The sequence below is a fragment of the Aotus nancymaae genome, unplaced genomic scaffold (assembly GCF_030222135.1).
Source record: "Aotus nancymaae isolate 86718 unplaced genomic scaffold, 86718_ANA_hifiasm-v0.15.2.pri h1tg000064l_1, whole genome shotgun sequence".
Taxonomy (NCBI): domain Eukaryota; kingdom Metazoa; phylum Chordata; class Mammalia; order Primates; family Aotidae; genus Aotus; species Aotus nancymaae.
Window position 1 is genome coordinate 41784 of NW_026988479.1, and position 144179 is coordinate 185962.

General features: G+C 40.8%; 1 protein-coding gene and 1 pseudogene across 4 annotated transcripts; one reads left to right on the plus strand and one right to left on the minus strand.

Moving 5' to 3' along the window:
- Positions 1-2612: 2612 nt before the first annotated feature.
- Positions 2613-116601, minus strand: ZNF608 (zinc finger protein 608). 4 transcript variants are annotated; one of them, XM_012448215.3, is made up of 11 exons: positions 113975-115362; positions 111855-112939; positions 66663-66918; positions 15304-15391; positions 12375-14829; positions 9948-10365; positions 9207-9379; positions 6641-6794; positions 4525-4606; positions 4172-4213; positions 2613-3604 (listed from the first exon to the last, which is right to left on the minus strand). In XM_012448215.3, the coding sequence occupies exons 2-10, from the start codon at positions 112755-112757 to the stop codon at positions 4210-4212; spliced, it is 4533 nt and encodes a 1510-aa protein (XP_012303638.2). In that variant the 5' UTR covers positions 112758-112939; positions 113975-115362; the 3' UTR covers positions 2613-3604; positions 4172-4209. The 4 variants fall into 4 exon arrangements, with proteins under 4 accessions (XP_012303638.2, XP_012303635.2, XP_012303630.2 ...); XM_012448212.2 differs by lacking the exons at positions 4172-4213; positions 113975-115362 and adding an exon at positions 116310-116601; XM_012448207.3 differs by lacking the exon at positions 4172-4213 and having other exon boundaries at positions 113975-115361.
- A 14974-nt stretch (positions 116602-131575) lies between these two features.
- On the plus strand, positions 131576-131717 carry LOC135270672 (small nucleolar RNA SNORA48; annotated as a pseudogene).
- The last annotated feature ends 12462 nt before the right edge of the window (positions 131718-144179 follow it).

Here is a 144179-nt window from a genome sequence, read left to right on the forward strand (position 1 = left end):
ATAAGACCAGCCTTTTTACTCTGCAAGTGTTAATGACCTGGGCTGAACAGCAATGGCAAGTTTCCATGCAAAAGCCATCTGAGATCTTAATCTAGGAATAAATGGTTCTATATGGAGCCTATTACCTGGTGTTTAATATTCTGTATTCAATGGGACCACAGTTGTAAACAACTCTTCACTCCCATTTCTCCATGAAGTTAATTTGCACTGTGTCAGCACTGCAGGCTTTTTGCATATATTCAGGACAAGCTGATATGAGCAGGCCTGGAATGAATAATGTTTAGTAAAATCAATAAACCCTATTATTAGTCACTAAGGGGACTGATTTTATGTCTATAAGAGTAAAACAATTAGAACGTATTAATGGCAGATTCATCATAGTAATATAATGGAGCCAAGTACGCTTGTCTTTTGGGAATCTTTAATTTACCATTCGGTACTGACTATATACTCAGCCAGAGAAATGGCACATATAATATAAATAAGCTCTGGCCTTTGGCAATTCATGTTGTCATCAGCAAAGACAACACTGTTACAGTAAGAGGAAGAAACAAAACTTCATTTAGTGATTAATCTAAACTATCATGAATAATGTTCCAGTAAAAGCCTAAAGGAAGAACCTATTCAAATCATAATGTGCTTTTGGTCATATATCTCTTTGTATTTATCAGCATTCCTGTTTATTACAGTAGCAGAGTTAAATATGGTCCAATGCACCTATTTACAACCCCATTTATTTAATAATCTAATTAGAAGTGATTTTTAAAAGCCTGGTATGTAATAAACATACATCTAGTCATTTTGCAGCTGAAAGGTAAGATTGGCTTCCATATATATTACTAAGAGCAAACACTCATCAGGAACCCACGGTATCACCCAGCTACCAACAGGAACATAATAATTCAGCTAGTGAAGACGTAAATTGACCTTAATTCTGCTTCTGTGCTTTGACAGTTAAGGGGTTGGTCAAGAACTAGATCAGCATGTAGGCAACCAACAGATATCTTGCTAACTATATTCTGAACAGAGAAAACATACTTGCTTAACTAGTATAAGATAAATTAGCTCAAGTCTTCAAGGATAATCCAGATGTCGTATAAAAACCAAAAAGCTTTGATAGCTGAAAAATGATGAAAAATACGTGAAATACTCTTATGTGTAGGAATAAATACCATAAACAATGTTTTTATAAATGACAACTTGGAAGGTATTCACAAGAAAAACTGAAAACTAACAGAAAAATACCTTCTTACTGAAATCTATTAAGAACATGGACTAGATGTATAAGGCAAGCAGCAAAGGCAACACTTTAAGGTGGTCTTTCAAAAGCAAGGGAAACATTTCTTTTTGATTGCAAAATTCTATTCATTTGCAAAGCAAAGGCCTCTAGGTAGATCTAACCAAATTATACCAAGACAAATTCTGTCAGCTTAAAGAACGTTTTAGTACACCGAGTGGTAAAACTGTCATTAGCAATTACAGTAAAATAATAAAAACTTACAGCTGGAATGAAGCATTGAAATCAACCAGTCCAAACATACAAAGCACACTCCCACTTTGGGGCTTATGGTACTGGCTTTTCCACCTCACCATAGTGCTGTTCCCACAAGACATCTGCATGGATCCCTTCCTCATTTCTTTTTCTTTTTTTTTTTTTTTTTTTTTGAGATGGAGTCTCGCTCTATCGCCAGGCTGGAGTGCAGTGGTGCAATCATGACTCACAACAACCTGTGCGTCCCAGGTTCAAGCAATTCTCCTGTCTCAGCCTCCCGAGTAGCTGGGACTACAGGTGCGCACCACCATGCCCAGCTAATTTTCGTATTTTTAGTAGAGATGGGGTTTCACCATGTTGGCCAGGATGGTCTCGATCTCTTGACCTTGCGATCTGCCCACCTTGGCCTCCCAAAGTGCTGGGATTACAGGTGTCAGTCACCTTGCCCGGCCCCTCCCTCATCTCTTTAGTGACCACTCTGTTTACAATTACAAACTCCAGCACACATTCACTGTGCCCAATTCCCATGCTTCATTCCTCTTAATTGCATTTATCAGCCATTTAACATGCATTGTGTATTATTTAGATATTTTATGATATGTTTATCCCACCCACTAAAAAATGAAAGCTCTGTGAAGACAAGAATTTGTTACTGCAATATGCCAGCACCCTGTACTGTGCTTGGGATAAAGCAGGCACTCAGTGTTTGTTCAAAGCAAAGAAGTGGGGGAAGAGGCGGTTAAAACGTGGCTTAAAATATTTTAGTAAATCAATGTAATGACAGCTAACTGACTGAATGACTTTTTACATATTTTCCCTACTGTCCACATGTCATAAGATTTGCATCTTTGGAGTATTATTCAATACCACAGAAACCTGTATCTACCAATTTCTAGTGATACCGTGCTCCGTGTTTAGAGCAAATATCATGTGAATGGGAATACTTTCACCAAATTAAATACGCTATTTGGTTGTTATGCCTATGTATCCTATCCGAAAAGTTAGTATCTATGTACTGTGTTTTATGTTGGATATTAATAATATTTAGAAACTCTTCTTTGAAAATTAGAATGACTATCAGCCAGGTAGAAAATAACATGAGACAGACAAGAAGCCATTATTTAAAAAAAAAAAAAACCTTTTTAATTCTGATTGCCAAATTATTTAAGGCAGGTATAAAAAAGGAAAGCATTCAATATACATTTTACATAAAATAAACTAGATTACAGCATAAAACAAGTAACCAGGCAATGGCATTAAAGTCTCTCTCTCTAAAACTGGGTAATTGTAAACATTAAAAAAAAAAAAGACTGTAGGACTATTCAAGTAATAGAACAATCACAGATGTCTCTGGTACGCAGGCTATTGGGTTATTTGCCATTCAAGATTATCAAAAAATGACACCTCATTATTCACAGATGCTCATTATTTCCCCATTTTAATCTTTACATTATATACAACACAGTTTTTGTGGTACTGGCAACCCCATGCCTTCCAAAAGTATTTTTTCCACAATACACAAGTACAAAGAGTGACTACAGGAACATTTTACACTGATGCATCTTTAACAGGAGCCACCAAATAGACATCTAAATTGTACCAAAGTGTCATCATCACAGTTAGCCTTTCTGAGGGGCTTATGAGAAATATGTGAAGGATATGCAAGGTTCAGGCACACTGATACATAACATTATTTATTTACAATTTTAAAGGAAAAGGAAAAGAAAGAAAGTAGCCTTTTCTGGCTAACACTTTTCAACATGACAAATACATTTTTAATCTCCTTTACTGAGTGGTTTGCGACGTGGCAGCAGACCCTGTGTGTGCGAGCCTGGTTACTGATACAAAAAGTAAAGAATATATATATATATAATATATATATATATGTATATATACAGATATGTATACGTATATATATATATAAAACAGAAGTTTAATTACAGCAACATTTGTTACTCTGTGATAAAATCTGTAATTTACAAAAATGAAATGACTGGTTTTTGCCTGCCATTAAGGCATTTCAAATTAACACCATGGAACTGATGTCTGTATAAAGCGCTTCCCCATGTGATCCAGTCACATGACAATGTACATTTCCAATCTTGTTATTCTCTGCAAAAGAAAAGCAAACTTTAGCACAGGGTTCTATATCAACTTTTTTTTTTTTCTTGAAACACATTCTCACTCTGTCACCCAGGCTGGAGTGCAGTGGTACAATCTTGACTCACTGCAACCTCTGTCTCCCAGGTTCAAGAAATTCTCGTGCCTCAGCCTCCCTAGTAGCAGGAATTATAGGCGCATGCCACCACACCCAGTTAATTTTTGTATTTTTAGTAGACACAGGGTTTCACCATGTTGGTCAGGCTGGTCTGGAACTCCTGACCTCAGCTGATTCACCTGCCTTAGCCTCCTAAAGAGCTGGGACTACAGGCATAAGCCACCGTGCCCGGCCTCTATCAACATTTGACACTGCAAACCTGAAAAACTATAAGACTGATAGGCTTATTTTTAATTCCATTCAAATGTGGAATTCAATTCCAGAGAAAGTGAATAAACACAAAGTAATGATATACATTGTGAAAAATATTAATTTTATAATATTAATAATTTAGTTCCTTTAAATCATTTTCCTTCTTAAAGCTTAAAGAATAATTTAAAATATCAAAGAGCAAACATTACCTTTAGCATTATGAAAATAAATGTCTCCATTTGCGACTTTATCTTTAAATATAATAAAACAAAGGGAGTCATGGTGAATTATTTTAGCAATGCTGTAAAGATAAGCCAAGAAAATTTCAACTGTCTGAAAAACTAATCAGTTAATTACTCATCTACATAACCCTCATAGAATGAGGTTCATGGAATTTTAAGTTGCATGTGAAGCAACTCATATTGGCATAATAAACACACTCATTATAATGATACAAAACCCAAGGAGATAGGTTTTTGGTCTAAAAATCCCGTATTTGCTTCCTCCCAACCATTAAGATGTTTTCTATTTAGAACTAATTTAAAATGTAGAGGATATTTACCTTCTTTGTCCAGGAAACATTCCAGATGCAGATGCCTGGGCAGCCACCTGCTGAGAGGCAACAAGGGCAGCAGAGGTCAAGCCTAATGGGGACAAAAATATAGAGTGTCTGTGACCTTTAGAAGGACAAGAGTAGATACAGGCCCAGTGGAGAAGGGCCGCAGACCCAGCGGCAGCACGGTGTCCTCTCCTGAACACACACGTGAACTGTTTCATGCAGCAAGGACACAGTACAAACCATTTGGTCTATTTGCTATCTATCCTTTCTTGAACACTCTGCAGTTTTCTTCACAGCTATTAAAAGGAGATACAGCATTCCATCTCTCCGACTCTGCGTGGTGCTAAATGATTTGCATGCATTCCTGAATAGGAAGCTCAGGAGAAATAATAGATGCCAGGTAACAACAGGAATCAAAAGTCACAGTGAATTACAGAAGCCGAATGCTATTTGCCTGGAATACAATACTTTCATAATAATTGTTATCACTTTAACATTTTCCCCAGCAACTGAACACAATGCATCTCATAAGGTACACAGAATCAGTAAATCGAACTTAGAAACGCTCTTAACTTTCACCCCACAAGACCAAGGTAGCAGTCAGAGCCTGTAATAGCTCCAAATGGCATGATGGTGCCTAATAGAGAATTCTTTTAAATTCTATAGAAGACAGTCCTGGGGAAAAAGAGAGTAAAAAAAATGCAAACCTAGGGAAGATTACCGTCTCCTTCTATGTCTTTTATTTGGATACATTTTCATTTCCCAGAGGTAATGTCAGACAGTAAAATAACAATAATAATATTATCTTAAAAGAGACAATTATTTTCTGCTCATATATACTTTATATATAATGTTAGACTAGAAATAAAACCTCTCTCGCTTCCAAGTTCTTACCATACCCAATACAAATTGTTTAAGAAATTGAAAAGCTCTCTTTTAACATTACTAGTTGACACTAAGTAAAAAGACTTGAATACATAAAAATGACCCTTCACATTTGTATATCACTTCCCAGTTTTGGAAACACCTTCAAACATATTCTCTTACTTTCTATTTACACAGCAGTGAGAGAGACAACTTGGCAAGTGCAATAGGCTAAATTATGTCTGCTTAAAATATGTTGAAGCCTTAAATCCACAATGTGATTAGATTTGGAGATGGGGCCTATAGGAAGGTAATTAAGGTTAAATGAGGTCATATGGGTGGGACCCTAATAGGACAGGATTAGTGTCCTTACAGGAAAGCACACGAGGGCTCCCCCTGCCCCTTCCCCACCAACCAGCTCATGGACAAAGAAGAGGTCATATGAGTGCACAGCAAGACAGCGGCTACACACAAGCCAGGAAGTGAGGCCTCAGCAGAGGCTGGCTGTGCTGGCACCCAGATCTTGAACTTCCAGCCTCCAGAACTGTGAGAAAATAAATTCCTGTTGTTTAAAGCCATGCAATCTGTGGTATTCTAGCCAGTTGTAAAGATGGTAACACCACCCACCTGCTATGAAATGACAAAGATGGGACAAATAATACATGTTCAACTAGTAAACCACAAGGTGAAGCTTCCCTCGTATCAATCCGATGGCTTTTTAAAAATGTTTCTCTTTCTAATTCTCCCATTTAGTGAAGTCACAGCAGTGAAGAGCTGTGAAAAACCCTTGAATGAGGTTATAAAAGTGTTAAACCTGATCACATTACTCCCATGATTTCCATGGGAAAAGAGCAACTTAAAAAGCATGCAGAAATCAGAGCAAGTAATTTCACCAAAGCCTCCCACCATCTCCCCCTTTTCCTACAATTTCCCTGAAGTAGATATCTGATCTTCTGATTGTTATATTCAGTGCCCCAGACACTGGCCACCACCCTCAGTCTGTGAGATAACAGTAAGCCGCAGATAACATCAACTGGTGACAATTATTAAGTGGTAGCCATTTCATGTCTCAATGGAATACAAAGATGTGAGAATAGCCTTAGCTGTGTCACTAGGAAATAAGTGTTAAAAACCCTCCTGAGAGCTAATGTGAACTCAAAGCTCAATATTTTTATTTTAAGATGTGAAATGCAATTTTAACAACTGTTTTCCAAAGCAGAATCACCAAAGACACAGTAATGACAGAGCTGCTGACCTTGAAAAGGGTCGTATTGACCCGGGATTAGCGGGTAACCCATGCCAACGTGGGTGTGGTGGTGCGTGTGCAGGTGCCGCTGGCCGAAGGGGGAGTGGCGATCCCTTTCCCTTTCTGCCTCCCGTTCCCGCTCAGCTGTAGCCTTTTCCACTGGCTGCAACAGAAAAGAGAAATTTCCCCCCTTAATGCCCTGAAAATCAACTTAGAAGAGTACTAAACCACCTTTGTCCCTCCGACGATATTGTGTTAATGATTAAAAGTAAATATAAGGATACAATTCTTTAGAAACTAAAGAGAATTTCAAAAGACATGCGTTAGTTTCATTTGGAATTAAGCCAACACTAAAGAACTGCTCCACCCAAAGTAACCAAAGTGACACCAATGTTTTCCTGAAATGATGAAAATAAGGACTTCTCCCTATATTCGTTCATAAGTGCAGGTTAAGAATTCACCCAATTGCTTCCCAGAAAAAACTGTTACAAAATAAATCGTTTTGGAGTTATTTTTAAAGTCAAGTTTTCTAATTACACTTGTATTTTGTGGGGAGAACCTATCTCACAATTTTAAATGTGTGTACACATTCTGTTCTACTGAAAAAACATGCCCTAAAATTATATGCCAATATAAAGCACAAGAAATCACTGTCCTACACTCACATTTTGAATCTCTCAATTTCTAAACTCCCACAGAGAAGCTCCCTTCCTCCCAAACCATAGTTTGGGGTAAGGATGGTTTATTTCCTATGCCTTTCTACCTTTAGAACCTAACCACCCTTTAATTAAAGTTATCCTTCTCACTTAAAAGAAATCCTTGTACTGGCCGGGCGCGGTGGCTCAAGCCTGTAATCCCAGCACTTTGGGAGGCCGAGGCGGGTGGATCACGAGGTCAAGAGATCGAGACCATCCTGGTCAACATGATGAAACCCCGTCTCTACTAAAAATACAAAAAATTAGCTGGGCATAGTGGCGCGTGCCTGTAATCCCAGCTACTCAGGAAGCTGAGGCAGGAGAATTGCCTGAACCCAGGAGGCGGAGGTTGTGGTGAGCCGAGATCATGCCATTGCACTCCAGCCTGGGTAACAAGAGCGAAACTCCATCTCAAAAAAAAAAAAAAAAAAAAAAGAAATCCTTGTACTAAGAAGGAAGACTCAGAAAAAGAAGATTCAGAAATCACCTTTTCTAGTTTCTCTATAGAGTCGCTGGTGGATCTATTCACATTGCGGGTGTTATTATTTTAATCTACTTTAAACTCTTTCATAGCCAAGCACCATCCTATTTTTGTTTAGTCTCTCTTCACAACCGTCTCTAGGACTAGAGCACTCACCCTTTTTGGGGAAGAGCCATCTTTCACAGACACATATTTGTACTACTTCAGCACAGTTAAAGGGACATGACAAAGAATCAAGGCAAGAAAGCAGACACAGTTCTCACCCCTAAGCCACATGAATTCCTCTTGCCTATGAGCCTCAGTGTGCAAGGCTCAAACTTGTGCCTTATTACATGTCATGAGCACTCGGCTTTGCTAGTGATGAACCCCCAACCGTGGACATTGATGATGTGAATATGAAGGGTCAATACAAGTAGTAGAAACCTCAAATCTTTCCAGAAGTCAAGCTAACAACAAAGGTAAGTAATGTAGGTTGGAGAGCTTCTATTTATATCCATGCACATTGGTGGGAAGCAGGACTTATTGCCTGGATGGGGCTACTTGCTCCCATCAGCTACTGCCAGAGGATTTTGAACCTGATGTTCTATTGTCTTTTTTTTTTGAAACGAAGTCTTGCTCTGTCGCCCCGGCTTGTGTGCAGTGGCACAATCTCTGCTCATTTGCACCTCTGCCTCCCAGGCTCAAGTGATTCTCCTGCCTCAGCCTCCCAAGGAGCTGGAATTACAGGTGCCTACCACCACGCCAGGCTAATTATTGTACTTTTAGTAGAGACAGAGTTTCACCATGTTGGCCAGGATGGTCTTGAACTCCTGACCTCGGGTGATCCGCCCACCTTGGCCTCCCAAAGTGCTGGGATTACAGGTGTGAGCCACCACACTTGGCCCAGATTTTCTATTGTATTAAAAGAGGTCATCTGAATTTGCGTGTAAAATATCTGATTTTTAAAAGCTATCCCACAAGAAAATATGTTTTTGAAAAGCTTGATTTGCCCAAAAGGCCAACAGTTTGTAGCTTCTGAACTACTTACTCACAAAAAGTATGTAAAATAGACTCCTCTGTTACCTAATTCCTCAATGTCTTATCAAACATATTTTGCACCAAAAGTTGGTTCCTATGAATTTAAATTTCTACCTAACAACCATCCTCCTGGGTAAGCAACGTATACTAGATTTTCGCAACAGAAAAGCTTGCTACTGCCATACAAGCTTTAACAATTTTCTCGCACGTGTGAAAGCATCTTACTTTTGGACACGCCATTCTTTATGTATTAGGATAAAACAGCATCCTGAAATCACAGCTGGGTTCCGAAACCCATTTATATTTCAAGACTGTTCTCTAGTTTGTTCCCCTTTCTCCCCCAAAACACAGTACTTTTAAGTAACAACAAAAGGAGGCTTACAGCAGGAGACTTGCTGCGGTATTGGTTAGCATGCTGCTGGAGCAAATCCAGGGCTTTAGATTCAGTGGTTGTTTTCGTGTTGATGCTAGGGCTGGTATTGACTTTCTCTGTCTCTTCTCTCCCTGACATCTTCCCATAAACAGGATAATGAAATCCTGGAGAGAGATAGGCCCCTGCAGATAAACAACAAATGCCACATCAAGTTAAGGGCTGTATCTTAAAAAAAAAAAAAAATCATTTGGGTTACATGAATTTGGGATAAGAGTCAAAGAGATCTTAAAATAGGGAGTTCCATTAAGAATGGGCTACATCATCATTAAACTGTATCTAGCTTCTCCAATTTTCTTCTCCCAGTTAATTCATCCTGATGAAGGGAGGTTATAAACAGAATTGAGCTTACAGCCATTTCATACATTTACATGTCCGCTTAAGTGAAAGGAATAGTAGCTATAATGATTATGACAGTAAGTGCTTGGAATATTTTCATAGGCTATAAAGTATCTGTCAGTCTAACAGCTATAGCAGACCATCAGAGACTATGGAAACTATAGCTGAAGATTCTTGACATTTCATTAAAAGAAATCTTATATTAAATCAGTTTCATCTTCGGGACTTAAAACAGCGTAACAACAAGCAAAACAAATACCACTCTTGAAGCTTCTAATTTATCTTGAGTTTTTAACAGCTAATATTTGAACATTGCCTCTTCCCTCCAATATAGTCAGAACCGACAACACATACCAGGGTAACTGTGCATTAGGACGGGAGAAACAGCTCGGTATGCAGGATGGCTTGGGTCGTACATCTGTGGGTAAGGATAAGCATGCAAGTACTGTATGTATGACTGATGCTGACTCATGGGTGAGGAGACAGCCACTCTTGTTCCCCGAGAGTCCTTCCAGTTCACAGGAGTCTTTCGATCATCATTTTTCAGCTTGCTCTCCTCCATTGATTGAGAATCAGGACGCTTAGCCTCTTTGGGCTCCTCTTTAATGCTCGTTAATGATACAGGAAGGCTGGGCACACCACTCTCTTTATTAGGGGTTTTCCTGGGACTATCCTCTTTTAATTTCTTCTCTCTGTCAAGTTCTTCTGACTTTTGCTGATCCAGATATTTGGGCTGGTATACGTAATGATGCCATGTTCTTGAATCTGGATCCTGATTTTTTTTAAAGAAAAAAACATTAGATTTGTTTTAAAATTTCAATTTTAAAGAAAACTTGTTAATGATCATGACAGCACTAGTACTCTCCATTTTAATGCTAAGTTGATGTTTATTTATGTGCTAGACACTGCGCTAATTGCTTTACCTCCTTCTCTTACAAGGTAATAATGTCCCAGGTAAGCAGTGTTACTATTGGTCCCTTGTACAGAAGACAAAACCGAAGCGTTTGAAGTTCAAGCAACATCAAGGTCATGCCGCTGCCCAGTCGCAGAGCTGGGCTTCAAACTCAGGTCTGCTGAAATTCAGAGCTGGGCCCTTATTGTAATTTCTCAACACTAAATAGCATCCTCAGACATATTCAATTCCACCTTCATTTGCCTTTTAATATCTGGCACAGGTCAAAAGAGTGTTGAAAACTCTAACTCAAGCTAATAATAGTAAATTTAAGTAATTGCTATAGCTATTAACATCACTTACGAGGAAAAAACTCTTGGTTTCCTAATACATTTTCCTCATCTACTGTAGCTGAGGCTTAATATATCGGCTCACTTCTCATTATGTGCTATCATCTTAATCAAAACAAAATTTCAAATTAATAGCACACATTATGGCTTCTCTATTGGAAAACAAAGCCATCTATAAACCCCCCAAATTGTATCATTCTTATGCAGACCTGTGAAGTGACAGCCTGATTTATGCCTCTGGAAGTGGGGTAACTGAGAATCCTAAACGGCCTTTGTGATGCCCATCCCATTCATGATATAAACCCACTGGGGATTCAGGTTCTCAGAAAATATGCAAAGTTAGGTCTAAGTGAATATGTGTATGCGGGTGGTGGTGGTGGTGGGGTAGTGGTTCTTGCTCTAACGCACCAGGGATTATCTAAGCATCGGGGTTAGGGCTGGAGTGGGGGTGTGCAGTGCTGGGAAATACCAAGATTAATGCTCATGGGGTTGCAGTGGGTCAGGATGTCTGAACCATGACAGAAGGTGCTAGCACATTTGTGGTTTCATGGTGACCAATTTTCAGGTGTTCTTAAGCTGACTGACCCCGGGGGCTCTGGGAGAGCTGCTGAGGACCGCCACCCAAACCTCCTCACCCTCCTCACAAACGTTCAGCACTAAGCTCTGGGTTTTGGGGTACTTAACACAGAGTGTAAAGCTGAAACTTAGGCATCTCTGACACCCTGTGAAAGAAATTTGGGCCCCAAATTCTATTAAAAACACGAATGAGGCCAGGCACAGTTGGCTAACACCTGTAATCCCATCACTTTGGGAAGCTGAGGAGGGCTGATCATGAAGTCAGGAGTTCAAGACCAGCCTGACCAACATGGTGAAACCCCATCTCTACTAAAACTACAAAAATGAGCCGGGCGTGGTGGCGTGCGCCTGTAATCCCAGCTACTCAGGAGGCTGAGGCAGGAGAATCGGTTGAACCCAAGAGGCGGAGGTTGCAGTGAGCTGAGATCACCCAACTGCATTCCAGCCTGGGCAACAAGAGCGAGATCCGGTCTTAAAAACAAAAACAAAAACTAAATGGGATATGTGAATGTAGGGACCCAGTTTTTACCAGTTTTTATTATCTTCCAAGAAGATGCGAATAGAAATTTGAAAATGGAAAATAAATGTTTTAGAGATGAGACTCAGAATCTCAGAGTGGGAATTCAGCAGCCCCATCGTGGAATGCCCTCGCCTTGGACTAAGTCAGAAATTAAGGAACCTCATCAGAGTCACAGAGCGAGTTAGTGGCATAGAACACAATCTGCAAAGCACATGTCCACAGTTCCTTCTACTATATAACATGACAAGAAAATAGTGATAATGTACATTTGAGAGCTACATAGCAACTCCTGAGAATCTTAAGATATTTTCAAGAGAAGAGGAAAAAACTTTTAATGTGGGTTTCCTTCCTGTGTCAGAGGTCTAACCAGATCAAGCCCAGACATGTATAATACAAGTCTCAGACTGCTCTCTCCCTGTTGGGGCCACGCTCCACAATCTTACTTGTTTAAATCTCGAGGTTGGGTCTACACCTGTCTGCTTCATAGAGTCCATGACAGACTTCATTTCTACAGCCTCCTTAATAAGCTGGTGGTTTTCCATCTGCTTAGCTTTGAAGCTGTCGGCCTGAAGCTGCTGCTGGTGATTGGAGAGAAGCTGCGATTTACCTGTCTCCTCAGTTTTATTAGGCACTGATGGCCCTAGTTTAGAATGGTTTTTGTTAGGCTCCGGAGTAGAGGGAGCTTTTGAGATTGTGGCCGATGGCATGTTTTTCTGTTTAGTTTCCTCCTTGCCCAGCTCTTTCAAGGGGAGCTCACTTTTCCTTTCACAGTCTCCTCTCCCAGTCTGGGCCATTTTCTGCTCTGCCAACCTCTGGTCCTCATAGTACTTCTCATATTGCTGTCTATAGGCAGGGCTGGTAGCCATCAGAGACTTCTGGTCCATATAGAGCCCATAGGCATACTGGCCATAATAAAGTGACTGAGCCAGGGCAGGATGTCTTTGTGTGATCACCGACTGGTGCTGAGGCTGTAAGGATGCAGAACTGTGGTCCACTTTCTTAGACTCTAACTGCTCTGCCTTGTCTTTCTTTTCGGCATCTTCCTCGGACTCCTTCTTGATCTTCATTCCCTGTGTGCTCCCACTATTTCCAGCCACAGGGGCGCCGACCTGCCCAGGGTGCATGTAACTTGGAGAATAATAAGGATCATAGCCATGGTAATAGGGAGAATGGGACTCTTTCAGTTGAGATGATTGTGCTGTAGTTGAAGAATGCCCTTTCACCACACCGTCCTTACTAGAAATAATATCTGATGGGGAACCGGCCTTTGATCTCATGCCCTCTGACCTGCTGTCGGAACCACCGTCGTCAGCAGCATCGGATATGTCCGAATAGGCCGGGCTGCTTGTCTTGGCGGCTGAACTCTCAGCCCCATTCTGGGTCAACACATGCAGAGGGGCCATCGGTGCCTGCCCGTTCACCAAAGTGCTGCATTCCATCCTCGAGGCGCTCCCGATAGAAGGGCTGGGAGCGTTGTCTGTGAAAGTGTAAACCTTATCGGCTTCGGCTTTGATACTGGCCATGCGGCTCTCCTGAGACTCTGACAGTCCATTTGCCAGCCCTTCATTCTTGTTGAGATGATCCTTTAAAAAATGGCCAGGTAGATCTTTGCTGGCCCCCTTGGAGTCCTCTAGTTTCCCCAGCTTGGCATCCATTTTTGGGCTTCCGGTCTCTTTCCCTTCTTTGTCCTTCAGCTTTCGCTTCTCCTTTTTCTTTTTGTCTTTGAGTGACACCAGAGCTGGGTTCACGGTGATGGGCTCTCCCATAATCGTGGGCTTTGGTTGAATGGGTTTTAACGGAGGACTCTTTGGTGTAGCCTGAACAACAGTCGTCGTGAGGGAGGGCAGTCCGGGTATTGTCCCCGTGGTGGTGGTTGTAAAGGTTGCAGTGGGTATAGCGATTAGCTGCGGGGGAGTGGGGGCTGGGGCAGGGGCAATGGGCCGGGCACTTTTCAGTTTAGAGAGGTTTTTGTCCATTTTGCAGTTGTTAGCTTTCTTGCCCTTTTCTTTATCTCCTAAATTTTTCTTTTCAATTAATCCCTCTGCTTCCAGTTTAGGCATCTCAGCAGCCAAATTGCCATCTGCGGCTGAGCAACTGTCTAACGCGGCCGTCATGTTGGAGATGACTGGAAGGTTGTTCAGCTCGTTGTTAAGGCCCTTCTTTTTGCCAGAGTTCTTCCCAGCTTTAGCACCAATAATGGAACCTGGGCCATTACTCATCAGCTCTCTCTTTCCCTTTGGGGTCCCAGGCGGGTTTCCGGTCCCAGGGGATGCCGGTGCCTTCACCTGGTCATAAGCAGATACACTTGTGCTTGGCTCGCTGCATTCCAGTGCCACGTTACTCAACGCTTCCTCGCAGTCGGAGATCTTGTCCTCGCTGTCAGGCTCGAACTCCAGCTTGTTTTCTGGGTCTAAGTGTGCATGAGCCTGGTGGTACCTCAGGCCGTTAATGTGCTTGTACTTTTTGTTGCAGTTTGGGTGGGGACAGTCGATTAACACCGGAGAAGAGCAGCCTTGGTCCATAAAAGTAGTCTCTGGTTTCCCTTGAGGGGTAGTGGGAGTGCTTCTGGAATTTGTGCGGACGCGCTTCCCAGGCTTATTGTCCTCAGAGCTGGAGTTCAGGTCCAGCTCCATCGGAGGCTTGTTTTTCCTTTTGTTGGTGGAGGAAGGGCTGGCTTTGATGTCCTCGGCGGCACAATTTGGGGGTGTCCTTCGTCCGCTGGCATTGAGGCTGCCCCGCCTCCCTTTCCCATTGGCTCCCCCTCTGTTCTTGTTCTGCAGCCCTCTGGACTCCGTGAAGCTGGCCTCGGAGCCCGGGGCGGCAGCAGCAGACCTCGCTCTCTTCCCTCTGCCCCGGCCCCCTCTCATCTCCAGGTCACTTGTCGGTGACTCACAAAACCTATGGAAGCAAGTAACAGATGTGAAAATGAGCATCCCCGAAAGAGCCAGGTGAAATCACAAAGGACAATGCAGCAGAGGAGTCAACACTCCAGTAGCTTAAGGGCTGGGCCCAGTCAAGGAAAAGACTGACAATTTCCAACACCTGCAAGAGGGCAGGCTACCAAGGGCTTATATTCTTCCTCACAAAAACCAAAGAAAAACAGCTCAGGTAGCTAGCTTCCAATCCAGTTCAAATTCCCATTTTGAGAAAAAAATGAAAACAAAGGCAGGAGAGAAGGGGTAGGGAGTACAGATCTTCTTATAGAAAAGAAATCTAGCATCTGCATTTTACTGCATTCAATCCTAAATTGCTCCTTTCTCCTTTGCCTGGTTTCAATTACAGGCACACTTTTATGTGTTATGAATCCCTCTCTATAGTTTCTCTGCAAAGACAGCATGGAGGAAGGAGAGAAATAAAAGGCCCTGTTCCTACCTGGGAGGGGCCCAGTCATGCTTGGTGCAGTCCAGTAGGGTTCCCACGTATGTTTTGTTCCTCCAGGTGACATTGACCACTAGGACACCTGCAGAAGGCAGAGGATGAAAAAGGATCATAGTTACCACTGATTACTCTTATTTCCAGTTCACTTACTCTTTCCTTCTTTCTTCCTTTCTCTGTCTTTCTTTTCTTCTTTCTTTTTCTTTTCTCTTTTCTTTTTTTTTTTTTTTCCAGCAAAGTTCTATTCTCATTTGCTTTCAAAAGCTGCGGTTTGCATTCTTCCTCTTTCTGGTTTCAGTGACCTCAAGTTAAAACCCACAGGAAATAATGTGTGTTGTGCATTCGTGCGCGTGCGCATGTGGTACAAAAGGGTGAAACTGTGTGTGAGAGTGTAATCAAGATACTGCTGACAGAAGGAAATGGTTTTTGCCATGTCCTGCTGTAAAACAGCAACATTCACCTCTTAATTTTTCTATTATTACACATAATTGCTTTCGTTTGGCAAGCAGCCAACATAAACTAGCGCCAGTTACCAGAGCTTAAACCAGAGGGTGACTGAAAGGAATCGGTTTTGTTTCCAATTCAACAATATAAAATGATGGTGATTTTTATTAAGAAAAAACATTATGCAGGTGCATAAAAATAGGCATAGAGGGGAGAGTGGGGACTTCCCAGATAACAGACAATCAGCTATGATTTCTCTTTCCTAATCCTCCCCTCTTTGGTTTTGTGAGACAATAATCAGCCTCAGTACCGTATCTGTTTCAGTGTTCGGTCTTGTTTCATATTAAGGACTCCTAAAATAGCCCTCTTAAGAAAATAAATGTGCACAATAGATTTGCTCTTGGGGTAATCTTTGGAATCAACTTTGGTAAGCATTTGCCTCAGAGGATTAGAAAAGACATCTCAAAACTAACACACTTGTTTCCTGCAAGCCATTCTGCTTTTTCCAACTGCTTTGCAGACAGACAATTTAATTTAGCACTGCATCTGTGAATTACTAAACTTAAGTGCGCTTGGTATACCAAATGTCACAGAGAAACAAAATATAACATCCTCTTTATTTCTGAGAGGACAAATGCCAAATTTAAAAAAAAATTCTTTAAAGCATATTTTAATAGAATCTTGATTTTGAGACATACATAAAATATTAGGGGAAGGAAATAAAATATTTTACTAAACCTTTGTTTTCTGCACCTACCCCTACTCTTTCTATAAGCACCAGAAGACATTAGTCAAAGTCTATTTCTAGCTGGTTTGCTCACTTGCATTACCACTGCCATTCTGAATTTTACAGAAAACCTGTAATGGGCTCCTTGATGGTAAGGGAAACCTCACAAGGTAAGACTCATTTCCTTGGGAACCTTTTAACAGCAGGTAAAATATTTGAGTGGTTGGGACTCAAGTAATGGAGAAGGATTCCTTCCAAACTCTCAAAAGGAGATTTTAAAATTGTTTCCCATATGGTCTATGTTGCTATTACTTAGGCAACAGCTGAATTATTTACTCAGTGTTAATTCAGTCTATTGTAGCAATAAGCTAGCAGGGGAAAGGCTAGGATGGAGCAAAGCAAGTATTTCCTCAAATCACAGCTGATTCCAATGTTATTCCCTCAGGACATTTTTAAAAAACCACTGAGTATAAAATTTCATATTGCGATGCGAATCAATGGTAATTAGGCCTTTGGTCAAAATTTGCAAAAGACAGAACAATTGGAGGAAAGGATTCTTTATGAGCACATCCCTTCAGGAAAGGGGAGCGGGTGGGAGAGGAGGCGAAGGGGAAGACTGAGCTGGTTTTCTCATCATCTGCTCTCTGGGGCACTGTGTGTGGTGTCAAAGACCTTTGCAGCTGCTTAAAATTCTTTAGCATGTCAGCTATATTTACAGTGCAGGAATATATCTGTATTGCCAGAAGGTTACTGCATTTTAGCTTTAGATGCAATAGGCTGAATCACTGCGTTCCAGAGTCCCTGATGTAGCACAAATGTATAATTAAAATTGCTTGAAAGGAAACATGAAAGAAACAACAAACCCTCCATTCTTGCAGTAATAAAATTAAAAACAGGAAAAGTCTGCACAGACACTTAACATTTGTCTGCAGTGAAAGGCTTTTGTTATTGCTTTTCCCCTAAGGGTTTCGCGTTTCCAGCGAACGCTGGCCGCGGATTGGCCGGCGCCCGCTGCGAGCACTCGCGTCTGATTGGCTGGGCCGAGGCGGCCACCCGGAGCACAGAGGCAGCGTCCGGGGAGAGGCGAGCGTGGTGGAGGCAAAGGGATGCGGCCCCAAGGCGCCCTGGCCGTCCGGGGCGAGAGGGCCGCCCACGCCGCTGGGCTCCGCGGTGGACGCGGGACACGTGCTCATTCACACTAACGAGCCTGGCGGTGCAGTGAAAGCTACGGTCTGCGTGACCGTGCTGCGCTCCCCCCAACCAGGCGGCTCCACAAAGCACGCAGAACACTCAGAACGCAATTCACGGTCTCAAACAGGGTCAAGGGAAACCTGGAGCCGGAAAAAAGGAAGGGACCCAGGGCAGGCAATTAATCACTGGTTATCTGGGGCCACAGGTTGAAGCTGTCACAAAGGCAAATCTGCAGTCGCAACTTCCTCACTGTAAAATTATTCACAGCTCCTGCTGCTCTTTCTAGAAGCCACACAAGCAGACCTCTTACCGAAGTACAAGTGATGCCGTTGTTACTTGCACTCGGAAGGAATAAAGTCCTGGAAAGAAAAGTCCATTTTTAACTTCAAAGGGCCTAAATAAGTCACCCTTATTTTTCCAGAAGGACTCCGTATTTAAAATGCTCAAAACAAATGCTTTACTCACAAGGAGATTTTGAACACTCTCCATCAAGCAGTGCTAATTAAATATGTGTGCTTGTGTCTATCTTTCTTTATATGTATGAGCTGCTTCACAATGCCACAGAGTATTCAAATCTGCCTACAATTCATATGCGAATATATACAGGCACATGTTTACACAGCCAAATCTGCCACTCTATATTGGAACGAAGGCTTAAGGAATGTTTCTCATATAAACTACACAGTGTATTGTTGCTTTGTAAGAAGCTCTGTGTTTAGACAACACCCCATTGTGAAGGGCCAAGTACAAAGGTGGTGTTTTAGTTCTAAGACATGTAAATGATTTATCATTTTGCTGAAATCTCAAAATCTTGAACATTTTGTAACCCACAGTCATATAAAGCAGACTATACTTACTGAAGGCATAAACGCCCATGATGAAAATTAGTTCTTTAAAAGTGCAAATCTGAATTTTATAAATCCGGGCATAAAGTTCTATTTCTCACATATACATTAGAAATAAGTGTACATTTATTCCGGAAAGATTAAATAGTTTCTTTTCATGCACATTTATTCAAACATCTAGCCTGTGAGCTAGGTGTTGGGGTCACTCAATACAGGTACTTTTCATCTTTATATTCAAGCATTCTACCAGGCTTATTATTCTTCCCTTTCCACCCATAGACTAGGCCTGGTCATTCTCAGGAGCTAATGCACTGTAACAAACATTTTATACTTGAAAAATATCTGAGGCTTATTACTAATAAAGTAAGAATACAGCTGAAGAGTACAATGGATGGTTTGAATGTGCTGACCACACGCAGGTTTCTTCTTTGTATTGTTAACACTTTGTCTAAGATGCTGCCCGCAAAGGCCTACTACCTACAGAACATTTAATAAGAACAAGGTCTTTATTATATAGCCTGAGCCTCTTACTTCCTCAAGCCAAAAAAACCTGAGACCTCTTAATGATTTCAGTCGGTGGTGTTATGTCCTTAGTAAAGGGTTTCCTGGAAGATGTCAAGCCCAACAAACACTTACTGTGTGTGTCTATGGGGTACACATTAGGTACCTAATTGGTGCTATAGAATCAACCATGTTTTACTTGGGACTCCATCTAAACTCTGCAGTTCAAGTGTCTGTAAGCTTAGAACAGAACAGATACAAGCATACAGTGTAATGCAGAAGTGGAAGTATAGTTTTGTCTATTACCTGCATTTTTAGAGTAGGCCCTTTATGCTGTCACATCAGGTTAGACCCTGGATTTCATGTTCATGGTGCCCCCACCTAGACCAGTGATCCTAACCCTGCCCGCATCTGACTGGACGAGTGATGGGCACCGGGAGCAAAGGCAGCCAGCCCAACAGGAACTTAACGTTGGGAATTTGAATGAGGAGCATACAAGTCCTGGAAAGTTGGCAATACAAGTAGACGCCTAATACTAAGAGGTGTAGAGAACCGTGATGGGCCAAAGTTCCCAGGGTGCAATAGCTATGAGACCAGGAAGCCTACTGCACTGCTAGTGCAACACTCTCAGGACGTGTGTGTGTGTGTGTGTGTGTGTGTGTCCCTTTACCCTCCAGCTTCATCACTGATAAAATATTTCACCAGGCTGGGCGCGGTGGCTCACGCCTGTAATCCCAGCACTTTGGGAAGCCAAGGCGAGCAGATCACTTGAGGCCAGGAGTTCAAGACCAGCCTGGCCAACGTGGTGAAATCCCATCTCTACTAAACATAAAAATTAGCCAGGCGTGGTGGCACATGCCTGTAATCCCAGCTATTCAGAAGGCTGAGGCAGAAGAATTGCTTGTGCCTGGGAGGCAGAGGTTGTGGTGAGCCAAGATGGAGCCACTGCACTATAGCCTGGGCAACAAGATCGAAACTCCATCTCAAAAAAAAAAAAAGATTTCATAGCACTCACCCAGGATTGCCTAGTTATTTTCCAGACATCTTGTTAAAAAGTTTTCCCTTGTGTTAAACTAAATTTGTCTTTGAATACCTTGGTCCTGGCTGTACCTCCTGATACCCTGCAGATGCAGTCCACCCATCATCCAGCCAACAGCCTTTCATCCAGGCAAGGACAATGACCATGCTGGCATTCTCCTCACGCCCTGCTCACTCTCTCTATTTCTTTTAATGAGGTGGGCTCTCAGTATCTTGCCCAGGCTGGTCTTGAACTCCTGGTTTCAAGCAATCCTCCCACCTCAGCCTCCCAAAGTGCTGGGATTACAGGTGTGACCACACCCAGCCTCTCTGTCTCCTTTACTCTCCAGCCTAGACAAGTTTCTTCGACCATTTTTCATGTCACACTTTTAATTCCCCTAAAAGAAACCCTGAAGATGCCTTAGTCCAAATCCCTAGGGAAAGTTCCTAATGAATTAGAAGCACATGGAGACAAATGCAAAGGTTCTCACTTCTGTGAATCCTTGCCCTAGACACCCACATACCATGCACACCACCAAAAGACAGCCATTGTCTCCTGGGTCCCCACAGCACTGCATTCACCGTTCTTGGCTTGATGGAAGCTGACAAGCCATGTTTCCCTTCCCTTTCTGAACTCACAGCTAGACTCCTTCTCAGCCTCCCTATCACTCTGATGCGGCCATGTGACTGAGTCCTATGGAAAGAAAATGAGTGAACTGGTCAAGGTGGGCCACTTCCAGGCCTGGCCCATAATATGCACTCGTCCCTTTCTGTCTGGCTGCAATGGAAATGGCTCTTGTGATCTCGAAGGCCTCAGGATGAAGGTGGCAGAGTCTCCTTCATCTGGGACCCTGAATGACAAGGAGAACCTCCCAGGTCTGAACACTGTTGAAGCTATTTGTCCTACCATAATACATGGCCCACATTGCTCGTATACACAGTATACCTATCTCTTCCAACTAGATTACACTTCTTAAAAATAGGAGCATGCCTGCACCCACAACCCCTGGCAGCACCAGTGCCTATTTAACGGTAAGAATTCATTAAACACCTAGGAACTAACTACACGGACACTGACGAGAGTCTAGACCGACTTCTCTAGACTTCAGTGACTTCCTTGTATTACTACCATACTTTTTCAATAAGCATAATCTCCCACTAACTTTATAGATGATAGACATTCTCTGTGGAGAGGCTTTGCTCCCAAGACGTTGTAAATGTGGTTTATGAATTATTATTTCTGGTATTTGTGAAGCTGTTTCCTCAAGAACGGGGCAAATGCCTGATTTCCCAGTGGATCGACATAACTCTGTTTGTATTAGAGTTTAAAGACTTGTTTCAGAGTCTTTAAAGTGCCTCATCCCCAGGACAGAAGTTTTTGCCAAGCATCGCAAATGCTGAATTTGGAATCAGACAAGTTTTTTTGAACTCTCTCCGACTACCACATCTGGATGGACTTGATGTGCACCCAGGCAGAAAACAGAAACCTCATTCGAATAATGCCAAATGGTAACCCATTCATGCCATAATCCTTAATAAAAAAGTTTACACATTTCTTTCCTTTTATATATATTTTTTCTAGTGAAACATTAGTGATAAAATGTTACAATATGCTGATTTTATGAGGACAGAATAAAATTCATATATTTCAGATATCATACCACCCTATATTTTTACACAATGCGGCTATTGTACATAGTATGATTTATCACCATTTCTTTGTTCAGGACTCCCTCCCCCCATTAGTTTGTTGTCATCACTCTGTGATATTCGATACTGGTACTTTTTAAAAGCTGAATCTTGTATAGTACAAGCTTCGCTGTTCCAGCCTTGGAGCTTATAACCTTCAGACAGATCTTTCTTCAAATACAATTATTTGGGAAAATTTAAAATGTACAACTAAGGTTGCTCATAAAATACCTGCCAGCCAAAATTCAGAGGGACTTTCCCATTACCTGTGCCAAGTATATATGGAGCACCAGGACAGGAAAAGTAAGTGTTGTCACATGACCGTAAAATGCAGTATGTTTTTTTAAAGAGCCCTACTGCTGGGCTGAATGTTTGAAGAGTCACTTTAACCACATCCTGTAATCAAACCATCTGGAACACAGTGCTGCGATTAGTCACCCTGAACATAGGGCTTTATCTGAACAAATAGTGTACGGCAATGGGGCTTGGGAGATAGGCAGTACTAACAAAAGAAAGTGAATGAAACACTTTATGCCCTAGTGTGCCGCCACCCCAGTCATAAACCCCAGAGACACACTGCTCTGGTGTTAATGTACTACTCTATGAAAGCACAGTGAGCTTAAAGATTAAAGGACTGAAGGGCTAAAAATTGCTGGTTTAGATAGATCTTCTCTGTCAGCGGCGGGACTATGCTGGCATCACTCTATCTGTGTTAATTATAACCTCTCAGATGACAGTTGAGCATTCCTATTAGGGTTTGGTGTTATTTTCAGGGCATTAGGAACAGGGTTTGTTTATGGGAGGGTAGCCATGATTCTTGATTTGCCAGAGGTTAATCTGAACACTGAGACCTTTTTTTTGATTCATCTAAACCTGATCCATAAATAACAACAACAACAAAATGAAACCTTAAACAATACCAAAAGGCAATGGAAAAATGCTGTTCTAGTCTGCATTTTAAAACATGATAGTCTTTCTTACTTGACTGTACTTATCTCTTTCAAAAGTATGTTTGATCATGGTATACCATCTATGGAGATAATTTAAAACACACACATACACACACATCTGAAAGGATTTCCCCTCTAAATACACAGAAGAAGCCCTAAACACACACACACACACACACACACACACACACACACACACACACACACACACACACCCTACACAGCTAAAGAAACCTTGTTTCCCCATGGGCCTTATGGTTTAATACACAAAAGAACACAGAGCCACTTCCATCACTGTCACCTCCCCTGCAGCCTTTGTTCTGAGGCCTGATGAGCTGTATTGATTTGGGAAAATCATTGAGCTTCTTGGAAAACTAGACTCTCGCTTATTCACTGCCATCTATTTCTTTCCCATGAAGACAGGTGGTCAATATCCAGTTGACTGGTCAGCTAAAAGAAGCTCTAGCTGCTTTTCTTTTTCTGGCTTCCCTAGTAACATTATCCTTTCCCACTCCTAGAAAATACAATGGCCTGTTAAAGAGTCTTGTGAGTAAGAAGAGGGAGCAGAAAGAAGACTTTTATAAGGCACCAGCGGTAACACTAACACGCTGTCCCATACATTCACATGGGAGGCTGCACTGCACATATAGATGGTGACAATATTTTCACAGACCAAGTTTAAGCACCAATGAAAACTTACAGGGCCCAAGATATAACATGAAAAAAAATGCTAAATCAAAACAGATCATTCAAGATCAATTAACGTTTACTGTGGAAAGACATGCTTTTTCTTTTAAGTAATCAAAACATGTTCTACCAAGCAAGAGTCCTAGTTATAAAATGTCACAGGTGTACTTATAGACATTTTAGGTAACAAAGAGCATCATAAAAAAAAATCACATGGAGATCTTTAGAAAGTAATTTTTCATCAGGAATTCTGATCAGTAACAAAAATATTTGCTTTTAAGTTAGGCAAACATATATATCCTAAAGCAACGTTGCCCTTGATGACTTGAGGTCAGCTTTAAAATAAAATTAAATCAAAAAATATAAAGTAAAATAAAATAAATGTACTGCACCATTCACACCACAATATGTACCGTTTATTCCTCTAGCAGTTTCTGCTAAGGTGCCTGGAGTCCCTACTTTGGGGGCAGGCAGGCAGAACAGGTGTGAGGTGATAGTGTTGGGGGAGGAGGGAAGAGGACAAGCCCCCTGAGCTTGCTTCAGCAAGGACAGCACATCAGGCATTTAACTGGGCTGCATCAAAAGCCACCCCCTGCACCCCAAAAGGGATGGTCTTCAGGCTGTGGTCCATCAAGGCTCAGTCAACACACAGCAGGACGCAAGGGATAAATAAGGACAGGAGGATGGAGTCAAATACAAAAATATAGTCTTCTGAACAGAGATTTGGAGCAATTTAAACGTATAAACTGAATATGTACAAGTACAGAGTGTGTGTCTGTATACATTTGTACCAAGGGGTTTTATTTCTCGTTCTTGATTAAACTTCCTAGTAAGTAGCTGCCTCCTTTGAGGCCTAGTGCCACCACACTAAGCAACAGCACCACTCTGATCTCCAACGCCAAGTTCTAAACTTCATTTTCTCCTGCTCCTTGTCAGGCACCACTGGTTAGTCTAAAATCTGATAAACTGAGATGATGATTTCTAGTGTGGGGCAGATTTCTCACACCTTTTTTTAAAAGCCAAATCTCCTCATTAGAGTAGCAGATGATTCCTCATTGTCTTCCTCCTCCCTCTCTTTGTGGGAAGACAGGTGCAATGCCCACTGTAACAGAATTGACTCCCCTCCCCCAATCCAGTCTCAGGAACTTGTATCATTAGCTTGTTAGGACATATTTTTCTTCCTTTAAATAATGTTAAAAAGTTTGGGGAAGGTATTCTGTAATTATTGAACTAGGCCTACTATGAGCCATAATAATGACAAAGTTTTTATGGTATTACCTCCTAATGCTCATTCCTTTCCTAGGAGGGTTATTTTAGGAGACAGCTATTACAGGTGGCCCTGGGCACAGAGCACAGGGCCAGGGTCTCCCAAAATGAGAGGGAAACAGCTTTCACTTACTCCCACTGGCAGACTCGGCATGTCACTGAAGATAAGCAACTGAAAGAATGCAGCCTTTCAAATCATTGGTCTCAGCACTTAAGATTAATTACAGGATCTTTTTTTTTTTTTTTTTTTAGTTAACAACTCATATACCCAAGCTCTCCATGATGCCATTACTTTGACTAGAAAAAAACAGGTAAAGGAAACAGCAAAACCAGACAAAAAAAAATAAGTCATCCTTCACACCAAACCCCCTCCATACACTCACCAAAAAACAGAATACTCTAGGACTAAAAGGGGGAAAATGGGTGAGAAGTCTTTAATAGCTATCTGCCACTTCCCTATTTTCTGTATCTGGCAGTATATTCTGGTTCTTGCCCAATTCTTCCCCAGTAGCAGGAGGAAAGGAAGGAGGAACAGGCAGGAAGGCAAAGTCATTACCAAGATGAATGAAACTGAAAGATGCAAAGGAAATCAAATGTAAGAATGAAAAATCTCATGCCTTGTGGGGAGTAGTAGGCAAGCAAACGGGAATAGGAGCTATCGTCTTCCCAACACCTCTCATCACCTAGTTTTCCTCCCAAACCCACCACCTCTTGTAGACCAGTGGGTCATGGGTGATTTGCAGAGTTCCAGGTTTAAATGCTATCGAATCACTTGTCAAAATAGGTGTAATACAATTATAGATTATAGGACTATGTCTTAAAGTAATTTCTTACCATCCCCAGTCCTTGAGCTATAAGGAGACAGTGGGAACCAATTGACAATTATGCTCCACATCAAAAAGCCGCCACTGATCCACGTGTCTCACTGGGACTGAAGAGCCAGGCTTCCTATAAATTATGATGCTTTATTTAAAGTCGGAGCGCTTATTTGCTTTTGTGCCAGCTCTGGGCCCTTTTCATCTCTAGCTATACCGGGCCCAGGAGAGCATACATTCCTACCGCTCTGCTGGCCACCAGCTGTGTCCTCTGTAAATCATAAAACCTCTGAACAAGCTATTCTTTACAAAGGCCAACAACATTTACTGGAGATGATCACTCTGCTATTATTCCACTCACTGAAATTTAAAATAGCAATTTACAACGGCAGCCGAAAACAGAAGAACTGCCTCTCTTACCTGTCTCCGTGTGTGTGTGTGTGTGTGTGTGTGTGTGTGTGTGTGTGTGAGAGAGAGAGAGAGAGAGAGAGAGAGAGAGAGAGAGAGAGAGAGAGAGAGAATGGGAGGGATCTGCATGTGTATGGCACACAAAGGGGTATATTTTGTGTGTCACCAAAAAGCCACCATCTTTGCAAATCTAGAAAGGAAACAAAGAATATGAATGTCAGAGAAACTAGACTCAGTTTCACCTTTGGCAATAGGGTGAATGAGGCTTAAGCTGTTGGTGAACCTCCCTGTTCTTCCTAGAGGTGGCCATGCCCTGCAGGCGGTGCGGGAAGTAGTTCACACACTCTGATAGAGAAGCCACAGAATGTGGCTCAGGTTCCGAATGCAATAGGGAACGCTGACAGGATGAACTCTAATCAAGTTTAGTCTGCAGTTATTTTTGAGGACTATGAAGGAAGAAAGAATAAACAGTGGTCATCAAATGGAGCACCCTAAGCACTCGAAAATCCTCTGGAGACAGAGGCAGACCTACCTGTTTACAGCCAGCTCTGTGGCTGCTTCATCTTGAGCAAATCAACCTACCTGAGCCTCAGTTTCCTCATCTATAAAATGGGGATAATATGAATAGTAAATAAGATGTGATTTATGTAAAGCATTTAACATGAGAACTGGCATAAAGAAGTCACTCAGGATAGGTCCTATGGCTTCTTCTGCTTTTAAACTCTCCTGTAACTCACCCAGGTCAAAGGATGGAGAATGGAGGGAGATGCCAAAATGCTATGAATTCCGCATTCAGAAATGCAGCCGGCAGCAAGCCCTCCCACATTCCTTCCAGGTGAAGCAAACTCAGTTATTCGCATCTACACTAATTATCCCCCACTGCTGGTGACCAGGCTTACTCTAAATGGGACCTATCTTTTAGAATCTTAAGGGCTGCAAATTCCAACCTCAGGGACTTCTTTTATTATTTCTATACCCAACACCAATTTCAACCGATATATAAGTTATCTTTCCTAACCCATCCATTGTTTAAAGCAAACATTTCCTCTGACTACTCAATAGTAAAGTCAACTGAGAAATGCAGTTCTAAACCACTGAAGCCTCATCTCTGGACTATTTCAGGGTAAGGAAACCTCTTTTCATGTTTTCAACAACAGCTAACTGAATGCCTGACATTTGTCTAAATTGCAAAGGCAAAATTAAAGCTCCCCAGTACCGTGACAACAGAAATGAGACTCTGCAGCAAGGCTCTGGGGATGCAGACGGACGGAGCAGGTTAAACGTGAACTCATCTTCCCAATTCCCATCAGGACCCACCAGTTTTCTTGACAGCGTTCAGAGGCTGCCTTCCCACCCTCCCCCATTCCACATTCCAAAGTTCTTATCTTTCAGGGAAGAAAAAAAAAAAAAGCCCAACAGAGTTACAAGTATTTCAATAACGTGCTTAGAGACCAGCTCTTTTCTGTAAACAAGCCTAATGAAGTGTGACTAATAGTGCTCTCCTCCAGCACAGGGAAGGTAAAAGGGCCTTTGTTAGCACTTACTGGAGCAAAGTCGTCATTTTGCTGGAGCAGAACAAAACTTAGCTGGTTATTGATGGACCAGCCGGCTCGGTGTCACTGCTTTACTGTCTATTTCTATATACTCTGTGTGTAAATACGTGTGTTTACACAGACAAGATGGTCTATACACACACAGTCACACACAGCCAGCTAACCTTTCTCTGCAAACAGGATGAAGTGTTCCAGGCATCGAACTGAAATCTAATTCCTCGCCGATATTTGTATCTCTTCTAGTCCTTGATATCACCTAACATTTCTCTCCATGTTGTCAGTACCATGAACCTCAATTTCAGGGCCTGTAAACCGACACTCCCTATGGACACTTAATAGTTTCCGAAGTCACTCTGATTTAACCTGACCTGGTTATTGCATTCTAGAGGTGATTTTGTTTTTTCATAAATTCAGAATTGCTGCTGTTTCCTTTCCCCATTTCACCGATCGATTCCGAAACTCCTGAAATTTGGTTCCAAATGTTAACTGCTAAATAAATATTTCATGATGACTTCAATTATCTTCTTCAATTAACATCTGTCTTAAGTGTTATTAATATACGCAGCAGAGATGTTAGCAGGAAGATCTTAAGTTGGCTCTGACTTCTTTCTTGGACGACTGAGGAATTCAAGTCAAAACCTGCTTTCCTTGCGAATCTGAGCACAAATTTCCGTATAAAAATTACTGACTGCACTTTGGCCTCGTCTGAAACATTAGCCCCACAGGCTGATAAGTTCTGACCCCAGGTGGCACATCGGCCCTCTCAGAAGAGGCAGGAACATTAGTGCTTCGCACTGGGGACTAAGGCGTGTGAGCCAATCAATCACGCTCTCTGACAGCTTTTACTGCCTCTGTGCATTAGGCCCAAGTCAACCTCCAAGACTCCTATTGTTGGCATTATTCTCTTATTCTCTGGTCTGATGAAGTTAGGGTTAAGTTCAAGGCTTTAGCGAGAGAAAGGCTATTGTTAGTAACTCAGTCTTTATTGACTCTGACCTGCAGGGCAGCCGACTTCAAGTCTTTTCCAGAAAGTAATGCACTGTTAATTGCTGCTCATCGTCAGGGTGTGTTTTATACACCGCTCTTCACTGAAAGAAAACCTGACCAAATATTTCAGCATCTTCCCAGGTAGCCTTGTAATTCTCTCAAGAGTTACAGACACACACACACACACACACACACACACACACACTCTCTCTCTCTCTCTCTCTCTCTCTCTCTCTCTCTCTCTCTCTCTCTCTCTCTCTCTCTCTCTCTCTCTCTCTCCTGGACAAAAATCTGGTTTGTACTCGCCACAGTCCCTGAACTGATAAATCTAATACCAACGCAAACAGAATGTCTGGCTGGACGATGCTAACACTTGAGGGCTGGCATCTGGAACAATAAATAAATTTTTTCATGACAAATATCTGCGGGGATTAGTATATTTGGGCAGGAAAATGCCTGATGGAAGAATGAGATAGAAACCTATAATTTCCTTCTGATGTCCTTTGCTTAAAATAACTAACGATCTTTTTCAGTGGAAACTGGTAGCTCTATTTGTGAGCAGCCGGCAACAGACTGGATAGCCTCAGGGTGAAGAGTGCAACATTCCACTCAGCCTTCCTTTGAAGAATTCAGCACTCTAAAGGGGTGGCAGAATTATTGGTCCAAAGGCTTTCCGGTTTTCTTTGAAAGAGAAAACAGGCAGCCCATTATCTCTTCTTACCCAAACAGGCCTCTCAGGGGAGACAGGAGGGAAAGGCGAGTGGTGCGGCTGAGTGGGGTGGCTGTAGAAGGTACACACCAGAGCGTCCACGTCTGTCGCTCACTGCACCAGGGACACAGACCCGATCAACCACACAGCATGCACCAAGCTCACCCCACCCCCCAAACCTTGCTGTTCAAAGTGGCGAACAACAGGCTAGAATGTGAATGCTGCAAGGAGAAAAACACATGTTGACATTTTGGAAATCAAATTTCTTGGGCTCAGGGAAAAAGCACAAAAAACAAATGGCGTGGTTTGATACACAGCTTTTGATTGAGAAATTTTCAGCCATAAAAGACTTTGCCATTTAGCCAAAGTATTATGCTATTAATACTTTTTTTTAGTACATCTCAGCATTTGAATTAGTGCACACTTTCCCAAACCAGTGAGCAGAAAACCATTTTAAATTCTGCTCCACTTGTGTGCTGGATAATATATTGACTCCATGATATGTGAAAGTAATACCAAATTTGATAAGCTTTCCAAAGAGGCGCTGGTTAGGACAACAATGCTTTCTGTCTTGAAAAAGTCTCCTGGTGCGGCCGATCACATTTTCAGTGGTGCCATTCAGTCCAATTTAATTTTAATATTAGAGAGAATTAGATCATGAAAAACTAAAATTTGCAATTAACCTTTTCCCTTTAAATTGTAGTCCTGTATCTGTAGCTTAAATTTTTAACAAATCCTTAATGTTTAACCACCAAGAATGCAACATCATAGCACATTAAGCTCATAAATACAACAGGCTACCGGGGCCAAAAAATATTTTGTAAAGTATTCAAAACAAAATGGAGTAATAGTTTGTTCTTATATAAATAACCTTTCTTGAGTAGACCTATTTCTTATAGCCTAGAAATAAGTTAGGAAACAGTTCTGAGATAAACAACTGAAATATTCAAGTAGCTGCTGTATAAAGACAGACTACAAATTTTAAGTCTTGAGTTAATAAAGATGGAAACTGCAGGAGGTCAAAATTGAAATCACTAAAAATTGTAATCCTATGGACAAACTGAACTCAAGATTTGCTCACTGAATCTTGGTAGAGTTGAATTTGGGGCTTCCTCTGAAGCTTCAAAGAAGGCAATTCAAAACTAATAAAGTAAGCATTATTTTACACACTAGGCAGTTAACATTTCTGTTACTGTCCCCAGGGGATAAAGACAGAAAATAAATATTAGGAACACTGATTGAGTGTTTTGCTATGTGTAGGTCACAAGAATAGGTGTTTTTATACAGCTTATCTCATTCATTCCTCAGAGCCTGTGTGTCTGGTCCTTTTATTATTACTATTTTACTGATGAGCAAATTAACTCTTGGAAAGCTTAACTGGCTGACTTGCCCTGGATCAGAAAGTCAGAGATTTGGAGCACAGGCAGTCTGACTTTTGATACCATACTCCTAAATGCACTGTATACATTTACATAAACTTATTTATAAATAACACAGTTTCATGAAGGAACTGTGCATGGTGGATGGGGACCCACAAGGCTAACGTCATCTCAATGATGATGACAGCGGTATGCTGCAGGCATGTGCTGCAGGTGGCAAGCATTTCTTCTCAATACCATGTTCAGTGACATCACACTAGACACTTGAAACTGACCACGGTGGTGATATAATCACCACAGAAAACAGCAAATGTTACAAATCAGGGCTCTCTCCTGCAACTCCCACCCCAGAGCCAGTTGTTAAATACTTCCTGGGGCACACCAATGGTTCTAAATTTAATTTGCTGAACTGCCATTCTTCAATCACATGAAATATTAAAATGAATAAAAGTACAACAGAGCCAAAAGAGCTCCTGTATTATAATTATGTTCCCCAGTCAAATATAAAAGTAAAAACTGGAAAGCTGAAAATTGTTCATCAGCAGCTTCTGATCTCTCCTCAGTGAAGGAACCCATCTCAGTTGTTTCTTCCATTTTTAAAATAATCTGATAATGGTATAGCAGTAAACAATTTGGTTTTATGCCCCTTCTTTCTTTTTTTTTTTTTGAGACGGAGTCTCGCTCTTGTTGCCCAGGCCGGAGTGCAACGGCACAATCTCGGCTCACCGCAACTTCCGCCTCCCAAGTTCAAATGATTCTCCTGCCTCAGCCTCCCGAGTAGCTGGGATTACAGGTGCCCACCACCACACCCGGCTAATTTTTTGTATTTTTAGTAGAGACAGAGTCTCACTATGTTGGTCAGGCTAGTCTCGAACCCCTGACCTTAGGCGATCTACCCACCTCGGCCTCCCAAAGTGCTGGGATTACAGGCATGAACCACCGCACCTGGCCTTTTTTCATTAGGAATTTTTGTGGAATAAGTAATCTCACAAGTTAAAGATATCAGGAACCTTCCTCTGTGATTTCAGCAGCCATCTTCTTTGCTGAACTATTACAAAAGCAATTGATGAGGTACATTTGTTGCTCACCTGATGTAGAAGCTCTAAACACAGCCCATAACCCACCCAGCCACGGCAGATCCAGACTGTTGGCCTCTCCCACTAGTCTTTGCAGTTTAACGAACAGTCATATCCAACAAATCTCCTCCCAATAGCCTGCCAGTGGTTATTCTCCCAGATTCTGGGCCCCAAAGAGAGATTTGTCATTGCTTAAATAAATTTTACAGATGTAATAGATAAAGGCAATAAAGAAAACAGAGCTTTTATAAAACAAAGTTGACAGAGCAGAAAGCTATCTCTCCATAATGGGCACGTGCGTTTGTGCGTACTAGGTTGCTTGTGTGTACCAAAGGGAAATAGACAATGAAGGTTAGGAGGCATGAAATGACAGCCGTCTTTGCCTTTCAGGGAACGTAAATTTTATTCACTGAACGTAAATCTTAAAGCCATAGTTTTCAATCTGCATGTGTGATCACCAGAAATTGATTTCAAAGAGATATAAAATTATTTAATGTGTTGCTTGGCAATGCAAATCCCAGGCTACATATTCAAGATTGTCAATAGTGGAAAATTCAGATGATGTTTCCTGCTGTGGTCCTTGTTGGTACAGATTATTTTCATCTGCCTTTTGGTGAGAGCACCACTACTGGAAGCAGACACACGCCATCTGTGTCCTCAAGTGGCCAATAGGCACTTCCCTTGTCCTAGCTGACATACAAAAGATAATTTTCTTTCCCAATGTGCTTCTGGGTAGCTCATGCTCTCCAAATAATACAAATAGAATAGTTTCTTTTCAAATGTCAGTTATTTAGGCTACTGGAGATCATGTACCTGGCTCCTAATACAAGGGAAACAAACGGAAAGAAAAAAACTTTAATTTTCTTGCCTTCATAATCCAGCAAAGGCACATTCCCCCGCAGCCCCAGAAGATTGGTAACTCAATTTGACTAGTTTTATCACAACTCAAATGACCAAAATACAAACTCTGTGTGTGTGTGTGTGTGTGTGTGTGTGTGTGTGTGTAATCTGTTTGACTATGTGTGGCCTTTAATGTTTAATCCTAGTTAATTAAATTAGCCTAATTTTATGTAGAGACATATTTTAAAATAGAAACTCGGTAAATATGTAGAAATCCCAGTATCCAAGCATATATTCTATAAAATAGAGCACAAAATAATTAAAAAAATTTTTTTTTATTGTCATTCTAAACACATATGGCCACAATATCAACAGTGCAGGTACTTGGAAATCAGCCTATGAGTAAATATGGTCAGTACAGATGCAGAAAGTATCCTCTGGAACAGCCGATTACAGAGATGTAAATTTTCATCTATTTAATATAAATTAGCAATTCAATTCAAAGCAAAAATGAATTGCCTGATCCCTGAGTACATGAAGTATTTAAGATCAACTCTTCAAGATAACATCTACTTAGACTATATTCACAATGCCAGTTATTACATCAAAGAAATGAAAGAAACTTATTGGTATGTGTTTGGAAGTTAGGATGGCAGGAGGAATGGAGAGGGGGCAATAAATATCTTTTACAAAGCATATATCCATAAAGCACTGATCCCAACTACATGTGTTCCTGTAGTTTAATTCCATCTGACCCTAGAGGAAAGCTGCTTTTGACAATCAGTGAAACTGGGCTCCTGGGGACAGAGAGTTCATTCTGTGCAGGTCCTGCACTGCCTTCATCCCTCAACACAGCTTCCTCCCACCCCCATCGTCACTGCTGTTGGAAGAAAATGAGTGTCAACATCAACACCATTGCTGAGAAACTGTAAGAAGATCTTCTATGTTGAAATTCCAAATTATAGACAGCATGCTGGCACGCTAATGACAGACACCCCTGTCTCTGCCTAGAACAAATATTACAACACTGGGAATTGTACTTTTGTTTGTTTAAGTTAACAAACGCATATAGTGCTGACTATGTTAGGCACTATTCAAAATGTCTCACAAATACTAACTCTTTTAATCCTCCTAACCACCCAAGAGGAGGTGCTGTATTACAGTATCTCCATTGTACAACCGAGGTACAAAGAAAGTAATAAGTCACTGCCCAACATCACTTAGGCAGTGATCTGTGGAACTGGGAAATGGAACCCAGGGCGTACGGCTCCAGATTGTGACAATTACCCAATATTCCCATGTAGAAGACATTGCTGCAAAGAGAGTGAACAGAAGACTCCTGGCCCTCAACTCAAGGGATCTGCCCCTTGCTCTAGTTGGTCAGGGTGCTAAATATACATGACAAGGTACTTGAATCACACAATAAGCTTCACCGTATCACATCTAGAACTCATATAAAATAAACACCAACAAACAAGCAACAGAGCCCAGGCATGGTGGCTCATGCCTGTAATAACAGCACTTTGGGAGGCCGAGGCAGGACGATTCACTTGAGCTCAGGGGTTCGAGACCAGCCTGAGCAACCTAAGAAGATCCACAGCCGGACGTAGTGGCAAGCACCTGTAGTCCCAGCTACTCATAAGACTGAGACCAGAGGATTGCTTGAGCCCAAGAGATTGATAATGAGACCTTGTCTCAAACAAACACCACAAAAAAAAAAAAAAAAAAAAAAATCACACAATTTTCAAGCACAAAAGAATCCTGGAGATCACTTATTCCATACTTGTTCTCCTTATCAAGAAGAAAACTGGGGCCCAGAGATGTTAAATGGTTACTACCAGGCCCTAAAACTAATTGCAACAGAGCGAAAACCAGAGCCCAGACCACACTTTGATCTTGAACTTTCTTCTCTTCCAGTGATCCTTTGCCTCCACACAGCAGCTTCCAGGGTAGGTGGCCATCAGGACATCAGTCGCCCGGCTCTTAGCACTGCTCCAATGAGCATGATGTTCCTTTAATGCCCATCACACAGCTGGGAGGCCTGACCCACAACCAGGAGCCTTTCGGGAATTTTGCCCCAGTGAGACTAACACAAATCTAAGTGGTTAGAAATTGCTTTGGAGAATAGGGGGTTCAAGATAAGACTTCCTCGAGATCTGGGTAAAGAAGGGGCCAATGCACTGAATAGTAACCAAAGTCCTGCAGTCGGTGACACAGGAAGCAATTCATTTAATCAATCATTCAACCAATTCATTTAATCCTAAACTTCTCGGCCTAATTAGCAAGAGAGCCGAGCCCAAATACCTCAAACTTATGGCATACAAAGTAATTGAAGAGAATGAACCAGAAGACTACCTATTGCAAAGGGCATACTGCTAAAATATAACCCATTTACCATCACATTTAGTGCACTGAGAAGAAGAAGAAAAATTAGACGAAGCAGTACTGACTTTACTGCCTCTGGTAAATATGACCATAGGCTTCCCGGGATAGCACTTTGATAAGACAGGGGCAAGTGGTAGACAAGAAGGAGCCTGGTGACTCAGCACCCGCCCCTCAAAATCACATTACAAAATAGAGTTCATCTAAACTTAAATTGCAAGCCTCTTGCTCTACTTGCTTCATTTTATCACAAGTCTTAAGCAGCCACTCTGGCTGAAAGGTGGGGGGGGGTGGGGGCGGGGCTGCATCCTCAGGTGCACACTGTCTGTGCTTTCCACAATGGAAGAAGAGGTGTTCTCAGGATGGCGTCAGCCACCACACGGCCTGCTCTCCTGGAGATGGTACAGTACCCAGGGACCTGACAGGAACGGTGAGCAGCACCCAATACCTAAACCAAATGGGCTGTCCCTGCAAGGGAATGCTATAGGCTGCAAAGCACTATGTTAAGAATCAGGGTTCCATTTGTGAAGGAACTATAGCACAGATTTCAGAACCTGGGTCCCTGGTTCACACACACACTCCTGGAGGATGGTACAGATGAGTTTCATACCCAGGCTTATCAGACTCCTGGGTTTTCCCAAACTCACCACATGATAAAAGTCATCCTGAGTGCTTATTATAGATACTAATCCCTAGCTCTACCCTGAGGATCCAAGGTGATTCTTACCAGAGCCGCCAGGCTAACAGACTTTAAAGAAAAATGTACATCATACAAACTAAGATATACATAAACTGTGTTGAGCTTTTCCAGGAGAGAAATGGGGAATGATGATTTTGATTAATTTCTTTCCAGTATTTTGGGCACTGGGTTGCAGGTGGGAGCAGGATGTATTTGACTATTCCTTTGGAAGTCACTAAGGAGCCTGGAACAAGGCTGAGAGCTTTATATCTGCCTGAGCCCTATGACAGGAGTATTAATACAACAGCTTTACTTGGTTTAAAGAAAGAATTATTCCACCACCCACACTAATCTCCTCTGGCGAGAGGCAGAATTCTGCTGTGGCTACTCACAAAAGATGATGGAGCCCAGCAATCCTTTCTTTGTAGAGATAGAGGGGAATTTGAGACTTTTCAAAATATTAATATAATCTCACTTATTAAGATAAAACGATGTGCTAAATAAAGCACTGGAAATGTTCACAAGTGAGCTATCTATTCTTTTCCTTTTTTTTTTTTTAATGGAAAGGCTCTATAAATAAGGGTGCCCATTTTCACAGCCTAGCCTAAAATATGAACATCTTGATATGCTATGTCATTTTGTGCTATTTTACCAGAAGTCAAATAACTGGACTGGTCACCATGCGAGATAAAAAATATGGTAGCTTAGAGAAAAACCGAATAGCAAGGCTAGTTTCTTCAGTGTCGTAGGCATGGATCGTCTGCCAAGGATGCCTGTGTATGAAGGTGAGTGTGCCTGAGGGTGACTCCTAACTCCACCTAATCACCCTATGGTAGAATGAGTTAACCAGTACACTTTTCATTATGTTTATCAAAGGCCTTTTCTTTTCTTTTAGAACTGTAAGAGACAGAGACGAGAGAGAAAGGAAGGAAGAGAAGCAAACAAGCTTGCCTTTTCTATACCGTTCCCTCACACAAAACCCTTCTTGTGAGGTCTTCAAAAATAACAATTCAGCAAAAAGTGACAGCAGAGCAACCACTGGGTCAGCTCTTATAAGTCCTTTTCAAAAAGCTGCTTTCAGTGAATCAATTTTCAATGTTGTTTCAGTTATTCTTAGGTAGAAAACTTTCTACCCCCTCCCCTTCTCCTTTGGAAATTTGGTAACCATAGTTTCTGTATCCTGCTGAGACTTGATATGTAGAGCTGTATTCTACCTGCTATTAAGCTGCTGATAGCAGTGTTTCTGTTGCAATTTATGAGCAATGTCAGCTGAAGGCAGAGAGTATTGTACACACTATATTTTCCCAGCTGGAGATCTCCGTGAATGGAAAGCAAAAACATGAATACACATGCACTGTGGGCTTGAGGGAATAAAAAGGCAGAAAAGAGTCAGCAGGCTAAAAATCAGGTGGGTGGTCCTGATTATAAACCAAGTAGATAATAAAATATTCAAAGGAAGCTCTAACTAAATGGTCAGAAATAGAGACACACAATATAAAGAGAAGCCCAGAAAGGTCTTTTTCTACCTATAAATCTCCTGCCCAATTCCTAGATCAGTAATGTGCCAAGACTCACCTTGCCACCTGGGGTTTTAAATAACTCACCATATCCAAAGGTCATTTGAAACCACAAACCCAAATCCCATTCCACATTAAGTTTCTAACAACTGCTACATACAGCACATGGTGAGAACACCAGATTTAATTTCTCAACCTTCTCTTCTAAATGTGTCTACCCACACAATACCTCGAGTCAAATTTACTTCCTTTCCCTTAAACAAAAATACTTTATATGAAGAAACTGAGCTTATATTTGGGGCTAAGAAACAGGCACATCATACTGTCCTGGGGCTTCTCTTTTTTTACTTTTTGAGACAGGGTCTTGCCTCAGAGTGCAGTGGCAGGATCATATCACATCTCACTGCAGCCTCAACCTCCTGGGCTCAAGCCATCCTTCCAGCTCAGCCTCCTGAGTAGCTGGGACTACAGGCACAAGCCACCATGCCTGGTTAATTTTTTAAATTTTTTGCAGAGACGGGGAGGTCTCCCCATGTTGCCCAGGCTGGTCTCGAACTCCTGGGTTCAAGTGATCTGCCTGCCTCAGCCTCCTGAGTAGCTGGGACTACAGGCACAAGCCACCATGCCTGGTTAATTTTTTAAATTTTTTTTTTTTTTTTTTGAGACGGAGTTTCGCTCTTGTTACCCAGGCTGGAGTGCAATGGCGCGATCTCGGCTCACCGCAACCTCCGCCTCCTGGGTTCAGGCAATTCTCCTGCCTCAGCCCCCCGAGTAGCTGGGATTACAGGCATGTGCCACCATGCCCAGCTAATTTTTTGTATTAGTAGAGACAGGGTTTCACCATGTTGACCAGGATGGTCTCGATCTCTTGACCTCGTGATCCACCCGCCTCGGCCTCCCAAAGTGCTGGGATTACAGGCTTGAGCCACCGCGCCCGGCAATTTTTTAAATTTTTTGCAGAGATGGGGGGGTCTCCCCATGTTGCCCAGGCTGGTCTCGAACTCCTGGGTTCAAGTGATCTGCCTGCCTCAGCCTCCCAAAGTGCTGAGATTACAGGCAGGAGCTACTGTGCCCAGCCCCCTTTGGCTTCTTTATCATGAAATACACAGAAAAAGTTAACAGGTTTCAGAGAAGCCCAATACTACAGAGAAAAAAAAGAATCAAATAATGAAGTTATCCAGCAAAAGCATTTTTAAAAAGTCATTCTTTCCCTAAGAATTCTACTGAGAAATACAACATAAAATGTTAATAGGTACCAGTTAAATAAACTTGATTTAACTCTTTCTCAGCCAAATACAATATAAAACTGGTTTGTCTATGTCAGTCATTTTCAATCCTAGTGCTCATTAATTATAAGGAAGGTTTTGTTTTGTTTTTAAATAACCACAGCAGGTCCAGCACGGTGGCTCATGCCTGTAATTCCAGCAGTTTGGGAGGCTGAGGTTGGCGGATCACCTGAGGTCAGGAGTTTGAGACCAGCCTGGACAACATGGTGAAACCCTGTCTCTACTAAAAATACAAAAAATTAGCCGGGTGTGGTGGTGGTGGGTGCCTGTAATCCCGCTACTCAGGAGACTGAGGCAGGAGAATCGCTCGAATTCAGAAGGCAAAAGTTGCAGTGAGCCGAGATGACACCACTGTACTCCAGCCTGGGTGACTTTGTGAGACTCCGGCTAAAAAAAAAAACAGCATGGCTGACTCCTAACTCCTAAGTATTGTGATTCAGTTGATCTGGATCCCAACGGCCACTTATTAAAAAAAGGAATTCTTTTTTTTTTTTTTTTTTTTTTGTGGCTAAACATTCCGTAATGCATGGGACAAGCCTCTGCAAAAAAAAGGAATTCTTATATTTAACAAGAGTTGGAAACCACTGGCCTATGCTCTTCCACCATGGAAATAATGAATCTCTAAAGCACTAACAAACCATGCCCTCGATTACCTCGGTAAGGCTAAGCTGACTGGGAAACAGGAAAGCTGTCATGCAAGTAAAATGAATAATTACGAAAAGCAAAAGGACCTTCACTTATTTTCACTGAAACATAGTTTTAGATGTTTCTCAAGTACCACTGGAACGGATCTTCAATCTAGGTGTTCAACTGTCTTCCTAATCAGAGTTTAGTGTTTTTGATTCAGACACTCATCTCATAGTACCAATATAAAATAAAAATACTGAGCCTATTAAATTTACCAAGCCCAGAGCTAAACCAGGGGAAAAGTGATTACCAATTAAATAGCAACATGAAGCTCTTTGAAGGAACAGCCTTTTGATGTTAGCGTCTCAAATGTTAAAAGGCAAAAATCTCAGATCTTAACATTGTTCAAAGTCCAGAGAAAACAAATGTCTCCTAAATATTCTTTCATCGGAAAAAAGTATGAGCCCAAGTCATGTATCGCAGGCTTGTAGTGAGTATGTGGTGACAACAGTAAGGTCCTACTAAATTAAGGTGACTCTCAAAGAAAGGAAAAATGGGAACTGCAGTGGACTGGCTAGTCTCAAATTGCAGAAAAACATAACCCAAAAGACTGGCCACATGCAATTAATACATTTGTAGAGCCTCCAACAGCCAACGAAGGGGACCTGACTTAACTATCAGGTCCTAATACCCACCCCGTATCCTCACTATCAATATCAGTATACTTTGTGCATCCTTTCAAATGGATTCAGCACAAAGCTGCAAACTCAGTGTACTTAATTCACACCAGGAGAACTTTCTCCTACAAAAGACTGGAAGTCTCTTACAAGCGACTAGAAACACCAGACAATATGACGTTTATACACAGAAATACAGATACATAGATATATCTCCCACTCTCAATTATTATGCAATTAATTAACCAGTTGGTGGATTAAGCAGTTTGTACATTTTTTTGGATACAGTAAAACATTTATATTTATCTTCCAACCACAAGAAATGGTCTTAAACTTTTAATTTCTTTCCTAGTAAAAAGAATGTATGAACAGTCTTACAATGCTAGGCACATAACAGAATTCGATAGATTCTATTGAATGATCTCAGCTTTTCATCTTTGGTTTTCTATTCATTTCTCTTTTTTAATATAATACTATATCTGAGTATGTCCTTAAAACACAAATCATGAAAACAAAATAGAGCTAAACACAAATCAGACAACAGCTCAAAATTCAAAAAAGCCTAAATAGAAAATGGAGTAGGGGAGAAGAAACCTCAGGTAAAATAACACTTCTTATCAGTTTTGATGCATATTCTTATTATCAAATGTTTATCTCTAGGATATTTACTTCAAGGATATACACAGCATGTAGTTTATGATCATTTAACTGCAGAAAGAAAGCAATTATGATTGTTTCCTGACATGGCATAATTTGACGCCTTTTGCTGCTTATATACATTTTCCCTAAATATGAAAGTTTGTTTTTTAATTATTCAAAAGATAGGATGTGCTTGCAAAGCAAGTTTCTCTGCTTAGAGGCAAACCAGGTAAATTATGAGAAAACTTACTCATAACCATAATAATTCTAGAAGTGGAAATAATTATTGGGCCATGTTCTCCAAACTTGCATTATCATAAACATCATCATGGAGCTTGGCATTCCCCTAACCATTCTTCCATAGATTCTGGTGTGACAGCCAGGAATCTGCTTTTTGGCAAGCACTGCATATTACAAGAAAACTGAATAATCAGGTAAGGTCAGACAAGGGCTTACCTATCTATGTCTGGTACTATGTTCAAACAGCCCACAATTGATTCCAATGGTCCAAAAACTGCTGCACATTAGAATCAACTGGGTAGTCTTTTAAGTTTTGCCCATCCCCACTTAAATCAAATCCTGTGGAAGTGGGGTCCAAACATCGGTACATTTTAACCTCCTGAGGTGATTGCAGTGGACAGCCACGTTGGTGAACTAATGTTCCATCCTAGTTTAGTGGTTCCCAGGCCACACTGCTCATCAGAATAACGTGTAGGAAGTTACAAACTAATAAAAAAAAACAACGCATAGACTGCATATTAAACCAGTTGAATCAGAATGTTTGACCATTAGGACTGAGTGAATGCATTTTTTTTTCTATGTTTCTAAAATGATTTTGTGTGTTTGTTTTGCTTTGAGACAGAGTCTCCCTCTATCACCCAGTGTGGAGTGCAATGGTATAATCATAGCTGACGGCAGCCTCAAACTCCTGGGCTTAACCAATCCTCCTACCTCAGCCTCCTAAACAGTTGGGACTATATGTGTACGCCACCACACCTGGCTAAATTTTCTACTCTATTATTGTAGAAACAGGATCTTACTTTGTTGCCCAGGTTGGTCTTGAACTCCTGGACTTAAGTGATCATCTGCCTCATCTCCCAAAATGCTAGGATTACAGGTGTGAGCCACCGCACCCAGCCCTAACATGACTTTAATATGCAGTCTAGATTGAGAAGAATGGGCCTAACTGATTCTAAGGTTAATCAAAAGTATTTAAACAACTTAATAAGCTTTTATACAAACACCCTTTCTCTGCAAAGCACATGACTATGTTTGCCAAATACATCAAATTAAAAACAAATAAATTAAAAACAAAACAGTCTCTCCTTTGAAGAAGACTGCAACTCAGCTGGTCAGATAAATAATACACCCTGACGAAAAAATAAGGGGATATTAAAGAGTATCAGCAAGGGTGAAATTTACAGAAGGCTGAATACCTAAGTGCTGAGAAGAAAACTAAAAATGTTATTAATAAGTTTCCAGTACATGTTAGCTAAGTGATGAATCATTCAAAAGTGTGCAAATTCTTGACAAAAATTACTCAAGCTGATTTGAAGGTCATGGATTTGAAATATAAAGTCTTCTGGAGCCTTCCAACCTAACTGATCCTTTTCTATTTGAAGATTGTTTTCTTCCTGCAGGAAAATTTGTAAAAAAACACTTTCAATCCACGTTCCCTTCACCAACATTTAAGGCTAATAAAGTCAGTGGCAGTTTAGGTATCAGCAACACATTCTCATAGTAACTTTTCTATTTTTTAAAGCAATTTTGTATCCGTTAACACTTTATGTTTACCAAATCCTTAATCCCATTTTGCAGATGAGAAAAATAAGGCCTAAGGAGTTTAATGACTTGTTTAAAAGACTCTTGTTCCTAGCAGGATTCATTCCATGAGACTACAGCCATCATTTCTTTAGAAATACCCTTCATCTACCTGTTATTTAAGGGAAATTCATTTTCTTCATTCATTTTTATGCTCTGCCCCCATCGTAGACTTCTAAGTGCCTTAGAATACCGTAGTGGACAAGACAGACTCCATGCCCGCATGGGACAAGACAGATAATTACCAAGCAAGCAGCTATCATTTTAGGTACTAAATCCTTGATGAAAATAAGGCAAAGGTTTAGAGGGTAATAGGAGAGAGACTATTTTGGAAAAGGGAGTCAAGAAATGCCTTTCTCAACGAGTAGTATCTGTGCCAAGGGCTGAAAGGCATGAGGCAACTGGCCATGCAAAGGCCCGCTGGCGGCACGGAGATGGGCTGCAGAGGCGGAGATGTGGCATTCTACCTGCTCAACAAAGCCGTCTCAGAAGGCATACTTGAAAAATGGTACATAGTTACTGAGAAGTTAATGTGTTCTCAACATTAAATGAAGTCAGAGATGTCATCAAAGGCCTTTGGTGAATGTTACTGGAGAGACGTAACCAGAGAATCCTAGAGCCATCGGAGGGGCGAGTACAAACAATAAATGCTCTGTGAACCCAAGAAGGGGAGGTGAACACAGCATATGGACATGAAGTAGGCACTCCTTGGAGGTTTTCTTTTCCTTCTGTTTATCTTTCTGATCTTAAAATTCCATTTGACTCTTCAAGCTGTAGTTTTAACAAATATTAATGAAATGCATTTTGCAGAAGCAATGACTTATCCAGACTGCTATTAAGAGTAGACAAACAAAGCTCCTGTTCTTTTATACTGTTGGGTAAACACGGAACTTTCTTTGAAGTGTGTAATAAATGGTCATTTTATAATCTATAATATCTAAAATATTTTGTGGTGTACCCTACTAGCAAAACAAATCTTAAAAAAAAAAAAAATAGCAGCACACTATTTAAAGTAGATTGGATTGTTTAACAACTGGCTTAGATACCAGGAGAAAGTGTGTGAAATAGTAAATAACTGGCCATAATCCAAAAGTCCATAGGCACAAGAATGGATAAATAATAACGGTATATTCAAACAACATGATGCAGCTTTGACAATGAACTCAGGCTTCACATTGAGTGAAGAAAGCAAGTGGAGAAAATATACTGTATACGATTCCATTTATGCAAAGTACAAAGCCATGCAAAACTAAGCAATGTATTCTTTAAGAATTTAGGAGTATATGATAAAACATGGGATAAAAACCACAAAATTCAGGATAGCAGTTATGTAGGGAGGGCAAAAGGCAGAATAGGATTAAGGAAGGATCACTGAGGGGTTGAAAAGTCCTGAAAGTGAAATTTTCTATTTGTTAACCTAGTGATAAGAAATATACATTTGCTTTTATGCTTTTTTATGTCTTATGCATATGTTTTAAAATATTATTTTGCATATATATTCAATGTTTAATAAGACATGTTTTTAACTGATTTAGGAAGAACTCAGATCTTCACCTAGATACATGTGTGCTTGTTTCGCATTTGCCTGTAAATTCCTTTTTTTAAGCTTAAATTTAACATCCTTTCTTGGATTTATTCAATATTTTGGTGAACACAGCCTGAAGAAAACGAAAAGTAATCCCCCCACTCTTTGAATGGGAAAACATCTTAAAACACAAAGTAAATTGTGAATGAAAACAGTTTTCCCCTGAGGAGCCATGGGAAACTGGGAGTGAGAACTCTTGTCTTCGACTGAACATAGAGCCTATGGTGTCTTGATCTGTTTGACACAGGACACAGCACAGGGTCCGTAAGGAGCACTGCAGCAACATTCGCGCACAAGGGTGTACTTTACAGGAAACCAAGGATTAATTTTCCCAAGACTCACAGGCAAGCACTTCCAAAAAAGGGAAAAATACAACTATTACATATCCGTGCAAATCAAAATTCATAGAACAGTGGCAGGCAGCCAACCCAACTATTTCAGGTCTGCTCTCCCATCTGCTTGGCCTGTTAACTGTCGGAAAATACAAGCAAATCACTTCTTCTGCAACTAATTCTCAATAGGGCTCCTAAAAACCAGACTCCATGATGCAACTTTAATAAGACAGAACAGCTTATTATGATCAATAGAGCAAAGCCTTCCAGCAGTTGCAGAGCCAAAAGCTAGCTCAAATGCCTCTTCGGTGGACACGGAGCACGAACAGCACCCTTGCCCAGCCCTGCAGAAGGCCCCGAGCCAGAAACACTCAGACGCCAGGAAGGAGCTCTCAGTCCCTATTCCTCTCTGCAGATGAACCCAAAGGCGTTCTCATCCTGCTAGATTTTATTAGCCCCAATATATGGTAATTAATTTACTGCAGGCTCTTAATTCATAAATGGATCAAATAAAGGCTTACATGGCTTTTGGCAGCCAACCCTTACTAAATTATGGTGACTAGAAGTTTGTTCAAATGCTGCCCGTTAAGTCAGCCCCTTCAGCTTATAAAGCACAATTAGAGAGTTCTTAGCTTATTGTGTGCCTTAAAGCTTCAAAGAAGGCATTATTCATGCCTTTTCCACTGCCAAAAAAGGAAAGCTGGCAATGAAGCCATTCCTAGAATGTTGATCCAGGCATTACCAAGAAATCTTAAAACCTCAACTCTCAGTACCCAAAGGCCTCCACTTTGGGACAAAAATCCCAGCAAATTGTCAGAGACTAAAATTAATCTAATTAACTACGGAAATCTACATAATAATGAAGAGGCTGACGGAGAGTACATAAATAGAACCACCTGGCAGAGTTTCTTTTTCTATATTCCCCTTATAAGTGCCACTGATAAGTTCCTGTAAATATAGTCTAAACAGACAGGGGACTTAACCGGAGGCCAGAAAAGGACAACTTGGAACTGCCATTCCCACCACAATGGGCTGCCATCTCCGTTCCCATACTCACATCTAGACTGGCAGGCAAAGCCAGGGGTGTGACTTGCCAAAGGTTTGAGTCTGGCTAGCATTTTCTGAGGGTGCACATTAGTTGATGTGTGTTTCCTTTGTATGCTGTCTACTTCTGCCAGGGCTGATGACAGCTCTGCCCAGGGCCCGTGAGCCAAAAGCTATCCCTCTGATTCTTCCTTTCCCAGCAGGTAAGTGACTGGACTCTAGTGCTCCTTCCTGTGGGCTGTTCTGTGGTTGCCCTCAGATATGAAAAAAGATTGGTGTAATTTTCCCAAGAGTACACCATTAAGTCAGAAAAGTCCTGGGCAACAAACCTCTGGGTCTGTCTGCAAAAAGAAGATTTTGGTCCTGCCAGTTCAGTAAACACCCCAGCCTTTCGTATTGCTGTGCAGCAGACTTACATGAAGGAGCAAGAAAACAATTCCACTGTGAGCTACCGCCGGGGAGGCCAAGGCTCTAAATCTCCTTGAAGCTGAAAACAAATTAGCAGCTTTGACTGCATCAAGCCCGCCATCCGAAAGGAGGCTTCTTTTCCCTCCCACATTACAAACTGTGCTCCTCAGAGATAGCACTTTTAAGGATATAAAAACGTTGCTTTCAGTTTACTGCCTGTCACCCATTGACTCAACTGGCAGAACAGCATGGACTCCAGGCAACAAGCTCTCTCTGAGTGCCTGTGTAGGACTTGAGCAACATGGGAGGGATGGGGGACAGAAGTGGGAAGATTGTTTTTAGTCAGGCTGAAGTCAGGTCATGACTTCACTTGACTTCCTTTTCATTCATTCATTCATTCATTCATTCATTCATTCATTCAGACAACACATATTTATTGGTAGCTGCCAATGTGCTGCGTACTGTGGCTACATTCATGGACAAGAGAGAGAAAAATCCCTGCCTCAGAATAAGATATCAATGTGGTGTTTAAAATCACCTTTTATAACCTCTGCTCAAGGAAGGTAGGCAAGTACCCTTTATTATTCTAAAGCAGATGGCCTGAAGAAAAAGGCACCTTTCTAGGCTGAGAAGGAGAACTTGAAAATACAGGTGACTGAATGTGCTTTGGCTAAGTGAGCAGAGTGCTTTGGGGTCTGGGGAATATACCCTGCCCCCTTGGTTTTACCACAGAGCACAACAGTGTACCTTGGTTTTAATGAGGTGCTTTCCATGCATCTGTCCCTTGTAGAAGGAAAGTGCTTATGAGATCTGTCTTTTCCTGGGACTTTGATTCTCAGAAGTGCAGGTATTAAAGGGCTGGTCAACATTGAAAGCGTTTGTGAAAATCAGCTTGGTGAACAGCTCATGTTGATAAGTAAAGATAAAAACAGAACTCCGGCCTAAGATAATGATCTGGCAAGGACCCATAAGGGAGGGAGGTAGGGCTGGGTTGTGGGGAGTCTGGCACATTCACATGCTGCTGTTTGAAGTCTCAAACTTACAGTCTTCTGAAAACCAAGCATCACTGAAGCCACATTTGAAAAAAAAAATTAGCCAAGCAAACCACAATAATGATATATTAAATGACTAGATCTATGTGGAAGGATAATTATGATGGCACATTCCATATTGACTGAAATTATCTCAATTTTAGGTCATGGAATGATAGCTATGAAGAAATTGCAACAAAGGAGCTTAAAGCTCTAAAAATTTTCTCATTTGTAAAATGGGGATGATATTATAGCCCCTTAAAAAAAAGGAAGATTTAAGTCAAAGTTTATATAATAAAGAGTGAATGCTGTTCACTCTTTTTTTTTTCAAAACTGGCACCAAGAAAGTTGGTTGCCAGCAAATCAGCCAAGCCTTTTCTGGGAATACTGATCAAAGGAAGAGAAAAGGAATATGGGAATTGCAACTCTATAGAAATAATCTATCCAGGTCTGCCTATACCATCAACCAGTTCTACTGAAGCATGTAGAATTTCAAACTTCTCAGCACACCACTCATAGAAGCAGATAGCCAATGGTTATAAGCATTTGAGGAAAGTCTCCAACATAAAATACAGATGACAAATCACACACACAAACAAAACAGAACCTTAGAGGAATTAAAAGCAGTGCTGAAAAAAAAAAAAAAGAAAGAAGAAGAAGAAAGGCAAATTAAATATCTTCAGAGAAATAAGGAGATGCTTCATTCTTGAAACCAGAATAGAAGGCTTTTAAAGAGAACAATGCCAATAACTAAAAAAGAAAATAAAAAGCTTTTAGAAATAAAAACTGTATGAGGGAAATGAAAAAAACAAAGATAAATTTGAAAAACTCTCCCCAAATCAGAAAATACAAAATGCACATAAATCAGAGTTTTGAAACAGAAGGGAAAAGATCAGAAAAGAAGACTGGTACAGGAGGTTCAGTTTCTACATAAAAAGAGTTCCAGAAACAAAGAGTGAGAGCATGGAAATGAAAATTACATCCTTTCCAAAGAAATATATCTATAAAATTTCCAAAACTACAGGCCTTGAATTTTCAATGAGAGAACCAAGCTCAGCACAACAGATTAAAAAAAAGAATCCCGCACCGGGCATGGTGGCTCATGCCTGTAATCCCAGCACTTTGGGAGGCTGAGGCGGGCAGATCACTTGAGCTCAGGAGTTCAAGACCAGCCTGGCCAACGTGGCGAAACCCCATCTCTACTAAAAATAAAAAGTATATATATTAGCCGGGTGTGGTGGTGGGCACCTGTAATCCCAGCTACTCAGGAGGCAGGAGAGTCGCTTGATCAGTGAGGTGAAGGTTGCAGTGAGCAGAGATAGTGCCACTGCACTATAGCCTGGGCAACAGAGCAAGATTCCGTCTCTAAAAAAAAAAAAAGAAGAAAAAAGAATCCCAGCAACTCCAGAGGCTGAGCTGGGAGCATCACTTGAGGCCAGGAGTTCAAGACTACCCTTAAACTCCTAGGAAGAGCACATCTCTACAAAAAAAAAAAAAAAAAAAAAAAAAAAAATTAGCCTAGCACATTGGTGCAGGCCGTAAGTCCCAGCTACTTGGAAGTCTGAGGCAGGACGATCCCTTGAGCCCAGGAATTTGTGGCTATAGTGTACTAGGACCATGCTACTCACTCTAGCCTGGGTGAAAGAACAAGTCCCTGTCTTAAAAAAGGACTCATGCTAAAGGATGGCACTGACATACGACTGAATACTGGAAACAAAGAAAAGATGAGTTTCTGGTGTGGAGCAATAGGTATCAAATACAAGATCTGAAATCAGAAATGACATTGGACTCCTCAGAGACAACACTGGGGAGCTCAAAGCAAAGGAGCATAATCTTCAAAAGTCTGAAGAAAAATGATTTTCAACCAGTTCTTCATGTTACCATATTATCAATCAAGCATGAGAGTAGACAGAAGACATTTTTATGCATGACATTTTTTAAACAATTTGAGTTTTCAAAATTTTACCTTCCCACAAACCCATCTTTAGGAAGCTACTGGAAAATGTGCACCCGCCAAAATGAAGGGATAGACCAAGAGAGGCGAGTACATAGTCAGGAAATAGGGTATTCAATATAAGAGGCAATGGCATCTTCAGAATGCTATACAAAAGAGGTTCAGATTTTTATATCTATGAATAATGCCTAAGCAATCAGTCCAGACTGGAAAAGGTCAGCAAACTCTGGGAGAAACTATTTCAAAAGATAAAATGTATAGAACGAATACTTGATGTATTTCAACATACTGAGAAGCAACTTATATATAATTCTGGCATGACAGTTAATGGTGAGTCATTGTGGATGCACAGAACACTAGGTAAACAAAAAAATAAGTTAATTATTAACTCTTGGAAAATAGTTGGATTAGAAAAGGTAATCATAGCACATGGCTGTGCTGAAATAATAGCTATATAGTCATAAAGTAAACAGTGAATATGGACCTAACCATAATTACTTGTGGTGGGCAGCATCTAAGATGGCCCCTAACGACCACTGCCTCTTGGTATTCACACCTTTGTGTGATGTCTCCCTTGGGTGTGGGCTGAACTTACTCATAATGAACAGAAGTAATGAGCTATCATTTCTAACATTAAGTTATTTAAATACTATGAATTACATTTTGGGTTGGGTGTGCTCTCTCACTCCTCTCTCTCTCTCTCTCTCTCTCTCTCTCTCTCTCTGTGTGTGTGTGTGTGTGTGTGTGTGTGTGTGTGTGTGTGTGATCTTGCTGGGAAGCAAGCTGCCATGTTGTGGGCAGTCCTACGGAGAGGCCCATGTGGCATAGCAAGTCCAATAGCCCGTGAGGAATTAAAGCCTGCCAAAAACCATGTAAGGAAGCTTAGAAGTGGGCTCCTTCATCTCCACTGGATGGGGTCTTCAGCTGACAGTAGCACCTGCCTACAGCTTGACTGAAACCTTCTGAGACAACCTGAGCCAGAGGCACCAGCTAAGTTGCTTCCAGACTCCTGACCCATGGAAACTGTGAGATATGTTTGTTGTTTAAGGTACTATCCTCTAGAATAATTTGTTACATAGCAATGAAGAGCTCGTAACTCATAACTGTATCGAAAGTATGGGTGGTGGTAAGATGCATTTGTTCGAGGAAGGGGTGAATAAGGGAGCTAAATTATTACCTTCCATAATAAGAAGTTACTATAAAATACCTAAAACTGAAAAATAAATCAGGAAATATCCACATAAACATGTGTTTTCAAAACAAAGAGAAAAATGCCAGTTAAAACAGTTTAGTGAGTTGCCTCTGGAAAGCAGAAACTAGGTGAAGGGAAAGGTGAAATATGAAACTACTGTTCTTTGTAATGGGCCTTATATAGCTATGTGGCTCTTTAAACTACATATACATATAACCTGCATAAAAGTTAAAAAGAAAATTCAACTGCATTTATGTGTTAACTCTCATGCATCCCATACATTCTATATTTCACAATGGTCTTTTGAGCATTTTAAGGAGTCTTAATACAAGGTATATATAAGTAGCACTAGAAGTAATTGTATCTTCTAAAGGCACATTTGACCAGGGATTCCAAAATCTGCTAACGAAACTGGTAAGACTCTACTTCTTAGGAATCTTACCAGATAATGTCTTTAATGGGTTCATTCTTCTTTGGAGTGTGTCAGAGCATAAAATAAGTGTCAAGCTAATCAAACCAGACCCCGCTTTACCTGCAGAAGTGCTACTAATTTAATAAATGATTTGAGTATAGAAAGAATCCTAGAAATAGATCTATTTTTGGAGACTCAAGTCATGCCTACTCGTTCAACAGGACTTCGCACTATGGGCAATGCCATCAGGGCTATTTGCTAAGAATTTTGTTTAGAATGCTTTAAGTCTGAAATGATGCTGCCATGAAGAACAGCTTAAGACCTTTACACTCCTTGGCTACCTGACTGTGCCATGAAGAACACTCTAATATCTTAACATTCCTTTGCTACCTGAATTTTCAGGTATCTTCAAGAGATTATGTACTCCAACCTCCACCCCTTCACTATACACATGAGGAAAGGGAGGCCAAGCCTGGAAACACAGCTAAATGGTAAGAAAAGGGAGATGACACTGTTGAAATTCCATACTTGGAAATGTGCTACTTGCATGAAACTGCAGGCTAAGGAGGACTGGTATGGCTCCTGACACCTGATCCGTGCTTTTTTCCCGTGTTCTTCTTTTCCCTCGTACCTTATCAAGCTTATTCGCAAGTCCTAAGGCATTTCTGAACTACATCATACTTAGGTTATATAAAATGGATTAGTTTTCACAGTGAATGGGGGATAATGTCAGCAAAAGGAGAAGATGGAACAGGAATACTCCGAAACAACTTCATTAAGTCATTATATGTCCATTTATTTTTATAACAAATGGGCATAGTGGGAAGTGAGAGTTCCCCACAGAAGTTTACTAGTTACTTAGTTTTCCTTTTCCTTTTAAATGGTCTCCTTTTCCCTTCTTTTAAAATCAGTATACTATAGTAATCTCGAAGTTACAGCCATTATGCCATTTTGTTTCAATTCGGTTTTTCTCACGGTCTAGCTACAGGTCATTTCTCAAAAACGGTTTGTCCAATAGACATCATGACTGAAATACCAAGAACTCTTGAGGATTCTGCAACAATACATTTTAAAAATCTGCAAAGTGGCTAGACGTTAGACTACTGCAGCCAAAAAATTCTTAAAGAAGAAATTTTAAGCAAAATATTACAGATGCTTCTTGATTTGTACAATCACGCCCTTTCAGAGGGTCTTAATAAACACAATGTTTTGTATGAAGTATAAATGCACTTTTTGGTTAGCTGTCATGAGGGGTTATAAAGGCAAATAACTTCTCACATGCTTTTGTAGTCATGTACTGTCAACTCCAGATACTTTTCACTATTCATGGATCCAAAAAAGAAGTTACATGTAATAGAAGTAAGGCTTTGGCTGCCTTCAAGTGATCTTAATGTTTTCATTTTGGGCTCTAATCAATCGTACTAAGCCTACCAACTGGCCTGGCACTCCTGCTACACTTTTGTTGATTTTCATTAATGATCAGAATGAAATGAACGGGGGAATGACACAAAACACTGAACCACAGCAAGCTGTACTGCCAGAATTCACAGAGTGAAAGAACAACACAAAATTAGGCTCCTTGACAATCCCCTAATATTCCTCTGTAAACACCAGACTACTCTTTCTACTTTCCAAAATACACAAACAATTTACCCTGAGTAATGCCGGTAAGTCACAGATGCATATCCGTTGGTAGAGTATCTGCATCTCCCTTGGGTAAAGTGTAGTGTAAAGCCTGACTCTCCTGATCAGAAGTAGTCAGGGTAGAGTCAAATCTAGAGGAAAAACAACAGCAACAGCAACTTACCAACAGACCCCAGGGGATCTGACTTAGCTACCAGCCTCATTCTCCAGAGGAGGAACTCAGTACATGCCAGCCCACCCGATCCTGAAACCTTGAGGTGGATATTTGTGGGCAGAACAACTAGATCCCTCCCGAGCCATCACTAGAGCCACAGAACTCTGTACTTTCAATTCTCCTTTGGACTCTGCCTCGATGTCTATGCAAGTCATAGATTCCCCCATACTTCATTTTCCTCACTGTGAGAAAATAAAGATGGTGATGCTAAATTACAGCCTCAAATACTTAACAGTCACACTCAACATATGATGTGCTTTACTGAAATTCCATACTTGGAAATGTGCTACTTGCAAGAAACTGCAAGCTAAGGAGGACTGGTATGGCTGATGATATTTATTTTAAGAAGACTTTTAATTCAAAAGCCAAATATAAAGTGAGATTTCCTAGAGGGTGTATACTTTAGGGATTCTCTAGTAACTGACTGGGAAATTTAAGGTAATGCTCTACTTCTGAATCACTGAAGATTAATGTGCAACCAATATAATTTTAAGTAGCTCACTCGATTCTGCTTCTTTGGAAACTGACCCTCCATTTCCTTAATCCCATTAGATTACTATCCCTGTGAATGTGACAATGCTCTTCAGTCACCCTATCAGGCAGGAGTCTATGGAAGAGACAAGTTCAACGTGGCACTACAAGATTGTCCTGGTTCCTGGTCTATGGCCTCCTAATACGTCTGCCCTTGAGTATTCAGAGACTTTTTGAAGTGAAAATGACTCTTACACGCTTGCTTACTGCAGCCAGCTTCAAGAGGGTGCCAAGCCAATGCCCCGGTCCCGGTTATATGGTTCTTCTGTGCTCCTGGTACCCACCCACACATGTTTGTCTGGACAATAAATAATTTTATATGTGTACTCTGTGCACTGTCTGGAACTGGATGGCTTTTCATATTCTGCAAAGTGACTAGGTCTTCTCATGAAGCTGAGGAAAGCAGCTTTTGCAGGTTCTCGTTAAACAAGTTGGCCTCTGCGGCTGCTCAAGTGAAATAAGACACATTAAATGTTTTCAGTCAGCTCTGTCAACTTGAGTTACTTCAAAAGTTGCCTGTCAACGTGGATATCAGGAAGACATCTACAAGACAATATACAAACTGTACAAATGTACATGTGAGTCCTCAAAGAGCTGGCAGGATCAAAACTGCCCACTGGGCCAGGAGAATACAAGGCATTGACTCTCTGAGGCACAGGAAGTAGTGGGTCATTTTTTTTCCTTGGTAGGAAATGTATGGTTGGAAATTACATTTGGGGTGTTGTTATAAAAATATTCGGTGAATATTAAATTTTAAAAACATTTCACTCAATAAGCCGAATTAAGTTTCCACATTTCAGTCAAAACCTCAAATGGACAAGCAAATGTTTATTTATTTACCTTATAGAATATTTCTTAAATAGCTAGTTATATTCATGCACACATAAACAGACTCAAAACTAGGAAAGACTAATAATTTTAGATAAAACTAGAAATCCAGAAAGAACACACTTCCCACAGTTGTTTTATTTCGATAGTCTGTACCTCACTTTTTCCATAAGAATAATGGGCCTAATTATGGGAATCCTCTCCATAAATGAGAAAATGCTGACTAGATGGTGCTGACAGAGCAACAGAAGGTTCTCCAGGCAAAAGTGTTTAATTGTCCAGACACACCAAATGTGTCATGTGTCACATAAAGGAAACAGCCACATCGCTAATGTCCAAGGACTGAAATACTGTGAAAGGGTCTCAATTACATGTATTGAGTCTGAAGACTTAAATATGAAATGAATATATATGGGCATAATGTGTATATATATATATATAATAATTGCTTAATTTCCTATTCTTTTACAAGAAATTATCAAGTGAGCAGTAAGCACCTTGCCTGCCTCATAGCACTTTTCTACCTTCTTGAGTCTCCTGACTGGGTTAAGTCAGCCTTTGCTAGATACCCTACAATTGTGCCCACGAGCCTAATTCCGCCTACTTTCTTTGCTGAGAACAGCTTTTGAAAATCCATGATATGCCTTCTCTCATATTATACCTTATTTTCCTTTTGCCAGGAAAATATCAGCCAAACCTATTTGAGAACAGAAAGGCCCCAGAAGGGCATATAGGAATGCTTTCGTAGATATTACTTTAAAAAACTACCTTGATGGTTCTTCCTCCTGCTGTAGTTTGATACAGAGAAGAAGCCAAGGAAAAAGAAACTAAGAGAGGAAATAGAAGTGGCAGGGGGCAGGACAGCACTTGGATGTGCCAGGGAAAACTGCACACTGCATGCATCAAGTGACAAATTATATACTGTAAACAAATCATGAGACACAAAAGGTTTTCTAGAAAATCCTGTCCTTCATCCTTCTTTACTCTGAAAAAGCAGAATCCAAAAGGAAATGTTTACAGAGACAGAAACACAAGTAAATCAGATTCCTTCCAGCTCAGCATGGATGCTTGACAGACTAATTTTCTCCCTTGAGTGTTTGAATTCTTCATATTTAAAAGTCTCTTTTAAGTTTGTTCACCTGGGAGAGAAAGAGCCGTAAAAGTCATTCTAGACACAAGCGGAAGTTAAATCCAAACCTTTCTGTCATCCCAGCAAAGCCCTCCACTGAGGCAGAGCCCAGCCGTGTGGTCTCCCGGGAGTATCATCTGCACTCTTGCTTTCTCTTGCTGAACAACTTTGATTTTTACTATGAAGAGAAAGTCTCATTCCCTTTCTACCTCGGGTAGGATTCTGGATATGCACATTGACAGCTATACATCTGGCTTACAGCTTCACCCCCTTTGTCATCAAAATGTCAGCAAGTCCAAAGTTGGAAAGGATAACTCAGATGGGCCCTCTCATCCAGGAAGTATAAACTGGTACAACTCGTGGGGAAAGCAGTTAGGCAATAAGTGTTTCCACTACATTAGAAATGTTTGTATACTTTGACTCAGCAATTCAGTTTCCTGAAAATTGATCCCAGAATAAAAATTCCAAATTCATAAAGCAAAACAAAAAACCTTCATACACAGAAATATGTTATGTAATGCTATTTATATTTGTCTAAGAATTTGAAAGCAATTGTAAATATCCATTGTTAATGGAATTTAAATTAAGCTTTGGTGTGTCCACTCCATGGAATATTTGATATTTTTTAAAATGTTTCCTAGAGGGTGTTTTAATAACATCAGAAATGCTTGTGTTTTAATGTTAACATTAAAAGAAGGCAACACTTTAAAGTGTATCTACCTAGAATGACTAAGAAATTATAGCAAGGTTGCAGGATATAAAGTTAATATACAAAAGTCAATCAACTTCCTATATACCAGTAATGAGTAAGTAGAATTTGAAATTAAAAACATAATAATATTTATATTAGCAACTCAAAAGTTGAAATACTTAGGTAATATAAAAGTAAAAGAAACATGTTTAAGATTTGTATTAGAAAAACTAAAGACCAGGCATACTAGGTCATGCCTCTAACCCAGCACTTTGAGAGGCCAAGGTGATGGAGCGCGTCTCAGCCTTTTGGCTAAGATCAAGTGAGAAGCCAAGGTGGGAGGATCATCTGAGCCCAAGAGTTCAAGGTTACAGTGAGCTATGATTGTAGTACTGCACTCCAGCTTGGGCAACTGAGCAAGATCATGTCTCTGAAAAAAAAAATTTTTTTTTTAATTAGCCAGGTGTGGTGGTGCACACCTGTAGTCCCAGTTACTTAGGAGGCTGAGGAGGGAGTATGGCTTCAGTCAAAAAGTTCAAGGTTGTAATGTGCTATGATCACACCACTGTAATCCAGTGTGGGTGACAGAGTAAGACCATGTCTCCAAAATATCCCAAGACCTTTTAAAATTCAATAATAAGAAAACAACTCTGTAAAAAAAAAAAAAAAAGCCAAAAACCTTAACAGATAGCTCATCAAAAAAGATATACATATGTCTGGTAAGTACTTGCAAAGAGGCTCCGCATACATATTGTCAAGAAAATTCACACTAAAGCAATGAGATACCACTACACACTCATTAGAATGGTCAAAATCCACAACACTGACAACACCAAATTTCTGGTGGGAATGCCAAACAGTATTGCTACTTTTCCAGAAGACAGTCTGGGAGGTTCTTATAAAACGAAACATACTCTTATCAGATGATCTAGCAATTGCACTCCCTGCTATTTACCCAAAGCGGTTAAAAACTTTATGTCCACACAAAAACCTCCACATGGATGTTTATGGCAGCTTTATTAACAACTGCCAACCTTGGAAGTTACCAAGATGTCCTTCAGGAGTGAATGGACAAATAAATTGTGATATATCCAGACTCAATGAAATAATATTCAGCACTCACAAGCAATGAGTTATCCAGCCACAAAAAGACATGGAAGAAACTTCAATGCATATTGCAAGTAAAAGAAGTCTATCTGGTCAGGAGCAGTGGCTCACGCCTGCAATCTCAGCATTTTGGGAGGCTGAGGTGGATGGATCATAAGGTCAGGAGTTCAAGACCAACCTAGTCAACATGATGAAACCACGTCTCCACTAAAAATACAAAAATTAGCTGGGTGTGGTGGCAGGCACCTGTAATCCCAGCTACTTGGGAGGCTGAGGCAGGAGAATTGATTGAACTTGCAGAGGTTACAGTGAGCCGAGATCGCACAACTGCACTCCAGCCAGGGTGACAGAACAAGACTTTGTCTGAGAAAAAAAAAAAAAAGCACCAATCTGAAATGTCTACAGAATGATTCCAACAATATGATATTTTAGAAAGAGCAAAACAATGGAGCCAGTAAAATCATCAGTAGTTGCTAGGGATGGCGGAAGGAGAGATGAATAAGTGGAGCACAGAACATTTTTAGGGCAGTGCACATACTCTATAGAACTACATAGTGAATACAGGTTATTATACATTTGTCTAAACTCACTGATTGTGTCACACCACAGGCAAACCCTAAAATAAACTATGAGCTTTGGGTGATGGTGTGTCAATTAGATTCATCAACTGTAACACGTATACCACTCTGGTGGGGAATGCTGATAATGGAGTGTCTATGCATGTGTAGGAAGGGCAAAGAATATGTGGGAAATCTTTGTACCATCCTCTCAATTTTTCTGTGAACCTAAAACTGCTCTTACAAAGCAGCCTTTTTAAAAAGTGTAACCAGGTCAGGCACAGTGGTTCATGCCTGTAATTCTAGCACTTTGGGAGGCCAAAGCAGGAAGATCACTTGAATCCAGAAGTTCAAGCCCAGCCTGGGCAACATGGTGAGACCCCACCTCTACAAAAACACAAACAAAAAAAACCTTATCCACTGAATGATCTCAATAAAGACACTAAGACAAAGGGAACAAAATCAAAAATAGCCAAGTGGGACTATATGAAACTAAAAAGATTCCACATAGTAAAGGAGACAATTAACAGAGTGAAAAAAAAGGAATGGAAAAACATTTATAAACTCTGTTTCTGACAAAGGTTAATATCCAAAACAGGAACTCCTTCAAAACAATAGCAAAAAATATTTAAAAACTAACTCAATGAAAATGTGTGCAAAATGGGGCCAGGTGCAGGCTCACCCACCTGGCCCCATTTTACACAATTTTTCATTGGGTTATTTGTTATTTGCTATAATCCCAGGAACTCAAGAGGCCAAGATGGTAGGATCATTCGAGGCCAGAAGTGCAACACAAACCTGGGCAACACAGTGAGACCCCTTCTCACAAGAAAGTTAGCCAGGTATGGTGGCACACGTCTGTAGGCCCATCCCAGCTACTTGGGAGACTGAGGCAGAAGGATCACTTGAGCCCAAAAGTTTGAGGCTGCACTCCAGGCTGGGTGACAGAGCAAGACCCTGCCTCTTTTATTTATTTATTTTTTTTAAAGTGGGGTTTGGTTGAACACTTGAATAGACTTTTCTCCAAAGACACACAAATGACCGACAAGTATGTGTGATGACGCTCAGTTCTCAGCATCACTAACCACAAAGGAAATGCAACCAACACCATGAGACACCATCTCATACCTGTTAGGATAGCGATTATTAAAAAATGAAAAGATAACAATTCTACTTCTCGGTTATTTATCCAAATTGAAATCAGGATCTTGAAATGATGTCTGTATCCCCATGTTCATCACAGCATTATTCACAATAGCCCATGTATGGAAGCAAACTTAGTGTCCATCAATGGGTGAGTGGATCAAGAAAATGAGGAATAGGCCAGGCACAATGGCTCATGCCTGTAATCCCAGCACTTTGGGAGGCCAAGGCAGGTAGATCACAAGGTCAGGTGTTCGAGACAAGCCTGGCCAACATGGTGAAATCCCGTCTCCACTAAAAATACAAAAAATTAGCCAGGCATGCTGGCGTGTGCCTGTAATCCCATCTACTCAGGAGGTTGAGGCAGGAGATCGCTGGAACCCAGGAGGCAGAGGTTACACGAGCCAAGATTGTGCCATTGCACTCCAGCCTGGGAGACAGAGTGAGACTCCATCTCAAAAAATAAAAATTAAAAAAAAAAAAGAAAATGAGGAACAGACACACACTGGAATATTATTGAGGAACCGAGACACACTGGCATATTATTCAGCATGTCAAAAGGACATCCTGTCATATGTGACACCATGCAAGAGCCTTAAAGATACTATGTCAAGTGAAGTAAGCCAGTTACATAATTATTACACATATATGAAGTATCTAAAGTAGTTGGCCAGGCAGAAGCAGAGTGGAATGGTGGTTACCAGCAACTGTGGGTGGGAAAAAGGGGAAATTGCTGCTTAACAGGTATAAAGTTTTAGTTTTTCAAAATGATTAGAGACCTGCTGTACAACACTGTATCTAGAGTTAAGAAAAAGAAAGAAAGAAAGAAAGGAAGGAAGGAAGGAAGAAAGAAAGAGAAAGAAAGAAAGAAAGAAAGAAAGAAAGAAAGAAAGAAAGAAAGAAAGAAAGAAAGAAAGAAAGAAAGAAGAAAGAAAGAAAGAAAGTGAATTAACATATTAAGTGGTCACCAAAATTTTGAGATTATAGATTTTCTTCCCTTCTACATTTTTACTTTTTGTCCCGAATCTCCTAAAATGCCATGTATTCCTTTTATAATCAGAAAATAAAAACCATATTGAGGATATGAATGATTTAAGGGAAAAAGTATGTCAAATATTTTGTTCATCTTTTTTTTGGCAGATTAATCTAACAATAACAAGGTTGAAAGCCGAAATATAATAAAATGTAATGAGATTTTATAATGGATTTTTTATATCAATGGCAAAGTAGATTTCTCTATTTTCAATTATCTAGACCAAACTTAATTTAAAAGTAACATATTCCTGACTAGAAAGCTACACTACTCAAACAGGTATCAAGACCATATCACTTTGTTCCACGAATTTACTCAACATTCAACAAATATGTATGGCGCACTTACTCTGCGCCAGGCGCCGGGGAGCCAACAGTGAACAAAACAGATGGAATTTGTGCACTTAAGAAGCTCGCAGCATAGTGGGGCTGAAAGTGATGGTTTATATACATCAACCCAGCTGAAGCTGATTCAAATACTACTGCCAAAATCAGATGCTAGAAGTATAAAGAAATTCCTATCATTCTGTGTTTAAAAATAAACTCCAGTTATTACATCACATTTGACTCCCTTTGCGAAGAGCACTTTGTAAAATATACAGGAACTTTTGTGAAGGGGTAGACAGAAATCCAGAACACCCAGGAACTGTGTGAAGAGCAAGGGCTCTGAAAGTCCAACCACAGTGTGTTCAAAGTCAGACTCTCCCCCACTTGCCAGGTGTGCTACCTGGCATAGGTGAATCCCTTTCTAAGTCTCCTTTATTAAAATACAGATCACGACAGTGGGCTTACTTTGGATTTGGTTCTGAGGATTAAAGGAAATCATGACCTGACAAGCATGCCTAGCACAACGCCTGGCATAAAGTAAGTACTCAACAAACCAGTCCCTTCTATGATCCACAAAACACACGTTTACACATGAAAACAACAAAGAATCAAGGACAATGATGTAAAAATCAACAAAATGGGACTGCAGACAGTGGGAGTGACTGTTGATGGATACGGGGTTTCCTTTAGGATGATAAAAATTTTCTGAAATGAATTGTGGTGATGGTTGAACAACTCTGAATATACCAGAAAACACTGAATTATACTCTTTAAGTGGGTAGATTATAAGTTATGTGAATTATATCTCAATAAAGCTGCTATGAGAACTTATTTTTAAAATGTCAGTGAAATATTTGAATCAAATGCCTACCTAGGACAACAAACTATTCTTTGCAACCAGTGAGACTATTTCCATTTTGTAATTAGAAAATACATCTTCAGTTCAAAGTCACTATACTATTAAGACACTCAAGATTTTCTTACTAATTCCTTCTTTACAGGAAGAAGATTAAAAAGCAGAACAATACCACATACACACAAATATTACAAGATAGTGCTTACATCTTTTACTATGCCTAAGTCCTAAGAAAAAACTAAACTTTTCCATTATATATTCACCTATAAGAATAAACCTGGCTACAATCTCAACCAATACAAGAAAAGAGGTAACAATGTCTTTACACAGTGAATTTTAAACTTATTGCTTCATTACTTAGCACCTAAGTCACTACCAAAATATATACACAAATGACACCAAAAAACAAATATTTGATCTAAAAACATTAAACTGAATCCTACTCAACAGCAGCTTATTTTTCACATTGACAAGAGTTAAAGTGACAGTCTATGTTGTTGCTTTCCAACAAAATACACAATCACTCATCACATCCAAATTTGGCTGCATTACCTCATCAGGAAAGCATAAACAACTAGGTCCAAGAGTAAAGCAAATCCAGGAAAATGGCACAAAACCCAGAACAATTCCTTCCTTCCTTTCTCCCCATTCAGTACACTTTATTGACTGTCTATTGTATGCCTGTGTGAAGTCCTGTCTTCCATTTTTTTTTTACCTTCTGTATTTTTCTGTGAAGCTGGTAACGTTTGTTTCATCAATCTCAAAATGAAAATACCTTGATGAGTTTTGTTGCTTGCTATATAACCTTAATTCAATTTTATTTTTACTAAAACGATTTTTTTTCATCATTGTACTCAGAATCATCAGAGGTAACTAAGGTGGTCTATGGTCCAGTCAATTTGATTTGCTATTTGGGTTGCCTTTTCCATGTGAAAGTGGGAAGCACTTGTGTACTCTGGAAGTTCACTGCTACCCTGAGCTGCTCTGCTGCAGATGATGATGAACCTCGAGGAACCAACCACACTTTCACCGACAGCTTCCACGGCAAGATGGCCCAAGGAGGCGAGAGGAAAGTTCATAGCCAATATAGAGTGGCACTAACTAGTAGTTCTTCCAGCCCCTTAAAACTTCTGCAGAGTTCATGGCTGAAGCTCACCCCTTGACCCTTTTTCTCATTAGCATGGTGATTAAACAACCATGCTCACCTGCCCAATTCGCATACTGGATGCTGATTTATCTCCATGTAGCATAGGAGTGGTAGGAAGCATGCCTATTAGCCATCTCAAGTTCCCCGTTACTGCACTGTTATCATCGCCACTGTCCGGACACGGTAATGAAATACAGACATCTTACTCCTCTTGAAAGTCAAAGTCGAACTGATAAAGTCACTATGATATACCTCAATAAATAATATTTCACTCTGTAAAGTACTGTACCAACTCCATGCTGTTACTGAAAATACAAAGTAAGCCTGGATTAATGTTTAATCTCGCCTCAAGTTAATCAGAATTTCAAAAGAAAAGTTCTATTTTCAGTAGTAAGACTGGTAAGGAAATACTGCAGAACAGGAATAACAATACCACCGATCCATCTTCCACTACATAGGATCATTTGCCTTTTGACTAATTAGCTTGAGGCTGAGTAAGATGGTGCACTATAATCCCAGCACTTTGGGAGGCCAAGGTGGGTTGATGGATTGAGCCCAGGAGTTTGAGACTAGCATGGGCAACATGGCAAAACCTCATCTCTACAAAAAATACAAAAAAAAAAAACGAGCTGGGTGTGGTGGTGTGCACCTGCGGTCTCAGCTATTTGGGAGGCTGAGGTGGGAGGACCACCTGAGCCCAGGATATCGAGGCTGCAGTGAGCCATGATCACAACAACTGCACTACAGCATGAGCAACGAAGTGAGACCCTGTCTCAAAAAAAAAAAAGAATCATTTCTTTCTCCAATTAATTACCTTGAAAACATTGATTCCCAAAATCAGTTTCCTTCCTTGAAAAACGCATCAGATGAAGAAAGTCCTCATACAAACAAGCATTCTTCCTCTCACACCTGGTACTGAGTCTTCTCATTAAAATGATAGTCACTATTTTAAGTTGCCAACAACTTTCCTTAATACTATGGGCTTCTAAAACATCTCAAAAATAATTCAGTGGAGGGCACACGGAAAGAAAAGTATTGCATCTGGCTCACTTGAGAAATCACCAGGAAGGCCCACTCTCCCCACGTCAGTGAATTAGGAGGAGTGGTACTACCAGTTGTTTGTTAAGCCTCTTAAATCCTCTGTGGAGTTCATGTTGAGGAGCAAAGCCAGATCCTCTTTCTCGTCAGCACAGTGATTAAACAACCCTGCTCCCTCATCATAGGATCTCGATAGACATTATCTGCACTGTGAGGTAAGCAGGAGTCCCTACATTCATTTTACACCTGGGAAAGTGAAGTAATAATGCATGTGTCTTCCTTCAATGGAAAAGGTCAAGGAACTTGCAAAGGGCTAGGGCATCCGCTCTTTGCCGTGAGACCGTGGTTCTCAGCCTTGTTGGCACGTTAGAATCCCCTAGGGAGCTTTGACAAAACACCAATACCAAACCAGACCAAAATGCCAACCAGGACTAAACAAACGCCTGAAAAGCTCCCAAGGTGATTCAAAGGCACAGTACGGAGAACCGTCTTTGGCAAATACCAGTTTTCTTTCTCTCACTTTCTTTTCTTCAATGGCCGTACATAACCAGTAAGGAAGTGAAAGGATTGTGAATGACAGAGTGGCAGAGCAGTAGTAAGTAGCAGTCATAACAATGGCGACGGATTGTTCTCAGCCTAACCAAGTACATTCTCAGGTAAGGCAAAAAAAAAAAAAAAAAAAAAAAGCCAATAAGAAACACAATTCAATAAAAATCAGAAACAAACACATTCATAAAGGCTACTAAGTTCAGCACATATCTATTTACACACATTGCTATACACACCATGTTTTTTCTGGTTTATTTATTTATTAAAGAGCAAATTTTCAAACAAATGCCCATACAGAGGCATGTGTGTCCCAAATGGCAGGAATACATGCTAGGGAAATTCTTTCCAACATCTGTGAGTAATTCTGTACCATACATCATTGCTCCTATGCATTCACCTTAAAGAAAAAAGATCAGAGTAGGATAACCAAACATCCAAATGCAGTAATAGTTTTTCTGTCCTATTAGGCATGATCTGAAACCCATTAATTTTTTCCAGAGGGAACTTCACTAGTAACACTTTATTGAGCACAACTTGGTTCTTAGACAACCAGTACTTCATGTACCGGCAGTAACACTAGGGGAAAGACTATGACTCAAAGAATCCTCCTCTAACGAGAAATTCCAAACACGAGAAACAATTAAGTATTGAATGGGGATTTTCCTAGTCCAGTCTTGCTATTCTCCACCATCCAAAGAAATCACAGTACTATTCAATATTCCCCAAAGAGTGCAGACACGAACTCTTACAATTCTAGGATCTTAAAACGCATGCACATATATGACCTTCACACACATATGAACGGATGTAACAAATTAGGTTTGTGGAAAACACTACCAGGTTACACAATACTCTCAAAGTGAAAATACCAGGGACGGGGGGTTTTATTCAACTCCATCTACAGGACATTAGTCAAAGGCACCTGACAGTTTTATAAACGCTCGACTTGAAGCTCTTTGTTAGTGAAACCTCATACCACAAAACTATTGTAGCTTACTCTCCCCTCCCCTTCTCCCGGAATCCCTCTCTTTCAGCTCTGCCAAATAACTGGCTCCCAGTGTGTTTGTTCTGTGTGTCTCTTTGTTTTTCCCAAAAGGGAAAAATTAATGGTCAAGTGGGTTTAATTTTTAAATTGGTACAAGAGCTTTAAACACGCTGCAGTGAGAAAAAATGCAAATGGAACGCTCTTGCAAATGGTTGCACATTAAACATACATCTTATGACCCAGGCCTTTACGAAGACGAGTTCTTAAATTCTTTGGAGGTCAGAAGTTTAGTTTATTCAGCAAGAATAACTCTATTAACAGCTCCAGCTCCTTCTTGTCACCACAGTAAACATCCACACATTCCAAATCCTGGAAAATGTGAGGCAGTAAAAAGAAGGCTGGAGCTGCCAACAGCCTGAAAACCTTCTAAAGCTATCAGTCTGTTGTATGAACGTGCAAAGATATCCACAGAGATGGATGGATCAGAGAACATACAAAAGCAGCTACGTTGGACCCAGGAGACCAATTTTTCAGAGGACAGAGTGGAACTGGTGAGGCTTTATGTATATCACTATCAAATAATAATAGTAGTAATAATATCTTACAGCTCTTTAAGCATATGCCCAGAATTCCACATCAACTTAGGTACTGCTATAGTTTTTAAACACCGATTTTTCCCTAAATAATCCTATCTTTTAGAAGAGGCTAAGGTTAAAAGTCAAAACTAAGCAGACTTCTAAGCAAAGTGAAAAATAACCCAAGCTTTATAGCTGTTCCAGAAAGTCTGTGGCTAATTTTACAGCATCTACCACCCAGTGAGGTCACACTGCAGGAACTCAGTCCTATTCCACACTTGAATAAATAAAATCATGACAAGCAATAAACTGATGGGCGTGCTAAGTCACAGCTAAGAAATGGGAAGACAGCGCTTCACCCTAATGAGTAAATTATCCAAGTACAAAAAATTCTGATGTTCAAGTTTAGGGAAATTAACCCTTACTCTTTCTGTTCCTGAAAATTTGCACCTGAACAAATTCACTGTGGCCTTATTAATGTCTTGATTCCTTTTTTAGACTTTTCACACTGAAGTGTCAGTCTGAAAGCCTTATCCACCATTTCCCTTAGAGAAAATCTAAGAGAAGGCAAATTGTACACAGCCCAAGAGAATAACGTGATAGAAGCTTGCTGCCCATACGGGACCCCTTGTACAAGGAGGGTGACTGAACAGGCAAGCAAGATGAGACAAATTCTAGCTAATTCTACATCAATTCCTCCCCATGTGGTTCCACAGTATTGTTTTAAATGACTTCCCAGAATATCTGAAAAACCCAAATTAAAAGTCTAAGGAAAGAAGAGACCCAAAACTCAAAAATTTCTAAAGCCAAAAAAAAAAGCAAATTTTAATCACTTCCCTCTGAGCAAACAAGAGCTGACCATAGCTACTTTCAGTTTCTTTCTCTGATTCTTTCTTGTATATTCTTTATTTATACTTACCAGTGCTAGGTACAAATATTTTTATTTAATTATGAAACATATCCTACAAGACTATGTCTAATGTAATATGTAGAATTCAGAGTTCTCTAAGAATCTTTGTTTTCTATCTTGAAACAGCTTGAGCCATTTTTTACCTTTTTTAAGAATTATGCTTAACACCTGTCATCTGATTTTCATTGATTTTTATTCTCTTCTTTCATCCCCCAGTTTGTCACCATCTTTAACTATTTTTTTATCAACTACTTCTTGCCCAGCAATTACCCTCAATATATCCCCATTCCCCATCCACTCAGCCACTTTTGAATACATGTCACCTTCTCCCTTTGAGTCGCAGCCCTCAATTTTTTCCCCTTGATTCAGACGAATCGAATGAATAATTGTGAGTCTCAGACCCTTCTCATTACCCTCATCCTGCCCTTACTCCTCTGGCCAATAACCATGATCTCAATGACTGTCATCTCCTTTATCTCTGACCGATCTAACTTACAGGGGAAAAAAGTTCCCCCACGCCTTCATTTTCCTTTGTTCCCTGGTGCACTCTGAAGCATCCTGGGGCACTCTTCTTCCCTTAGCTCTTCTACTCTTCTCATTCCCCAATGGAGCACTGCAGCTCTTCTTGGCAGTTTTCAATCATTGGTTGGCTTGTTAATGACACTGGCTATGTGAAACACTTTGTACCTGGTGATCCTGTGCTATGAGACACGGCCAACCATGATCTGGACTGACTATCAGCATGGCATATGCTCTCATTTACATTTCAACAGTAATGATAGATTAATCCTGATCCATTTCCTTTGAACCTTGTTTCTCTCATGACTAATGCATTGCCTTTGCCAAATGGCTTGCCGAGTTAAGGAGCAGAAAATGTTCTACGTCTCTGGCCATAGAAGAGAAGTGACCAGTTTAACTGGGGCTTAAGTCTTTGGCCCTGGCCTCATTATTCCTGAGCACCAACTGGTCACACCACATCATGACAATAGTCCTCACTACGTACAAGAACCATGGCTCAATTCAGAAAGGAAATATAAGCCTGTACAACACAGAAACCACCATGGCAAGACAAACACATTGGTTGGCACCCTAAGAATTAAATTAACTTGAGCTCTATCCCCCTTCCTAATTTCCACAATACCCTTTTAGGGGAAGAGTAAACCCTGACCCTGCTTCTCACAGTCCTTCCATGCTAGCACTTAAAGAAGAGAATCACTTTTAGAAATACCCGACTCATTCACAATGTAAAAGCAGTCATGCATAAGACAAACACAGCTCTTGTTTCAACACAAATCCAGAGAGCGTAAAAAACCACTTTTCTTTCTTCTCTGAATACCGCAAAACAAATTCTCCTCATAGGTGGACGTAAATACATCGTGGGGAAGAGGGCATGGGGAAATATATAAAAATAAATTGTATTTACCTTCTTCTGTTTCATGCCACACGATCCCTTCCAAATTCACACTGGTCCCGGGTTCACAGGGCCCAAGACACTCTGGCTCTGTCACTACTCCAACTTCACATGTATTGACACCCACGGAACGAGTCCGAACCAAAAGCTGTTCAACCGGTGCTGCAATATTGGATGAAGATGGGGAAAAGTAGGAGGGTAGAATCTGAGGCGTGAGACTGCTGGAAATCGGCGGTGGTGGCGCTGGCACTGTAAACAGGGGGTCAACCTGAAAGACAGACAGGCTTACTGCAGAGGTGCTGCATTCTGTGAATTCCTCTTAATGCAATTTGCTTATATCACTTCAAGAATACATCACCATTCCAAATTCCATTTGCAATTATAATATGCTTTGAGTGTTTTAATGGTGCCAAAATATAAAGTAGAATAGAAATGAGCATTTTCCTTTTTCATGCCAAACAAGGTAAACAGAGTGCTAGCTCCCTGAATCATAAGCAGGCCTTCAGTGTTCTTCTGAATTCATCAGTGGACAACTGTTAGCCTCAGCAGATGTGAATGAAACATGTTTTGCAAAATTAAGGCTACTTCTCACGTGTAACAAAATCTTACTTAAAAAATTACAACATTTTCCAAAGGAGAAACTCCAATAAACACTAATAATTTAAGAGATGAACTAAAATTGTTTTCAAAGTACTTTATAAACCATAATGAATTAAATCACTACTAAAACATATTAGCTTTGCTGAATACATAAAACATAAAAACTTTATTATCTACACCAAAACACATAAACTGGATATTGTTTGCATGTATAAGCATCAACTCCTAATTAAGTATTCTACTGTAAAGTTTAGCAGAATTCATACAAGGTGGGAGATGAATGCATGTACCCAACATCAACATAACTTGAGTTTCTCTGATGCACAAATCCTTCCGTGGTTAAACTGCTAAAGACCCCTAATGAGTTTGATTAAGGCTCAGCCACCGTCTCTCTAAATATAGGAAATATAAATCGCAGCCAACCATAGATCTTGTGATGCAATGATATCTCTTTTGCACCACTATACCCAGGAGAACAGCAAAGGAGTTCTTCATCACAAAAAGTTTAAAAGTCTGGCCATAATGAAATCAAAGGCTATGCATGTACTAAAGAGTACATTCATTTGGCCCATTGCAACAACTGCTGGGACTGCTACAGAGAGCTTTCACCCTGATGATTGGTTGTGAAAATGCCAAAGGCAAAGCCCATTTGTACCAGGACTCCAGATTACCTATGTCTTCATGTTGCGCATAGAAACGGCCTACACTTATGACACCTCGCATGTATTATCAGGTGGGCTAACAAATCCTATATGTAAAAAGGACACATCGAAGATCATTCTGGTAAAATGCTACCTTATTCTGCTGTTCACAGATTCCCAGTTATCCACTGTAAATTATCTTTAGTAGCCACTTGGCTATAGGCATAATAGTATATAGTCTTTGTTGGTTTTTTTTTAAAAGAAACAAAACAAAAAGAGTGTATTTCAAGAGTCATATGAGGAAGTGTGCTCCTAGTTAAACAGCTGAAGCAGTCATCTGTGTGGGCTTCTTGTTCATATGACTGTAGGAACTATTTCTACAGTTTGCATTTCACTAAAATGATAAACTGACGTTCACTTGCCTGAGTGATCCAAGATGCAACAGAACAGCCTTTCACCCATCTGCATGTTAAAAAAACTTAATTTCCTGCTCTCAAAGCTGCCATAAAACTTCTTTTGCTCCATGCTTTTTATTGTTCTGCATTCTTGATCACAGAGCCCAAGAAAGAAAAGCATTTAACAGCCCCAAGCCCCAGATACTGTGATTTATGCTTTTGTGTAAATGTAGCTTAATGTGGATCAAAGTTCACACTGATAGTTCTTATTTTAAAACTGAGCTGACAAATGAACAAAGGGGTTCTGAGAGAGGAAATTTAAGGGGGGAAAAAAACAATGCTACCTCGTAGTCTTCATTACCACTAAAAGACTGGCTGAGATCAGAATCACTTTCCAGAATTAAAAATAAATAAAAGACCAAAGAAAATGATAAACCAGTTGGTTTTTTTGCACGCTTTCCAACTTCTTAATTTGTATAGTTAGTTGTAAATTGACTGCAATTTGATGTCATGTGTATAAATTGAAAAGACAAAATAGAACATTATTCTGAAAACATTCTTCACATCACCTGATCAACAGCCTACATTAATATCAAAGGAACAAATGTAGCTTGAATTGGATACACAAGAAAACGGAATAAAAGTAGAGGTGAAGAGTCTTACAGTGTATCAGTTCTCTGGTTTGGAGATGAGACACAATGGGGCAGTAAGAGTTATGGTGGCAAGACACGCTAACACTAGGACTGGCGCCTATAATAACTCTGATATTAACTAGCTTATGACCCTGGGGAGTCCTTTAACCTCTCTGAGGCCCATTTTCCTCAACTAGGAAACTAGTTTTCTAGTTGAGGAAAACTTGGCCAAATTCTTGGCCAGGCATAGTGGCTCACACCTATAATCCCAACATTTTGGGAGGTCAAGACGGGAGTATCACTTGAGGCTGAGAGTTGGAGACCAGCCCGGGCAACACAGCAAGAACCCCATCTCTACAAAAAAGAATTTAAAAATTAGCCAGGCACGGTGGCATGTGTGTAATACCAGATACTTAAGAGACTGAGGTGGGAGGATCAACTGAGCCCAAGAATTCAAGGCAGCTGTGAGCTATGATCATGTCACGACACTACAGCCTGGGCAACAAGCAGGCCCCTGTCTCTTAAAAACAACAACAACAACAAATGCATTCTTCAGCCGCCTAATAGTGATGACAAATCCTATCACAACAGTTTCTAGACTAAATCCTTATTTCAACATAACTCCACCTATAGATACCTATAGATATATTTGCATGCAGAAACACACACACACACACACACACACACACACACACACACACCTCTCTTTTTCTGTCTCTCTCTGGGATATTTATGTAATTTCTAAGATCAAATTTCTATGAAATCTGGCTGCCTTGAAGGGAGAAGCCAGAGTACTCTGGGCCTACCTGTAAGTTAATTGTGTTTGTTTCCAGTAACACAATCCAAATGTAACCATGAAAGTTCAGTTGATATTTACAGAAAGAACCTTTGAGCCCAGTTCAACATGTTTTAAAATGAGAAAGCTAAGGTTCAGGGAGTTTGACTATAAATATAAACAATCATAAATAGCACCCAATGCGATCATAGTCTAAAAGCCTTAAACGCGATAGCTGCTATTGTTCCAAGGCTCACATCTTTGACTTGAACAAGTGAATTTCTCTCTTCGTTTTTCGACTGTAGTATCAGCTGTCTCATGGTGGCTCAGAACTGCCATTCCCATAGGTACCAGACCAGCACTACCAGTGAGAGGAGAACCAAATAGGAGAACTGCACCTTCCCCCCATTCCCTGTGAGATGTAGGGACTGGGGAGGAGGTGGAGCACAAAGTCTACCCATGTGACCTACCATAGGCCCCTCTTCCTTGCAGGTCACCAATTAGAACAGAATTTGCACATGGGGATTACAGCCACTCCAAAAGTTGTTTTTATGTGGCAGGTACGTTACTTTTTAAAACATTACATTTCTTTTTTTTACCAACACTTAAAAAAGTTAGGGAAGAATTTAAATGTATCCTATTTCATAAAATAACAACTGGATAATATGCTCTGCTGGGCCCACATTCCTCGTGGCATCAACTAACAGGGCTGAGCTTCACTGCAGCCTTGCCACATGACTTGCCCAACCAGAGGCTGCTGGAGCTTGTGCTTCCAGCCTCTCCCTGAAACAAACACAGAACATCGCCTAGCCCACCCTACTCAGTCGAGGGAAAACTATGGCCCATATTTGCACAAGTGTAATAAGCTATCTCTAGTGGCAACCCGGGTACACATAAAACAATGGCATCCTAGAAGCAGAAAATTGACAGGAGTTCAACATACACTGGGAAACCGAAGAAGGATGGAAGGGAAGTAATTCAAAGAGTGTGGCCAATTCTTTCTGCTAGGTAATGCACCCAGTGGGAGCTGTTCCCCCAAAAAGGTTTCAGTTCTCTAGTGTATCTCAGTGTCAAACATGAAGTCACATGTATCAAATGCAAAGCAGCATTTTAAAGCATTTTCAGAAGTTATTTTTGCCTTATCCAAAAGATCAACTCCACTGTACCCTGATTTCTCAGGTCACTGATCCATACATGAAACCATAATTTCTTCAACCAATGAAGGTCATTAAGGCAGAGGGTGGAAATGGTTTCCACAAGGACTCCCTCCAGTGAGGAGGCAGCCTACCACACCCTGAACCTCTGGTTCTGTGAGCAGACAGAATTGGGTTCAAATGCTGACCCTGTCAGTACTCTTGCTCTGTGGGACCCTGAGCAAGTTGCTGGGCTTCTCTTCTCTAAGACTCAGTGTCTAGTTCTAAGAAATGGGAGTCATAATAACAATTGCCCCCACAAGGGTTGCAGTGAAGACTCGGTCAGACAATCCATGCAAAGTGAATGCTCAGCATAGTGCTTAGCTCAGTAAACACTGGCTTAAAAGTCCCTGGTCTGATATTACAGTTCCCTAACCCTGCACACAACCTTCCAAAGCTCCTTTTATATCCTACTATATTTAACATAAATCTATAATCCCCTCCAAATGCATGGTTAAGTGCAGTTAAAGTATGTTAAAAGTATAAGAAAGGGGGCTTAACCTTGAGAAGCTCAGCCTGGGGAAATACTGCATCTTTCATACACTGGCATCTGGCAGCAGTCGACTGACTGGCTTAACCCACCCCATTTTACAATTTTATGGCAATGATGGGATCACCATGAAGGTCCTGATGAGTCCTGTACTACTATGGAATCTCCTCCTCCTAATCTCTAGTTGCAGCTTTTTTTCATGCACTGCTGCCCTAACCGTCTACTGCAGCCCACCTCAACTCTATCACTCATCCACCCAATAATTACTACACACCTGCTGTGTGCCAGGCACCATGCAACCTGCTGGGACAAGAGTGGTCCAAACCGACCAGGTCCCTGCCCTTGTGGACTGACCGTGCAGTGGGCAAGACTGTGACACTCGTCAGATCATCACACAAATACAGCAAAATTACAACCATAATTGTAGAACCACAACCAAAGGACCCTTCATGGTGGCCTGAGAGCAAAAAGTAGGGTGTTAATGGAAGACAGGGTGGTGCAGGGATCTGTCTTCATTGGGAGTTGGAATCCCAGCTCTACTGTTAGCTACAAAACCTCAGGCAAGTAGTTTGATCTCTCTGGGGACTCAGTGCCTTCATCTGTAAAACGGAAATAACACCCGACTCATGTGACTGCTACATAAGATCATACAAATAACCTGAGCTCAGGGCCTGGTATACAGTAACACTCAATAAATAGGAGCTATCACTATTGTCAATATTAGTATCATTATTACAAATATACCTGAGACCTGAAATCAATAGGCAGTTTGGCCCTATGAGACCAAATGCTAGTATCTGCTACATTCAAAGGCAATTCACAAGAGGCAACTACAAATCCCTTTCTGAGGGGAGAAACACTAATATAGTTCTAATCAGATACTCCTCATTTAAAAATCAGTGGGGGATTATTAGTCTAATAATACTAATAACTGGAATAAAATATCAGAATAGAGAACCGGCCTGTTTTAGCAACGGTTTCTTTGTCAAAGCTCTTTTCTGTCATCTTGATAGGACACTGATGTAACCTATTAGAGCCCAAAAAAAGAGGAAAGCAGGAAAGCAGCCATCTCCACTGGAAAAAAAAAGACCCATAAGTCTAACAGCTGGTGGTGGCAGCCTGTCAAACTGAGGAAAGTTAATGTCAAGAACAGACGTGCGGCAGTCTCTCACTGTTATTTTTGCATGATTATTCCCAGGTGTTGGTGCACGCTGAGCAGTAGCCTGGCTATTTATCACGCAAGAGAGCCTAAGAGTATGGGAGCCGGGAGCAGGGAGGCTGAAGGGAGGCAGGGAAGAAAAGGTTATTTACACAAATAGCGGCACTTAGTGTGTGTAATCAGAGGGCTGGGTTTCAGGGAAGGGCGGCCGGGAGGGGGCAATCTGCAGGGAAACCCTGGCAATATTTTCTCTGTTCACCTTCTTTCAAGGGCTTCCTGAGTGCTGGTGAGGAAGGAAGAATCCAAAGCTGGAGTGTTGGTGGGGACAGCTTTTCATCACTGGGGCATTTGACTGTGTTGGTCAGTGATGCTTTCAGTAATAGGAAACTGACAGCCATTGAGGATAGGTTGCCAGGGCAGGGCTGGAGAGTGCTCCCTGGAGCACTCTGGCTCCACCCAGACCCAACAAAGAGACATTCAGGTGGCTCTGCTGCCAGGTAGAGGGCGAAGTCGAAACCCAGGGCTGCCGAGAAAGAAGCAAGCCTCCAGAAGGAACAGAGATTTGCTCCTTTGCCTGGGGTCAGGTCTAAACTCTGACAAGGAAGCTTGCCACAGCTTTCTCCCATCTGTTGCAAAAATTTCCACATCTATTCTGCTATTAACCCCTCATTCCCGGAATCGCCAACAACCAGAGGGGGGATGGTATTTTACTTTGCTCAGAGCCAGTATTTTTATATTCTATGAGAATGCTAGGGCCCGATTACTTAATGCTCACGTTTTCTCCATATCCTGGTGTTGGGCTGTTTTATGAGATTGCCCACAGTCACCTCTTCATTTAAAAAGCATTAGAAAGAGACTCCACTACCATATAAGGGAAATCACAGCTCTTTAGAGGTGACCACTGCTGCAGTCTCTCACTTTGCATTTTAACCACCCTTTTTCTGCCTGACATCATTGCTTCATTAGCAAAGCAGGAGAAGCTTAAAAAACCGTTTCCTTAAATTAGGGACTGATCTTTTCTCCAAAACTAATCATCAAAGCTGAATTTCCATCCCTAAAGGACAAACCTGTACCAAGTGAACTTTGGTCACTTCTAATTCCGCCTTTTGTAAACGCAGTGGAGACAACTCTTCCTTTCAGAACCGTGATCAAAGCAATTGACGCTTTGCAGCTTGCTGAGAAAACAACATGGGCAAATTCTCACAAAGGGTCTAAGGTACCAGACTTTTTCTGTCTCCTTTAATTCTCACAACATTCTATTTTATAGAAGCAGAAAAACTGAAGAGCTCAGAGGATGGGCAACTTTATCCAAGAAGCTGAAATTCAAGACCAAAGCTCTCTGATCTTAAAGTCCAGGGGTTTTCTCATAAAAATAGTAACATTAGCAGCTACTTTAAACACATACAACATAGAGGGATTATAACTGTCTTACCACATGTAGTGTAGGAGGGATTATACTGTGCATTCTGTCTTTTGATCTTTACAAAATTGTTAAGGGAAGTATTTTACAGATGAGGAAAAGGAAACGTGGGAAAAGTTAAGTAACTTAAAAGGTCACTCAGGGTCGGTGGCCGAGCCAGAATTTGACCCCACATTGGTCTAACATCAAACGCAAACCCTTCTAAATGTAAAATAGAAGATGAGATGGAAAGAAACCTTTCTCCATGGGTAATTTCTGACCCTTTTCTGTATGTTGGAAGCAATATACCTGAATCACCCTTTATTACTCATAGTTCAGAATAGTGAGTCTTGGACAAGCAAATACTTCAAGCCCTTCAGAAACCTTACTTTAAAACTCTACTGAAACCCAAGCTCAGCTTTTGTTTTATTGTAGTTGTTTTTTTTAATCATCCAATTCTAAAACTACAACTACACACAGACTGGGAATTACAACGTCATTTCCACTTTCTCATTACCAGATATAAAGACCAACCCTGCCCTCAAGTGCTGTTCAAGCTTAGCAGCTGATCTATTAAGACTTAGCCTGGGAATGGACCAGGGTTCTGGCCTCAAGGCCAGCGGGGCCAAGATGGATGCTTCCACCTCCAGCTAGGGCCCTGGCCACGCCGAAATTCCAGAATGCCAAAATCCAGGGCTGAGTGCGGTGGCTCACGCCTGTAATCCCAGCACTTTGGGAGGCTGAGGCGGTTGGATTACCTGAGGTCAGGAGTTCAAGACCAGCCTGACCAACATGGTGACACCCCGTTCTCTATTAAAAAGTACAAAAAATTAGCCAGGCGTGGTGGTGCGTGCCTGTAGTCCCAGCTACTTGGGAGGCTGAGGCAGAAGAATTGCTTGAAACCAGAAAAAGGAAGTTGCAGTGAGCCAGGATCGCACCATTGCACTCCAGCCTGGCAATAGAGCGAGACTATGTCTCCAAAAAAAAAAAAAAAAATACAAAAATTAGCTGGGCATTGTGGTGGCACCTGTAATCCCAGCTACTCCGTAGGCTGAGGCAGGAGAATTGCTTGAACCCAGGAGGCAGAGGTTGCAGTGAGCCAAGATCGCGCCATTGCACTCCAGCCTGGGCGACAGAGCAAGACTGTCTCTAAAGAAATAAATAAATAAATCCAGGGTCTGCATGTCACTGCTTTGGGGGAGGAGAAAGGGGGTCACTGACTTGTTTGTGTCTGACTGCCAGAAGGGTCCCTATAGGCAGGTCACAAAGCAAGAGAGTGTACAGCTACATGTGTAAAATCTGCTTTAAACAGCAGCGTCTATTTTTAACTTCATTCTCTAGCCATGACAGTTTTCAAAGCAAAGCAGAAGGTAGTATGTAAAGATAGAATATAATTAAACTACTCAACTCAATGTCTTCAATTTCTTTTGTTATGAAGCCAAATTAAATTCCTCCCTCAAAGGCCTTGAACTGTGTAGAGTTCCATAGCAAAGCGATATTGGTGGAGGGGGAGGAGGCACAGGGACTCTCTTCTACCACACCACATCAGTTGTCACATACTTAGCCTCATTTGTGTTCTTTGAAAACCTGTCCTACTGCTGAGCCACAGATACTTAATCTGTTTCAAAAGTGCCGCTGACATCTTTCACTGCTCAGAGAGCTGTGTGTGCTTTAAATAGTAGCAGTAAATGATCAATGTTTTCATATCTTGTTCATAAGAGTTCTCTGATTTCCTCTCATCCTATTTCCAAAGACACTTAAAGCACAAAACTAAGCCACAAAGAAAGGAGACCATCATAAAGGTACTAAAAAAGCCTGTGTTCTTGAATTAATCCTTTTCACAAGGCCCTTTGTACAAAGCTGAATTCCTATAAAGTTTCACACAAATTCCATTTCTATCAATTAGATCTTGTTCCCAATCCCTTAAGAGTGAAACTTTTTAAAAAGAAAGTTCAATGGTAAATGGGTGTTGCTAAACATGGGTGTGCCTACATTAGCCTAAATCAATTTCAAAACACATGAATCATGCATGTATCTTAGTTGATATTGGTCATTCATAAATACATTGTCCTTGTGTGACTCTTATTTCTCCTTGAAATTAGGTTGAAATCAGAAAGGTTAAAAGTCTTTCATCCTCATGCTTCTGGATGCGGACATGATTTTAAGAAGAAAGACTTTGGGAGGCCGAGGCGGGTGGATCACGAGGTCAAGAGATCGAGACCATCCTGGTCAACATGGTGAAACCCCATCTCTACTAAAAATACAAAAATTTAGCTGGGCATGGTGGCGCGTGCCTGTAATCCCAGCTACTCAGGAGGCTGAGGCAGGAGAATTGCCTGAACCCGGAGGCGGAGGTTGTGGTGAGCCGAGATCATGCCATTGCACTCCAGCCTGGGTAACAAGAGCGAAACTCTGTCTCCAAAATAATAAAAAAAAAAAAAGAAGAAGAAAGAAAGGCAGGGAAAAAGGAAAGAAAAGCCCATTTTGGAAATATCACCGTATTCAGATTTCTCTCGGCTTAACATCAGTTATTTTTCTTTTTCTTTTTTTTCAGGCTGGAGTGCAGTGGCATGGTATCAACTCACTGCAACCTCCGCCTCCTAGATTCAGTGATTCTCCTGCCTCAGCCTCTCCCATAGCTGGAATTACAGGCATGCACCACCATGCCGGCTAATTTTTATGCTTTTAGTAGAGACAGGGTTTCACCATGTTGGCCAGGCTGGTCTCGAGCCCCTGACCTAAGGTGATCTGCCCACCTCGGCTTCCCAAACTGCTGGGATTATAGGTGTGAGCCACCGCACCTGGCCAACATCAGTTATTTTTCTTACCTTCTTTTAGGGAATCTCACTTGCAACCACCTAAAAGGAGTATTTTCAACCAAAATTTTACATATTTGAATTACAAACTCCAAACATGCTGGTCATAACAAATTAAATGAAAAGGAAGGACCTGAGTCACACTGTATGGGAGCTATGTGGTATCCTAAAAAGGTCGAAAACCTGCTTTTCCAAAGCACTGTGGGTCGGCCACAGAAGAAGACAATTTGGACTCCCTGCCCAGGATACTATCTTGGTACTGTTCACTTTCCTCCCTGCAAAATCTGAATATTGCTCACATCAATTCAACATACGTCTAAGAAGCCTCTTATGTATGTCTCCTGCTTCTTCTTTCCATACCTCCCAAATGTTGATCCAAAGTACTGATCAATTTTAATAAATGAAGCCAAGTTTTGAAAATGTAATTTCATTTTGAATCAGTTAAGCAATTGGATAAAGCTCTCCATAGTTTTATCACACAGATGGAATGTTAGAGAGAGAGAGAACACGAAAAGCTTCTGCATTCCTGCTTTCATACAGCCTCTCCATACGTGCATGTATGTGATATTTCCATTCATATGTAATACTTATCTACGTATCTATTTTCAAGGACTCTTTAAAAGAGACATTCATTCTTACTACAGCTCTAGAGAAAGGCAAGGGTGGGTTTTCTCATCTGATTTTATAAAGTGAGGAAACTTAAGAGATAAGTTACTTCTCAGGTCAGGAGCAAAAACAAGGGGCCATAGACTGTCTTAATGAGGTCTATCATGCCCTCTACCAAGTTCTAAACCATAAACCACTTTTAAAAGTTTCTTTTCACAGAGCCCTGCACACAGAAAAAAGCTGCTTGCTCAAAGGTCCAGAATTCAGTTTCCCCACCTGAGAACACAGCAGATTTGATTAATAAAAGTCAACAGATCACTCTCCAGAGAGAACCTCTCTTCTAACAGTTTCTTGTGTGTTCTTTCAGAAATTTTACCAGTATAGAAACATACAGAGGAAGAAGGAATCACTTTTCATTTTATAGCCTTCTGTGCTGCTTGAATTTTTAACATGACCATATATTTTTTTATCATTTTTTTAAACCAACTTTTTAATGAAAAGATGCTAAGCCATTCCACTGTAGAGTAAAAATAAACAGAGGCTAATGCAGAGAGGAGAGGACAGATGCTTGGAGACTATTATTTCAACTCCTCATGTAGAGGTCCTGAAATCCACAAGTGAGCCCAAGGTGGCGTAAGGACCCAGTTTGTGTAATGGGAATCATGTATTAACCCCATGCCCTCCCCTTTGTTGTATGGGTTGCTGTTTAAGCTGCCTCACTGTTGAAGAAGTCATTCCTTCATCAAACAAATTTGTGCCAGGTGCCACGATGTGCCAAAGGCGGGGAGATGAGCAGTGGCCGCAGAGCAGGCTGTGGTCAGAGCTGAAGATGGTCAGTTAAGCCCAGGGCATTGTGGGAGCACCAGGAGGGTGGGGCAAGGAGTATGTTGAGCTGGGTTTTAAGGAAGTGGAGGACTTTGCCTGAAGGGATGGGAGGTGGAGTGGAGCTGGGCAGCTCTGGATGGCACATTCTGTGAAGGGGCTAGCACTTTAAGGAGCAGGGAAGCAGGGAGAGCCGAGGCTGGAATATCAGAGAACTCACAAGAGCCCAGGCCAGGTTAAGAATCCAGGGGGTTATTGTGAAGTTGGAAGAGGGCACTGAGGATTTTAAAGTAGGGGCACAGGAGGATCCGATTGTCCATGTGGTACAAAGCACACTGGAAGCCATGGGAAAACAGATTAAGACAGGGCAAGACTGGAGGAAAGACAACAAGAAGCCACGACAAATTAGCTGGCTGTAGGTGCGCACCTGTAATCCCAGCTACTCGGGAGGCTGAGGCAGGAGAATCGCTTGAACCTGGGAGGTGGAGGTTGCAGTGAGCCGAGATCGCACCACTGCGCTCCAGCCCGGGCGACAGAGCCAGAGTCCGTCACAAAAAATAAGAAAGAAAAGAAGCCACTGCAGTACTCCAAGAAGACCTGGCTGGCACCCGTGGTGGGGATGGGGGAATAGGGAGGAGAGGTCAGACTCAGGAAAGTGGCAGAGGAGGACACATTCAAAGATGTGCCCCAGGGCTCTATTTCCGTTGGTGACAGTGTCATGTCCTGGGATGGGGAGGATGGGCAGAGGATCGCCTGTTGGGCAATGTCTATCAGGCAGACGGACAGAGCTGTCTGGAACTCAAAGAGAATGATCTACATTAGATCATTCTAGATCATCTCTGTGACCCCTGGCACAGAGAAAGTAATCAAGCCAGCAGAGTGGTTGAGATGGCTCAGTGAAAATGCGAAGAATGGAAAGAGAAGTGGCGAAACCCTGTAGACCTCAATAGTGATGGGGCACAAAGAGTGGAAAAGGAGCAAGTGGCTGGAGAGGTGCTGGCGAACCTGGAGAGTGGGGTGACTGTAATCTAAGGAGCGGGGCTCTAAGACTAGGCAGGTCTGGGCAGTTCGGTGTCCAATGATGCCATGGAGAAGCCACAAGGAGACAGTGCCCACCTTGTGGAGCTGGCCCAGGGTCCCTGCTTACCCTCCAGCTATTCCTAATAATTCCTTTAATTTCACCCTAACTGCCAGTGGCAGCCTCACAGTGTTGCCCCTACACCAACGTGGAACGTTTTGTTTCAATTCAGGTGAAGAAATGACTCCCCACCATGGCTGCAGTCACCTGTTTTTCCATTAGATGACTCATGATCTCTGAGAAACCAGACCCCATCCCCAAATGCCATGTTCCTTAATCTTTGTGTGTCACTGATGGCCAAAATAAGGAGCCCTTCATTTCAGGAAGCTAAATCACAAAAGCAATGAGTATCCTAAATAAAGCTTTTCCAGACCTCTATCCCCAGCCGCCACCACCTGATCCTGGCCTTCCCAATCTGATGAGTCCAAGGCATATGCTCCTTAATCACCATTGGTCTCTGAACAGAGATAAACTCTCTCTCCTTCCCTTCTCTCTTACTACTCTTGTATCTTTATATTCACTAGTTCCCTGAGGTGTTTCCACTCTACAAATCCCACTTGTACCTCTTCCCTTTCCAGTCCTTAGAGCAATGAGCCTTTAGGAGAAGGAATATCGAGGGCAAGTGACCCTGCTTAGGGATTTCTCAGTCCACAGTCTAGTTACAAGCTCAGCAAATGATGGCCCACGGTCCAAATCTGGCCCACTGCCTGTTTTCCTAAGGCCTGAAAGCTAAGACTGTTTTCTACATAGGAACTTTGGCAATCAATTTAATGACAGCAAGCATTAACTTTGAACACTTATTAAGTGGAATGTTATTCTTTCCCACAAAAAGAATTTCATTCTCCTCATTAGTAGACCTGTATTACCAAACACTGTGTTCAGTAATTGTCATTGGATTTTAAATTTTGTCAATTAAAGAACTCCATGGAAACTTGTTTTCTCTCTTGTTATCCAAGTACCTGCATAGTATCTGTGATGTTGCCTCTTGGGCTGCAAAGCCTAAAATATTTACTATCAGCCCTTTACAGAAAAAGTTTGCCAATCCTTGCTCTAGTGAATTCAAGAGGTCATTTAGGTTACTCTTGGACGTTAATATATGTTGGTGGGGGGGAGGGGAGTTAAGGGTATGTTGGAAAACGGCCGGCAGGAAGGAAAAAAAGGAAGTAGGGAGTGGAGAGAAGTGTAGGAGATTTTAAAGTAAACATCCAGATCCATCTTTCAATGAGAGATAGAGAAACATAACAATAAATGTACCTACTACTTCCTCACTCTCTTAGAAAAAAAAAAAAACAGAAGTCATAAACCAAGAGATATGAGGAGCCACATTCCAGTTCTAACTTAAACAGTCATAACTTAAAACATTCAATATTTCTTGAATATCTTTTTATTATACCAGCCATGTGCTGGGTGCTAATGGTAACCAAGACAGACAAGATCCCTCCCTTCACAGAACTTACAGAGAACTAGACTTTTTAAAAAAAACAACATTGTCAGGACAGGCGCAGTAGCTCATGCCTGTAATCCCAACACTTTGGGAGGCCAAGGCGGGCAGATCACAGGAGGTCAGGAGTTCGAGACCAGCCTAGCCAACATGGTGAAACCCCACCTCTATTAAAAATACAAAATTAGCCAGGCATGGTGGCACACACCTGTAATCCCAGCTACTCAGGGGGCTGAAGCAGGAGAATTGCTTGAACCTGGGAGGTGGAGGGTTGCAGTGAGCTGAGAGGGCGTCACTGCACTCCAGCCTGGGCAACAAAGTGAGACTCTGTCTCAAAATGAAAAAAAAAATTGTCAATCTATTATACCTCTCTATTCCTAAAAGAAGAAACTTAAGCCTACTGTGTAATTGCAATGTGCTTTTGATAACATTTTCAGCTTGAAAACCAGGATATTTTATCTTAATTCCCCGACAAGTGAATGAATTAGATGAAAAAATTATGTTCTCAAACACATTCTGTTGTAGACTAGAAATGAAACAATCCCTCCTACAAACTTGGGGTTCTTTCATCCAGAAGTCTAGTCATGGATGAACAACTAAGACCATCAGTCCCAGAAGCTACTTCTCACAGGGGATGACAGACAGGTTGATGTCACACGTGACGTGTTTCACTGATGCTTTTGAACTCGGTAATATAGTGTAATAAGTAACAGTGTGGTCTCTGTGATTTGAATCTCAGATCATTTACTTACTAGCTGTATAATCTTGAAAATTGATTTAACCTTTCTAAGCCTCAATTTCCTCACCTATAAAGTGGGGATTATAGTATGACCTAATTGTATTTAATGTAAAAGACACATCAAAGGAGAGATCCTATATAAAGCCCTTAGTATCTCTATCATATAAGTGCTCAAGAAATATTAGTTATTACTGTCCTTGCCGATACCAATCTCGATAACACATGTTCATAGGGCTTGCTTAATTTGTCACACGGCTAAACCAACACATTCAAAACATACTGCTATAGTCTCTGAAAATCGGAGGACAATTTTCAAATTAAATGAAACCCTTCAAAATACCTGGGGATGAATTTATAATTGAATATTTAAAGTTCTTTAGAACCAAAAAAAAAAAAAAAAAAAAAGTTCTTTAGAACCAACTACATAATAAGATTTTATTTGGATGGAACAGTGATTTTTCCTCTTCTAAAAGTTGATGTCCTAGGAAAAATCACAGCAGCCTAAGAATGAGATCAGGATCTTCTACGTCTAGCGTCGACATCCATAAGAACTAAGAATGCTTGCCTCAGCTATTTTATAGAGGCACTTCAAAAATTAAATGAAACAAATTCTATAAAATGGTCTCAAAAGAACACACAAATGTAAATAAAAATAAATATTATCCATTTATTCTTGCACAGTTACCAAGTCACCTTATTTACTTTTTTTTTTTTTTTTTTTTTTTTTGAGATGGAGTGTCGCTCTTGTTGCCCAGGCTGGAGAGCAGTGGTGCGATCTCAGCTCACCACAACCTCCACCTCTCAGGTTTTCAATCGATTCTCCTGCCTCAGCCTCCCCAGTAGCTGGGATTACAGGCATGTGCCACCATGCCCAGCTAATGTTCTGTATTTTTAGTAGAGACGGGGTTTCTCCATGCTGGTCAGGCTAGTCTCGACTCCCGACCTCAGGTGATCCACCTGCCTCGGCCTCCCAAAGTGCTAGGATTACAGGTGTGAACCACCGTGTCTGGCCTATTTACTCATTAACACAAAAAAATGAAGCCACAAAGAAATGGAAGATAGCTGGGGTGGTAAACAGGAGCACACTACCTTGGCATCACGTTTCCAGAATATTTATTATTTATTTTTACAAATGTGTCTAATATCAAAGTACAAGCACCTTATGGGTGACAGAGCTTCCCATTACTACAGCAAAATAAATATTCCTATTATGCACTCCCTTAACCATTAAAATAATTTCTAGCTAGTCGACAAACACCTGCAATACACTTTTAGCATTATCTAGGCTACATTTAAATCAAGTAGATTTGAATCATGATATAAATCATCAGTCAAGAAAAACTGGTATCTTCTAAAATTAAAAAGGGCATGCTTATTTTTTGCCATAATGGTAATATGGCACTTCATAAAGCTCACAGATATAGCTATGTATACTGCTTTTTAACAGAAAATATTATTTTTAGGTGGTGTAAAAAATCTTTTTAAATGTTATCATTATTTTTAATGATTATTTTAATCATTATTTTTATTTTTAATATTACTAACCAGCCCTTACTTATACATACATATTTTACATAATGAAAACCATACTCCATACCTTTTAATGCATTTTTCTCCTATTTTATAGCTGCATTAGAAACTGATACAGTTGCTTTACGAATCGAAACTAAATGAAGCATCTATTTAAATCACTGAATGGCTATCTTCTCTAAGTTAATCATGGGTATTTTTCTACAGTGCATTAAAATCTAATAACCATAACCAAAACAACTTACATTTAAATTGTTTCATTTAACAAAAAAGAGGGGATTTCCTTCAACCACAAGTCATTTTAATAAGCAGCTTAGTTAAGTACCTTTGTTCATCAATGTTAATACTTATCAATAAACATTTATTCCCTGACTATAGTGCTTATTTTAATTACAGTCCTAAAATACACTAGGAAAAAGTAGAGCTCACGTCAAAGCCACTCTTAGGAAGCTGGAAAATAAACTTGGCACCTAGAATTAAGGACATAAAAGTACTGGACATAAAAGGAAGTGCTCAGTGAAATCTAACAGGACTTTTGTTTTGGTGGAGTAGGGTAGGGCAGGGTAGGTGAAATTTGTTCAGGTAGCTTTGGTGTTAAGTGCATTCTCCTGCATTCTTGCATTCTAGAGCTCTAATAACTCGTTAAACTTTAACAATTTATTAACAAAACCCCTACTCCCAATTTTTGTCACAGAACATAATTTTATTCTGAATGAAAGTTGAAAATTTTGAGTAAATATTTACCCTCTGACACATCTTAAAATTATATAAACTTCTCTTAAAAGAAATGTGATTTTTAAAACTCATTTTTGTTGGCTGGGAGCAGTGGCTCACGCCTGTAATCCCAGCATTTTGGGAAGCCTAGGTGGGCGGATCACCTGAGGTCAGGAGTTTGAGACCCGCCTGGCCAACATGGCAAAACCCCGTCTCTACTAAAAATTTTTTTTAAATTAGCTGGACCTAGTGGTGCGCAACTGTAATCCCAGCTACTAGGGAGACTGAGGCAGGAGAATCACTTGAACCCAGGAGGCAGAAGTCGCAGTGAGCCAAGATCGTGCCACTGCACTCCAGTCTGGGTGACAGGGAAAGACTTCACCTCAAATAAATGCATTCATTCATTCATTCACTCACTCACTTTTTAAAAATCAGTTTCTTAAAATCACAAACCATTCTGATTTAACCATTTCTTTGCAAACTAATATTTGGTCTCAAAAATTAAACAAAGATTAACTAATGTTAGCAAAAAGGCTTTTTTATGAGGCTCTAGAACAATACAGCCCAAGGACATGCAAAATAAAGACCAGTAAAATGACCTTAGACATTATTTAGTCCTTTTTCTTTTTTTTTCTTTTTTTAGTTTTATAAATGAGGAAAGTTAACTCAAGACCACAGGAGTTCGTAGCCAATAAAGACCCAAAACTTAGCAGAAGTTCTCAAAGCCCACTATGTGCATGCAACAAGCAACCCGGTTTTATCTCTGCAGTACACAGAGTTCTAGGCAAATGGGGGACGCTGGGTGTGTCTGTGGCCAGCCAAGTGTCCTCTTTTGGGCATCAAAGGAGGAAAATGAATACTATGGCTGTTACCTCTTCCTCTTGTAAATCCTTTTTGCTTTCTCTTGCCCATGTATAAAGGAGAATCACACTCCGATGCACGGGCTCAACACATAACACGGCTGAACAATTAGTGCAGTCTCACTGCTCCACCATGTCACAGTCTGAGCACAGGCCCACACTCTGCAAACTGCCTCCCTGGTGGCCTCTTCTCTTCTTCTTTTAGAGTGGCATGGTTCCAGATGGTATGGCCCCACTCCATTCACCTTGGAGTAGGTAGCAAAAGCAAAACTAGGACCTGCCATCCCAACTTGTTTATCTTCCCAATGAAAGCAGGTCATCTTTCTCTGCTTATCACTCCTCAAATGCCTTGTTAGGGGAACAAAAAAATTCTCTTTCACATGCGTTAGAAAGTCTAATATTTTGTCAAACAGAAATGAAAAATAAACCTAATCTAAGCTGTCAAAGAATCATGAAATGCCTCTGGCACTTCCATCAAAGTATGCAGACATGTACGAACTCTTTGAAAAAATGAAACTGCAGTTTATCAAGTGTGATTTATAAGCAACACTGATTTAGCTGGTAGATAACACTGCTGTCTAATCATTAGTAGTCAGACAACAGCCATGTGAACACATCAATTATGGGCCACTGCCAAAAGCCCTTGAGATCTTGGAGATTAACAGCCAATCCTCTGTTTTACAAGCTCACATCAAAAAGAATATTAATAAGAGGAGGGGCGATGTGAAAGCTTGTCAGAGTAATTCAGCCACTAAAACAAGGCATTTTTTTTTCTCTCCTCTCTGTTGAATTGGCCCAAGGAAGAAGCTGGCATCAGCTACAAAGCGCAATGCTGCCAATTTCTTGGAAAATGTTTTTCACTAGCATATGGGAACTTGTAAGGGTCTGCAAAACTGCTATTTGGTGAATAAAGACAGGCAAGCCTTCTCCATGTCCCTTTTTAATGCTGGAATAAAACAAATGAAGTCATTATTAAATTATGCTTAAATTAACATGCACAAAAGGAAATCCATTGGCTTTTTCTCTACCCTCAAAGTTAGAAATTTTGTAAAATCTCATCACACAGATGCCATTTTTAATACTTCTGCCAACCACCAATATTTAAGAGAACCTACTAGTACTAACCTGCACATTAATGAGTTTCTTGAAATTAACATGGTTCTTTTCAATTTAGAACAAAAATCAAAATATGTGCTAAGTGCTTAAACATCTTCTTTCCAACTATTTGAAGAAGACAAATATAAATCCCACTTCATTCTGCGATTAGAATTAAACTAGCTCTGACAATCCATACATAGAAAACACTTGCAAAGATATATGCCACAGGCACAGCAATCGTTCCAGTGATGTCTGTATTTAACATACCAGTGAGGATTGCTATATTTTTGTAAATGATCAGATTAAACCAAACAGCTGGCAACTAACAGTTTAGTGGGGTTCCAGCAGGCTCCCTAATATATGAGCATAAGCCACACCGCAAAATGTGTGGTCTGGGTTTCCCTACCACTTACAGATTTGTTTGCATTTATATCTGTAGAACACTATATTTACGAAGTGTTTTCCTGTTATTTCATTTATTGTTCACCATTTCAAAATCAGCATGCATGGGGTGGTGCAAAAAACATTAGATGAGGAAAAAGAAGCATGGGGTTCCTGTTGCTTCTCAGTAGTTAACTATCTGCCCCCTACGTCAGTTACTTAATTCAAGGGCATGATGACAAGCAATGGTTAAATCAAAGATTCTTTATGTGGGGATCAAAGATTCTTCATCTGGGGTTCAAAGATTTGTAGAGCCTGAGAAACCTTCTAATTACAGAAGCAGAGGTGTATGTGTGTGTGTACTTTCTTTGCCCAGTAAAATCCCAACCTACCTAGGAGATGAGAACTGACCCGGCAGTAAATTCAGAAGCAAGAGCTGTGCCTCTTCTTCATTACAATGCATACTCAATAAACATTTGCTAGACTAAAAACACATGCATTCATTCTAAACCTCAGTTTCTTCACCTGCAAGCCAGAACCATGACATACTCTCTAACGATCTTGGAAGGCTGTCAAAACGACAATAACAAAACAACCAACGGGAGTATGGCTTTGGAAGTACTTAGACATCATTTAAGGTGCAACTGAATTCAACAAATGTTCCTTGGGCAGCTAGACGCCAGGCACTGTACGGAGATTACAAATTATGGATTGCATTTTTTATTTTAGAAAAAAACAGCCTTCTCAGTAAGTAATTTATCTGAGTGAACGTATTGGAGGGCAAGAGGAGTGTCTCAAAAAGGAAACTACTCCAAAGCTGTGTTGATACCGTATTAGTCGCTCACTCCGAAAGATGCCAGATTTCTCATTAGTGAGTGTCATCATCTTCTTTTACAATATAACTGATCTTGAGGTTTCTCTATCACCTTTCTGATTATGAGATTTCTTTTTTCTACCACTTTTCTGGCAAAAAGTGTGAATGGTAAGAAAGATAAAATTGAGTAGAGGCTCTATAAAAACCACAACCATGCTATAACTATCCAACACAGCAACACTGGAATTCATTCAGGCGCAACAGACTTTCACAGTAAACATGTATAGCTTCAATCTATTGAATATATGCTTAAAAGTATACTTTTAGGAAAAATAAATTTTAATAACATGCTGTGTTTAATGGGCAACTTCCAAGTAAAAATAAATCAAACCACTGTTCTTTTTAACAACAGTTATGGCTATTAATGACCTATAATTGTAATCAATGGTTATACAACGAAAGTGTCAGAATGGGCCGTGCTTCATGTTCTTACACAAATTTCAACAGAGATAAAGGGGCCAAATTCATGACTGAGTTTGTAATATCTAATTACACTCCAAACTCCTGGGCTGGCTTTTTTTTTTTTTTTTTTTGCAAATTAAATCATTAACTTGGCTTAAACAACTTTCCGAAGGTCACATCTAAGCCATAAATTATAATAAACATTTCTCTCTTACTTTTGAATAATGACTTTAGAAAAAAGGAGCATTTCATTTTAGCCCTGAAAGTTGTATGGGTAACAAAAAAATCATCAGACAAAAATCTGCCTGATGCAGATTTTTGCAAATAGGATACCATAACAATTTGTTATTCTGACAGCCTGACCCTTCTGAGTAAAGCATCTTTATTCTTTAAAATTAGCCGGGGGTGGTTGCTCATGCCAGTAATCCCAACACTTTGGGAGGCTGAGGCAGGCAGATCACAAGGTCAGGAATTCGAAACCAGCCTGACCAACATGGTGAAACCCCATCTCTACTAAAAATACAAAAATTAGCTGGATGTGTTGGTGTGCACCTATAATCCCAGCTACTCGGGAGGCTGAGGCAGGAGAACCACTTGAACTCAGGAGGCGGAGGTTGCAGTAAGCTGAGATTACACCACTGTACTCCAGCCTGGGCAACAGAGCAAGACTCTGTCTAAAAATAAAAATAAACAAATATAATTCAGCAGGCATGCCCTACCAGACCTGGGAAACTAGGTGCAATATAACTGATCATACAGATGATACTGCTTTTAAACAATTAAAAAATGTCACATAAATGCAAGATACAAGAAAATCCAGGTAATTCCCATCAATGTTTTTGCCAATGATCTCCACATGGAAGAAAAGACATAAGATGTGGACCCCGCAGAGCTAGTTTTAAGGCCCTTTTTTCCTCTGTAACCCTACTAAAAGAAAATCCAGTTCAACAAATATTGACTGAGCATTTCCTAGAAGAGGGTGCAGTGCTAGGTGCTGGGGAGATAAAAAGAAATAAGATGGCATCCATGCCCTCAGAGGTCCCAGGCTGGCAAGGGAAACATGCACTCACACATCACAGAACAAAACAGCAAAAGTATACATAAACGACATGTGTTTGCAGTGCAATAAATAGAAATGGGGGAAATTACAACTCTTTTGGAACAGTAAAGATAGTCAGAAACATAACCAGGAAGCAAGTAAGGTTCACAAACAGTGGCTTTTGCCCATGGGTCATAAAAGAACTCAAAGCCAGGCCAGGCATGGTGGCTCACGCCTGTAATCCCAGCATTTTGGAAGGCTGGCAGATCATCTGAGGTCAGGAGTTTGAGACCAGCCTGGCCAACATAGTGAAACCCCATCTCTACCAAAAATACAAAAATTATCCAGGTATGGTGGTGGGTGCCTGTAATCCCAGCTACTCGGAAGGCTGAGGCAAGAAAATCACCTTAACCCAGGAGGCAGAGGTTGCAGTGAGCCGAGGTTGAACCACTGCCCTCCAGCCTGTCTCAAAAAAAAAAAAAGAACTGAAAGCCAAATCATCAAGTGGGACCAGTCCCCCAATTCCCAGTTCTAGAGCTTCTCCCCTGGATCGTGACCCAGGAAAGAATCAAGAATAAAGGGTCTGCAACAGGGTACAATCTACCTAAAGGCCACATGTGGCCAACATCAGCAGGACTTATTGGCTATACTCCATGCTAAGGGCACAATAGCAAAATGGCAATTTTCTGAAGCCCAAACGACCAGAACAGATGACCTGCATAGATCTGACCTATAGCAGTAATACTTAAAACTTCATGCTTTATACACTCCCAAGACGTTTCCCCCTGCCTCCATGGCAATTATCTACATGCTACTAAACCAAAATGGCTAACTAAGCAAAGCTATGGCTCATCTTTACTACTTAAGCAATTCATTTGTGCAGGGATGTTTCTGCCCTAGGATTCTGGGAAACACTAGTAAGTGTATTTATTGGCTGTAAATATTCCTAGGGCTGGAGCTGCAAATCATTAGTCCATTTGCTTCCCATTTGACCAAGTACACTAATTAACCACCTGTAAAACACCTTAATGAAGTCATATTTAAAGCAATACTGTGGTGATTTTTCTATAAGAACCCTTAAAAACACACTCACACACACACACACACACACACACAAGAAATTCTAATAACCACTCCTAACATCTGTCCTTTGAGGGTGGGGGGCAAGGGGAGAGACGGAGCGGGTTGGAGAAGGTATCTTCAAATAAGCTATCTGAAGCTTTTGCTAAATGCACACAAAGGAGCCAACCTTTAGAGCTGGAGAATCAGAATAAGGGTTAGGAGACCTAAGACTGGATATTTGTGGAAATGGAAACAATGAAGCACTCTTCAGGTAACACAGATGCACAGCTATGATTAAGAAATAATATTTATATTAAGAATTCAACACTTCTGGATACCGAATCAAAAATTATTTAAGTAGAAATACGACCCCCAAAACCAAGAAAATGAGAATCATAACTTCTAATTAAAGGCCATAAAAATAGTTCAACTACCATAAAAGCAGTAAGAGAATTTAAAAAAAAAAAAAAATTTTTTTTTTGAGACAAAGTCTTTCTGTGTTGCCCAGGCTGGAGTGCAGTGGCACGATCTTGGCTCACTGCAGCCTCCGCCTCCCCAGTTCAAGCGATTCTCGTTTTTCAGCCTCTCAAACAGGTGGGATTACAGGCATGCACCACCACGCCCAGCTATGATGTTTCCCCAAGTTGGCCAGGCTGGTTTTGCACTCCTAGCCTCAGGTGATTCGCCCACTTGGCCTCCCAAAGTGCTGGAATTACAGGGGTGAGCCACCACGCTCGGCCTTATAGTCAGATTTATAACTCATTGCCTTTTATGGCTATGAGATTTTGTATAGGGAGACATTTCTTACTCCAAGGTTAATAAAGAAATTTATTTGGCTGGGCACAGTGGCCCACGCCTGTAATCCCAGCACTATGGAAGCTGAGGCAGGAGGATCACCTGAGGCCAGGAGCTCGAGACCAGCCTGGCTTACATGGTGAAACCCCATCTCTACCAAAAATATAAAAATTAGCTGGCCGTGGTAGTAGACATCTGTAATTCCAGCCACTCAGGAGGCTGAGGCAGGAGAACCCAGGAGGCAGAGGTTGCAGTGACCAGAGATTGTGCCATTACACTCCAGTCTGGGTGATGGAGTGAGACTCTGACTCAATCATTCAATCAATCAATCAAGCTGACTATACAGTTTAAGATATTTGTACAGGGTAGGGAGAGGAACAGCATAAACAGAATCAAACAACAAATAAGGAGATGGGAAAAAATATTTACAAAGCACGTAAAAAAATTTGCAAAACACATGAAAAGTTATATATTTAATTAATATACACTGAAATACTTTAGAAATCAGTAATAGCCAACCACTCACTAGAAAGTTAATCAAAGGTTACAAATTATCAATATTTAGGAAAATAGATACAATTGCTTTGTACACATGAAAAATACGATTTAAAATAATAGATTACTATCAGATTAGTAAAGATTAAAGCCAGAAAATTATAACTCACAGTGTTAAATTGTAGAAATTACAGGCAATTCATGCTCCACAGTTGCTAGGAATGCACAATGCAATCAAGTTGGGGGGCAATTAAATTTGGAAACACACATGTGCAAAGATGGTCAAAGGAGCATTTTAAAGGTGCAGATCAGTTTCTTTAACATGCTGTGATTTGTATAAGGAGACAAAAATATACATATATATGCTTGAACATACGGGGACTATTTTGAGGACATACAAAACTGTTCAAAATAATTGGCTCTAGGGAACAGGCTGGAGGGCATAAGGGGGAAGTAAAACCCACTTTCCATTATATAACATTTTACTATAGTTTGAACTTTTACCAATTTCTGACCTGCTTTTTGAATTCAAAAAAAATAGTCAAAAAGTATTTAATAAATGCAACTAATTTCTCGGGGCTCTAGACCAGTCTCCTAAGTAGGAAGCATGTTCAAACCCAGAAAGTGCACACACACAAAAAAAGACTGGCATGTCTATTTAAATTATTACCTCGTCATTAGTAAAGATCAACTATATTAATGCAACAGCACGTGTGTGTGTGTGCGCGCGCGTGTGTGTGTACACAACTAGAGACACCTGGAAAACATTCTCTGGGGAAAGTAATACTCTTTTAATTAACGTCTTCAGAGAAAGGTACCATTTTGTCCACTCTCTGAAAAAGGACTCAATATTTACAATCTAGCATCTGAAATCAGTTGATATAATTCGCACCAGGTAACACCCTCTTCCTTAACCACTGAGAAATGACAATGAAATCAAAAGCCAGAGGTTAAGCTTAGGATCAGTTCCCACACACTGAGATCCTTTTAGAACTTAAGTCACAGCCTGTCCATCCTCTGCTCACAGCCCCCCGAGTCTCTCCCAACTTTCTGAGTCTTACTTGGTTCTGGAAGGCTCCCTGGAGCCTGGTCTCAAGCTCCATCTTAGATTTCATCTTCTGGAACTCTCCTCTCTCCCTCAACCAGCTTCAGTCACTCTGGTGTCTCCTCAAACACACCAAATACACTTTCCCTCTCCCCCACCCCTGGGGGATTGTACTCAGGCCGTTCCCTGGGTCTAGAAAGTTCCCTCCACAAGGGGGCCAAACGGCTCCTAACTGTACTCAGGTCCCTATTCAAACATAAACAAACAAAATTCTTCTTTTCCACCATCTCTCTTTACCACCTTCCCCTGCTTGATTCTCCCTTATAGCACGTAACACCAACCAAAATATATTTATTTGTCCAGAATAAAATTGAATATAAGCTTCATGGAGCAGAGATTTGGTTTCTTCACTACTGTACCTCCAGGACCCAGACTGTGCTAGGCATGTAGTAGACATTCAAAAGACTTTTTGCTGAGGAAATATTTTTACTAAGTATTTTTGCTGGGTAAACAAAGTAAGGAATGAATAAAGGAATGAATGAATGAAAGAATAATTGAGACCTGCTTTTACACCTCCCCCATTCTAATATTTTTGCTGTAAGAACCCAAAATGGCCAAAGCTTCTAAACTGTAGGAGACAGGGAGATGAATATTTAACTTCCGTCTACAACATGTGTGGGGTTTTTTTGTTTCTGTTTTTGATTTGTTTTTTATTTTTGAGACAAAGTCTCGCTCTGTCTTGCAGACTGAAGTGCAGTGGCGTGATCTCGGCTCACTGTAACCTCTGCCTCCCAGGTTCAAGCAATTCTCTGCCTCAGCCTCCTGAGTAGCTGGTATTACAGGCACGTGCCGCCACTCCCAGCTAATTTTTTGTAGAGACAGGGTTTTGCTATGTTAGCCAGGCTGGTCTCGAACTCCTAACCTCATGATCTGCCCGCCTCGGCCTCCTAAAGTGTTGGGTTTACAGGCGTGAGCCACTGCGCCTGGCCAACATGTGTATTTTTTTAAATTCCTTAACATAGCAACAATACCCTGCACAGTGATAAAATGAAAATACTCTAGTTTTTTTCCTAGAAAAAAAGTGTACCACCCCCAAATCTGTACATATTCTCTTTCTCCTGTTATAATGGAGGACTGTTCTACTCCAGAGACCCGCGGCTGCACCCTATTCCAGGAGATTGTCTCCTCTCTCTCTAGCGTGGACAGCTCCTTCTCCATCTCCCTCCCATCATTCCCATCAGCATACAAACAGGCTGTGAGGGCTCTCCACTTTAAATATGATAGATATGACTGGGCGCGGTGGCTCACACCTGTAATCCCAGCACTTTGGGAGGCCAAGGTGGGCAGATCACTAAATCAAGAGATTGAGACCATCCTGGCCAACATGGTGAAGCCCCATCTTTACTAAAAATACAAAAATTAGTTGGGGGTGGTGGCCCGCACCTATAGTCCCAGCTACTGGGGAGGCTGAGGCAGGAGAATTGCTTGAACCCAGGAGGCAGGGCTTCCAGTGAGCTGAGATGGAGCCACTGCACTCCAGCCTGGCGACAGAGCAAGACTCTATCTCAAGGAAAAAAAAAAAACACAGATACTCCCTCATCTCATTGTCCCTTATAGAAAAGGGGGATCTGTTCATCGTGTCCTGTTTTTTCTTACCATCCACAAAAAATCCAAGCACTCCAATCAGACTTTTGTATTTCCCCATCACAACCCTTTACCTCAGGACCGTTTGTGCTAATGTCACCAAAAATCAATTCTGAGTCTCATTTTAACCTGACTTCTTGGCAGTAGTTGACACAGCTGATCATATCCTCCTTGCTAGAATTTCTTCAACTGCTTTCCAGAAACACCAGACTGGCTGGGTTTTCTTCCCCCTCAATGGACATGGTGCTGGCCCCTACTGCTCCATAGCCCACCTCTGGGCCCTCATCTTTTCCACTGATACTAACTCTAGCGATGACCTCTTCCAACCCAATAACTGTGGAGCCCATCTATTTGCCCATGTCGCCCAGTCTGTGTCTCCAGCCCTGGCCTTCCTGTGGAAGGAACATAATCAGTTGGCAGCCACAGGATATATCAAAATTGAGTCACAACTTTTGATTCCACCCACCTCCAAAATCCAGGTATTTTCCATAATGCTCATTCTTTCACAACTCCACATACATCCATATCCTCATCATCTCAGGCCTATGGGACCACTTCCTGCCACTTCCACCACTTCCATGCCTACCAAAGAAGGCTATCTTCTCTCACCAAGACCACTGTAGAAGTCTTACAACTGATTTCCCTTGTCCTCTTCTTGTCTCTCTGCAATCAACTCTCCACACAACAGTCAACAGTAAGATTTGTTTTGCGTGTGTGTGTTTTTTTAAGTCACTTCCTTGCTCAAAATTCTGAAATGGTTTCTTACCACATTCAAACTACAATCCAAGTTCCTTACCATGGCCTCCAAGGCCCTGCATGACCTGGCCTCTGTGCAACTCCCAGTCCAATCTGGACATGCTCTGTGCCCAAACATTGCATGTGCATTATCTGAGTGGATTTTACAGCATGTGCAGTCAGCCAAGAAACAGACTATGAAGCACATTTAGAAAAATAAGTGCAAACATCCAAGCAATTGGAATTCCGGGCTTTGGGTTCTCACTCAGTTCAGCATCAGTTGCTGAACCTGCTCTTTCTTTCCCATCGCAAGCTTGTACTTAACACAGGCCTCTACCCTGTAATAGAGCTTCAAAATCACAGTGAGATCTGTACTTCATCCCTTACCTACAGTTCCCAGCACCAAAGGTCTTACAGTGACAGCAACAGAGGTTTGCAGGATGTAGGCAAATCTCCTACTCTGTTTTTTCTGGTAAATTTCTTCTCCACTGTGTTCTAAATGTGCCAGGATGTTTAATGGAAAATTTCACAACCCTGTACTCTGTCAACCTTAAAACCCTCTCCTCTCCCAAGTCAAGGCTTCGGAGGAAATAAAAAGTACCACTACTCATAAAAGTTGTATTGTTCACGCCTGTAATCCCAGCACTTTGGGAGGCAGAGGCGGGTGAATCATCTGAGGTCGAGAGTTCGAGACCAGCCTGACCAACATGGAGAAACCCTGTCTCTACTAAAAATACAAAATTAGCCAGGTGTGGTGGCACATGCCTGTAATCCCAGCTACTTGGGAGGCTGAGGCAGGAGAATCGCTTTAAACCAGGAGGTAGAGGTTGTGGTGAGCCAAGATCACGCCATTACACTCCAGCCTGGGCAACAAGAGTGAAACTCCATCTCAAAAAAAAAAAAAAAAATCAGACCAAAACACACACACACACACACACACACACACACACACACGCGCACATCAGATACAGCTTCAACCTCATCAGTTATACCTTGTTACCATCTCCAAGAATCTTAAGTAACATTTATAAAGGAGGTTCTCTTCAAACACAGCATTGCCAATAGGCAGAAGAGAAGACTGCCCAGAGGTGTGACACCAGGAAAGCTCTTATGCCTCTCCTCCTATCAGACCAGTCCCTATCTTTGAATTCCATACCTTGGTCTTTAAAAGTCTACTCACGATGGGATAGAGGTACTATCTTAAAACCACTTTAAGGATCATTCAATAGGTTGGTGGTGGAGGGCAAAGTTCTTGATAAATGGAGGGGGAAAAAATAGGCTTTAGGTGGATAGGAACGTATCAGAAAGATATTTTCAGAAGGAACATGGCCAAGGGGATCAAAACAAAGATCACCTCTGCTTTGGGGTGGCTGACCTTTTGTTTATCTAGCTCTCCCATGCTACTGGCAATAATAATAGCCTCAAAGACATATACAGTACTCACTCCTCCACAGGAAGCACTTTCTCTTGACCTATCCTACACAGACTTTCCATAATCTAAAAATCACTATCTTAACATGGCTGGCCTTCTGCTTATCTTCCCTACCATTCAAGACAACCTCAAACTTGTTCCTTGAGCCATTTTTAAATACTAAGGACTCAATAATCAAATATTACAGCAATTGATTTATGACAAATACATATACATTTAGCTTATTTCTCTATATTTCCTCAATATGAAATATGCTGATTTATAAATATTTGGGCATATTTCCATTCAAGTGCAAGAAATATATCCATGTTGCTTGCCTTGGAGACTATATAGTATCATAAACCCTACCCACTCAAACAATGCCGACTTTATCTACAGCCCCATAACCTCACCTGCTGTCCTGCTATTTCCTAACCCCATGACACATCACTCTTCTTTCCCTTCTTATAATTCCAGGTAACACAAATAAAATTCACTATAGAACCCTATTAGCCCACCAACTTCAAAGCTAATTTATGGGCCCAAGATTTAGGTCACCAGTATTCTAACTCTACAAAGGGGGAAGAGACCAATTTCTGTGCTTTAAGCTCTCATCTGCACAGAAAGCAACCAGAAGAAGGAGGTCCTGAGTAGCTTTAAAAGCATCAGTTCCGATTATTGTACTCATTCCGGCACGGCCATCAAATGCAAGAAGTGTGAAGGAGAATGTATGGTGTTTTAAAAGAAGGCTCGTCCTGGCATAGCACACTAATCACCATCTCACTGTCCCTTTTGCAAGTTTACTCCCTCTTTGAGCTTCACAGCTGCAGTTTGGGAAGAACAGGCTGGCCCAGGCCTCAGAGAGCATCCGGAGAGGAAAGACCACCCGATGGAAGTCCTGAGTGACAGGGATCTTTGCCCTAGTGTTTGGTGAGATACCTAACAATGCCCCTAATCCAAGAATAGCCAGTGGCAGGAAAGTGGTATATTATCACACTGGAGGGAAAACCTATTCTGAGCCCAGGAAAGGCTAAACACGCAAATTCAGGAAACACTTAAGAACAGAACATAGTAAATCCTTAAACATTAAAAATTACTTCTCTTCTCGATTGTATTGGTTCATGCTGTTACTATAAATTCTTTAAGCTGTTCCTTGACTGTAAATACTGTACTTCTATATGTGTGTATGTTTAAGCATATATGTCTATGTGTGCTTATAAATATAAAATATACATATATGCTATATTTAGCGATCTGTAGTTACTTTTATTTCTTCTTTGTTGTTTACTTGTTGTTTCCCGCACTCCCCCAAAGGGTACTTTGAAATCTTTCCAGTTTTTACAATTAAACCTAACCATCTGGACAAAAATCTTCACATTCACTAAATTAGTCACAGATTTTGTGGGTAAGCTGAGAAAGTAAATGCTATGCTCAGTGCTAGGATTTAAACCACATCTACCACAGCAAAACACTCTCTCTCCAACAATCTCTCCAATTATGCACGCACATTCAGGCTCAAATAACATGGGAGCAACTACACCTCACTGCACAGATTTGTACGATTAGTATTATTCTTGAGATCCTGAAGGAACAACAAAGCCAAAGCAGAATTATTCAAAAACCTTTCAGAATTTATTTTACAGACAAAAGATAAAAATAGTACCTATTTTTTCACCACCATTTAACTTCCTCCTGCTTCTTCTGGTGAGTGCTGGCAAGCTGCTCACCAAATGCACAAGTGATTTGAAGAGATCTGTGTTTATGTGTTAAACACCGGCAAAAATGTGATTTGAATACATAGGGCATTTTCTAGATTTTTCAAGTGTGAAAACTTTCGACCCTCTTCAGAGTTTACTGTAAGTGTCAAAAAAGGACAATTTAACATGTTTTTAAGATCCAATATACTTACAGAGCTGAAATCCAACAAGGGCAAGTGATTTTGTGTTGTCATCCAATCACCGGTATATAACCATAGATATTACGGAATCTCTACCAATCTAAAACTAGACAGGATTATCTGCTGGAAGTAACTCTCGCAGCTGTACTGACTCCAAGTAAATGGAAAATACCGGTTTTTACAAGGAAATAATGTATAGGAATTTACAGCAGGCTTATGGATGCAAATGCTAGTCTTTCAAAAGAGACTTTAAAGCCTTTCATATGAGCTAAGATAGAGAGTACTAGACTTTGGTGTAAACAGGTTTATAAAAATCATTTTCAGAGTGTCTTAGGTTGTCCTTTGACATTTTATATGGGCAACAATAAGGACCCACATCTGTAGTATAAAGAACAGGTTACGGAGGAGAAGCAAGAGACAAGAAGAACTCTTGTCAATACTAAATGTTGAGGGGGCTGAAAGCTCAGCGCTTACTCTCCATTCTTTATGCTATGTGTGAGCACAGATTAAACTTACTAAAATAAATTGTGTATTTGGTGCGGGGGTGTTTTTTAAATCCTCAGAAGCATTCATATTGTGGAGGCACTGACGATTTGGTAAAAAGCTTTCTTTCCAGGAAGGGTTAAAATCGTAGAGCAATTTCAAGATTGCAAAGCCTCTAGCCTATCACAAATATTAAAAGAAGCCATGTTTATCTTTGCACTTTTGTTTTGGTCTGCTAAGTAAACCTAGACTGAGCACATGTTAACATTCAAACAACCAAAGAAATCACATTCAGGTGAGCATCTGAAGGTTTTCCCACTGTTAATACATGCTTTTTTTTTTTTTGGCATAGCTTTAAAAAAATGTGTTTACACAAATTTAGTCCACTTAGTGACTATGGCAGTGTTAAGTTTTATGAGATTTAAAAGTCTGGAGTTTTAGGCCAGGCACGGTGGCTCACACGTGTAACCACAGTACTTAGGGAAGGCGAGCTGGGGGATTACCTGAGGCCAGGAGTTTGAGACCAGCCTGGCCAACATGTTGAAACCCTGTCCCTACTAAAAATACAAAAATTAGCCAGGCATGGTGGCACGCACCTGTAATCCCAACTACTGGGGAGGCTGTGGCAGGAGGACTGCTTGAACCCGGGAGTTGGAGGTTGCAGTGAGCTGAGATCAAGCCACTGCACTCCAGCTTGGGTGACACAGTGAGACCCTGTCTCAGGAAAAAAAAGAAGTTTGGAAGTTAGACATTCATAGAAGTAAAATCCAGTCTCTTTCCTCACTAATATGGAAAATATTAACAGGAAAGCGTCAGGAATGAGCAATAGCACTTTAAAAAGTAAGTAGCAGTTTGACAAGACTGAAACTACTTAGATTAATTTTTTCACTCTCTTTGCCTCCCCAGTTCCTACAGTCCTCCTCTTGTTCACCGCCCCTCAGAAGAAATAGATCTATAAAATGAAGCTATCAGCCATTGTTTGGACTCAAAAATCATCAGCCATTGTTTGGACTCAAAAATCATGCCACTTCAAAAGGATCATGATACCAAAATAATAAATAATACCAGAACTTAAAGCAAGGAGAAAAACAAAACAAGACCACTTTAGGCCAATTAAGATATTTAAAAGTTCAATGTATCAAATATGTATCAATAAACAAACCATTTTAATGTTATAGAAGAAATGGGCTTTTTCCACACCACGTAGCATCCTGAGTTATCAAAAAGGGAGACAGTTTATATAGGAAAGAGCAGATTAAGATGAAAGGTTTCACTCCCAAGATTAACCTAAAAATAAAAACAGTGAAAGGGGGAGTGTTTAGAATGATACTTCTAGAAACAATACTAGCTCTTTCCAGAAACCTATTTATTCACAAGAAGATTAGAAGGACAAACTACAACTACAACATGGACAAATGCCATGATTTCTGGTCTTCTAGTCCTTAGAAAAGGGTTTTTTGTTTGTTGTTTGTTCAAAAAAAGAAGACATACTGACATTCAGGCTTCCAGGCAACAGCTTCTCCCCCTCCAAAACTGCTGTACCACTTCACTGCTGTTGCTGGAGAGTCCCTTTCTATTCAGAAACAGGCTACTAACTAATGAAATCGTGGGGAATTTCTATAAATGGTCCCAGTTATTCAAGAGAATGCACTGTCTACTAAGGCCCTTACAACAAAAGCTCTACCCAACCACCCTCTTTCCCACACACCTTTTTTCTAGTTTCTACTCCTACCTCCACCACCACCATTCCTCCTTGAGCGAGCAAACAGGAAGATTCAGCAGCAGTCTTGTAGCCCCTCTCTCAGCCAGAAGAACATTAAGATTTTTGCTCCCTGACCAGGCAGCACAGAAATAACAACCTGACTCCCTTTCTTCTTCCCTCCCTCTGTACAGCTTAAAAAGTGCACTTGGCCAGCAGTTCTCACCATTAAACAATTCATTCTTCCGCTGCCTTCTTTGTGAAAAAAAAGGGTAAAAACAGCTGAGCATGATCACAAAACATAACATTGGGCATTCAATTTCTGTACCTTAAAGCCTCATTCTTTCACCTCATCCATAGGATTTGGTGACCGAGTAAATGTTAATCTGTAAACAAATGGTTTGCTCTACAATTAAACCATTCATTCTCTCTCTCTTTTTTTTTTCTTTTTTTTGTAACTGTTTGGCGGCTGCCCAACCCAAAGACTTCTAGGTTCTTCCATTATTTAGCTCTCCCAATGGTTAAAAAGCAATAAGCTCATTTGGAGTTTATAAAACTATGCACCATCAACAAAAGCATGTAATGCTTCCAAGATGCACAGTGGCTCCTACAAGCACAATGAGGAGCTGTGTGCAGTCTCCCCCGAAACAAAAATGCCCAGGCCCCAATTAAGCACCCTGGGGGTTTTCAAAGCAGTTATGCTAAGTTGCAAATACAGCAAGATCCACTTGAACTCCAACTGTCTTGTGTGCTTTTCCTCCCAAGGTAGGCAAAAAGCTAGGGCAGACTGACCTCATTAAAGGGTAATTAGTGAACCCCAGGACTTGAGGGGCTACCACAATCATTGCTATTGTGAGCATTTCACTACGGGGCCACTATTATTTTCTTTTTTTTTTTTTTAACCCAGGAGGTCTCTGCAATCTGAAGGCCCAACATTTTAAATTTTTAAGGATTTCAATCTGGGTGTTTTTTTCTACTACCAGTCATTGAGTAAGAAGAAAGGAAGCAATACAAAGAGCACTCCTACTTCTTTTGTGGAATTCTGGCATATCTAAAAATAAGTTTTTAGAAAATCATTTAAATAATGTATACTCTATATATCTAGTAAATAATTTCAAATAGGTTTTGTTTAAACAAAATGAAATAAATTCTCCACCTCCTGATTAGAAATTCAAAGTAGCACATAAAAGAGCATTATAAATCAATCAATATAGGGTTTTATGATTATATATGATAAAAAACGTTTAGAAAAACTTAATGCATCCATTTACACGTGCAGTTGTTACTCAGAAACTAATACAGAGTGATGCGATCAACATAACCACTTTACCATCAATAAAATCCTTCACACCTCTTTAAAGCCCATTATTACTGTTGATATCAATCTGCCAAGATGCTTGAAGACTAATTCTACTATAAAATGCATCAGTAAATTTCGCTGTTTACATTAAGAGTAGCACCATTTCACAAACACTAATCCAGGGATCCACTGCCTTGGTACTAAAATTCTCCAGTACTTGAGAAAGCAGTCTTTAAGGCAAGTAATAAAATGGTTGTCTTAACTTGACATTCTCAGCAATCAAGATTTAAAGAACTCTAATATTTACATATAATTAGGAGGATCAACATCTTTGTTTCAAAAAAAATCACTTAAAGAGCGGAAATGGAGTTGGGGTGATGATCACCCTCCAAACAGAACCACCCCAAAGCCCAGAGCCAGGTCCATTCTCCTAACACTGGCAGCTGACGGAGGGACAGGAAAGGCCAAAGTCACAGGAACCCACCCACTATACTGATTTCAGCAAAACCACCCCAGCCGCTCGCTTGGGGAGGCTATGCTCCAGAGACCTACACAAAAACCTGGGTACACATTAAGGCCCACAGTGACTTCTTTAATGCTGCCCTTAGATGTGTGCCAAGCCAATTAATCACCCAATTCGTTTATTTGGGTTTACAGCTTTTGAATACTGAATGAAAGAATTTAAACGTGTGGAACAAAAGTCTTTGTGTTTTGGCCAAAGTATACTTAAGCTATATTTAGAAGGAAATGTGTGTGTATTTCTCTTTTATTAAAACACTGCATAGGGACCCTTCCTTAGCCAAACATCCTTGTTTTGTTTATTTTAGAAATATTACAAAATTTATTTGCATTACTTAAACATATGCAATACATTTTGGGAAATCTTGAAAAGATGGGAAAGGCTTATTAAGGGAGAGGCAGGCAACCATCGTGGTTTTGTTTTGTTTGAATGTACCCAGTATATGAGGCTTTCGAGGGGGAAAAAATGCAAATCCTGGAAGTCATTCCAAACAGTTGGAAACTCTTCCTCTTAAAGTAAATCCAAGGGCTCAAAAAATAAATATTCAAGAGCATTAATTTGTTTCTAGATGTGTGCGTGCAAGTAAAACAGCAGTCATAATGTGGAAATTTCAGTCACATTTTGCAACTAATTGGAAGCAGATTAGAATTCTGCCTCAGGGGAACGTTGTCAAACTAGAAGCTGGAGCAAATGAAGAAAGAGGTGAAGGCGTCGTGAAGAGCTGACAGATTTACAGTGCTCAGGGCCATAAACGGGTTCCCGGCGGGAAGAAGGGCGCGTCCCCGGCTGCACGCCCCCGCCGCCCCGTCGGGAGCGCGCAGCCCCGGGCCTGAGGAGGCAGCGGCCACGCCCCCAGGAGCCCAGGGCCCTCCATCTGCTCCCAGAGAGAACAATCAACCGACCTGCTGAAGAACCCAGTGCGACTGATAAGACAGAAAACCGGCGCACTGATCAACTGGAGGATGCAAAAGTCCAAGGAAGAGAAGGCTTCTTTATTTTAAGAATGGGGGAAGGGGAGAGCAAAAGAAAGCAGATTGTGGAGGATAATACAGCAATGGAGTAATGTTTGGAAACAGCTGCTCGCTTTCTACTTCAGTGTCTGGCATCTGCTGCGGCATCATGGGAAAGGCTGGTGAAAGATTTGGGCAAGGAATGTAAATGGAGACAATTGGCCAAATGGAGTTGGATGCGGAGAGGCTCAATTGCTCTGTTTTAACATCATGTTGTTCCCTTTGGAGAGCAGAAACAAACAATACTACTTAACTCAAACTACACCTTCAGAGAAGTTTAAAGATTTGGGAATACGAATCGCTTTTCAATTACTTAAGATGTCAAACGATACAAGGGGATAAGATAGAGTCTAGTTGCAGCCTCCACTTCTCAAAGTGTTCAGCTCATCATCCACCTATCTTCACGGAAAAGCTAAATGGAAGTAGTTTCCTCTGTGTTTCACTTACTTTGAAGAAAAAAACAAAAAACCATGTTTAATCACCACTGCTTACTTCTTAACTGGCTCAAGGGATAGTTTCTATTTGTTGTGCCTATTTTCCCCTTCGCTGCAAAGATTCAGTTCTAATTTCATTTCCATCACAAAAGAATTGGCAAAGAACTAAAGCACAGGAACACATAACTGAAGTGCTGCTGTGCTAGTCATAAGCCTATAATAAAGCACAGATTTGATAGCATTATCCATGTACTGTGGTGAACCACACACAAATAAACAGTTTTCCATGAAGAATGAAAACCCAAGGCTTCAACCCTTCCAATTCAAACATTTTTGTTGTTTTTAAAATGAGCCATCCATAAAATCAGCCAAGGAAGTGACAGGAAATCCAGAAGTAATCTGGTGTGGCTATGCACACTTTGGAAAAATAAAAGTTAGAAGGTGCCAGCCGAGCTCAGTGGCTCACGCCCATAATCCCAGGACTTTGGGAGGCTGAGGTGGGCGGATCACGAGGTCAGGCGATCGAGACCATCGTGGCTAACATGGTGAAACGCTGTTTCTTCTAAAGATACAAAAAATTAGCTGGGCGTGGTGGCACACACCTGTAGTCCCAGTTACTTGGGAGGCTGAGGCAGGAGAATCCCTTGAACCCAGGAGGTGGAGGTTGCAGTGAGGGGAGAACGTGCCACTGCACTCCAGCCTGGACAACAAGCAAGACTCTCTCTGTCTCAAAAAAGAAAAAAAGTTAGAAAATGCTTTCCAACTCATCCTGATGATGTTTGAGGTGAAGAATGGATAAAACTGTAAAATTTAGGCACAAAAACAAAAGGTTCTTTTATGCCAACTGAATTCAAACACATGATAAGTGTAGTTAAAAAATAAAGAAAAGGTACATTCTTCCAGCATGGGGAACACTTTCTAACCTAACTAGGAACAACTTAGACACAACCTTTGAACCTTCAGTGACAAATGCGAAGGACAAAAAGGTGTACCAAAAGCAGCCAGAGGGCCAGATGTGCTTTCCTAGGAAACTAAACCGTGAGTTTTCTTTAATCAAAAGGACAAACAGTGACTTCCAGGAGTTTATGAAAGTATGACCAATTGGAACTTTGTCGTCTGTTGCTAATTGAGGCAAATAAAAGAGTCCACTTCTTAAAACATACTACAAACACTTTTTTAAAAATTCTGTGCCACATGACAAAAACCAGAATCGAGTTGACTGGTAGAAGATCAGTGCAACCAAAGACTAAGCTATTATTTCAAACTGTCAGGGGAAGGCAGTAAAATTGCTACCAGGTCTCCTTAAGTTACCCTTCAATAAAAAGAAGCCATCAGGGAAATAAGAGGAAAAGAAAACACATCAAAACCTTAAAAGTCCCTTTAAGTAAAATTATACGTCTGTGGCACCATGCCATCTGCTCTCTGGTTAACGTAATAAGCCAATCCCACAACCTAAATATCTGTTTTCTGAAATCATTATGTACAACACAAAATATAATCAATATATTTTTACTTGCTTTTTAAACTGTAAAAGCTGCATTCATATGGCATTATTGGAATATGCCTAAATGTCCCTGTAGGCACATTTTTCTTAAGGTGCTAGCTGACAATGAGGATTCCCAGGAGGCAGAAAGATCAGTGGTTGGGCTGGAACAGTCACAGTGAATAATAATCAAACTAAGTCGGGGGTGGAGATAAGAGAGAAGAGAAAGTGGCTTTGAAAAAACCACAGAAGTATTAGTTCATCATTTCAAACCCATTTGTTCTAAGTGAAACACCCTTTCCTTTGAGTTATCTATTACAATTATAATATATACCTTTTAGTTTTCATTTAGTTTCACTAGGGGAAAAAGCCTTCTGAATATCAGATGAGATCCCTGTGGTTCAAGGCCCACTGACCTATCAAAATATAAGTATTTTCTTTGTGATCATTTCAGTTCTTAAGGCAAAACCCATCATCTTTTGTACTACATTCCCAAAGGTATTGCTAAGCAAAATTTAGCAAATATGCAAAATTCAGCTTTAGGAGCAAAGTGCTAAGTCTCACCCTCTTGCATATCCTTTGAGCTCTCAAAATAACATTACAAACAGCCCAACTGCTGGTCAATCAACTATGAATAGTTTAACAACCTTTCATTCAGTTGCAAAGGCTTTGTTCCCATTGCCAAAACCCTGAGCTGAAATTAAAAAGAACTTGTGACAGGGAGCAAGTAGTCACTAGTGAAAGTGCAGTTGGGAGAGAGAATTAGACACAGAGGGAGAGGTCCATATACACTGCAGCAGAGTGGAACGTAAAACCACCAGTGAAGATTTTTTTAAAGAATAAAGCTCATACTAACCAAATACTCCCAATGCAACATCTGTATATGTGATTACAACATTTACATACACACACACACACACACACACACACACACACACCTATGAAATATCAGTTACAGGGCACCAGTATCATACACATATTACTTACTCTCTAATGACAACCTAAGTCATTACTGAGGCAGGGAGCTCACCTGTTCTCCATCCCTTTATTCTTCAATGACTACATTAGGAGGGTATTATGATCATTTAGCAACAACAATCCTAGTGAAGAAGGGTTATTTATTTTCCCTAAGATGCTGCTAACAAGGATAGCCCAGTATTTCTTTAGTTCTGACTTCCACATTACACAAGAACATAATACAAGTAATTTAGGAATAAACTGTTTAGTATTCAAGCAAAACCCTTGATGTTCAGATTGCTGGCAAGTTCAGAGTGCTGGCAATCAAAACTATGTTGTACTGCAGTAATTACTATGAAAAACTTCCAGTGCTTAATATTAAAGAATAGAATAACATGATCCTTTCACCTCTTCTACACCTCTAGAGTGTGTTCAACATGGCAATTATCTTTGTTCAAGAAGCAGAGAGTTTAAACCGCACTGAAACTCAATTATACCCATGACTTTTGAAAACATAAACTCCAAAAGTCAGGTTTCATCACATTCAAATCACTGCTCAAAATCCTACAAAACGGATTTTATCCCCCTCCCACAAGACATCTTCAAACAGAAAAATGACTTCTTTTCTGCTCCATACCCACTTTTTCACTTTATTAAAGTAGAGGGATGGCTGAGCAGTGCTGAAAGACAAAGAAGAATCTGAACTGATAAAAACAGTTCAATGTGCAGCTCTCCCACACGTCATTACCCAGGCAGCCTAGAACTGCCACCACGTTAAAAAACCAGATCACACACTTGTTAACAAAAAACACATTACTTTACTACTTTTAAGAATGCAAAGGAACTAGGAGTAGTAGATTTATGATTTAAGTGCTTGTGGCTAAAATAGCTTTCCAATTATCAAGGGCCTCTTAGGAAGAGCAAGAATGCATTATGTGTTAATGACCACAACCAGGGGTCCCTTTCTCGACTCTTGTCAGAACCCAAGCAGATCCTCCCTGCAGCTTCACCATTAACATGTCTGTTTCCTGTCAGTCCACTCAGAGATAATGTCATTTATCTCAGGGAGGCACAAGCCCAGTCATTAGCTTCAATAAAAGACCTCAAACAAAGGCCGGATAATGTTTTACCCAGGGCTCTAACTAAATTCAGAACCAAGATTCTTAGTGTCTAAAAGTCAAAGACTCAAAAGTTACCCTTAAAAGGATATTTTCCTCATTATCAACAATCCTAGATTACAGCTCTGAACAAGAACAAGGTCTCTATGTATAGTAAACACCAGCCCACAGCAATATCTCATACAATTAGATTAACTGATAAATGCTGACCAGAGTTAGCATGAGAGGCTTTTCCCCTCCTTGCCTCCAGGGGGAAAATTGACAGAACAATTCAGGTACTGACTAAATAGTCAGATCTTTGGAAAAGCTGACCGCTTATTGTGATTGCCTGCAGGAACTGTATAACCATTATAAAGTATTCAATGGCCGGGCTTCTGGAAATCTTTTAAATGAAAGTGGAACTGGTTAAAATAAATGTAGGAACATGTGTTTTCACAGTGTTGCTCATATTACTGCAATTTCAAGTTTCTGTGAAGTACCAGGTGAACTTTTTTAAATTAAAAAAAAATACACGCACACACACAGACACTGTCGAAATTGGAGCAAATCTCAGCCATTCAATCCCTCTTTTTCATGCTGAAAACGAAGAACAGATGGTACTTTCCATGTTATTTGAATCTGGTTATTGAACACCTCTGTGGTTAGGGAGATTTCTGCTTAGCACTTTCGGCATACATTTCATTTACTAACTATAAAATGCTGCTTAGGAAAAATAAGTCTTTATAACAGTCTAATTAAAACCATCTTGCAGCCAAGCAATTTCACTTGAAGAGCATTCTTAACCTCTTGACATTTAGACTATCAATCCCTCCCTCGACCTTTTTTTTTTTTTTTTTTTTTTTTTCTGAGATGGAGTCTCACTCTGTCACCCACGAGTGGAGTGCGGTGGCCTGTGATCTCGGCTCACTGCAACCTCCACGTCCCTGGTTGCAAGCAATTCCCCTGCCTCAGCCTCCCAAGTAGCTGGGATTACAGGTGCACACCACCATGCCCGGCTAATTTTCTTGCATTTTTAGTAGAGACAGGGTTTCACATGTTGGCCAGATTGGTCTCGAACTCCTTACCTTAGGCAATCCACCCGCCTCAGCCTCCCAAAGTGCTGAGATTACAGGCAGGAGCCACCGCACCTGCTCCCCTGCCCCCACTGTTTTTAACAGACTATTTACAAAGTTATTAAAAGTTGCAAAACACTATCTCCTACAGGACAATCTTGATGAGTTATGCGTATTCCTTCTCTCTCCAGCAAAGTTAACAGGTTTCACATACTAAAGTCAGAATTTAGTGATAGGTCTGATCACACAAATACCTAAGTTCCGTGGGTTCTTGGGGAAAGGGCAGCCCCTTCCTACCTCAGAAAGCCCTGTCAACCTATAGAAAAGTAAGAAGCTGGATCAATGCTGATTGGAAGTCACCCTTAGTTACCAACGTTTTTAACAGCTAAATCCCTTATGTAGCTTTCAGAACAGTTTGCTGTCTGACAATGGACTTTGTTCTTTAATTACAGCAAGTGACCTTTCTGCCCTTTTATTTCACAGTAGATACACTATACTCTCTAAGTAGAATTCATATAGGACACTATATTTGGGGGAAAAAAAGGTATCATCTACAAAACTCATTAATCAAAATATGTTCTTGAATTGCTCACACTCACTTAGAAAATGTGCCAGAATTCCCTGGTGAAGTATAAAAAGGCCTCTACAAAAGAATAAAATAAAATGAATGATATCCTTTATGAACAGGTCCATTTGTAGACACCACCTTTATGACCAGGGCCATCTTAATGAAAGCAATATGATATTACAGAAATAATTCTCTTCTCTGAATAGGTATTGAGACACAACTATATGACCTCCTGTGCCTTTCACTTCTGTTTAAGTATCAGTTGCTTTCAAGATTTTTGAGTTTTTGTATATATTTTTGAATTTTCCAGAAATCAAATAAACCCGTCAACTCTATATAAACTATTTAGTTAGCCCAGCTGAATGCCTCCCTATCTAGTAAGTCAAAACTGTAAGATGGCTAAGGAGGATAACATAAAGAAGAGTTTCAATACAATGTCATTATACTTCACAAGAAAGAAGGGGAGGGTAGAGAGGCAGGTTTTAACAACCAAAAGCCAGCCCGTCAAATCTACTTATTCAGACATGTCACTGGTGGCTTAACCACAAAATGGGCTATAGAAATAGAGCTCAAACATCTTAGAATTATGGCATGTTTTGATTTTGTTCACGTATTAAGGGAGTGGCGACTTTTACAACATACTTGTGGTTTCCACATAAAGGAGTAGAACAGTCATTGATTTAATTAGGTTTCATAAGGTCCAATTTATCATGTTTTACATGACTTTGTGTAGTGAAGAAACAGAATAAACAGACCAAAAATAGACATTTAAGCATGCTGTGAAAATTAACCGGTGACAGCAAGTCTTATGAATCTCCTGTGAACCTTCCAACCAGAAAAAAAAAATGCATACACACACACACTCCCCTTTGGTTTTCACATGTGGCCCCTCATGAGCCACATCTGATTGCTGAAAATTAATAATCTTCACTCTCAAGGCACTTACTCTTCACAAACCCAGATAATCAAGCAAGGCTGAAGGAAATTAAAACATTGTATAAAATGTCAAAAAACCTCAGTGTTGAAATAATTTTCCAGGTGAAGCTTCTTGTCCTACTAAATCTTTACTTCCTAAATAGGTATCTTCATCTCAGTAGGAAGTATTTTCCAAATTGACGCCTAATTTGACGCAACCACTAGTTAGTGGAATTAGAGTTACTTTCCTGGGTGGCATTCATGCAAGGGAGTGCCATTTCTGTGTGCCAAGGATGAAAGCATTTTTTTTTTTTTTTTGAGATGGAGTTTCTCTCTGTCACCCAGACTGGAGTGCAGTGGCGCGATCTTGGCTTACTGTAACCTCCGCCTCCTGGGTTTAAGCGATTCTCCAGCCTCAGCCTCCTGAGTAGCTGGGATTACAGGCGACTGCCACCACGCCCAGCTAATTTTTGTATTTTTTAGTAGAGATGAAGTATAACCGTGTTGGCCAGGCTGGTCTTGAACTCCTGACCTCAGGTGATCTGTCCACCTGGGCCTCCCAAAGTGCTGGGATTACAGGCATGAGCCACCCCGCCAGGCCCTGAAAGGATTCTTAAGGGAAGTCGTTCTCAGGGTGAGGTGGGGGTGGGGAGGAAAGCCTTAAGGAATAAGGTTTGAGACCCTGAGCCAATGCCCCTGGACAGAGAATGGCCAACACTGCAGGACCCAAGCCCCTGGATCCAAGCCTCTGAGGGGCCCCTGTGCCAACTCCAGTGGCTAAGATTGGTGGCACAGCTTCCTCTGGTATAGGACCAGAAGTGAATCTAAATTGTAATGTGCTTTCTCCCCTCCCCCACTCCAGATCCACTCTGACTTGTTTGCTCTTCATTTATGTAATTCATATTTATCACATTTATGCTGCTCTAACTGAAGATGAGTTGCATGTATATGAATAATTTAATTCTTCCATTCTTCATCCAGTTTCCTCTGTGACTGGAAAGTGAAAAGAACACAAAAAACTGGAGAAACGACACCACGCTCTAATCTCAGTTGCCATGACAGCAGCCTTTGAGATACTGAAATGTTCCGATTGCCAGCTAAACAAAATTGTTGAATGTGAACATTTGGCTGGAAGATTAAAAGGCTAAGGGGAATGCAAAAGGGCAGTACCTCCCACATTCCAAGCAGCCAGTGAATCCAATCAAATGGCTCTGACTCCTTAACCACAGCCATTGTGAGCACTGGATTAGGGCAATTCATCTAGATAGTTAAAGCAGATTAGAACTGCAATTTGAAGACTATTGGCAACAAAAGTAAATGCCCTACTGTACTAAGTAATAAGAAGATTTCAGAACGCCTTTTAGCAGAAATAATGGGAAACTACATGTTTAAACATAAGAATCGAAACCTGGAATTTTAAAAAATTCATTTAGACTCATCAGTGTACAAATTCTGCCTGCCCAAGAGGGCATGAATGTATAAGTATTCGGAAGCTTTTTGCAAATTTGGCATTATCTACGTCTTAACGTCTCTCTCTCAACTTTTAAAAATCAGAACTTTACTCTTACACTCCAACTTAAATCCTGAACACAAAAACAAGAAAATAAAGGTTTCAGTAGCAGTGAACAATTTTACATGGAAATAATTCTCCAAAGACATATTATCACCACTTACAATCCCAATCGCCAACTATAGCCAAAAAAAAAAAAAAAAATCAAATTATTTAATAAGCGTGTTCCCAAACAACCATGCCACAACCCACATGACAGAAATCTTCTGCAAGGCACAACCTGTAGAATTAATCTTAAGGTTAATTTCACAGAAATATCACACACATCACTAACTCCTTCCCAACCTGCCTACCGGGCAGAACACCTTTTTTCCCCAAACATTAGTCAATGTGGTCTATGACTAAGCGGTACCACCTGCGGAGGGGGGTGGGGGCGGGCACTTCTTCCAAGGCAGCGTATAACTACAGACTTGTACAAAGATGGGAGGAAGGGTCCAAACGGCCTAAATCAACTATCCACACCGTTCAAATGCAACACATCATTCTAGTACTCCGATTCACTCAACCGTCTACATCCCCTTTGGCTATGCTTGCACATTTCACGAGTATCAGTCCAGCAAGTCTGTTTTATTCTTCCTAGAGGCTCCCCAGTCAAGCTAGGTATCCAAGTGATAACACTCTTAAATCTCTAGCTAAGAACTGGGTGAGGGAACGAGGGTAGAGTGCTAACAGCCAGCAAAACCATCCAGTTTTTGTGCAGTTATGAAACCAATGACCCAACACATCAAGCTTGGGGTTTAATTCAGGACCAGTAACAAGAACTCATTCAAGGATACCCTTTCACAGTACTATTTTGGAGACAGTAACAAACAAACAAAAAAAATGGGATGATGGTAGAATGTAAATTAGAATCCTCGACATTCCTCTGGGGGAGGAAACTTGAACCTTGCACCTAAGGACACATTACCAGCAATACTAGGATGAATAAATTAAAATAGAAAAATGTTCCCTTTAAGGAAGAAACCAGGACAAGAGTCAAGAGGGTACATGAGCAGGTTTTCTATTAAAAGCACACGGCAACCTGCTGACTAGTGAGGAACCGATCTACGGGGCGAAAGGTACTTAGAACACTCAGGCCCTCCCACCTGGGAACCCAAACACTAGCATCACAAGCAGCAACAGCAAGGGCAGCAGAAGCAAGAGCCAAACACTGCACCCAACTAAGCTCCCCCATATCGGATTTTAATATAAAAGATGCATACAACAGAATCTCACCAAGAACCAGAAAGCATAAAGAAGTGTAAGGCACACAGAGGCACACCTCCACACACCCACGCAAATGCACACAGAGGAGAGTAGGACATCTAGGAAGGCGACTTTATCCTACCTTCTCAGTTTTCAGTTTCTTGATTCGCCTGTGGCTCTCCTCCTCCTCCTCTTCCTTCTTTACCAACATAGCGTTTCCCATGAGCCCTGAATCCGGGGCACTTTTGCTAACTTCCCCTGCAGCGGCGACGCTGCCACTCCCAGTGCCCCCGCAGTGGAAGGGGCTCGCGCCGCCTCCATTGCTCTTGGCCCCAAAGCCATAGAGGTGCCCCCCAGAAGGGGCCTGGCCGCCACTGCCATTCTGGTGGCCCTGAAGCAGGTCGTGCTTGTCCTTCCTGGATTTCCCCGCATCCTTATCCCGCTTGGCGCCTCGGCTGCTCTGGCTTTTACCTGGCTTCTCCTCTTTGCTTTTCCCACAGGAGCCTGCCCCCGCGGTGGCGGCAGAGGTGCTGGTGCTGGTACTATTGCTGTTTGAGTTGCCGCTGCCGCCGCTGTTCACACTTTGACCCAGCGCTGAATTCATGCCAGTTGCCTCTCCAGGGCGCCCTTGGACTTCCTGCCTCTTGCCAGTGCTGCTAATCTCGGGAATCCCATACAAGGCAGCAGAAGGCAGAGATTTATTAGCATCCTTAGAAGTTTTACTCCTTTTCACTTTTGATTTGCTGGTCTCTTTGTGTGAATTCCCCTGGGGAGCAGAGGCCTGAACAGAAGCAAATTTTAGGCCATCAGCTAAGGCTGCGGTAGCACCAGCCCCACTGGAGGCCGGACCTCCACAATCCTTGGAGTTGCTGCTAGTGGTGTTGGTGGAATTATTCATCTCAAATTTCTGTCTGTCCTTCTCCAAATCAGCGTCCAAATCAATTATTAAATTTCCAACCCCGATTTCCCAATCATCGCCACTGTCATAAGTATCAACTGTATTTGGATCCACACCTTTTCCTGCAGTAGAAATGTTCACTGACATCCTGAAGATGAGCTCTCTAGAATAAAAATCCGATGAACTTTCCTTTGGAGATGAGGGGACATTCGTTTATCTCCGCTGGGCTTTCTCTCAAAGAAAAAAAAATCTTCTAATCTTCCTCTTCTTTTTCCTGCCCCACGAATGTGTCCAGGGATTTTACACCCTCAGTCCAGGTCCACCTTTTCCTGTGAAGGGGGGAAAAGTCGAATATTTCTTGTCTCGGTGTTACCAGAATAAAAAACGATTAGTATTGGGGAGTCAGTAAGGGGGACAGGGAAGGATGGAGAGTAAGGTGGCTCATGTATTGTCTCCACAGTCCAATATCAGGTTTAAAGGAAAATAACCAAACCCAAAAAATAAACCCATGACAGTAAGCATCTTACGGTAGCCAAAAGGAAAATCCCTTTATCAACAACACAAGGATAATCACCTTTTTAAAAGCATTAAATTATCTTAAGGATCTGATTCCAGTCCAGAAAGGTTTTTGTGTTCTTTTTTAAAGTTTAGGATTTCTGTCTGGCACATGTGATATCTCAACCCCAGAAACACAGCCTGAACACTCAGACAAGAAGGAAGAACACAGCTTTAAACATCCCTAAACATGTCCCAGATCTTGCAATTTAAAAGACCAGACCCTGGAAGTTCTGAGGCTAGTTTTCAGAATAGAATGTTGCTAAATTTTCCTTATTTCTAATTTTAGGTTTCAGTACTTCTTTTTACAAATTGTCTGGGCAATCTGGTTTTTGTTCCTAGTAAGGAACAGAAAAAACAACCAATAACTACCCCCCCCCCACAACACACACAGAAACCTCCCTCCAATCCTCTTTTCCCCAACAGCTTATATAATTTTTTTTTTTTTTTTTGAAATATACTGATAGGTCTTTAAGAGCATTTCTCTCTAGAAAAGACAGTGTTATATAAAAAGTTAAATATCTGCCTTTTGAGAAAAAAATACATTTAAACAATTCTACCATATTCCTAGGTCACAGAATTGCTCACTCTGTTAAATATGGTGCTACTGACTGTACGGAAAACTGATTAAGACATACACTTTAAGTGATCTGCGCCAAGGTGGCCTCAATGACCGCAAATGAGTGTGTGTTTGACAAAGAGCAGTTAAAACGGTTTTTAAAGGGATCAGCCCCTTTTTAACAGTTGATTGTCAAGAAAAAAATAAATAAATATACATACACACACACATACACACAGACATTGCTTACCTTTTAATCCTTTATCATTTTTTAATTAGGCCAGCAAATCAAAATGCCTTTCCCACTCCACTCGGCAAACAAGCCTGTGCCTCATTTTACTTAAAACACCAAATGATCAAGAAGGAAGAAACCAAATAACACATCTCAGCCAGAATAATCACTCGATAACATTATTCCACCTCCCCACCCCCCTTTTGGCAAACGGATCAGTCCTTTTCTCCTTAAAGAAAAAAAATGTGTCACTGTACAGCTGGAAGATAATGTTTCACATTCACAACAGAAGCACCAAAGGTTTTTTTTTCCTCTTAACAAGCATCGAGAATAATAGTTTTTTAAAAAAACAGAGAGTTTAGAGAAAAAAGTTTTCCCAACTTCTCATTCCGCCTTCAGTTCCAGACTTCAGAGTCACCGTGATCAGTAATGATCCCATGTAGCAAACCTACAGGCGTCCGCTAGTAACAAGACAGAATGTGCTAACATCGGGATAAATTAGTGAAAGGGAAGAAAGAATAAGAAGAAAGGACTGAAAATCTGGGCTGGATTCCGCCTGTTAGTCGGGAAGTGGCATTTTTCCGCCCGTCCTGACAGATTTGATTTCTTGAACTAACTTAAGAGAAAAGGAGGGGGGAGTAGAGGGAGGAGGTGGAGGAAGAAAGGGTGGGATGAGAAGCTGGGCAAGAGGAGAAAAAGAAAGGTGTGGAGGAGGAGGGAGCAGATGATTCAGTGAGCTGATAAACCAGTTATAACAGCATTCGCTCGGGGCGGGGGGCGGCGGGGTGGGGAAAATAACGGCGTTTAAAAATGGGCTCAGTCTTCGAAACCTAAAGGATGTGATGTTTTCCTGTCTCATGTTGTTTTAAGAAAAAGGAACTGAGTTCCTTGTATAGTTCCCGAGGGGGGTGGAATCCTCTGTCGCTCAGGTCAGTCACGTGGTAATGCGATAATTAGAGTCAAAAAAAGGTTTTTGTTTTTTTTTTTAAAGGCGACCTTTTCCAGGAGTTTTTCCCTCTTATACTCGCAGCCAACGGTGTGTCTCCCTTTTATTTATTTTTTCTTTCCTCCTCCTCCTCCTCTCGCCCACCCCCTCCTGTGTTTAGTCAGATGGCCCTGGAGCTTGGCTTAGTATTTTTAATTAGCTGGCATTTGGAAGCTAAAAGCAGTAATGAATTGTTGATGGATTGGAAGTAGAGAGTCGCTTTGCTGGAAATGTCGGGGCCGGGAGAGGGGGATGGGCGAGTTAGTAAGAACCAACCATCTAAAAGGAGCGATTTTGTTACAGTGCAAGCCTTTCACATCACGTGAGGATCAAGGGCTCAATTGGTTGTCGTGAGAACAAAAATGGTGACAAGCGTATCAAGAAAATACTGATCTGGTCTTTAAAAAAAAAAAAAAAGCTGAAGGTCTCTCCCCTCCCCCTGCACACACTCCCCCACCTCCTCCCCGCGCCGTCCCCCCGCAGTGGGCGAAGCTACAAGTTATGAATGTGAAACATTTCTCGGAGATCTAGGCTCTCCGAAGTTCGGAAGGAGTGAAATGTAATGAGCACAAGAGCGAAGCAGATGTTTTAAAGAAACACTTTATAAACCTTTCCTCAACTTATCTCCAATTTGTCGGCTTTCCCAAGGGGCCAGGGACGGGGACGCCTGGGGGAGGGAGAAGGGTACCTCCGAGCTACTTGGAGTTTAGGGACCCCCACTACATGTATTAAACAAAGAAAAACCTTTTGCTTGCTCCCCAGCCTGGTCCTGTAATAAACACACCATTGTTACTATTTGTGGGTTTGTTTGGGTTGGGTGGGGCTTTTATTTTTTCTCTTAATGGTATTTTCGTTGCTTGTTTTTTTAAGGGGATGGCGAATGGTAATTATAACCATTACATGTAATGAGTGACTATTCCCTTGTTTAATATTAAATTATCGGGCACTGGGATCTGACAGGAGACAGAAATCGGCTTGTTCTGCCCTTGCCCCCATTTTCCTGGATTGGTTTGGGAGCGGGGGGTGGTCTGCCGAGCTAGGACAGGAGAGGGAGGGAGTAAGGTGAGCTAGAGAACTGACATTGCAGACCAGGATATGTAGCTGTGTCACTTTTATTCTCCTTTGGGTTAGAGCCCAAAAGCTAATTTACTTCAAGTTACCCCGAGTGCCGAGTCAAGCTTAATTTGTGTGAACTTACAAATACTTCACCCTCTACTGAACAAAATTCACCCTTCTTGGGTTGTTGTTCTAATGCAAAAGCCAAACACTGTAACTAGTTCCTCATCTCTATGCATAAAACTCTCACATTCCCCTGCATGAAGTCCCCGCTAAGTGCTATATAGAGACACACCACGCAACCGTACTTACGGTCTGTATTGGATCGAGTTGACCTTTTCCTTCTAACTGCATTGAATGTGTTTGGTTGCAGCCGCTTTATTTTGGAAATTATAATCTCTTCAACAAATTTATTATTAAAGAAGATGGACCATCAAATGTCACAGACCGTCCTGTGTATTTTTTATAAAAGCAAAAATTAAAATTTAAAAAAGCAAAACAAAAATCCCCCTGGTGCACACACACAACAAGCTTGTTCTGCAACACTGAAATCAGGACTGAAACACAACACACACACAGGGGGAGTGGAGCAAAAGAAGCTCTCAGCCTCTATACCTGAAAGGGACTTTTCTTTGTTCCCAATGCCCTTTCGCATCGGGCCAATCAGAGAGCAGCTTTTATGAAACTGGGCTCTCTCATTGGCTAGCTGCTTTCTCTTGGCTACTGTAGGGGGTTGAGATATACACACGTATAAAACACACACTGAGAGCGGGTGGGGGTGCGGTGGGGGGTGATTGTGGAGACAAAGCGTTTTATTTTCCAACCAGATTGGGGTTGAGGAACCTCCCGCAGTAAGAAGGAAAAAAAATGGTGCGCCTGTTTCAATTACGACATCATTCACATAAAACACTTATTTATTAAAACAAATCTCAAACAGGCTGCGAGGAGAGGATGTCGGTAAATACAAGTTTGATTGTGTTATCTTGGGGGAAATAATGTATGTGATCGCTCGGTGGCAGAGGGAAGCCAAATGAGCCACCAGCGCGTAGCGAGGAGAAAAGGGAGGCTGGCTGTGTGGAAATGACTGCGATCATTTTGCTGGCTTCCCTTCCTTGTTCCAAGGACTCCGCAGCCCAACTCACAAGACTGATTTTCTGTATTGCAGCTTCTGGCTTTCAACCCTCCCCCCACCACTTTGCCCTTCCTGCAATTTTTTTTTTTCTTCCCCGTGTCTCTCTTTTTACTCGCTGATTAAATAAGAAAAATCGATCTGCGGGTAAAGGCGATGGTGGGGAAACAAGTAACCCTTTTGTTTCCAGGGCTCTGGTCTACAAGCAGTGAAGTGTGAACGCAGGCGACCATTTAACCAACACTACGTGAATGGTTCTTCCCTGAAATTAGTAACAAATCTTTTCCACCTGGTGTTATGTGGCTCCAAAAAGGAAAAATATATATATTAAAAAAGGCCCCAGCCTACCATAGTAGCACCTCGGGCCAGCCTCATCTTTTAAAAAATCGACTTGTAAGAGATAAGTATACTAGGAAGATTAACCGTTAAATAGTCCCAGTACACATATTTAAACCGTGGGATGGTCAGAATTCCTCTTCCCCCAAATCTTTAACCCTACTGGTGGGGAAGAGGGTGTCATAAATCCTCTGAATGCTACATCTGCAATCCACGAACACAGAAATATTTTAGAATTTATTATAGGACAAATGTCAGCAACCAAGTAATTGAGACTCAGGTCATAGGATTAGAGAGGTTAATATGAAATAACAAGTTTAGCATTTTACTGTAACAGCTAACATATTTAAGCTAATATATTTACATATGTTAAGCCTTTAGAGTGCATTTAATTTTTAATTTTTTATTGTTACCTTCCATTATTTTTAGGAGCTGAAATGTGGACATTTTAAAGTCAAAGGGTACTGTGAATCACAAGCATCGTGATCTCAAGTTGTAAAGATCCAGTACTACTAGGATTGTAATTTCCACATGACAATTGCAATTTAAGATTGTGTCTTAACTGAGTCATATGGACACATAAAGTGAATGAGTGCTAGCAGAAGACAGCTTCTGATGTAAATATTCAGTGATGACTTCGTGGATCAATAAAAATATTTATGTCACATGTTTTAAATAATGGCTATTGACTTATGTTTGAGCTTTCAGTATATTTAGTCCATAAAAAAATTGCCAATTAGCTGTTTCACTACCATAAATGAACTAGATTTGAGGCTGCAAATAGTAATAAACAGCAGTTTCCACCTTTTATTGGGATATATAAACCAGAGGAATGAAATCTGTAATAGTCCTTAGCTCTCCTTAAGTCAATTTGTATTCAAATCAAAGCTGCACTTTAACAAATAAAATAGGGCAAATTAGGCATCTGAAACCTACCTATCCTCCATTTTAGCTTTGAGATTTGTTTTATATTTTTGGATATAGAGATTTTACATTTGTGCATGCCCCATTGATAACAATACAGCACCATACTGTGATTTTTAACTTTTCTTCTTTTAAAAGAGTGATTTCTCAAGGCAACCAGATCACTCTTGGGCACTTCCTGTGTCCCTGGTGTGTCATCTACATCTCAGTCTTTGGAGGCCCATCCCTACCCCATATGTTATATTCGTTTGGAAAAATCAATAGTTAGCTGTTAAAAGAACGGGACATTTAAAAAATGAGATCTAGTGAAGCTGGAGGAGATTGGAGTTTCTCCAGTACAAAACAAATTACAGCGTCTGCAGCACAGATGAAGTCTAACTAAAACCAAAGTTTAGGGTTCCTAATAATCAAATAATCTAATCTAACCCTGGCTTCAACACTTAAACCCAAACCTTAAACCTTTCTGAGAAACCCTCCTGGCCGAGATAAAGGCTTAGGCCCAACTCGACCACAGGGTTAACCCAAACCATTTTGATAAACTAGAGTATTTCCTTCCATTCCAACATCTCCACACTCCCTTTACACCCCACCCCCACCTCCTTCCTCCCAGGTTCTTCCAGGAGACTTCTGAATAAACCAGTGTTGTCAGACTGGCTTTTCTTGTGTTTGTTTTGTTTTGTTTTGTTTTGTTTGACAAAAGGACCAATCAAGAGGCATCAGAGGACCATCAGCTAACTGAAGACTGAAACTAAGACAATTAACCACCAGCTTTGAAAATCAGAGCTACTCCTCTCACAAAATAGGACAGTTTTCTGTATTTATAGAGACAAAAATGTTATCTCAACCTCTCATCAAGGTAACTAGGAACCTATTTGTCTCCTTTCTAATATCCACATGCATATACTTCATCACACCAATACACTACCTTATAATATGCGCACTTTGTAATTTTACATTTTAGTATCTACTCAGAGTGGTGGTAGAAAAGAGATGACTGGAAATGAGTATTTGGAACAGAGGGGTGGAAGGAGCATGAGGACCGTGTAAAAGGGGCATTTTAAAAGTATCACCCAGCTCTTTGGGAGGCAGAGACAAGGATCATCTGAGGTCGGGAGTTTGAGAACAGCCTGACCAACATGGAGAAACCCCGTCTCTACTAAAAACACAAAATTAGCCGGGCTTGGTGGCGCTGGGCTTGGTGGCGTATGCCTGTAATCCCAGCTACTTGGAAGGCTGAGGCAAGGGAATCGCTTGAACCTGGGAGGCGGAGGCAGAGGTTGCGGTGAGCCAAGATCACGCCACAGCATTCCAGCCTGGGCAACAAGAGTGAAACTCCATCTCAAAAAAAAAAAAAAGTATCATGAGTGAAACTCCATCTCAAAAAAAAAAAAGTATCATCCCACCTCCAATAACCTCCACTATCCCCTCCTTGGGTCTCAAGATCAACTCCGCCACTACTTATACTACATCATTGTCAAGGTCATCAAAAGGTCCCTTTCCTCCTTTTTTTTTTTTTTAAGATGGGGTTTCACCATATTGGTCAGGCTGGTCTCGAACTCCTGACCTCAGGTGATCTGCCCACCTCAGCCTCCCAGAGTGCTGGGATTACAGGCATGAGCCACCACACCTGGCCCTTTCCTCCTTTTTTAAAGACAGAAGATCTTGACGCTGAGGAGGCCAGGGGCTTCTAGCAGTAACACAGGGAAACGTGGTGATCTTTCTTTGGTGCTGTTTCCTCTGATTTAGGGTATATTATTAAAGATCAAAGATTATTTCTTGGGCTAGGCCTGGTGACTCATGCCTGTAATCCTAGCACTTTGGGAGGCCAAGGTGGGCAGATCACAAGGTCAAGAGATTGAGACCATCCTGGCCAATATGGTGAAACCCTGTCTCTACTAAAAATACAAAAATTAGCTGGGTGTGGCAGCAGGTGCCTGTAATCCCAGCTACTCAGGAGGCTGAGGCAGGAGAATCGCTTGAACCTGGGAGGTAGAGGTTGCAGTGAGCCAAGTAACACCTTTTGCACCACTGCACTCCAGCCTGGCGGCAGAGCAAGACACTGTCTCAAAAATAAGACAAACAAACAAAAGTTATCCGGGCGTGTTGGTACATGCCTATAGTCCTAGATACTCTGGAGGCTGAGGTGGGAGGATCATTAGAGACAAGGAGTTGGAGGCTGCAGTAAGCTATGATCATACCACTGTACTCCAGCCTGGGCAACAGAATAAGAACATGTCTACATGTATATATATTTCTCCAGTTTTTGTGTATTCGTAAAGGAGTCTATTCCTAGGCCTACCTTTTCTATATTTATGCCAGCATTGACACTTGAGATCTACTCATGATCAAGGGAAAAAGCAGAAAACACCAAAGTTATAAAAAATAAAACCTTCATGGAAATGGGGTTAATTTATAGGAAAAGGAATTTAATTTAGACGTGATGACAAACTTACTGGCTATCCAAGAGGATTATGGAGAAAGATTCTTATCTCTCTGGGTTTGCTTATGTACAGGACAGCCTCAAGGCAGTGGGCAAGTGACCTGCCCTGGTTTCTTGGGAATGTGGTTGATGACTTATTAAACACCCACACAAACATTAGAAGGTTTTTGCTTTTTTTCCCTACGGCTAACACCCTGACTTGCTAAAGGTCTACTAGAAAACACACTCTCTCTATTTTTTCGCATTTGCATGCTAAATCCAATTCAAGTTTCTGGGTAGTACTTTTAACAATATCCATTTCCCAGGCCAGATGTGGTGACTCCTGAATATAATCTCAACACTTTTAGAGGCTGGGGTGAGAAGATGGCTTGAGCCTAGGAGTTCAAGACCAGCTTAGACAACATAGACCAGCCTGGGCAACATACAGTGACCTTGTCTCTACAAAAAATAAATAAATTAGCTAGGCAAGGTACCTATAAGGCCAGCTACTCAGCAGGCTGAGGTGAGAAGATCACCTGAGCCCAGGAGGTCGAGGCTGCAGTGAGACATAATCACACCACTGCACTCCAGCCTGGGCAACAGAGCCAGAACCTGTCTTTAAAAAAAACAAAAACCGCCAGGCACAGTGGCTCACTCCTGTAATCCCAGCACTTTGGGAGGACGAGGTAAGTGGATCACCGGAGGTCAGGAGTTTGAGACCAGCCTGGCCAACATGGTGAAACCCCATCTCTACTAAAAATACAAAAAAATTAACTGGGTGTGGTGGCAGGTGACTGTAATCCCAGCTACTTGGGAGGCTGAGGCAGGAGAATCTCTTGAACTCGGGAGGCAGAGGTTGCAGTGAGCCAAGATCGCAACACTGTCCTACGGTCTGGGTGACAAGCGTGAAACTCTGTCTCAAAAACAAAAACAAAAACAAAAAATATCACTTTCTATATAACCGTGCTGAAAAAGAGATAAGTGTAAGGTTGGCTGCGTCGCTGAGAGTTCGGACACGCCCCCCTCCCCTCGCGGGGCGTTCGGACACGCCCCCTCCCCTCGCGGGGCGTTCGGACATGCCTCCCTCCCTTGCCGGGAGCTCAGACACGCCTCCTCCTCCCCCCCCCCCCACCGCCGGGAGCCCGGGAAAAAAAAGCCCCATCAGGACATACCTGATACCATTTTTTCCCATCCAGGTTCCACTCCCTGTCTACTATTTTGTCCTATCTGGGCCCGACTCCCCACCATCCGGGTCCCACTCCCCTCCATTTTGTTTCATCCGGGTCACACTCCCCTCCATTTTGTCCCACCCACCTTGGCCACAGCCAATCGGATGCCTCCACTCCCTATAAAACCCCGTGCCTGAGAGGTGTCCGCGCGACTTCTCCGGCCCTTCCTGTCCGGGACGCAGAACCTCGTCCGGGAGCCTGAATAAAACCCCTTGCATTGGATTATTTTCGTGCTGGCCTCAGTTTCTTCATTTCGTCCTCGGCGAGAACAGACCTTACAATAAGCAGGGTTATTTTTGGTCAAACATTTGATGTTTTGCATTATCCTGAAATATCACTGGAACGAGACAAAGCACCGAGAATCTTGTCTACAGGGGAAAGAGGGGCCTCAGCACACCATAACATTTCAGGTCCTTTTGGGGAACAGGATCTCAGAGAAGAAAAATACCAACAGTGTTCTCCTGTCATGAGAGACTCTGGGACATTTCCAATATACCTTTTGTAAATATGGCTATTTATACACATTGTATAACTCTGCTATGTTAACTTTTCAAGATATTTCTATGCCCTATTAATTCACCTCCAGTTTAAATTCCTTAGAGTATAACAAAAAGACCCTGCATCCAAGGGAGGGAAAATAATGACAGTCTTGACATGTCTTTATAATACAGGTTACCTTAAACAAGTTGAGATGATATAAAGCAAATATTACATGAATTTATTTAATACTACAATGCATTTAATTAGTAAAGCAATATAAAACTGAAGAACTTTATGTACTTATAAACCCTCTATGTTTATGTAATTCCTCATACATTCTCCAATCCTCCATCTTAAAATAATCAAAAAGAAAAGGCAACAATTGTGTCTTTTTTATGCCCTGCAGCTCTAGAAAACCTAGCAAAATATGGCAAAACAAGGTGTTCTTTAAAGGAAAACATTTGTATACTGCTCGCATTAAGAGAACTGCAATGTAGGTCAGTGTTAAGTGTCTGAAATTGTACCTCAGCTTGGCTCAGGCTCTTGTGGTGTGGTGTGTGCTGCTATAGCTGAGCGGATGGCCAAGCAAGGTCTGGGGATCAGTTAGCAAAGTAAGGCAATTTACATCTCATGTAATGAAACCATTTCTGGAAAAGGATTTTTCTCATATGCCAGTGGAGACTGGCTCCGTAAAGAGGATCAAAACACAAGCTACATTAAAAAAAAAAAAAAAAAAAAAAACTACTTATTGTAGATTTCTGTTGCTGGTTTTATTACAATATGTATTTTACAGATTTAGGTAATAGCCCTGATTTTTCAAATCGACCTCTGTTTAGACACGTTTCACTTTGGGCTGTTTCTTGTCTGCAAAATTACAGTCATTTGCACGTTATTACAGTGAGTAGGAGACAGATTGTATTTAGCATTGGGTGGGGGAAGGGTTATTATGGGAAGTGATCTGCTAAGGTCAGCACATAATTTCAGCCTGAAGAAAATTGCTTCTGAATGGCTGGTCTGTTAGCTAGCCAAGGAATAGTGGCTGGGAGAGACTGACAGCAAAATACTTCTGTTTAATCTGCATTATAGAGTTATTCTCATTTCCAGAAAGATGGCCTGTAGATACAATGTTTGTACAACTAAATTTAAAAACTTGTAGGTGAAATGTTGTCACTGCTTTATTTGAATTCAAAACAACTACGACAAAATGCAGTACTACCAAGCACAAGAAGAGCAAGAGGCAGCAGGATCCAGCCATTACGTTCCACTCCATCTTTCTCCTTTGCCTCCATTTCTCTGCCTCCTCCTTTTTCATTTTTTAAATCCCTATGCCTTAATGACAGCAGATTTTTAAGTATGTGTAAAAATTTGTGAGAGCAATACCAAACACATTGACAAATGTATCTCCAACTTTCACACATATATGACTGCAGGAAAAAAAAAATGCCTAAATTAGCTTATTTATGGAGAGTGGCAGAATTCCCTCAACTGTGGAAGTATTAAATATACTTTTGATGCTAGAACTTAAATATTTTTTTCACATTTTATAAAATTATATTCTATTTGTGCATATTTTCTAAAGGTGACAAAAGAATAAAGCAGTGATACTTATCAGAAACAATAACCCCTACCTAATTTTGTGATTTAAATCCGACCCTTATCCATCACCTAGGAAGTCTTAACATATTTGGTTAGATGAAATCAGGAGACAAAAGTTTATTTTAAAGAAGAATAAAAGAGTGCCATTACACTCGGCTCCTTTGGCTGTTGAATATCACTTTTGTTGTGAACAACTGTGCCTCTTTTGTTTTCAAAACAAGCTTTCCTAAAGAATGAATCACTACAATCATTTGGAAACTATGCAATAAACAACAGAAAGCCAGAAAGTTGTTTTGCTATTTTCTCAGCAGAGCCTTTCCTTCACTTCCTCACAGCTCAACGGAGCCTCCAGTCCACCAGCCAATCATCATTATGGAAATGTGGTTCTCAGCCCCCTGATTGGCTGACTTCTGGTCCAGGATGTTTAAGGTTTCTACATCTCAATACATGCATTGCATGCCAGACTGCTCTGTGAACCTTTTTCTTCTATGAATATTTTAATCACCTTTTATTTTCCTTTCTTTTCTTTTCTGTCCTTCTGTCTTCTGTTTTAAGATTCTTAAAAATAATTTAAGGAAGCACCTTGTATTTTATTTCAAACACCTTTAAAGTGTAATGATCTGTTAAGAATAGAGTTGAATGTACGAGAACATGTTTTCTAACCGTGTTTTAATGTTTGCTGTTTGGGTTTTAATGATGTGTCTTTGGTTTTTAGAGGAGTCCCATGAAAGTTAAATAAACAAACATACACTTTAATTTTTATAATTCTAAACATTATTTCTCCCAAAAAGAATTTTCTTGAGATTTTAAAAATTCAAAACGCTAAATGAAAAACTTTTAATACTGAAAAGTAATCTTTCAGGCAAAAGAGACAATGTATTTTTTCATAATTAAAACATTGCATTTAATTTATAGTTTTAAAAGATGTTTTAAAAGTTAACACTCTTGATCTGGCTTGGTGGCTTACACCTGTAATCCCAGCACCTTGGGAGGCCAAGGCAGCTGATCACTTGGGGTCAGGAGTTCTAGATCAGTCTGGCCAACAGGATGAAACCCCGTCTCTACTAAAAATACAAAATTTAGCCAGGCATTGTGGCGGGCACCTTTAATGTGTAATCCCAGCTACTCAGGAGACTGAGGCAGAAGAATCACTTGAACCTGGGAGACAGAGGTTGCAGTGAGCCGAGAGCATGCCACTCCACTCCAGCTTGAACAACAGAGTGAGACTCTATCTCAAGAAGTTAACACTCAGGCCGGGCGCGGTGGCTCAAGCCTGTAATCCCAGCACTTTGGGAGGCCGAGGCGGGTGGATCATGAGGTCAAGAGATCAAGACCATCCTGGTCAACATGGTGAAACCCCATCTCTACTAAAAATACAAAATATTAGCTGGGCATGGTGGCGTGTGCCTGTAATCCCAGCTACTCAGGAGGCTGAGGCAGGAGAATTGCCTGAACCCAGGAGGCGGAGGTTGCGGTGAGCCGAGATCGCGCCATTGCACTCCAGCCTGGGTAACAAGAGCGAAACATCGTCTGAAAAAAAAAAAGAAGTTAACACTCTTACAGTGTCTTAACAATGCACAACTCTTTCAAGCTTCTTGTTGTTGTGGGATTTTTTTTGTTTGTTTTTTGTTTTGTTTTGTATTTTTGGAGACAGGGTCTCACTCTGACAGGATGGATTGCAGTGGCATGATCACAGCTCACTGCAGCCTCAACCTCCTGGGCTTAGGCAGTCCTCCTACCTCAGCCTCCTAAGTAGCTGGGACCACAGGCATGCACCACCACACCAGGCTAATTTCTTTATATTTGTAGAGAAGGGTGTCTTCCCTATGTTGCCCAGGCTGGTTTCGAACTCCTGGGCTCAAGGGATCCTCTTGCCTCGGCTTCTCAAACTGCTGCGATTATAAGTATGAGCCACCACACCTAGCCTGAAATAGGTTTGTAATTCAAGTGAATAATAGTAGGAAATATATGTGTGATTTACATGTTCCAAAAAGTCTTCTTAATTCTTTATATGTATTAATTTATTGAATCTTCACAGTAGGCAAGTGAGATAAGTAGTATTAGCATCAGAATGAGGAAACTGAGACATAGAACTGATGTAATTTGTCTAAATTTTCCAGCCAAATCTTGGTCCAGTCAAGATTTAATGTAGGAAGCCTCTATGTTTAACCACTGCACTAGGACTGTCATAAACAAAACTCCGGACAACAATGCCACTCTTTATTGAGCACAGGAATGTTAACAGGTGACCGAGGACTTCTTTTCCTGAGAGAATATAGTTAACTGCCTTTCCTAACAAAAAAAAAATGTGGTAATTTTTTTCCAACTAGAACGACCCTATGCCAAACCAGAGATACGGCACTTTTGATCAGATATAGGCAAATTATGTGAGAAATTGTATCACTTCTGGTCCTAAGACTCAAGATATTTTTTAAAAATCGATTTTCTTCTTATCACTTAATGGGAAAAAAAATTTTGGGGTCAGATCTTTGGATCTGAGAAAATTTTTAAACATTTAAAAAATGGCTGTCTCCTAATAGTGAGACAGCCAGGTGGGAGGGGGGTCCCTGGGGAAACTCCATCCAGCCTGCCCAATGAGGTGGAGCCTCGTGAAATTCAGGACATTTGCAGCAGGGAGGAGCCTTGCCCCACCTCTTCCTGTGTGGAACCTGAGATTCAAGCCCCTGTGGCCCGCGCTCTATCTGGCCTTGCCAGAGTCCTTGTTTCCCCCTCTTCATTTTTACCCAGTAAAACCCGGCTTCACTTACCCTTCAAACCATCTGCAAGCCTAAAGTTTCATGGCCATGGGACGGAAAAGGACCCCGTCTTTAGCTGAACTAAGGAAAAGTCCTACAACAATAAGTGGCATGTGAGTTTAAAAAATGACATAAAACTGGCCATTATTGGGACCGGTGGTTTGTTGATTGGGATCATAACATTCTTTATGTAATACACACACACATGTGCGTGCGCACGCATACACATACACACAAACACACACACACTTTTGAAAATTTCTATGTTAAAAACTGGGGCCAGTTGAGAGGCTCGTGCCTGTAAGTCCAACACTTTGGGAGGCCAAGGCAGGAGGATTGCTTGAAGCCCGGAGTCCGAGACCAGACTGAGCAACATAACATGACCATGTCTCTACAAAAAACTTTAAAAATTAGGTGAATGTGGTGACACGTGACTGTAGTCCCAGCTACTTGAGACACTGAGGCAGGAGGATCACTTGAGCCCAGGAGTTCAAGGCTCACTACAGTGAGCTATGCCAGTGTACTCCAACCTGGGCAAAAGAGCAAGACCCTCTCAAAAGAAAACAAAAAAAAAGCCTACCATGTCCTGGGGAAGGAAGGAGTGCTTCAGAAACACAATTAATCCCTTGGCTTTAGAACAGTTTTTGCATTAATACATTGGAGTAAAATTTATCTTTTCTTTCTTTCTTTCTTTTTTTTTTTTTTGGCTCTGTCACCCAGGCTGGAGTGAAATGACTCAATCTTGGCTCACTACAACCTCTGCCTCCTGGGTTCAAGTGATTCTTCTGCCTCAGCCTCCCAAGTAGCTGGGATTACAGGCATGCAATGCTATGCCAGGCTAATTTTTGTGTTTTTAGTAGAGGTGGGGTTTCAGCATGTGAGCCAGGGCGGTCTCAAACTCCTGACCTCAGTCGATCCACCCATCTCAGCCTCCCAAAGTGCTGGGATTACAGGCCTGAGCCACCACACTCAGCTGTTATTTATTTCCACATGCATCTAGGAAACTTAGTTGAACACTTTATAACTTCCCTGTATCTACTGTTTTTCAATTAGGAAGTCAAAAAAATCAACCCCAGAAAGAAATATATTTAATCAAAATTAAGGAACAAAGATTCAGTATTTTATTCCAGGTATAGTATGCTTTAAAAGAAAGAAAAATTTGGTAGTTTAGATTTCTTCAGTACATGTTTTCTATCTTATTCAAAGAAATAGAGCTGTAGAAATGAAACACACAATTCAGAAACAGAACTAAATTCTTTTATTTTTTTCTTCCTAAAGTGGGCTCTTCCACTGTCTCCTAGGCTGGAGTGCAGTGGCATATCATAGCTAACTGTAGCCTCGAAATCCCGGGCCTAAGCCATTCTTCTGCCTCAGCCTCCTGAGTAGCTGGGACTACAGGTGCCCACCACTACACTTGGCTAATTTTTAAATTTTCGTTTTTGTAGAGATGGGGATCTTGCTTTGCTGACAAGGCTGGTCTTGAACTCCTGGACTTAAGCAATCCTCCTGCCTTGGCCTCCCAAAGCACTGGGATTACAAGGATGAGCCACCATGCCTATCCGGAATTAAATTCTTTAAATAAAATGGCAGGATACAGTGAAAGACACTATATAATATAAGCAACATTGAACAGAATTAGACTAAATGAAGAGAAAAATGTTTAATCTTTTCTCAAAGAGGTCTAAGACATTGACATTAAAAAGGGCATTGAGAAAGATAAAATCATTGTAACAGTTACTATTCTTAACAAATAGGACATAATTTTGTGAAATAATGAGATTATAACACAAGGAGTCACTGATAAAAGTGTTATAGCAGAAAATGGATAAATCATTAAATATAATGAGATTTAACTATCACTGTAAGAGAAATGATATGTAATTAGAAAAAGGAAAAGAATATAAAAAGAAAGCAATGTTTCTATCCATGGTTCCACATTAGTAAAAGTCTAGTGATAAAGAGGAAAGTATCTCTGAGTCTATTAATATAGACCTAGGTTTCATTAATTATAACAATGGTCCTTCCAAATTCAAACTTATCTCCTATCATCCTTCGTTTTATTTAAGAAACACCTGGGGCCGGGCGCAGTGGTGCACACCTGTAATCCCAGCACTTTGGGAGTCTATGGCAGATGAATCACAAGGTCAAGAGATAGAGACCATCCTGGCCAACACGGTGAAACCTCGTCTCTACTTAAAAAAAAAAAAAAAATTAGCTGGGCTTGTTGGTGCGTGCCTGTAGTCCCAGATACTTGGGAGGGTGAGGCAGGAGAATCACTTGAACCCTGGAGGCAGAGATTGCAGTGAGCCCAGATTGCACCACTGCACTCCAGCCTGGTAACAGAGTAAGACTCTGTCTCAAAAAAAGAAAAAGAGAAAGAAACACCTGTATAGCACTTACTCAGTGCAAGGCACCATGCTAAGCATTTTTACAAATGTCAACTCATTTCCTGTAATTAAGTTTGAGATATCCATGTAGTAACTCAACAGACCTCTATTGTGTTATGTAAGTTTCAAAGAAGACATGAAAAGGAAAAGACATCATCTCTGCCCTCGCAAGGCTTCAAGTTTCCCAGAAGAGATAAGACACCAAACTATGAAAAGAATGTGATTTATGATAATAAGTAGAAAAAAAGCATTGCTTTAGGGGAAAAGCAAAAGCTATCTTTAAGGAGTCAGTATAGGTTCTAGAAACAAAGTAGGTTAAATTGTTAAACCACATTAGAATGGAGATTGTATTTTCAAGCAGAGGAAATAGAATGAGCATACATGTAGGGGCAAGAGAGAATGGGGCACCAGGGTTGTCCAGCATGACTAGATCTTAGGGGTCTTAAAGGGAAGGAATGCTGGTCAGGCTGTAGGCTGAAGTCTTATTGTAGATAGGGTCATTATGAACCGGCACAACGGTGTTCTGTTGAGGGAACAATGGACGCTGACATCAGGCCATGCTCTGCTCACCAGGCTGAGTGCCCTGCTTCTGTGCTGTGTCACCCTAACGAAGGGCAATCTTTTGTAATGTATGTCAAACCGTGCTGTCATCCAGACTGGATTACACAGCTGCCTTTATCCCCTTTAGAGGGGTGTTTGAGTTTATCAGAGGACAATGGCCTACCCCTGGTAGGTACTATGGAAAATTCTTGAATCCCTTATCATTTACAGTTTTTTATTGACACATATAAAAAGAAAAGATAGAAAAGTTCCAAGAGATAGTAATGAATCATATCATATATGCCTGGACAAGTTGTTGAAAATTATAATGCTTAAAACATTTGTTAAATTAATGAATTTATATTGAACTTCTATATGTGTAAATAGTAGAGAGAATGGATTCCCCAAAAATATAAGGGACAGTAATAAATCGCAGGCAGCTCAGGCTATATGGAGATACGCTGAAGCCAATGAGTATATTCACTGGACAAAGGAGAACAATAAACATGCAGTAAGACAACTCTGAATTTAGAAACCCTCAAATTAGAAAGACCAAATTCTGCAAAATTATTTTACAGCCAAATTAAATAAACAAATGGAAGCAGAGAGAGGTCTTTATGAATGAAAACCTGTTGAATGAAACAAAAGTTCATGTCAACAAATGGAACAGAGAGTTAAAAATGGGATCCCTGGAGAACAACAACATCTAAGTTGTCAAGAAAGAGCTTCCGGAAAAATAGATAAATAAATAAAATCTAAGTATGAGGCAAAAAATAAAAGGGCTTAAATGAGTGAGAAGAGAGATTTTTGTGTGTGTGTTTGTTTTTGTTTTTGTTTTTGTTTTTTTTTTTTGAGTCGGAGTCTTGCTCTGTTGCCAGGCTGGAGTGAAGTGGTGGGATCTCCGCTCACTGTAACCTCTGCCTCTCGGGTTCAAGCGATTCTCCTGCCTCAGCCTCCCAAGTAGCTGGGACTACAGGCGAACGCCACCACACCCAGCTAATTTTTATATTTGTAGTAGGATGGTCTCGATCTCTTGACCTCATGATCTGCCTGCCTCAGCCTCCCAAAGTGCTGGATTACTGGCGTGAGCCACCATGCCCGGCAAAGAGAGATTTTTTTAAACTAGCAAAGAACAGCTCTGAGGAGAGAGTGACCAACAATTACAAATGCACCAGGGAAATCAAGTAAGTTTCAGACGGAAAAGTCTCCATTGGTTTTTAGTTTTCGAAAAGTCATCAGTGATCTTAGAAGGAGCAATGTCAGTGAAATGGTAGCAACAGCTCATTGACTACAATAGGTTTGGGACTGAAATAGACAGGAACCAGAGATCAAATGAAGTCTACTCTTAGAAACTTGTTGAAAGGGAAGAGAGAAGGATCACTTGAAGAAAAAGAGTCTGGGAGAAGGCTTTTGTTGTGGTTTCCTGTGAAACAGCCTTCAACGTTCTTAACATGCCGAGAGAAAAGAGTCGGTAGAGAGGGGCTGGGCATGGTGGCTCACGCCTGTAATCTCAGCACTTTGGGAGGCCGAGGTGGGCGATCACCTGCGGTCAGGAATTCGAGATCAGCCTGGCCAACATGGCGAAAACCCATCTCTATTACAAATACAAAAATTAGCAGGGTGGTGGCGCGCACCTGTAGTCCCAGCTACTTGAGAGGATGAGGCAGAATTGCTTGAACCTGGGAGGATAGAGGTTGCAGTGAGCCGACATCATGCCATTGCACTACAGCCTGAGCGGCAGAGTGAAACTCCATCTCAAAAAAAAAAAAAAAAAAAAAAAGATGTCCCTGACCTGGGTAGAGTGGCATCTGGCATCTGGTTGGTGGTGCCCATCTAATATCAGCCAGGGACAAAGCATCCCCTTGTTCATCCCAGCTTGGCTTTTGATCTGTGCCCATGCATGGTTCATGCCTTGGACACATAGGTAAAAGAAAAAAAAAAAAGAATGACACAATGAACTTTTGGGTCTCGGGGGAAAGGGTGGGAAGGGGGTGAGGGATAAAAGACTACAAATTGGGTTCAGTGTACACTGCTCGGGTGATGGGTGCACCAAACTCTCACAAATTACCACTAAAGAATTTATGTAACCACACACCACCTGTTCCCCAATAACCTGTGGAAATACTTTTTTTTTTTTTTTTTTTTTTTAAGACGGGGTTTCACCATGTTGGTCAGGCTGGTCTTAAACTCCCGACCTCAGGTGATCCGCCTGTCTTGGCCTCCAAAGTGCTTGAATTACAGACCTGAGCCACCACTCCCGGCCCTTTTTTTTTTTGTTTAAAGAATTGCCTATTCAAGGTTTTATCCTAGTAACAAATGCTATGCACAAGGAATGGAAGGCAGCTGCATCCAGTGTGCGTATGTTCCCCACTCCCGGGCCCTCGGGTAGACCTTGGCTTACCTAGGGCTCCTCTCCAACTTCAATTCACAAACTAGAAGCCTTCTTATTTTATTTGGAAAGAAGTTAGAGCAATAATCTGGAGGCAAAAAGCCTTTGTTTCCTGCTGTTCATTGATGTGGCAGAGGAGCAAGGAACTGGACTCTACTAATGTAGCTCTCTCAAATGTGATTCTCTGGTGCTTTGGGATTACTGTGGAACCTCTATTGAACTTCCTAAATGTTAGGTTATTGTTAGTGTTACTGATACCACGTTTGTGATAGCTTTCTTCTGTCCATGTGCTTCTTTACTGCTTTTTCTCTTTCAGGAATTTCTCAAGATAATATAGTGCACTTATGGTAACCCATGTTGCTTTGTAGCACTCTTAAAGGTTATTTTCTGTCATTCCAGTGGAGTTTTGGGCGTTAAATTATATAGGCATGCTGAGGCCATTATCTTGATGTAATCCCTATTGAGTTTTAAACTGGAATACTCAGTAAAAATAATTATGTTCATCTCATAAAGTAAAAATACTACTACGAATAAATACAAAATTCAGGTGTATATAAAACAAAAAGGAGGAAGTTTCCTTTCAAATCTCCTTCTAACCATACTCTCTTCTCAAGCAGAAATGTTTCTCTGTGGTTTATTATATTCTCTTGCATAGTTTGCTTCCATGCATTTATAAGTGTATACATCACATGCAGTTTTCTTCTTGCAAAAACTAGAATTTCACTATTACAGCTTTTCCTGCAATTACTTTTTTACTTAAGAATATATGATAAACATCTTCCCAGATCAGTACATATAAATGAGCTCATTCTTTTTATGGCTGCATGATATCATTGGGATGGAAATACTATAATTTACTATATCAGTTATCCAAGTGATGAGTATTTAGGTTGTTTAGAAAAAGCTTATGGTTTGATTCAACATCTCAAAGAGTTATTAAGGTGTTATATGTATCAGGGGTAGCAAATAACATCTCATATCACAACAGAAAATATTATTAAACTATTCAGTGTGAAAAATGAAGACTATTCCAGGAAAAGTCATTTAGTTGTCTCTCTTATGCTTAGGATTAAAATTGTTGGCAGAAAAAACTAAGTAAGAGTGGCCATGGCTGAGCATGAAAGCAAACATCACATTAAATATTTGCTTTCCGTGGGTCATTTGAGGTTCTATCAACTCTAAACACGTTGCCTTAAACTCTTGACAATCTAAAAATAGTTGTGCTACTGCTTTCCTTTTTGTTCCTTATTCATCTCGTATCAGTTTATCTGATGTGAGATGTTTTGTTCTAATATTTATTTAAGTACTTGTTGTTTGCCAGGCATTGTGCTAAATCTTTAGCCAGAGTATTTTGCTTAACCCATACGGCAACCAAGAAAAGTGTTATCCTCATTTTTAAATTAAACAGATTTTGTTCAAATCCTAGTTCTGTTCTTGTTAGCCATGTGGCCTTATGCCAGTAATATAACTTCTCAGAGCTTTGTGTTCCATGTAGAAGAAAATGAGAACCAAGCTCTAGTACTCAATCATTTGCAAACATTTACTGAGTTTCTACTGTGTGTCAGGCACTGAGTAGCAAGGTTGTTTGAAAGATTCAATGATGCTGGGAGCGGTGGCTCACACCTGTAATCCTAGCACTTTGGGAGGCCGAGATGGGTGGATCATGAAGTCAGGAGTTCAAGACCAGCCTGACTAACATGGTGAAACCCCATGTCTACTAAAAATACAAAAATTAGCCAGGCATGGTGGTGTGTGCCTATAATCCCAACTTTCAGGCGGCTGAAACAGGAGAATCACTTAAACCCGGGAGGCACAGTTTGCAGTGAACCAAAATTGCGCCACTGCACTCCAGCCTGGGTGACAGAGCGAGACTCCATCAAAAAAGAAAGAAAGAAGGAAAGAAGGAAAGAAAGAAAGAAGGAAGGAAGGAAGGAAGATAGATTCACTGAAATCATGCTTGTAAAATTGTACTTGGCACAAAATAGGCTTTCAAATGATAAATGTCAGGTTGCTGCAAAAGTAGTTGTGGGTTTTGCAATGTAATAGTAATACTATTTTTTAAAAAAATGTATGTATTTATTTCTTTTCAGACCGGGTTATGAAACTGGCTAATTTTTCTGTTTTTGGTAGAGACAAGGTTTCACCATGTTGCCAAGGCTGGTCTTGAACACCTGGGCTCAAGGGATCTACCCACCCTTGGCCTCCGAAAGTGCTGGGATTACAGGCGTAAGCTACTGCACCTGGCCTCTAATAGTAATACTATTATTGTGGCTAGGAAGACACCAAGCTTGAATTTGAACCCAAGTCTATATGAGTCCAAAGCCTCCTCTTTTTTCCTTCATGACTCCATGTTATCTTCCTGAAACCAGGGTCATGTGACTATACCTGTAATTCACCGTTTGTGTCGCTGATTTTTGCAATCCAAATCATGCAATTCTTTCAAGGTTAAAAAGTCAATCAAATCCACCATCGTTTTTATGCTGATGAATACTAGCCCAAATCACTTTTTACTTCTCTTATTTGTTATTTATTTATTGCATTGTACACTACATGATCTAGTTAGTTCTCCATGGGTTGTCATATATTTTTTCTCTAAGCTATAAAAGTTAGCTTGGGCTAGCATAACAAACAAGACACACTGGGAAACTTAAGCAACAGCAATGTATTTTTTTTACAGTTCTGGAGGCTAACAGTCTCAGATCAAGATCCAGTATGGCTGGTTACTGGTGAGCATTTTCTTCCTTACTTGCACATGGCTCCCTTCTCCCTGTGCCTTTATATGGTAGAAAGAGAGAGAGACAGACAGCTCTCTGCTGTCTCTTCTTATAGGACACCAATGCTATTGTATCAAGGCTCTACACATAAGGTCTCGTTCACCTTCAATTACTTCCTTAGAGGCTTCATCTTTAAATACAGCCACCACATTGGAAGTTAGGGTGTCAACATATGAATTTGGGGGAGACACAACATTCAGTGCGTAACAAGTGCCTTTTTGAATGTATCTTGTCTTTCAAGACTTCAATAAGACAGATAGTATTGTATTTTCTACTTCTTTTATGTTTTTTTGCAAAGGGCTTACCTGTGACTAGATATGCAGTAGACTAAACAATGTACAAATGAAATCTATTTTATAAAATTTGCGAATCAAAAGAAATGGCTATGCTACATGGGTTCATGGACACCAGTGTGAAAGAGGTCAGTGATAGAAGACTGAAGAAAGGGCCAGTATTGAAAACTTCTAGGCTCTTTGACATGGGAAGAGATTAATGCCGATTCCCATGATGTTACAGTAATAAAATCGGGAAGGTGAGTGTAAGTCAGAAAGAGTAAACATCTGCTCTAATAGTTTATTCAGAGTTGTAAGTAGCAGGAATGTTATAGTTCAAATGGTAACCAGCACTTCTCAGAAAGAGGAATGCTATTTTTTTTTCCACTAGAATCTTGGAGTTTGCTTGTTATTTTTAACTGATTATCAGATGGCTTCCTCACCAGGGCCCATGTTGGCAAAGGCAGTAGGGCACTAAAGCCAAGCATAAGCAGACTTTTTTTTTTTTTTGAGGCAGAGTCTCATTCTGTCACCCAGGTTGGAGTACAGTGGCATGATGTGGCTCGCTGCAACCTTCACCTCCAAGGTTCAAGTGATCCTTCCACCTCAGCCTCCCAAGTAGTTGGGACCACAGGCATGCATCACCACACCTGGCTAAATTATTTTTTGTATTTTTAGTAGAGATGGGTTTTCACTATGTTGCCCAGGCTGGTCTCAAATTCCTGAGCTCAAGCAATCCACCCGCCTTGGCTTCCCAAAGTCCTGGGATAGCAGGCATGAGCCACCACGCCTGGCCAGGATTTTTATCTTCAGCAACACATCACATCTAAAACTGTGAATTGCAAATACCTAGCTGTATAACTTTTCATAAGAATATAAGCACATATATATACTTTTCTATTTTTATTTTTATATAACAGATTCTTTGACTATTCTGCCCAAACAAAGCAATGTGGTCAATGAGTAAGAGCTCTCTTACAGCAGTGAAGGATTTGGTGATGGGCACCTCATGGAGTGAGTGAGCTGGCTGAGAATGGGGGCAGGCACCATGGAAATAACCCTGGATTCAGAGTTAGAATCCTGGGTCCTTGTCCTACTTGTCACTAATCAACGGTGGTGCCTAGGGCAAGCCACTTCAGTTTTCTGCTGTGCCCTAGTTTTTCTTGTTATAAATTGGGACAATAAGGCTTGCCCTACTTATCTCATTCATTTGTTGTGAGGGTCATAGGAGTTAACGTGTGCCTGTGCTTCCAAAACATAAAGCCATCCACGAATGCAATGCATTTTCATTTTTTATGTTGTCTAGTGAAACTATCAAATAAACATGCACTGGATGATACTCCATCTTGACAGCTGTGGATTATACAACCAGACATAAATTGCTAATATTATACCACCAAATTGTATTTCCTGTATGAATTGATAGAGGGATAAAAACAGTTGTATACGGATGAGACTAAGAGTATGTTAGAAAATGATATATTAGATACTGATAGGTTTAGGAGATGTTGAGATAAAGATGTAATAGCAAATGTGCAATCTAGATCAGCTAGTCTAGCATTTGATAAAATAATAGTGAAGTTGAATGCTTTGCTACAGTAGTAATTCTTAAAATTTAACCTGAGAAGGTATGAAAGTAAATAAGAATTTTCATCATTAGAACTATATATGTAACATTTCTTTATTTCTTTTTTTTCTTGGATACAGGGTCTCACTCCCATCACCCAGAAAGGAGTGCAGTGGTATGATCACAGTTCACTGCAGCCTCTACGTTCTGGGCTCAGGTGAATCTCCCACTTCAGCTGCTTGAGTAGCTAAGACTACAGGTGTGCACCACAACACTGGGCTATTTTTTTGTATTTTTAGTAGAGATAGGATTTTGCCATATTGCCCAGACTGGTCTCGAACTCCTGGACACAAGTGACCTGTCCGCATCAGCCTCACAAAATGCTGGGATTAAAGGTGTGAGCTACCACTTGCAGCCAGAACCAAATATTTTTAATTGGAAAAGACCTTAGAGAATATTCTAACCCAAACTCCCTTAATTTTGTAGACGAAAACATGGAAACTCAGTTTGCTTGTTCCTTGTCAAAGGTCACACATCAAAGATAGTAGCAGGATGAGTATTCTGGATAATCAGAGCTACCTTTGAAACCATTTTTCAAACCTAAAGTGAGAGACTTACTCAAAGTGGTAGCTGGATTAAGAATTTGGGGTTCCAAAGATGGACAAGGTGGACAACACAGGCATGGCTGGACTAGGAGATAAAATGAAGCTTATGGGTAGCCAGGAGTAAAGACAAGTTAGTTGAATGATCCACTCCAATAAAAAGGTAGAAATGGGTAAACTAAACTCTAAAGGAAAGAATAAAGTGTCTGAAGGGAGATCTTGAGCCGAAGACAATGTAGATGCAAAAAGTAAATACCAGAAGTTAAGACAGGCTAGCCAAAATAGGTTTGGGAGCAAGGGCAACAAGAATCGTGATACTACTTCTAATGAGTCTCACTCTGTCATCCAGGGTGGAGTGCAGTCACGCAATCTCAGCTCACTGCAACCTCGGCATCCTGAGTTCAAGTGATTCTCCTGCATCATCCTCCCAAGTAGCTAGGAGTGTAGGCATGCACCACCATACCCAGCTAATTTCGTATTTTTAGTAGAGATGGGGCTTCACCATGTTGGCCATGCTGGTCTCAAACTTCTGACCTCACGTGATCCTCTAGCCTCGGCCTCCCAAAGTGCTGGGATTGCAGGCATGAGCCACTGTGCCCTGCCTCATAATTCTCTTCTTAAAATATATTTTAAAAAGGAAGATAGAAATTGTTATCCCATTTTAGGGAGAAGGAAATGAAGGCATAAGGGAAAGTTGGAGCTTAATCAACCTGCATAAGTCTAAAGTCCACATCCTTTTGCTTCCTTTTTTTTTTTTTTTTTTTTTTTTTGAGATAGAGTCTTACTCTGTCACCCAGGCTGGAGTGCAGTGGCGCGATCTTGACTCACTGCAACATCTGCCTCCTGGGTTCAAGCAATTCTCCTCTCTCAGTCTCCCAAGTAGCTGGGACTACAGGTGCGTACCACACCTAGCTAATTTTTATATTTTTAGTAGAGACGGGGTTTCACCATATTGGTCAGGCTGGTCTTGAACTCCTGACCTTGTGATCCGCCCACCTCAGCCTCCGAAAGTGCTGGGAATGACAGGCATCAGCCACTATGCCTTGCCAAAGTCCACATTCTTAACTGCTATGGTCTGTGACCTCCAAAATAGGAAAAAAAAAAAAAAGAAGACATATACTGGATTTGGCAAGACCAGTCTTTGATCCATAGACTTGTTGTTAAGGGTGCAGTGCATGGCTCCCAAAAACTATCGATGTGTTTAAATATAATACCCAGAACCTACATCCAGCTCTTGTTTCAAAATTATAGCTTAGCTTGTAAGTCATCATCTTGTGCTAATTCTGGGTCGTCATATGTCTTAGTTTTCTTTGTAATGGTGACAGTGGTAGTAGAGAGTCATCGGACATTAGCTTGCAATTAATTCCAGTGGATTGTTGTTTATACCAAACAGCAATCAAAATAATCAGGTCATTTGTATACTAGTTAAATATTTACAAAATTATGGAATCAGAAGTCTATCAAATGTTGATATATGTATTTAGAATAACCGATATCCATTCATTAATTCTTTCAACAAATATTTTTTGAAAATCTATTGTGTGCCAGGCTTTCTTCTAGGAACCAGGGATACTAAAGTTCCTGATTTCATGGAAGTTATCTTCTAATGAAGGTGAGAAATAATATGTAAACAGGTAATAAAATACAATGATTTTAGATAGTAACAAATGCTATAAAGAAGATAGAAAAAGATGATATGAGGGAACATGATGGGAGCAGAGAGAATTTTAGCCCTCTACCTGACCCCTCCCCATTTCGTTAAAAATCCATGAACATTTTCCTTTCATAACTACAGAATATGGCCAGGCGTGGTGGCTCACACCTATAATTCCAGTACTTTGGGAGGCTGAGGCAGGCAGATCATGAGGTCAAGAGAAGACCATCCTGGCCAACATGGTGAAACCGCATCTCTACCAAAAATACAAAAATTAGCTGGGCGTGGTGGCGGATGCCTGTAATCCCAGTTACCTGGGAGGCTGAGGCAGGAGAATTGCTTCAACCCGGGAGGTGGAGGTTGCAGTGAGCTGAGATCACGCCACTGCACTCCAGACTGGGTGACAGAGTGAGACTCCATCTCAAACAACAACAACAACAAAAAACAACTGCAGAATATTCCTCTGAATTGGGTTTAAAATAAACCTCAAAAAATATACTTGCATTAAAGGGAATATTAAATAAGCATTGCCCATATAAAATAGTGCTAGCCCCAGAAAAACCATGTCTTGGTTCTATGTGACCGAGGGACCCACAGGAGTAAAGTGCACCTGTCATTTTCCACTTTTTTTTTTGGCCATTTGCTGCATTCTCTTTCAGGGTAACACAACCCTGAGATCCGAATGAGCTTTTGAAGACTGATGAAATAACTGACTGCTGTGATCTGGTTAGTTTACAAGGAAAGGCACAGGACATACATTTTCCTTGTTTTTATCATACCCATCCATAAAATTAGGCTAACAAGTTGGTAATATCGACTGCCATTCTGAAGTTATCATCAAGAAACTCCCGATATTGGCTGGATCATTTTCATAATGTTTCCATTTCATTGTCACAAGCAAAGAGACTCCATTTGGAAAATAGTGCCTCTTATGCTTTATCATGTAAATGCAAACCACTGTTGAAGTTCAGACACATGATGCTACAGAAGTATGGAGACCTTGTTTTTGCAAACTGACAGCTCCCATTGTGCCTCTCTGGTCAATATGGAAGTGATGAATGCAAATCTTATGACTTCATTTGATATCAGCTATGATAAAAATTTGGCTCATAATATTGTTTTCATAAAAGAAAAAAATCTTTAAGAATCCAGTTTGGGAGAATAAGACTGGGGATGGAGAGAGAAGCTGTGAGGTAGGAATGAAAGAGAAATGTGAGGAAGAGTAAGAAAGTCAGCCAAACAGGGACCTGTTAGGAGATTACTCAACCTTTGGGCGTTGATCACGTGCACATGTATCTCTCTTATAAAGAGAGGTCTTTGTATCAGATTGACATGAATACCTGGATGGATACTCTTCTGTGGAAGGTGCTTCTCTCACAAAAACAGATCCCGCAAGGATAGCCTACCGTGAAAGATGTCATTTGGTTTGGGCCAAAATTACATAGGCTTCAGTGAGGAGAGCTGTCCCAAGTGTTTTTTCTTAGAACCAGAACAAGGAGTGTATTTTCTTTCAGTTGGTTGAAAATCCCTGTGGGAGACAGGCACCATCAAATGCAGATTGACATCTATTTGTAGCACAACTAGAAAGGCAGTTTCATTCTGAATTATTTAACATGGCAACATTTTGCACATATAAATCATGTCCAGCTTTATTAGATTAGGCCAATTGAAGAAATATATACACCTGCCTGTCATGTAAAGCCCTTTATCTTGGGGAGTAGACTTCCCAGGGGGACATCCCAGGAAGTAAATTGAATACTGAGTGGTTTATTCAGTGATGGCGCCTGAATTGAAAATTGAAATTCCTGCATGGACATCAAATTTCACATCAAAAATGAGAATCTAGTTTATCTCTTTTGGTTACCAGGGTACTAATCACTCTAGAAATTTTGATTTACATGACTATGGCCCTCCTGTGCCCTTTATGTTGGAGCTGGGCCCTGTCAATGTGATAACGTTCATAAGGCCCTTTGAGGTCTTCAGATGAAAGACATTCTACAAACACAAACTATCACTTGCATAAATCAACCAAGTAGCTTGATATTATTTCTCTCCATCTTTGGGTTTGCCAGAATGAGACGGGAGATAGCAAATGCTATACAGTGAGATGAAAGCTTAGAGATTAATAGGTGACTGCTTTGTAATCAGATAAGGCATGATGATGCACAGTTGATAGACTTGATTGCTGTTATAGGAAAAAAAACACACCCAGGGTTGTTCTCATTGTATTCACAAAATCTCAGAGGGCAATCTCTTTCATAAAAACAGGCTGCGTCTTAAATAACTGCACCGTGTTAAAGCTCTTCCTAATTTAAGTTCAGAAAAAAAAAAAATCACTTAGTGCCACATATGGGCACAGCATTGAGAAAATGGGATTGTATTTCTTCTCCCTCTCACTCCCCCTTCTTAGACCCAGTGCCATTATTTTGGAGAGCTGAGAGGTGGAGAATGAAAAAGCCATTGGTCTCAGTTTTCCTGCCACAATGGCCTTTTATGAGGGGGATTAGATACGCCAAGAACTGGTGCAGCATTCACTGGTGCCCCGAACGACAATCTGGAAAAAAGACGATAAAAATCAGTTTGTCGTAAGGTTAAATCACCAAAGACTTCCTAGATTGGTTTTTCAGATTGATTTTTCCTTTGGAAAGAAGATAAAAAAAGAAAAGAAAAGAAAAGAAAGGAAAGAAATATGGGCTAAAAGCTGATTTTTTTCTTTTCCTTTTTTCCCCTCAGTGCAAGATGTAGCATTCAGAAAACATGTTGAGTGAGTTGAAGCATTAAAAAGATCAGTCTTTGGCTGTTGAATGAAAGGCTGCTGTGTGTGTGACTCACATACTAAATGGAAACCTGCCTTCAAAGCCTATTTTACTGCCTAATTATATATACACAAAATGTAGCTGTCTGTTTCAATCAAATCATAGGAAAAGGAATAAAACTCCCCTAAAGATGCAATTTTCATGGTTTGTCATAACCTTAGAAACACTGCTAATGTAAAAGGAGGAAGTACAGCTGCATGGTCCAGATAAGGTTCCAGTAATTGTTTTTCTTTTAATTATTACTTTATAAAGACATTATACCTCCTACTCTGAAGCAAAGAAAAATTAGTGTCCTCTGTCTCTTCTTTTTTTTTCCCCCTTCCTTTCCATTTTCACAGCAAGCTTGTTGATATGCATTTGAGCTGTGGCTAGAAGCCAGCGTAGCTATGGAAATAATATTTAAGTAACCACCATAACTACAGGCTTTCAGAGGGTTTCAGGGAGGAAACCTTTTCTAAATTTATGTTCTGAATTGAGTAGAGCTTTCCAAAGCACAAAACAGTGCCAGGGATTGAGATAAAGTGCTTAGACCTAAACAACTGTTTGCACTTGGCTTTCATGGCAATAGTTTCAGTTCATAATAGCTAATGTACTTATTTTTAAAAATTAGTAATTGCATGAACGTTTTTATTCTTGTCATCTTCACTGAAGAATAATGTAATAAAATACACAAAAGGCTCCCCCCTCGACATCTTATAATGTACAGATCTTTTTTTACAATAACCAGAAATTGTAAAGTTTAATAAGCCATTACTAATTTACTTATTTTCATAGATTCAAATCATTAAAATGCAATGATATTTTAATGGCTTAATATATATCTAATTGCAGATTAAAACTTTCTAATACTGGAGATGGCACTGAACATACCACCAAGGGACTCCAAGTGCTTAATTCAGTAAGTATGGGCAGCTACTAACATTTCTTAGGGAAAAAGAGTTTGTTACTGAATGAGTAAATTGATTATCTTATAATGTGCATTTTTTAAAAAGTTATAATTTGAACTACACGTACCACCCTTCCCCTTAATCTCTTCCTGCCTACCTCCAGTTCTGCCTCCAGCCCTGTTGAGTTTGGGACCTGCTATATGAATCCACAGAGTAACAAATTAGCTGAGAATTCTATGATGAATAAGCAGATATGATCATAAAGCTACTCTCAATGACTCTGAGAAATCCTGGGGTATGAGAGATAAGCTGAGTGAGTTTATACTCTAGAAATCACTGCCTATCCCCCAAATTCCAAAATGGAGTTCGGGACCTGTTAAAACGAAACATACAATGTTCATAGAGCAGTATGCACAATTGCCAAAAGGTGGAAACAGCCCATGTCCATCACAGATAAATGGCTAAACAAATTTAGGTATGTCTATATCAGGGAATATTATTCACCTACAATAAGGAACGAAATTCTGAAACATGCTGCAATGTGGATGAACCTCAAAACCATTATGCTAAGTAAAAGAATCCAGACACAAAGGTCTTGTATCATACGATTCAATGATATGATGTATTCAGCATAGGTAAATCCATAGACACAGAAAGCAGATTGGTTGTTGTCAGAGACCAAGGGGAGGAGAGAATGGGATGTAACTGCTTAATGGGTACGGGGTTTTATTTTGGAGTGATGAAAATGTTTTGGAACTAGATAGAGATGGTAATTGAACACTGTGAATGCACTGAATGCCACTGGTTCTTCACTTTAAAATTGTTCATTTTATGTTATGTGCATTTCACTTCAATGAAAGAAAACCATGATCTCATCACTCTCACTCACTCACTCTTCATTAAGATTTCAAAGAGCATCTATTTACTACTGACCATGTGTCCGGCCCTGTGGTAGGCCCGGGGGGATTACTGTTGAAACAGCTAAGAAAGCCTCATGGAGCTTGCCTTCTGGTTGGAGGAACAAAGTGAAAAAAATCAAACAAATTTGATTGTTATAAATGCTTATGTGATAAATAATCACTAAGTAGGTGGTCTGGGGCACTTAGCTAGAGAGGTCACTGAAAGCCTAAGAAACTGATAGTTGAGTTCAGATATAAAAAAGCAGCAGGCCGGGCGTGGTGGCTCACGCCTTTAATCCCAGCACTTCAGAAGACCCGAGGCGGGAGGATCACCTGAGATTAGGAATTTGAGATCAGCCTGGCTAACATGGTGAAAACCTGTTTCTACTAAAAATACAAAAAATTAGCCAGGTGTGGTGGTGCGCACGTGTAGTCCGAAGCAGGAGAATCACTTGAGCCTGTGAGGAGGAGGTTGCAGTGAGCTGAGATTGCACCACTGCACTCTAGCTTGGGCAACAAGAGCGAA

What these genes read in the sequence shown, in the direction of transcription:
- ZNF608 (XM_012448212.2), bottom strand. Translation starts at nt 112,757, where the DNA reads ATGTCAGTGAACATTTCTACTGCAGGAAAAGGTGTGGATCCAAATACA. An exon ending in AGAAACTGAAAACTGAGAAG is followed by an intron (nt 66,919 to 111,854) that starts GTAGGATAAAGT and finishes TCTGTCTTTCAG; the next exon opens with GTTGACCCCCTGTTTACAGT. An exon ending in CATGACTGGGCCCCTCCCAG is followed by an intron (nt 14,830 to 15,303) that starts GTAGGAACAGGG and finishes TTGCTTCCATAG; the next exon opens with GTTTTGTGAGTCACCGACAA.